Here is a 112,261-nt window from a genome sequence, read left to right on the forward strand (position 1 = left end):
GATTTGAATAAGAAGAGCTGAACGGAAACTGTGAAGGCCCACACACTGAAAAATGGCTGCAAGCTTTTGGGTTGGATTTTAACGATGTATTTAGAGTTTTTATTTATTATTTAACTGCATTGTTGATGTATGAAGGCTATTTTCACAGGGTGCACAGTGGGACAGTGCTTCTCTCAGAATAAGTCAGGTTTTTACTGCGTTTCTTAGCTTCAGCCAGTTAGAGAAGGTCTCATTTAATCATGGCAGGACTGACCCTATTATTAGGCAAGTCCATCTCTGTTAGGTTTTCACTGGAATAAAATAGCATCTGACCCCATAACAGATTCCCTTTCAATGAACTACTGGCATAGCTCCTTGTGAAGGCTCTTGTTCGAATAAACTCTTGGCAGAGCTCTGGATAATGAGATTTCCATTGAATAAGCTGTTAGCAGAGCACCTTTTAACTCAATTCAAAGGGTGAGAGAGCAGCCCTGGGAGCTGGGACTGTCCAGTTGACAGCCAGGCTGGTGAGGACAAACATTCCTGTCCCCATCAGCTGAAGATGTTTCCAGGTTTACTGGCTGATGTATGAAGTGGGGTGACGTTGAGTATAATTTTTTGGGTAACATCTCTCTATATAATTTCTTTAAAATTCTTCTTTCCTCTATTTCTGGAGATACTCAGGATTATTCCCTCATTTGTGTCCTACCTGGAAAGGCGGTAACGAGTGAACAGAACTTTCCAGGCGCTGTGAACAGAATACACCTCTTTCTCTTCCCAAATATCATTTGTTATTCCAGCTTTCCATCTGATTTGGGATTATGAGTGGTCAGCTTTCATGCTACAAATCTGTATAATGGGATTAAGCAGATAAGGACATGTAGAAAATGATTAGTGCTCTCCTGGGAGCCATTAATGGTTTGTTAAGTTCCTCACAGCAGTAACACCTACTGAGCTGCGTTGTGCAGGAAGAAACTTGCACTTCCTTTTAATACTAATTTTAGAGAGGCTGTGGCTCTCTGGGCAATGAGTATTGATTCCTTGGAGATCTGCTGAGAATTGTTAAGCAGATAGATTTAATCAGAAGTGGGATTCTGGTTGTAGTGCAGATAATACAAAGAAAATCACACATTTCATTAAGTTTTTGGGGATGGAGATAGTCAAGGAGGATGGAAAGCTTCAATTCCCTTCTTTGGATCCTGTGCTGCTCTGCAGGACCTGAAGCAGCCCAGATAACAGATTTTTGGGATAAAATGGCCTCAAATTCTCTTATTTGAGATCCCAAGCACCTCTTCATCCACCCTGAGACCACCTGTGGGGGCTGCACTGGGGCAGCTGCACTGCAGAGCATCTTCTGACACGGATTTGGGCTCCCAGTGCAAACCAGCATAGGTGGGTGGGGAAGAAGAGCTCCTCCACAAAGACCTTATTTAACATCCCAGACACTGCAGCCGGAGCTTTCTCTGAAGGCACCAGGCATCCTGCTCTGCTGTAGATAAGAGCTGCAGGATTAGCCCCCCAAAGGGAAACCCTCCTCCTGCTCTGAGGTTTTGGTGTTTGGCACCCGCTGCTCTGCCAGGGGCAGGATCCGTGCTCAATCCCGTTTGTGCTGCAGCCAATGCAGATTTGGGATATTCGTGGAGCACCTCAGAAATCTGTGTCCAGCTGAGTTATTGCTGTGCTGGCTGAGAATCACAGCTGAGCTCAGGCAGAGGGACAGGGACCCCCTCTCGCTCCCTGTCTTGGATTGGAAAGACAGGGATCTGTCAGGGAAAACTGGAGTTTCCCTTGGAATGGAGAATGTAAAACCCCCTCCCTCCAAATTAGTACAATTTTGCAATTAGGAGCTTTCAGGCAAAAATATGGGAATATGGATAACAGTTCTTTACTAGGAATATTAAAAATTACAAATGCAGTAATAATAAAAAAAAAAAAAAAAAAAAAAAAAAAAAAAAAAAAAAAAGCGCAAACAAACAAAAGTCCTAGAAACCCTGACAGAGTCAGGAATACGACCTGACACCTCCCAGGGTGTTGGGAGCCCCCCAAATAAATCCTCCTGCAGTGACAGATGGGGTTCTGCTGGAGTAGAGATGATCCTGCGGACAGGTTCAGTGGTGGTGAGATGAGTCCGCTCTTCCTCTGGGAATCCAGTGGAAAAGAGGAATGTCTGGGGTCCCTGTGTCCCCATTTTTATCTGGGTAGGAATGGTTGGCTCCTCCCCACTGGGTGCAGCATCTCCCAATGGATGATGGAATGTGTGATGGCACTGGTGAGCCTCAATGGCCCATGAACAGAAGATATCCCCGAGGGTGGGCAGTGGTGACAGAGCTCACAAACACTGCCCCACCTGGTTTAACAGCTGGGCTGTTATCAGAGGGCATCCACCCTCCTCCCCTGGAGTTACAAGAGATAAAGAAGAAAGAAACCATCTCCCAACTGCTTTCTACAGATGAAATAGAATACACTTCTTTTTTGGTTACATAACCCAAGACACTCCCCATCCTGACAACTTCATCAGGCTCGGTGTTGTATGAGCTTTGAATAGAGATACCACGTGGAGCTCTGTCATCTTCTGCAGGGAAGTCTGGTTATCCCAGTTGAATTTGGATATCACACAGTTTAAAACTGAATTTGGTTGTCTCAAACTTTACACTTTTTTATACTCTCTGCTTTATGGTGAAGGATGAATGCACAGTAAATCACAGAACGTCCCATGTTGGAAGGGACACCATGAGGACCATCTAGTCCATGTAACTTGGTGAAGCAGGAAATGCTTTCAAATTCTGAAAAGTTCCCTGATTGGGAACACTAAACTCAAGTGCAAAGCACAAGAAGAGCAACAATGGCCAATGGTGAACAGAAAAAATAAACATCAGCCCTCCAGACTGGGTCCCTGATGCTGAAAGTGGAGGCTCCTTGAGGAAATTACATGGCTGGCAGCCAAAGGAGCTCTTGCTCCTTCAAATGCTTCCTAATTAAGTTCTGGCTATTAATCTGTATTCCTGGGTCAGAGTTCTTCTATGAAATAACAAATTAATATGAATCATCTTGAGGAAGAGGCAGGAGGTTGATTTGAAATCGGGTGTCACCAGTGGAAACGAGCTGGTTTGTGGCTGAGGCAGAGTGAAGGCTTTGGATCTTTTTTTAATTGATCCTAAAGCTGTATGGGCTGTCCTGTTCTCCAATGCACTGATTAAGGGTGATTATAGAATTATCTGGGAAAAAAAATACAGTTGGATGTCATTGCCATGCAGAGATGTTCCTGTGCTCCTCAGTGCCAGGCTCTAACCCTCAGAATGGCTCATCCCCTCTAATATTCTTCATAAAACCATTGCCATGGCGTTGTTATTTACCCAGATAACTGCTCGTGGCAGAGGAGGACATCTCTACCATCTCCCCTCACAGGCAGGAGAACTTTGGAGAACTTTGGGCTCAGCCTTTTGGTAATCACCACGGCAAAGCCGATGGATGAAACTCATGCTTGAAATTAGAGACTTGCTGGAGCTGAGGAGTGTTTGGCACCAGGTCTTTCATCTCCTTTGGTACAGAGTGGAGCAGGACCTTGGAGGTGTCTTCTAGGTACAACCATAATTTGTGAGGGTGTAATGTGACTCCTGCATAACTTGGAGCGGGTGAGGTGGTTAGGAGGGAGTGATTCAGATATCCCACGCTTTCATGGCTCTCTGCTCTGTTCCAGCACAGCCACAGCTCACGTCAGCTGTGCCCATCCTCGCTTCCCCTGTATCCTACTGCATGAAAAAACACCTCACCACACTTAAGGAGGACCTGTGTGAGTGCAATTTTCTCTAAACACCTAATTTCTGAGCAGGGCAATTGCACCTCTCCTCTAATATGCAGCTGTGACACTGTAATGACTGTAAAGCACCATTCTGGGTGCCCTCCTGTCTCCATGGGAGCAGCCTCAGCATCTCACCACTCCCCTCTGCCTGACCCAAACCACTCACAGGATCCTGCTTTATTAGGCAAGAGAACCTTGCAGCAACTTGGTTTTTAAGCCAGGGGCTTGTTGTTCATGATCAGCTGCCCCAAAGCTGAGCTCTGCCTTCCAGAGTGGCAGATCCTTCTGAGCAGACACTTCTAGTGGTCTGAGATTTGACTTGGGAGACTCAGGAGCACAAAGATGGACTTTTTTCTTAGGGCTGAAAGTATGGATGGAATTCAAAAGCAAGTGAGGAAAGAGGCTGTGAAAGACCTCGCTATTATTCACTTCTGTGGGGCAACACACGTGATGAAAAGCAGGGAGGAGGAAAATATATCACTGGTAATTGAGACAAGCTGTGTGAAGAGAGGAACAGGCAGAGGCCAAGAGAGATTCTCATGCTGGATTAAAAAAGCAGATAAAAAAAAACACCAGCAGAGAAATTAAATTAAAATAGAGGAACGGAGGGTTGAGATTTATACATCTCTCATTAGAAAAAAATGAGCATTAAAATAAGATATTCTGAGCAAGTTAGCAGTGGTACATTTAACAGCAGCTTCGTGGAGTGGTTCCTGGAACTCATGGATCCAGTGCCTGCCCAGGCTGTGAGACAGAGGGGCGGCCTTGTGGGCTCACCAAGTGGAGTTACCAAGGAAAGCACAGCTAATAACTGAAGAGCTGGCTCTGAAAATCCTGCTTTTGCCTCCTCACCCCTCCAGCACAGCCCCTAGAAGAGATGGAACCAGTCCACCTCTCCTCAGCCCCAGAGGTCAGTTCACACCAGGGTAATTTCATCTTTCTGGGTTTGGGTGCCCACTGGCATAGCCCCCATTTCTCCTCATTTTTCGTGGACAGAAGGGAGGACAGGTGTCTCCAGGCCAGTGGAAATGCCTGTGTGCCACCCCCTCTGCACCTGCTGGGCGTGCAGCTCGGGAGGGAGCAAGGAAAGCAAAGCTGCTTTTCCTTTTTCTCCATCTCCTGCTGCTCTCCCATCCCTAAACGAGATCTGCTGATGGAGATGCAGAGCTTGGGGGAGGCGTGGAGAGATGGTTCTCATTAACACAACTGTTGAGGGTTCCCCGTGTTCTGCCTAATCCATTGTTTGCCCTCGTTCTGTATCAGCTGTGAACACAAGCCATCAGTTTAATTAGCGGGAAATAGGCAGGAGCAGCAGCACAGAGCGTTGTGGAGCTTCCCCTCCTCGCCCTGAGCTGATCACTCCAGTCTGGAGCTGTGTTTTGAACTTTGGAGAAGGAGATGGGAGATGAGATAAAATGCAGTTCTGCTGTTTGATGCTGCTTTTAGTTTCCACTGCAAAGCTGCAGCACTGGAAGGCTTTAACTTGGGCACAGCAGGGGACATGTGGATGTTCATGATCATTCCCTTCTGCTGGAATTTTATTTTGCAGGATATACCCCAGGAATATATTGTTGCAGTAAAGGCGAAGGCTTGGAAGCCAAGAGTTCAGAAATTCCCTTTATGGCCCCCTGATTTTGGAGTGGAGGGAAAAAGCAGGGAAGGCGGGTGATGAATCCATGCCCAGTGCACTGCTCCTTCTGCTGCCTTGATGTGTAAATAACAGATAAAGGAACTGGATGGAGTTTTCCTGAGAAAAAGGAACTTTCAAAGTCGGTGGTGTTTGCTTTGATAACCATTCTTTAGCCTGTACCCAGAGTGTCCAGCACCACAGTGTCTCGTCAGCCTTAGCCCAAGGTGTGATTGTGTGATCAAAGTGCAGCCTTTAACCAGCCTGTAGCAGATTTGTTTCTCAGCATCTCTTTCCAGTAACGCTGTTCTCTCTGAGTGTGGGTTTGTGACTCCCTCCATCCTTGCAGCAGGAAATAACCCAGGTCAAACCAAGCCTTTGCCCCCCTGCAGCCCCACCAGCAAAATCCTGTAAATCTCTTACAAGTAGAGTTTCCTCCTTTTCATTAATCCCATCATTTAAAATGACTTTGTAATGAAACTTTATAGAACTTTAGGTAAAAGAACCCAACACACTCCCTCCTAATTGCCCCAGCACATTCAGACTCGAACCAGGGGAGATTCAATCCAGTGGGGAAAAACAAAGATTAAAAAATATCCCCAAAGGTGTGTGTGTGTTAGAGCTCACTTGTGGGCCCATTCCAACTCAGAATATTCTATGATCTGGAAATAAAGATTAAATATTTCAGCCTCTGGAGCTGTAATCTTTTCCCAAGTAAACAATTTCACCAAGCACGTGTTTCTGGATCTGCTCTGGCACAGAAAGCACGTGGGAAGATGCTGCTTCCACGAGGCTCACGTGGATGGAGAAGAGTTTGTATCATAAAATCCCACTCTTTCAGAAACTGCCGAAATGCCATTACAGACAGCACACAATTAGTGCTCTGACTCTGAGCTGTTTGGGTGTAGCAGGATAATTCCCCGTTGCCAACTTTCTTCTCCATTTCCAGGCTGACTTTCAACATCTCTTTGTTTCGTGCAGCACGACTTTCTGAGTAATAGGAGATGATTTACTGGATGCCACATCTAAGCTTTGATGAGCTCTAAGGTGAATCTTCAATAAATTAAATGTTTTTCAAGAGTGCAAGGCTACATGCAAAACTAAATAACCAAAACCACCCTGGGTTTGAAGCTCTTGACTTCCAGAATGTCAATCCCTCAGCAAAAGGATTTGCACTACACAGTAATGAGCTTAGTTGTTGTTTAGATAATCAGAAATGCTTTTTATAGCTAATATGTTTATTTTTAATAGTTGTATAGATGCAATATTTGTTATATGTTGTTCTGTTTAGAATTTTTCATGGTTGTTTAATATAATAAACAATATTAAATAATATTTGTACAGGGTTGCCTGTCCCTCTTGGAGTGACATTTTGTTCCTTACAGCCAGTGTGGCTTCAGCATCTGCCCAGGATTTTTTGCATCTCCCTTTTCCTGTGCAAGTCCCTGCATTCCAGTCACTTCTTGGTCTTCCTGGCATAAACTGAACAAATTAAGTAATTTAAAATCTGGATGACTCTTGATTTTCAGGATCAGGCCTCAAATACCCTCTCTCCTCCTTCCCAACACACCCGTGCTGGGCACTGTGTGTGGGATATTCATGGAACCACAGAAGAGTTTGGGTTGAAAGGGCCCTTCAGGGTCCTGTAGTTCCAATGCCCAGCTCTGGGTGGGTTAACAGGGTGTAAATTAAAATAAAGGGGTCAATGTGCTGTGCCCATGTGGAAGGATCAGCCTCCTCCTCTCTGTGCCTGCACATACAGATTAGGTGTGCTACAGGAAATCAATGGCCTCGATTCCTGCGGAGGCACTGGAGGAATGGCAGCACTGCAGGGATGGATAAAGCTGAGCTTTTATCGCTCTTCCATCAGTAAACATCGCATGTGATCGATTAGACAGGGAAATGTTCAGGACAGCTTTTGATTATCAGGTTGTCAGGTCCTTCAGCCGCACTGGGGCTGCCAGGGATGCTCCAGCTGGGATCATCCCATCCCTTGGCATGGACTGAGGGCTTCCACCCCTCCACCCCCCCTGTGCTGAGGGTGGGCTTCTCTCTCCTCCTGCAGCATTTCCACACCTGAGCAGGTGTCTCTGTACAAGGAAAGAGTTTCAGCTTACCTTGGAACAGGTGAGGAAGTTAAACTAGAATTTTCCACCCCTCTGTCACTGTAACTGGCTCAGTGCCAGCACAGAGGCAGTGATTGGGGTTTGGGAGTGCACCCCAAACCCTGTTGTCCTTTTCATTGGGCAAGGTTACAAACAGCCCACCCAAACAATCAGGTACTAAAGGGACAGCACAGAGCTGCTCGAGGCTTTTTTGGGCTGCCTTAGCCAGTGTGAAAGTGTTTTCTACAGTATAAGAGTGTTTTCTACACTGTGTTTGGCTTGTATTTCTTTGTTCCATAATGTTTATTATTTTTGTCGTTATTAAAACCTTTTATTTTACAAAGCATGTCCAGAGAAGTCGTCTCACTATTATTAAGTCATTTCTCTGCAAGGCTGGACCCTCGGAGGTATTGGAAACCCCAACATCCTCCCATCCATTTTTCAGGCACGCTGCAATTATTGAAATCAAACGACTCCAAAGTATCTCAGCAAACAGCACGGCTTTGGGATTAATCACAGTTTTAATTGGACAGAGAGCGATCCACCTCTCCTCTCCCCTCCCACCCACGGAGCCGCTGCAGGGTGTCTGAGGGAAATGAGACGTGCAGCCTGCCCTGCCTGGTGAAAAAAGCCTCTTTAAGTGCTCAGCCATAGACTTGGGTGGAATATTAGGCAGTAAAACAGGTTTTCTAGAAAATGAGATTGCCCCTGGCACTGGTAAATCCATTCAGAGACGCACGGGAGTCGGGTGGATGTGGTGACATTTGGGAGGCAGTAGGTATTTTTCTTTCTTAATAATTCTGATATGGAGGGACTATAAATTAAGTGGTTTTCAAAGGTAGGACCTGATCCTGCTCTTGCTGCCGTTTTCTACCTGTTTTGGTCTCACTGATTTCACAGATTTTAATACAGAGAAAGAAAGCTGGGATGTAATTTCTGAGGTAACACTAAAATCCAAGCACCTTTCCTGCTTTCTGGTAGGGTCCATGTACATGGAGAGTGACTGGCTCTGCTCCACCAAAACCCTGGTGTTTTTATGGGAGAAAGAAGAACAAAAGAGTGTTTTACCCAGGCCAGGGCGTGACAAGGGCGATGCTTTTGGCCTCAGACACCTTTTGGGGAGGATCTTTATCCTGGCAGCACATTTAAGACCCCTGGGATGGGTCCCATCCAGGCTGGCTGCTTTACCCCAACACTTATTTCTCTGAATGAAGTGAGATGGGAGATCTGTGCAATGTGTGGTTTTAGTAAATTAAGCGTTACAAACGCTGCTGCCACCCTTCCCCCCTCGCATATGTTCCCGTTTTTCCCCAGTATTAAAAAAACCACAAATAGTCTGCAGAGCAAAACTCCTGAATCTTCTTGCCTCACCCACCACTTCCAACCCAGGAGAAGCCTGGTGTTGGAGATACCAACTGGATGCTCTCGGTCCTGGTGGCACAAAAGGGGTCCATAAAAATGAGATTCTGCATGTTTGTGCCTCATCCTCGCTGGATTTTCTTTTACATATTGCTGTGCTCCAAGAGCAAGAAACAAATAAATGCAGAGCTTTTCCCCGGGGCTTCAACAACAGTTGGGAGGATTTGGATTACTGTTGGCTGGGATTAAGTGTCTGGTGTGGGCTTGAAGAGATGAGCCCCAGCAGAGGCAGAGGACTCTGGCCCTTTGGGTGTAGAAAAAAGATTCTGGGAAAAGCAGGGTATTTCTATCCCTTACATCCAATATTTTATTCAGGATTGGGAATGAAGAAAGGTAAAGGGGTTCTTCAGACTAGAGAAGAGAAGGCTCCAGTGAAGCCTCAGAGCCTCTTTCAGTGCCTAAAGGGGCTCCAAGAAAGCTGGAGAGACAGGACACAGGGAATGGCTCCCCACTGCCAGAGGGCTGGGTTAGAATGGATATGAGGAAGAAATTCTCCCCTGTGAGGGTGGGCAGGCCCTGGCACAGGGTGCCAAGGGAAGCTGTGGCTGCCCCTGGATCCCTGGAAATGTCCAAGGCCAGGCTGGATGGGACAGGAACACCCTGGGACAGTGGAGGGTGTCCCTGCCCATGGCAGGGGTGGAAGGAGATGAGTTTTAAGCACAAACCATTCTGTGATTCTGTGATTCCAAGGGTGCCAAGCCAGGCCCTGGGCAGGGAGCAGAGGAAATGGTGCATGGCTGGCAGGAGCAGAGCAAAGGGGCTCTCTGGGTGGGAGGTGGATGCAGAGGAGGTGCGAAAGGCAGCCCAAGGCTCCATCCTTGCACAGGGGCAAAGGCAACTCCTCCAGGCATTATCCCCAGCCTGCTCTGCATTACCACTGGCAAACCAGGGGAGCTTCAGCAGGGAGCAGACCTGGCACCCCTAATGCTCCCAGCGAGGGCTGGTGCTCCAACAAACCTGTCAGAGCACATGCCCTGACTTTTGGGAAGTGCTGAAGCATCCCTGGCTTCCAGCACAGTCCATGGGAGCTCCGGAGTTTGCATCCCTGGCTGTGACAGAGGGAGCTGTGCTGGCTCCCCGTGCTGCCCGGCTTCCAGGGATATTAACAGGCTGCTGTTGAGCAAACTGCTCCAGCATCATCCTTGGGATGGTGCCAAGGTTCAGCCTGGTGCAGTCTGAAAAGGGAAGATAGAGAACCTGGGGAGTGGAGATCCATCACGGAAGCACTGACAGTTGCTTAACTGAAATATTTTCAAGCCCTGATGGCAGGATAATTTTGTATATCTGACTTTATTTTTAGAGTTTGATTGATAGTCGCAAAGAGGGAAAAGGAGAGCTGGAATTTTCTTCCAAAGGAGTCTGCAAGCCCAGGTTTCCTGTTGTGCCATGTTACAGTTACTTTCAACATGATTCTTGCTTCTGATTAAAATAATTCACCGTGTTTCTGCAGCTGGCAGGAGGTTGAAGCAGTTTGTGCAATGCAAAATGTAATAAATGTTTCGGAAGGCAGGGAAAAATATTTAGCAAATCTGGAGTCGAGTCTCATCTCTCTTAATTTGGCTAAACAAGGTGGCAGATAAGGCTTTTGCTTTTGCAGAGCAGGAATTTCAATTACTTGCAGGAAGTTTGCAAATTAAGAAGAAGGAGGTTAACAATGAAAATAATTTCCTTAGGTTTGGAGCTCTGCAACGTGATTTAGAAGTGATTAAAATGATAAGCAACTCTGTAGTCCTTGCCAGTGCCTGTGCACTCCAGTTATTTCTGGCAGGCAGTGCTGGGGAGCAGGACTCTGTCCTCTGCTTGCTGCTGCTTTGGTGCCTCATGTAGCATGAAGGAGCTGTTGGTTCCCATTAGGATTTTGGCTAGGGCCAGGCAAGCAGAGAGAATATTTTAAAAGCAGGATATTTAGAGATAAAGGCTGCAGGAGTAAGACATCAGCCTGTGGGAGCAGGTCTGACCTCCTGCCAGCCCAGGGCTCTGCAGGGGCAGCTCCGGGTTGGGGATGGGATTACAGGGAGACAAAGGTTGGAAGCCTGGAGATAATGCTGGAATTATTTTTCCTGTATCACATCTTCATCCTTCCTGACCTCTCACCATTCCTGATGCTCTGCCCAGGAGAAGCAGGGGTCTTACCCCAGCTGTGTGTCTAAAATCAGGTTTATTTACTTTTCCTGGGGTACCAGGAGCCCCCTCTGGGTGAAGTCACCCAGGCACTGGAGGGAGGCAGCCAAGGACAGGCTCATGCCCACCCCGCTTCTGAGGAGGGGCCACCTCCAGCTCTTCCAGAGCCTCCTGGACTCACCTGGGCATGTCCAACCCTTTGGTCTTTCCAGGGAAAAACCAAGGGCACAAGATGTCAGAGGTGTCTGTGTTACCAACCTTCCTGCTTTAGTCCAAGTTCAGCCCAGGCAGAGCTGCTGATACCAGAGAGACTCTAGGGGGGTTTGAGCCAAGCCTAGACAGGGAGCTCATACTCCATTGAAACTGATGAAGAGGCTTAAATAAGTATTGTTCCAAAAAGCTAAACATGAGCCATCCTATTTAAGAAAAAAATCACCAAAAAAAAAAAAAAATCAGTATTGATTTCCATTGAAATGGAAATGGGGTGATTATACAAATGCTACAGGGATGGGGTAACTGAGGAAAGTGGTTTGTTAGAACCCAAAGGCCAGGTTAGCCTACATTTGGTTCCTCTGGATATTCCCAGCAGCTTTTTACAGGGATGAGGTCCAAGAGCTGCCCTTGACCCACTGTAGGGACACCTCCAGCAGCAGCAGCAGGATTTTTAGGCATCACTTTTGTGCATAAAGCCCAGGAATAGAGAGCTCACGGTGAAATTAAATAAAGTTACCGGTGTTTTCAGTGTTGTTTTATTTATTTTCTGTTCTGTTTTCTCTCACTCTCTCATTAAGCAGCAGCTATTCTGTGGCCACTTTTATTCTCTTCACATCAGCTGGTTGCATTGATAATCAATCTTTTGAAGCACAGGGTCTTTTCCGGGTTTGAGTTCTTTGGATTTTATTAAATAAATGTGCATTTGTGTAGAATGGAAACTTTGCTCCTTATCAGGATCATCTGTCTTGGTGAAATGACTTGGAACAGCTGTTCCATGAAGCAAAATCTGATAGAAACACAGGGACTGGATATAAACACAAACATTAGTCACTATGGAAACTGAAGTTACTGCAAGATGCCTCCAAAAAGCTCTGTTTCTATATGTTTCTCATCCTAACCAAATATTCCCAAGGGATTTTGCCAGCCACTTCATTTGAAGCCGTCTGGGAATGTTCTGCCTGCCTGCTCATGGATCACTGGGGAGCAGCACCACAGCTTCGGGTACCACAGAGCTCTGCTGTCAGAATTGATGGGTTATTGATTTATCCCAATTCCTGGAGGCTGGCGAAGGACAAAGCAGCATTTAAAAACATCAAAGGGCAAAGCTGAACCTAGGGACTTGTGGAAATGGGAGCTCAAGCTTTAGGCTGTGGGTTTAACCCACTTCCAGCCCCACATCCCACCCCAGCAGGTATCTCTGGGCTATGGAGGGTCTGTGCTGGGCTGTAATCTGGATAATCAGGGGGCTTTGTTCCTCCATCTGCCACTCCTGTGACCTCTCCCTGCATTTAAAAAAATATATTGATGAAGGAAGAGGCTCTATCCCCTGCCAGAAGGGCTGCAATTAAAATACAGTTTCTCTGTTGACAGAGGAGCTGCATCTTTAGACAACCCTTGAAGACTGTAAAAATAAACGTGATTGCTGGATGAGACTGGCACCTCGCAGAGATGAGCCAGCACAGGCAGAAAACGAAGTTTGCAAGGTGAAGAAATCACCAGCACAGGGCAAACCCGGGTCTGCTTGAAGGGAACAACTTGTGGTGCCACAGCCCTGGGGCCGTGCAGCATCTGAGCACAGCCCTGAACCCCCTGCAAGGGGAGACCTTTCCCCTCTGCTTTTCTTGGGCCTTTGTCTCCTTTTTGCAGGAGTTTTTAAGAAAATCCTTGGTCTCCATGGCAACTGCTGGCTCCGTGTGGCTTCCCACGGCACACGGGGGGACTGGGGACCCTCAGAGCAGGGTGTGGGGCTCAGCTCCCCACCGAAACTGTGCCTGCAGCCACAGGGATGCGCTTGACTGGCACCTTTTCTCCCTTCTGTTTTCAGCCTGGCCAAGGTTTGGGTGCCTGCAGGGAGCAGAGATGCAATTTCTCATCATTAATGCACTTTATCCACCCAATCCCCATCCCCAGGCCGTTGCCACCCTTCCTTATTTGTCTGTCTTGGGCAAGGTGGGGAAATTTCCCCTCTGAAAGGACGGTCAGGCATTAGAACAGGCTGCCCATCCCTTAAAGTGTTCAGAAATGAGTGGATGTGGCACTTGGGGACAAGGTTTAGTGGTGCTGGAGGCACTGCTGGGTCACTGGTGGAACTGGGTGATCTTAGAGGGCTTTCCCAAGCTAAATGATTCCATGGTGATTTTTTATTATTATTTATTATTATTTATTATTAGCTGCTGGATTCCTGCAGTGGAGCTGGGAGCTCACCACAGCAGAGCAATGGGTCAGGCACTGTGTGAAGGTCTCGTCTCCCCCTTGACCAGCACTTGCTGCCAAAATGCAATTCCCATTGGAAATTGGTGGGGGTTTTTTCTCCCCCTGTGTCTTTCTTCATAATTATTTTATCACTCATTAGCTTTACCCAAAACCCTATTTTAAACCGAACCCCACCTCCACTGATTACCCACACGACTGAGAACAAGGAAAGGAAACAACGAGAGGGAAAACAGCCCCAAGCCTGCTGAATCCAGCGAGATTTGGGCTCTGATTCACTCAGACCCCTCCTCCTCCCCTCAAATCCCAGCCTGGCTGTCCCTGTACGCCCATCCCATGCCAGGCCCAGCCTGGCTTGGCACAGGGCTGGGCAGGATGAATTTTCCCAGCTCTCAGCTCCTTCCCGCATCCTGGCAGGGATTCATCGCCTCTGCGGAGAGGAGGGCGCAGCGCTGGGGTACCCGCGGTGGGTTTGTGATGGGGATCGTGTCCTTACACCCACAGCAAGGACTGGGAACAGAAAATGAATTGTCCAGCAAAGCCAGACCCTGAACAGAAGCCGGGCAGGGGGAGCAGGTTGGGGCTGTTCTCTCCCGAGGAGAATTCAGAGTCAGGGTTTGGCTGGGAGGGACCCGGGGCTGCTCCGGTTCCAGCCGTGCCCTGTGCCAGCCCCGGAGGTGCCTCCTGCGTTCCCGGACGTGTCCTCGGTGCCTTTGGGGTGCCCGAGCCGGGGGCACCGCGCCCATCCCGCTCCAGCGGGCGAGGGAGGGGCTGAGGACTCTGCTCCGTTTGCTTTGCCTTCCTGTCTTCGTTTGGTACCCCCAAAGAGCCTCCTTTACAAAACAAAAAAAAGAACAAACCAAAACCAACCAACCAACCAACCAAAAACCCAAAAAAAAAAAAAAAAACCAAAAAGAAACCAAACAAAAAACCACACCAAAAACCCTCAAAAAACCAAAAAAAGAAAGAAAGAAAGAAACAAACAAACAAACAAAACCAAAATTAAGCTGACAGTATGATAATAATTAGAATATTATCAAGAATAAGAGTAATTATATTTAAAAAATGGGGCCTTATTCATTTACCTTTTTTTGGTTTGTTTGGTTGGGTTTTTTGGTGTGGTTTTTTTTTGGTGGTTTGTTTTTTTGTTTTGTGTTGTTTTTGGGGGGATTTTTTTTGGTTTTTTTTTTTGTGTGTGTGTTTGTTTGTTGTGGGGTTTTTTGGGGGGTTTTTTTGGGTTTGGTGGGTTTTTTTGGCCTTTTTTGTTTTGGGGGGGAGGGGGGGGTTGGGGTTTTTTTTGAGTTGTATTCAGTCCTCGGGGCCCAGCTGAGCCAAGCACTGCAGTGCCCATTTCAGTGCCTCCCTAAGGGCTGTGCCTGCAGTGATCTTCCAGGCAGGATCGCAGGTAATGAGACAGAGGTGAGAAATATCCCTTAAACCTCCCCTGGTACATCAGGACAGAGGAAAACCCCAGAGGGAAGGGAATTTCTCCCAAGAAAACGATTTCACAGGCGTGGCTGGTGACCAGCACGGTGGTGGAACTCACTGGGGGCTCCTGAGGGTTTAATCCTGGGGTTTGTAAGGATGGATTCAGGTTGGACAGTCAGCTGCTCCCCCAAATCCAGAATAATTGGGTCTTTAATAAAGAGATTCCTGAGCTGGATACCGACGTTATCTTCTCCTTTGGATGAGGGATGGTACAAAAAAGGAAAAGGAGGAAAGAAAAGAGGCGCATGATGTGAATTTATTTGCATCCTGCAACAATAATCCAGTCATTCCACCCAGAAAATGCCTGTCCTGCTTAATGCCCCTTTATGCATTTTTTTTTTCATGGTGCCAAGAGTTTGTTTTTTTATTTATTTACAGATTTCTTTGGATGGGGTGGAAAACGAGGGGCAGAAAATGCCATTCCAATTTTTTTTTAATTCAATTTATATTATGATTTATTTTGTAAGCTGTGGCTTGGCTGGGGGTTGTCTGAGCCTTCAATTTTATTATCATTTATTTTGTAAGCTGTGGCTTGGCTGGGGGTTGTCTGAGCCCCCGGGAAGTGGGAAAATTCCAGGTCCTGAAGCCCCAGCCCTGTTACTGCAGAGATCCATGGAGCAAGTCCCAACAGCTCCAAAGTAATTCCATTTCCTGCAGCAAGAAATTGCAGTTGTTGGGGTGCTCATTTGCACCTTTGCACCAACCAAAACTCCAGCTCCATCTGACAGAAAACTTCCAGGCAGAAAACTGCGTGTAACATTTTGCCTCTTTTGCATAAATTTCATCTGGGAAAGGCAGAATTGTGAAGGTTTTGGAACGGGTGCCTTATTTCAGCTTCGCTTGCTAGAAACGATCCTGTTGCTCCGAGTAATTACACAATAAATTTGTGAGAGGGATATAAAGCCGTAAAAGCAGTGGTAATGGCTTGCAATTTAATAGCTGAATTGTAAATGAATTTTCCTATAGCAGCTTTAATGCAGCGGGCTGCTACAATTAAGAGAACATTCTTTGGGGTGCCTTTAATTTTTTTGTTGTTGTTGTGAAGTTCAGTGCCATTAATTCCCTGGTTTAAAGAAACCAAATTTTTAGCCACTTCAAGCTGTGAAAGCCAACTTTGACTTCCTCTTCAGCCAACAAAATTTTGTGTCTGAAAAGGTGTTTTTACCACATTTGGCTCTTGTATTTTCTTACAGTAGTGACTGTGGGGTTGCACCATGTGTTGAGCCCTTCATCCTCTTTTCATTGTCACCCATCTTGCTCCTGTGTGACATCTTCTGCCACTGGGGTGGAAAGGTTTGGTCATGCAGCGACACCCTGCTCACAGCATTTAGCATCTCTTCTTAATTGATTACTTGATAAAGGGTTATTTAAATGGGGTATGTGTGTCTTGCAGTGCTGTGTGTGCCCCCCTCCAGCCTTGGGGCTCTCTGGGCACAGGGGGTCCCCGTTTTGCCCCCAGTGTGAGGATGCTCTGTGAGCAATGGAGCCTCTTATCCCCCCATGCAAGAGCTCGTCCCCATCCACACTTCCCATTCCTTCCTCCTCCCCTTTCCAACCCTCTGGATTTCAAATGTCATTGCCAAGCAGCTCAAGCTTTTGGAAATAATCTCCCTGGAGTGGGTGGCCCCAGCACTGCCCCTTCCTGCAGCAGTGCCAGCCACATCTCCTGGTTTTCCTCATCTCTTCCCCATCTCACATTCCCCTAATTACCTCTTCCCCCTGCCGTACCAGCATCCCCTCGGTGGCCTATGCTTGAAGGAAATGCCATGAAATCCTGTGTCTGATCTTGGGAGCATCTTTGGGGCAGCTGAAATTGTTGCTAATTATTGACAGTGTGTAATTACCTGCCAATTCCACCTGCTGTCTCCGGGAAGGAGCAGGGAGCTGCTGCTCCAGGGTGTGTGCCCAGTGCAGATTGACACAGGCAGCCCCAGTCTGACCGTGGTGGGTGATAATTAAAAGGCACAGTCGTGTGCAAGAGGCTGATGGAGACCTGAACCTGCTCCGAGGGTGACTCCAAATCCCCCCTCCCATCACTGAATCCAGATTAAGGGGAATGTGTGAAAAGTAATGTCCCAATGCAATTTTCTCTCCTGTGCATCCTTACTGTCATCACTTGAGCCTCAATTTCAGGGTCTTTTTCGTTCCCCAGCCCTTCATATTTGGCTGTTTGTGCTACACTCTGTGGTGCAATGTGTAAATTCCTGCCCCACTCCCAGCAGGGGTTTGACCTTGAAGTTATTCCTCCAGAACCATAAAAAATCTGCTCCCTCCTTGTGTTCCAGGCTGAGGCAGGTACCAGAGAAAAATGATTTCGTGGGGATTGGCCTGGAAGTGTGGCCTGGATCAAGCAGGGGTAGCCTGGCCTTGCTGTGGGGCACAGATTTTTGGGGTGCTAAGTGACCGAGCAGGGCCTCACTATTGCAGAAACTGCTGCCTATCTCTTAAAAAATAAAAAACAAACCCAAAAACCAACAAAACGAAACAAAACCCAGAGGTGTCTCTGGATGAGCTGGGAGCAGCAGTGCCCACGGAGGGTGGGAAGGTGTTAACTGGCCTGGGATGGGATTCCTGCCCATGGAATCTGCTGGGGAGGCAGCGTGGGTGCAGCTCCTGGAGCATTTCAAGATGCAAATGGGGAGCAGGGGAAGGAGGGAATGTGAGCATCCATTGTAAAGCCTGAAGCAAGGGATGGAGTCTGTGCCAGAGGACTGCAGGCAGTAAAGAAGCTTCAAAACTACGTTCCTGATGCACTTTAAATCTCTGAACTTTAAATCAAGTGTGGACACACCCGTGCGAGGTGGTGCCAGTTAGTGGAACCACTGCAGATTTCTTTAATTAAGAAAAATTAAGAGAAATGTGTTTGATTTTTCACCCAGTGAAAAATGTTGACCTTGAAATTTGCCCCCTGCCACATCAGCCAGGCTGGTGAGACCTGTCCCAGCTCTGTGTTTGCTGGGGATGGGGCAATTCCTGCAGCCTGGGTCAGTGTTTGAACAGCACCTACCAGAGGAGCACTGCAGCCTTTTTATCTAACAAGTGCTTCAACAATATAAATATTTAAGTACAATAAACAATTATGATCAAGTTTCTTGGGTGACTGCACATAGCAAGTGAATTTAAAATTCATTTCCCATGGGTATTGAGGCTTCATATCCACTTTCTGTGGATGTTCATGCTAATAAAACTTCATTGCACAGAAAGAGAACACAAGAGGGATGCAAATATGACAAGGGCAAATTTGCTTCAGAGTTCAAATGAATATTCACCAACTTTTTATTATTTTTAAGTATTCATTCCTATTTGCTATAAAAAGATTATTTTATCTTTACTCTCCAAGCTCAGTGAAGCGTGTTTGAGGTATAATGTGTATTTCCTTGTACTAATGGAAAGTTTTGTTACCAGCAAGTAAGGAGTGCTTTTAAAATGTGCTTTATCTTCAGGAAATGTCACTACTGAACCCACTACATCTGTGAACACATTTTGCACCCTAAGGCTGGGATCTCCCTGGGTTTTCCCTCCTTTAAAGCTGCAGATCTCAGCTCCAGATCCTGACTCCATTATTTTCCTCTGATTTTCCTTGCTCATCCTTTCATCTCATGCTGCCCTCAGTTAAGAGGGTGCTGGAGATGCTTTTCCCTCACACAAACTCAAATCCTCTTTGGCAGGACTTGGGGGTCACCACGGCTCCATTTTGCCTGAGGCAGTTTTGACATCTTCATTTGATTTCTGTCCTGGAATTGGAAGATATGCAAATTAGCAATAATGAATATTTTCATCAAAAGTGTCTAGACATTACATCTGAGAACAGGATAATGATACTTCTGCTTTATATAAAAAAAAGTCTGAAGTAGACCCAGGATGATTTCCTTTTTTTTTTTTTTTGTCAGAAAAGATAACATTTTTTAAAAGTAATTTAGTGTAAGTGAAATTAGGGTAATTGCTAATTATGTAACTGCAAACGAGGCAGATCTTTATCTTGAGTCAAGCTGGTCTGGTGCAGAACTGTTACTTTTATGAGGTGGCATCAGAAGGCAAAAAATATCAGTGAAACAGCCCTTAGTAATTTCTCATATTTATCAAGAGCTTTTGGACAGTGAGGGGTGTGAGGCATGAGGGATGGAGCATCACCCCTTGTCGTGGCACGGGTTTTATCCCAGGATGGTTTGGGCTAAAAAGGACCTTAAAGTTCATCTCATTCCACCCCTGCCATGGCAGGGACACCTCCCAGTGTCCCAGAGTGCTCCAAACCCTGTCCAGCCTGGCCTTGGGCACTGCCAGGGATCCAGGGACAGCCACAGCTCCTCTGTGCCAGGGCCTGCCCACCCTCACAGCCAGGAATTCCTCCCTAATACCTTCCAGACAGACAGATAGACAGATAGACAGACAGACAGACAGATAGACAGATAGATAGATAGATAGATAGATAGATATGTATCTTTTCCCCTTTTCCATTTTTCTTTTCCATTTGTCAGAGCAAGCTCCCACCTCCAGCCCTGCATTCCCCACACCTTACCTCTCCATCAGGTCTGAGTCCCGAGGTTTTTCCAGGCTTATTGTCCCACCCTGGGCCTCCAGCATGGTGACAAACTGCACTTAACACCAAACAAAAGTTCATCCCAGGGTGCTCAGTTGGAACAGGTTTTATTTTCCATATGTACTGGAAGGAAGTTAATAATACAAAACCCACCCTGGAGTCAAGTACTGCAGAGTGAAGTCAGGAACTTTATAGGATAAACATATTATCTTGATACAAGCTGCGGTACGTGGGTATTGGAAAAATTAAATGTACTTGAATAGCTTTGCAGATCTCTATCTCTGTCTCCATGAAACCTTCTGACAGCGAGCAAACACAAGAGCTTGGCAGTTGTCCTGCTTGGTTTAATTGCCTTTGGTGGATTTTATATCCATCAGCTTCTTAAAACCCCTATGTAAACAATCCTGGCAGCTTCTTGTCCTGAGGACTTTGGGGTGATGGAGATGCTGGTACCCACAGAACCTCCTGCATCCACTGCAGCCTCCCAACATGCTTAGATTTTTCTAAAGGATCCATCCAGCTGGGCTTATAAAAAATTATTATTTATTTACCCTCTGGGGGAGGGTGAGGGGTGCATTACATATCTGCCCTGGCTTTCTCTGAGACCACTCAGAGTGACCCCTCTCTCCACCCTTCCCAGAGAAGCTGTGGCTGCCCCTGGATCCCTGGCAGTGTCCAAGGCCAGGCTGGACAGGGCTTGGAGCACCCTGGGATGGTGGAAACTGTTCTTGCCCATGGCAAGGGTGGAACAAGATGAGCTTTAAGATCCTTTTAAAGGACTTTGAGGTCCCTCCAGCCCAAACCACTCTATGATTCTATGGTAAGAACATCAGCTTTCCCTTGGATCCATCTTGCTCCACCAAGCCATCATCTGAATGCTTGTTCTCTGGAGAAAACATCCCCATTTTCATGAAAAGCTATTAATATAAATAATATTAATAAGTCCCACCTGCATCAGCAGAAGGTAATGCTTCAAGCCTTCTCCCTGAGAGGGCTCCTGGCACTCCAGCTGATGCCCAGTGCAGCCCATCTGGGCCCACGGATTGCTCCCAGCAGCAGCTGGAAATCAGCCCCAGGGACTTGGGTCTGGCTGTGGCAGCTCACAGCTCATCAGCCTCAGCTAGGAACTTTCCCCCCAGTGGAGGAAGGGATCAGGGAGCTGTGGCAGCCTTGGGATTCCCCCCAGCCACAGCCGGGGAGTGATGCTGCAGGCTGGGAGTGGGAGCCTGGCTGCATGGCCCTTCCCTGGGGCAAAAACCAGAAAACACAGGAATAATGGGGACTATCTGAGATTATTTTAAGTGTCAGATATCAGAAGCAAAGTAAAATGCCCAAATGAGTTGACAGCAGCTCAATTTGATCCCTGCCATGAACTGACTTAGAGCCCGAATTTTTCAGAGGCTGATAATCACCTCGGAATTGATTTTGTACTGAGATACTTCATCACATTCGTGCCTTTGGTGTGCTTTGATGGGGGCTTTTTAGAGGTAATCTATGCCAAAGTTACAAAGGCTTTATTAGAAGACACATGTTCCCTGCCCTTCTCTGGCTGGGTGTTCCTTTAGGGTAAATCATGGTGAGATGAAGGAATTGTTCCTGATTTAACTGGAAAGGTGAACCTTGGTCACGCCCTGTTCCAGCCCACCTGCTCCTGTTTCCCCATCCTCTGGAATGATGCCTGCAGGATCATCCTGCCTAACCCAAGAAAAAGAACACTTGTGAATTATCTGATGTGGAGGGATTTCTCTCAGTCCTGGAGAAGTGCTATTTTTCCCAGAGTAGCTGACTCCAGCCAGCCTGTGTTACAAATCCTGAAAGAAATGGACATCAGTACACTGCAAGCCCCAAATTCACAAGGAATCCATACAGACACCTCTAAAACATTACTATAGTTACAGTAATATGTATATGTAAAAATATAATGCACATTTTTCAGCTGCCTTCTCAATGCTGAAACTTCATCCAGGTGTATTTTTAGGTCTTTCACAGGTTAGTGGGGAATGTAATTATAGGTTTGTAATCTTATGCAATACAGGATTAGTCCACCCTGCTGGTAGCATCTTGGATAAAACCAGGGGAAATGGTGGGGAGGGCAGAGAAAGGCTATTTTTATTGTTCCACACTCCTCATCACGTTCTGTTGTTGTGAGAGGGACTGGTTTGGCAGCGGGGCCTGACCCAGGGCTGGTGCCACTGACAAAACAAGGGAGGGTGATGGCACTTAGAGCAGAACATGTGTTCTTTCACCTGAAAGAAAAGGGAAGGACTAAATTAAGTTTCACTCTTTTCTGGATTGGGCTGTTTTGTCTCTGAAACGTCCATGGGAATTTTGGGGATGCTCGTGTGCTCCCTGCCTGCTGGGTGCCAACAGGGACAGTGTGCTGTGCATGTTCAAACCCCTCTCCATTACAATCTGGAGCTCTCCATTTCTGATTTAATTTTAGGAATATATTAGAGGGCTGAACAACCCTTGAGATCTTGTCTTTCACTTACCTGACAAATGCTCTAATAAAAACCCCTCACATTTCTCTGTAGCACCTTCCATTCCCGGGATGCTCCAGCTCACCCTTCCCATGTGCTCTGCCCTGTTTCCAGTTTTCTTTTCTGGGAAGGGAGCAAAGGGCTGCCCTTCCACTGGTTCTGCCCGGTGCTGTTTATTGCCACAGTTGAAACAGATGGGTGCAAATATTTATTTCTGCCACCTGCCCAAATTAGGACAGTGATCTTAACTGTAATTCATCAGACTAAAACATCTGGAGGGGCATGAAAATGCAAAGGAGTCTGAGTTTCACCGTGCCTCTGCTAATGTCAAATCTTCATGGGAATTGCCTTCCCAGGACAAAGGAGCTGTCAGATGAATGCTGATGCTCCATTAATGACAGGGTAGGGTGACCCACCCCGGCGTGTCATCATTGCTGCTGAGGGAAACACGGAGGCAAACCCATAATCACCTTTCCTGAACGTGTCCCACTAACACCCAGTTTAAATACAGATTTGTCTGCTGATTGATCACAGGATTGTGGTTTTTTCACAGCAGATGTTATCCTGCTATCTGAGTGCTTCTCATTTCCCCTGTTCACTGAAGTATTCCTGTGATCCTGAGTGTCAGAGCAGGCGGTAAATCAGGGATGCAAAGCCAATGTCCCTGCAGATTCCCCATCCTCCCCTTCCCAAGGGGACAGGGAAGACCTCCCGAGGGAAGTCTTGGGGGATCAGCAGGACCTGATCTCCCAAATCACCCCAGCAGCTCTGGAAAAGCCCAACCACATCTTTGCTCCCTAATCTGTGATGGGGAAAGCAGGGAAAAGTGGCATTTCATGCAGGCTTCACCTGAAATGACAGGACAACAGGGAGTGGATTCCCACTGCCAGAGGGCAGGGTTAGACTGGAAAGGAGAAGAAATTCTTAACTGTGAGGGTGGTGAGACCCTGGCACAGAGGAGCTGTGGCTGCCCCTGGATCCCTGGCAGTGTCCAAGGCCAGGCTGGCCAGGTTGGAGCCTCCTGGGATAGTGGAAGTTGTCCCTGCCATGGCAGGGCTGGCAGGAGATGGTCCTTGGGGTCTCTTCCAGCCCAAACCATTCTGGGACTGTAGAAACTGCTCCTGGGTGGGGATTTCTGGGGTGGAGACCACCCTAAATCAGAGATATTTTGCAGGAAATGATCACAGCACGTCATCACCACAGTCTCTATGTGCCATGAAAGGGAGCACTTCACACAGAGTCCGTGTTAAAATAGGAGGGTGAACCAGAGTTAATTTTTTTTTAAGGTTTATAGATTGACTGGTGAGGTGAGAGTGAGGTCATTTGGAAATGGCTGCAGCACATCCACCTTGCTGGAATGTGTGAGTTTTAATGGCTTAATCCATTTTTCAATTGCAGGGACCAACCCCAGCCAGGTGGGAGAGGCAGAAGAGTTTATCTCTCACACACAGTTCATCATCAGGGAGAAAACACCCCAAACTTGCACTGAATACAAACAGCTTCGTGTTTAGCAGAGACCCTGAACCTCCTGGGTTTGATAAGAAAGCAGAACCCAAAAACACATTCAGTTGTGGGTCCCTTGCAGCGAGAGCTCATCACTGGGGCTGATACCTGCTCATGCAGAGCTGGCTGCTGACGTCTTCCCAATAAACATTTAAACACAGGCCGAGCACACAGGGATTCATGGACTGCTGTAATTCATTAAACAAACGTTGGGTTTAATAGCCCCACGTCCAAAGCTGGTGCCATGGATGCTCTCAGCTGTGAAATATGCTGTGGAAGTCATTCGTTTGCAAAGGAGTCTAGAAATCTGCTTCCTATTAACATAAAATGGGTTTACTGCAGCAAAAATCTCTGGGATCACATTTTTCTCTCAATTATCCCTTCTCAGTGGGATTCCTTGAGGTTTGCACTGGGTAACTGAGATGTGTCTAAGCTGGGGGGTTTGGAGCTGGGGTTTGTTTTGATCCATTAAGCTTGTATCTTGCTGCAGTGATGTAATTCCCCCAGTCTGAGACACTTTATAAACATTAATGGGTTTGTTTTCACAGTCCCCAGGGACGCACAGCACAGGAAGGTCGCCAGGACCGTTTTACCCGCACAGAAAGAGAGGTGGGGAAATGTGGCAAGGCAGCATCACAGGGAGAAACAGAATATTCACTCAAATTTTTAACCTGTCCATCCTTAGCTCTGTTTGATTCAGTTTTATTAATTTATAAGTTAGTAACTTAATAAGTTATTACAGCAGTCCCACATCAGCAAAGTTTGCATGGATATGTTGCTGTATATCCCAACTGAGGAAGGAAAAAGTTGCTCTGCATTTAATGAGTGAAATGGGGGTGAAATGCAGTTCTAAATACACCTTTGCAGAGGGAAAAAATGTATTAACATAATTATTTAATAGATATTAACAACAGCTGTAATAGATATTAACATGTGCTGGAAGAGGCTGTGGGACACACTGTGCTTTTCCTGGGGACTGCTGCTGGAGTTGCTGGTCCCTTGGACTGGATTTTCTTGGTGATAAATGTCCATGCAGATTCCTCTGGTGATATTTGGAATGGACCAACTGGAAGCTGGTCCTACAGCGTGCCAGGGCACAACAAACCTGAGGCACAGATCAAAAATCCCACTTTGGAGATCTTTTTCCCATCACAGAAAGTGAATTTTTGAGGATGTACTGAAAGAAGCTGGTGATACTCACAGCTCCTGCAGCTGGGAATTGTCCCTGCAAACAGAGATACATGGAGCAGATGAGAAATTAATGTAAATATACAGACAGAAGGCAATTTTTTTTTGGAGGAAGCAAGGCAGAGGCAGATAAAAAGTGATCAGCAGAATTTACATAAGCCTTCCCCATCACAGAGGTCATCATTCTGCAGGATGACACATGGAAATTCATTTTTATTAAATTCTGGATGATTATTTAATTGGAAAAAGAAAGATTTAATTGAATCAAGTCAAAGGGCCCTATTAGATTACGCTCAACCTTAACACAGAAGGCTTTTCCCATTTAGTTAAACTGGTTCCTTTGCATATTGTACATATTAAACTATAAAAAGTGGTAATCTGAATAGCAAATTAAAGGGTTTGGAAGGCCTAAATGGTACTCATGTGCTCCTCAGCCCTTTTTCATCTTCTAAATCTTCTCATATTCCCTTTACTGCACTCCTTAGGTTGTAACAAGAGCAAAGATGAAGGGTAGAACTCCCAAATCTTCCTCCATCCGCGTTTATTCCATTTACACACTCTTGAGGAATAGCCTGCCTGGCTGTGATGGCACTATTAGAACAGATTGCCCAAAACTGAGGGTGTTTTCCAGATTTTCAAGGCTCCCCTTGCAGCACCTGAACAGATGCTGAGTGTAGTGAGGCTGAATGAAGATTTGTGACTTACTGGCATCGACTCAGGTTTCCCTTGTGTCTTTAGGAAATATTCCCAATCTCTTTATGCCTCATCTGCATGGCCAGGGACTCCCACCCCTCTGGGACACAGACTCCCTGCAGAGCTGTCAGCTTCCTGATAAAAGCTGGAATAAAAATAATAATAATAAAAAAAAATCATCAAAGCAATTTTGAGAAATAATGTTTCTAATTTTGGATTTTAATTAGATTTTAATTTCCATTTTTTCTTAATTTAAAACTAATAGGAAAAAGGGATTGAGGCATTTCCTGAAGTTTAATTTCATCCCAATTTTGAGGTTTCCAGCAAAGCCTTGGCCTTCTGACTGGGAGCTGGCACATCCCAGTTGGGTTAGGGATGCCCCATCCTTGTGCCTTTCCCTCTGGCTGATGCTGCTGGATTGCTGTGCCACTCCTGCTCCTTCCAGGCAGAAACTCAGAGAAATCCAATTCTGCTCTCAGAGATCGAAGTCAATTTTAATGGATCCAGCTGTTCCCCAGTAAGGGTAGGAGGAGGCATGGGAAAGGGGAGAAAATCTTCCAAGATATCTTCAGGGGATTTCAGGAAGGCTTGAAAGTACTAAGGAAAGTTTTTAGAGTGAGGTTTTTAACTTACCCATGAGGCCACAGCCAACTTTAGGACACATTTTTTGAATAATCACGTGCTAATGTAGAAATTCTCTTTGTCAGTAAATTAAAAAAAAAAAGTCCAGCTCTGACAGTGCAGCAACTCAACCAGTCTATTATTAAAGTTAGATTGAGTAAGAAACATCATTTGGAATTTGCCTTAGCAGCTAAATGTGCTCTTGGAAGGTTCAAATCAGCTTTAACCTGAATTTTTTACGATAAAAAAAATGTGCCAGTACTTTAAAGCCAAGTTCCTTTTTGCTGAAGCTTTACTTTTCTTCAAGTGCAATGAGTAAGTTTACTGGGATTGCACACTCAGGTTATCTGGTTACATACATAATTCTGCCATTTGCAAACACAGTTTGCAGCACATACTCATGCAAATTAGGTATGAAACTGGGCATTTATCTTGATCAGAATTCAGGTTCTTTATGTACTTACAGAACTTTATCTCATTCAGGGATGACTGCAGAGATGATGGAGAAAGAATTTCAAAAATTGCACTTATTCTCCTTTCGGGGTTTTTGTTGGCCCTCTGGGCATTCATTAAGGAAAACAGACTTTTCCACTGATATTCCAAGTGCCCTGGCCCAGCACCCAGGCTGGTTGCAGACACTGCTGGAAACTCTGTCAGAAATAATTGCCCCTTGCAAAAGCCACTGTGCTATATTTCATTGAATAAATGCTAAATTTCCTCTGGTTTACAATATCCAGATGGATTTATCCACGTGGATGTGAGGACTAGATGCCACTTGACAAGGACTCAATCCTCTTGGAGAGCTGGCTGTACCCAGGATCCAGACCAGACCTGAGGTTTTGGGGGATCCAGGCTGCTCTTGTTGGTGTTTTTCAGCAGATTTACCCCATTTCTGGCCCCAAAAGCTGCCTGGGGACTCTGCACACCAAACCTCTGCCCCTGCAGTCTCTGGATGTGTGGGATGGGGAGGTGCTCCTGCTTTGCTCATGTCAAGCCTCTCCTGGAGCCATCCCTGCAGCTCTGGAGAACAGGAGCCCATTTCTGTCCTTTTTACTGCATTTTGAATCAGGGCTCTGCAGTGCCAGTGCTGCTGCACAAAGGACACCCTGGAGTTCAAAGAACTGCCCCAAATTCTCAGCTTGTTCAGCCAAAAGCCCGAATTTAGGCAAATATCAGAGTGTTTAGCAATTTGTGCAGGGCTGTTTCTCCCCCTTTCCTTGCACCTCATGATTTTCTCTGACTTCTCCCCTAGCAAGAGCCTTTGCTCACCATCCTGTCTCCTCACCCTTCTTTCCACACCCACTCCTGTTTCTGTGAGGCTCCCACCCCACTGCCCTGGGGGCTCCTGCCCACTTCCTAAACCCATTTGTGAACTTTTCCAGGTACGGGTGGCTCAGGTGACAGCTCCCAGCACGGCCCCCTGCAGATTTGGGATGCAGGGAGGGATTAGGGAGGAACAGCCACGAGGGCTACGGGCTCCAAAGCATCCCTGTCCATGGGGCTTGGAGCAACCTGGTGTAGTGGGTGTCCCTGCCCACGGCAGGGGGTTGGAATGAGAAGATCTTTAAGGTGCTTTCCACCACAAATCACTCTGTATTCCATGATTTCACTTCAGTGAGGATGAAGCCATCTGCACGGCTGCCACGGGCAGGGTGGCAGCTCTGCAGGCTTGCTGCAGCCCTGGCAAACACACAAGTGGATCCCTCTGAGGGATGGATAAGGCACAGGGAAACATCCGCGCTCCCTCTAGCAGTCGCCAGCGAGTGGATGACACCAATAATTCTCGATTTTTCACCCTGGGTTTGTGCCACGCGAGCCGCCGGCGTAAGAGCTCTCGCACCGGTGCTGCTGCAGTGGTGACAGCGCTCAGGTGGCTCTTGCCCCCCGCCCCAAAATCCTTCCGGGGGGATTTTTGGAGCCCATTTTCCTCCACCTGCTGCAGGCAGCTGCTGGCCACGGCTCCGCTCGGGGTGAACCTGAGCGCGGTTTAGCAGAACAGTTCTTCCTTAGCGGCATTTCCAGCTCGCCGCGGGCACTGCAGCATCCCCGCGGCACCCCCGAACTTCCCGGGGGGCTGCGGGAGGGTCTCGCTGCCAGCGCGGGGCGGGCACCGCAGGGTCCCCGGTCCGCTCGGGAGGGACCCGCTCGGGAGGGACCCGCTCGGGAGGGACCCGCTCGGGAGGGACCCGCTCGGGAGGGACCCGCTCGGGAGGGACCCGCCCCGCCGCAGCCGCGCACCCACCGCGGATGCCCTCGGCAGAGACGCGATCGCCTCCGTCGCGGCCCTGCCCGGGCTGCGGGGGGGGACAACAGGTAGGGGGTACCCCCAACCCCCCCCGGCACAACCTGTTCCTCCTTGTGCCCCCTCTGCACGGACCCTTCTGCTTTCCTTTGCACACCCCTTGCAGAACCCCTCTTCCCTTTGCGCTCCCCTTGCACAGCCCCCCTCCCCCCGCACAGATCCCCTCCCTCTGCCCACCTGGCACAGATCCCCTCATCCACCTCCCCCTCCCCGAGCCCCCCTCCCCTGGCACAGCTCCCCCTCCCCTTTGTCCCCCCTCGCACCCTCCCAGCCCCCTCCCCTGGCGCCGCCCCCTCGCACCGCCCACTCCCCTCTCGCTGCTCCCTTCAGGCAGCCCCTCTCCCCCACCCTCGCCCAGCACAGCCCCCTGCCCGCCTCCCCACCCCCCCCGCCGCTCCCTCTCTCACCTCTCTCTCTCTCTCCTCCTCTTCCTCCCTCCCCCCAGGCCAAAATCCTGCACATGATGGACGACAACAAGCAGCTGGCGCTGCGCATCGACGGGGCGCTGCAGGCGGCGGGCCAGGAGGTGACGGCGCTGCGCGCCGAGCTGGCGGCCACCGGCCGGCGCCTGGCCGAGCTGGGCAGCGACCCGGCCATGGAGCACGGCCCGCACGGCGCGCAAGGTGGGTCCCGCCGCGGGCAGGGGCGTGAGGGGGCTCAGGGCAGCCAGCCCGGGGGTCCCTCCCGGCCGCTGCCTCCGCTCGGTCGTATCGTTCATTGTTTATTTTTGGGGGGTGCGTCCCGGCGCGCCGCGGTCGCGGGTTCCCCGCCGGGTTCGGAGCGGGCTCGTTCCCTGCTGCGGCTGCTGCGGGCGCCTCGCTGGGCTCCGGCAGCCCCGGCATGAGAAGGGATCCCCTTCCCGCCCCAAATCCTCGCTGCCCCCCACATCCTCCCGCCGCCGCCGCCGTCACCGCCCCCTCTGTTCCCATCCCCTGGCCGCACCCCGCCCCGCGGTCCCCCCCGGCCGGCTCTCCCCGGTAATCCCGCGCCCTCCGCCGGTTTCGTAATTGGGCAGGGAAGCAGCCATGTTACCGCCGCGATCCGGCCCCGGCCCCGCCGCTCCCGCCCGGCCCGGCCCGGCCCGGGGCTGCGGGGCTCGGTCCCGCACGGCGAGCCCACCCCAGCCCCGGCACCGGCACGGGCGGGGCAGGCTCGGACACCCCCTGCGATGCACACACCCCCTGTGCCCCCCAGCCCCAAAAGTTGTCTCCGTGCTTCGGGGCCGGGCGTGGAAAATGGGGTACGGGGGGAGCGGGAAGAGACTTTGTGTGAAGGATGAGGAACTGAGCCCGAATCGCTCCTGTAGCACTCGTGGTGCTCTCGCCAGGCTGCAATTCAGTTTCCTGCTAATTAAAGTGTGTTGCCATCACGGATACGTTTGTATTTGAATGCTTTTGTATTTGAGCGTTTATATTTCCCAAATAATTACAGGCTTGCATGACAATTTACCCCGAGCAGCCTTGGTGTCAGAACAGAAATAGTGCGAGCCCTCCCCTTTCCCGATAACTGAATTTACACTCGTGTGATAAAAACGTCAGTAGCTGTTATTTACTGTATCTCTTCTTGGGGTGGTTCGGCGCTGTTTTAAGTAACAGTAGCGTTTTGGTGAAGCTTTTAAAAGGTAGCGTAGCGTTTGGCGGGGCACGGGTGCTGCCGGCACGATGTAATCACGGAATTACAGAATCGTCGAACACGTTTGGTTGTAAAGGATCGTAAAGATCACCTTGTTTCCTCCCCCCTGCCGGAGCTGGAACTGATGCGATTGCATCGCCGGGGTGGTGTTGTGGCAAACTGATTTAGAGGGGTTAATTCGTGGTTTTGTTCCATCCAGCTCGTGTTTCACTGTTTTGGTAGTGGGGGTGTGGGGTGTGAATGCCACTCACTCAGCTGAGCTTCCCGGGTGCTGTGGGGATGTGGGAAGTGAAGTTACCTGTGTGGCCAGGGATTTTCTGGAATGCAGAGGTGCCTGTTGGGGCAATCTCAGCCACCCTCTGCTGTACAGCACAGCCAGGCTGCTGAGGCTCTTGCTTTTATAAAAATCTGCTGAAAGGGCAGAAGGAGGATGCCAGGCTCCGTCCTCCCTGTGGAGCAGGGGCATCGGGGATGCAGATGGTGACAGGCTGTACAGGGCATGCATGTGCAAATGCAGGCTTCCAGCCAGGGAAGCAGGTAAAACCCTTCGTCTGCTCGTGCTCACACTGATTTCTGTGTGTGTGTTCAGTGTTTGGTTTCGTTTCCTCTCCAGGACACTTGTGGGGAGATGCACATTTCTACAGCGTGTCCTGGCAAGGGACAGGGGGGTGTGTTCTCTGAGGTTAGGGTGGTTTTTTTTGTTTTCCTCTGAGGTTTTTCTAATCTGTTGAGTGATGAAAAAACTCCTCTTTGTGTTCCTTTACTATCAGCATGCTGGAAGACAGTTGGTGCCCTGTAAAGGTGCCAAAGAAACGCGCTCCGTTCCCCAAAGCATGTGTGTTCCTGCTTAATAACTCTGATTGCACATGCTTTGGAGTTGTGGGGTCCCTGTGATGGGGGGAAAGGAGTGACCCCACACTCAGCTGGGTGGGAGAGGGGTACCTGAAGTTGCTGGAGGGTTTGGTCCATCTTCCCCCTCTCTAAACTGGGAAATTTGGCTCAGCGTGCTGATGACTGGGAGTTAGGAGAGAGGACGCTTCTGCAGCAAGGTGTGACTGCATGGCCTCGTGGCTGTGGATGAGTCTTTGTCCTTCCCCATGAATTTAATAAGCTGTTATTAAAACTGTGATATATCCAGCCCTGTACCACTGGTGGTGTAAGAGAAGCGAATCATTTAAGTGTAAAATTATATCTGAAGAGTGTTTTGTCTGTCATGCTTAGGAAGGAAAAGGGAGAGAGTACTTGATCTCTGCAAAACCCACCAAGTAGATTCACTCTGCTTTGCATTTCCTTCCTAAGTTTGGTACTATTGTTTATAAGCTGCCATAAATGCTCTCCTACATCACTCTGTGTTTGTGTAGACGGGCCCAAGATATCTATAGTGAGCCGTATGCTTTTCCTCAAGGATTTTGAGACGACGTTCAGAAGGATGGGGTGAAAACAAGAATCTCTGAATAGCTCTGCTGTTGTGTGTCTCCTAAGTAGGAGGGCTGCCAAGCTGTTTGATTTATGCAAATATATTAAAGGCAGGCAGGAGGATGGGGAATAGGGTATAGGGCAGCCTGCAAATGCAGATTTGGGGTGTGCTGGGGTGGCAGGTGGGGTCTGCTTTGGTCCAGGAGGAAAAGCACGTGGTGGAATCATCAGGTCTCTTTGCTTTATAGAATCCCAGAATGGTTTGGCTTGGAAGGGGCTTTAAACATCAAACAGTTCCAACCCCCTGTCCCAGGCAGGGAAACCTTGCACTATCCCAGGGTGCTCCAATCCCCATCCAGCCTGGCCTTGGGCACTGCCAGGGGTCATGGGGCAGCCACAGCTTCTCTGGGCACCCTGTGCCAGGGCCTGCCCACCCTCCCAGGGGAACACTCCTGTGTGGTGGGAAGGAGCTCATGATCACAGTGCTGCAGGCAGCTGTGCCAGGTCAGTCCCAAGTTGTGTGGAAGGAGGTGAATGTGTGTCTCTGTGCCACGCTCAATCGGTAATTAATACTGAGTATGTCAAATGTGTTATTTGCGTAATTATGGTGCAGCTGGAGGTAATAACTCTGCCCCTTTTTAGCACTCTGAGACTTTTCTCCACTACAATGTTCTATTTTTGCCATGGGAAGGTACGTTTTGAGGGCCTCTTTTCCATAATTTTAATCAAAACTGGAAGAATTCTGCTAAGAGGGAGAGCAGGATGGTGGGTGTGCGTAGGTAGGCAGGACTGGAACTTGCACATTTTTACAGTCCTTAGCCTGAGTGTTAATCATTCAAACCTCTCAGGCCTGACAGTCTCTTTTAACCGGTGAGTTTGCTGGGAGAAGTATTTTGGCTGCAGCCTCTGTCTAAACTTGGATGCAGATCAGGATGGAAATCAATACTTCATGTCCCCAGCTCTTAGCACAGCAATTACAGGCAGCGCTCGGTACCATCTCCGCAGCCGTGTGTCAGCACCCTCGTGTTGGAATCTTTGTTTGAATTAGTATTGGTTGAATTGATTGTGAGCAGGAGATGTGCCCGGTGGGATGCTGCTGATGAGGGGGGGACGCAGCAGAGCACGGCTGTGGCAGCTCCATGCTCAGCTCTGGCCCCTGTCCATGCTGGCTGCACCTCTGGGATTTTACCTTCATGGCTTTGCCCAGCCTGTATTTGCAGTAGTTTGGTTAAAAGCAATATTTGTGTGGAAATCTGAAGTGTGGTGATGACTTGTCCTGCTGCATCAGGTGTTTGGTCCGTTCAGCCTCGTGTTTTTCTTCAGTCTCCTTCCCATGTTAAACAGAAAACACCTTAATTAATTAATGTTGGTAAAGTGCTTGAAGATGTAACGCGCAATCAATTGCTAAGTGTTATTAATAACACCTCGCTCAGCGTTTGGCTTATCTCATTTCTGATGCCAGAGTGGTGGTGGCACGCTGTGACCACCACGTCCTGCCCCCTCCAGTGAGGATTGGGGGTGTTTGCAGTGGATGCTGCCAAAATTCAGCTGGGAGTGGGGCAGAAGCTGCACCCAGCTCCTGGAATTGCTCTTTGCTCCTTGCTGTGCAGTTATCTCGGGCACGTGCAGCATGAGAAAGATTTCAGTTGTATCTTGGTATGTGGTGATGCCAAGGGGCCAGGAGGACCTTTCTGCTCATGACAGCCTAAAATAGAGTTTTCTCTTTTTCCCTTTGATCTGAGTATCCTTTCATAGCTACAATGCAAAGACTTTGACTTTTGCCCAGGAGGCAATCAGTTACCTCTGTGCTGTTGCTATTTTGTGAGTAATCATCTCAGGCTGTTGAAAATGTACCATTTTCATCTCTTCAGAAATCTTCCCTGCTATTTGTTCTTCCAGAGCTGCAGAGCTGATAGTGTAAAGAAGCCTGAGGAATTTGGATACTGCTGCCCAGTCGGGCATCGGGAGCATTTTTGTACCATGCTTATCACAAAATCAAGGTCTTGCTGTACTACTACACTTTCTAATAATTTCCTACTTTGTTTCCCTTTGTCCTGTGTGTAGTTCAGGGAGCAACTAGTTTCATGCTCTGAAACAATTGCCTGTGCTGGGAAATAAATCTGTGCTTAGCAATGTTCCCATGGTTGCTTTAGACACGGGGAGCTGGCTGCCGATAACAATCCAGGTCCCTGCTACATCTTAGTCTTTGAAGATGTTAATTTAAATCTTTTCTGGAGCTTCTCTATTCAAAAGCCTCATCTGGCATTGTTAGCATAATATTTAGATTATCATTGCTTTAGGCTTTGTCCAGGGGAGTTATAATGAAGCTCCTAAGGATGAGTAAGCTCAAGTAAACTGAAGTTGAAGGAGGACTTAATCCAGAGCTTTTGACTCACCAGTTTGAAGTATAACCATGAAAATGGTGTTAGATTTGCAGGTGGGGAGAGGGATGTAGAAATAAGTCCCAGTCCTAACCTGGGGAAGATTAAGTGTGGTTTTGTGGGTTGTGTTCAGACGCTCTCGGATAATTACTGTTGGGGCTGGGTGTCATCCAAGAGGACAGTCTGTCCTCTCATTATTTATTCTTTTTCCTCCAGATATATCGGGGACTTGGTGTTCTCTGCCCCTGGGACTGAATATGGAATTCTCTGAGATGCCAAAGGAGGCTTTACAGCCTTGGGCAGGGGCTCCTGGCCCAGCCTTGGGGTGCCAACACCTTTCCTTGAGTGGTCCCTACTCCTCTCCGTGCTTCAAGTGCATCACTGTACACCAGGCACTGAGCACGAGCTCGATGTAGAGCAAAACTTCAGCCTCCAGCTTGTTAAGATTCAATCCTCACAATTTCTCTGATCCTGACGCAGCATCTGCAGAACCCTGTGCTCATAATGCAGCTACACAGAACACGCTGGGGAATCAGTCACCCAGAGGCCTCATTTTTCAGGATACATCCTCACCCATGGGAGGCTGGAGGCTCAGGGGGTTGCTTCTTGTTGCTTTGCAGTCTCTTCCTGATTTTCATTTCTGTGTTGTTTTACTTGAGTCTTCATGGGTGATGTTTTATTGGTATTGAGATGGATTTTGTGGAGCCTCCAGATAGATTATGCTGGTGTTTGGAAATGTGTCCTGTGGTAGCAGGAGGTGGGATGGGTTTAGCTTTTCTTAAGGAACAAGAAGCAGTCTCACCAGAATATGGAAGTGGAGTAACTGCTTTTGAAAACTTTGAAGCCTTTTCTGTAGTCAGTTTGTCTGCAGGAGTTGTAAAGGTGAGGAAAATCTCTTGCCAAGGTTTTCCTCCTGCACCCACAGCCAAGGTGGGTAACTGGAGGCTTGGGGGTGCTGGTGAGGGTTTGGAGGTGTCTCCCCAGAACAGGAGGCTGAGGCTGAGTGATGGGGACGGGCTGTGATCTGAGGGGACCTGAGGTGGCAGAGGTTGAGTGATGGGGACGGGCTGTAATCTGAGGGGACCTGAGGTGGCAGAGGCTCTCCAGGAGGACCCTGCAGAACACCTTGGCAGTGGTATTGATCATGATTGGGTGTGACACTGTCTGGAGGCCACAACTCCCAGGGATATCCCAATCCTCCATCTTCCATAATCTGATAAATTGCTGATCCCCCAATCCTGTTAGTGCTGTCCTTCCCCAGTCCCTGCAAGGAGCCTCTGGGATGGGGACAGAGCTGACCACAGGTGATGCAGGCTGGCTGTTCCCACCTGGACTCAGTGTGGGTGGCTTTTGGGTCAGGTTTCTGGTTTTCAGCTGGGCTTGATAAAGTGATGTGTCTGTGTCTAAAAATTGCTGAACTGCAAAGACCTCTGCCTTGGAGTGCAGAAGATGAGCTGCAGCAGAGAAATGTTTTTGCACAGAGCAATTAGTGAGAAATGGGGTTTTGTCTTGAGGATTTCTGACACTTGCTTGGTGGCAGAGCTGCAGTGGGCAGGGCCGTGTTTGCACAGAGAAATGGAAAAAGCTCTTTTGCTGTTGCTTTTCAGATATGTGCTCAGCCACAGATTTTAAGTACATGGGGCTAGAATTTGCTTTTGGATCACTTGGATGATGGGAAAAGAGCAGATGCCTACAGAAAGGTGAAGGGTAGTGTGGTGGCATCCTGGATCTCCTGTGGGCACCCAACAGACTCAGAGTTTGGGAGAGGATCACCCTTACACTGAAGATGGACTGAGTGATGCTGTGCTGTCCTGTGGTCCAGGTCGGGGCTCATCCCAGTCATGGAGAATCATCCTTGTCCCTCACTGCTTCTGCAAATGTTTCGTCTGGAAGGAGCATCTCTTCTGAGGGCATCTGTAAATCCACTTCTCATCCTTTCTGGGCCTTACAGAGTCATTCTGACTCGTATGTTCATGCCACTTCTTCCTCTAAATTAAGATTTCACAGGTTTTAGAGGCTATACCTGGAACCTTTGGCTTTATCTGACAGGAAGCTGATGTGTCACAGCCTTTCCTGCTGCTGTCCTGTGCCATCTCCTCTTTGTTGCCTCACTTTGCTGGGTGGCATCTGGGGGAGAATCCCAAACCTCTCCATCATCACCTGTCTCACAGAATGTGTGTTCTCCCTCAGTGGGGAGTTAAATCACCTTTGTGCAGGAAGTAGTGTGTTTTGGAGGTGGGGGAAATTGTTGTTTGGTGTAAATATGTGGGATGTAAAGAGAGCCAGGGAGCACAATGGTCTCCTGATGCCTATCTGCAGGTTTTTCTCTGACTCTCTTTTGAGCAGCAATCAAACCTGGAGAGCTGACATGGCTGGGAATAGTTTTTTGCAGAAAAGGTGAAACAGAGCTTGTACCTCTGCTCCAGCAGATTGAGGCCATTGGCCATGTTTGAAACAGAGAACCTAAAACTTGAATCTTTTGAGTTTCCTTTGCCTTTTAATTCTTATCAAATCATGGCATTTGCAGAAGTGGACTCTTATTATTCTTTAATTTCAGCCAGAACACGAACTTGCCAACTATTCCCTCAGTCACTGTACAGCAAGAGAGTTTTGCAGTGGTGAATTCCTGGGAGTGTGCACAGCACAGAGATGAAGAGGGCTGGCAGTGCACCCACACTGCTCCAGCCTGGTGCTTTTAACTAAACTGTTCATCATCCTCCTTGGAAATTAACTGGGAAAAGCAGGGTGGGATTACTGCTGGCCATCATCAGCTGAGTGGGGATCCCAGTGCTGGACTGGGCAGCAGTCATGCCATGGCTAATTCTCCAATAACACCTTCCTTGCTCTCTTTTAACAGCAGAACATCCCAAAATGCTTCGTTTTAGCTTCCTCTGCTGTTTCAGGTGTGCACAGGAGTATCCCATAACCTTTAGGGATGAGTTAAAAGGCATTTGTAAGATTCTGCTTTTTCCTTGGTTGGCTGGAGTGGTCTCTGCCCTCCCACCATAAAATGTTTTTTTTTTCAGGATATTTCCAATTGATGTAAGATATGGTTGTGGGTCGAAATTTGCTGCAGGCACACAAGCACGGGAAGTGCCTGCCTGTTTTCCAGGGAGATTTGCTCTGTTAGGGGTGGAAAGCAAAGCCAATTGATTTGAGGAATAGATTTGAAGAACTTGCTTTTGATGCTAAAGATTTAGATAGTCTAGACGCTCTCTTAAGCTGCAGGAAGGGAAAAATAACATTAGAAGAAACCTGGAGGACTCCTGTAAAGGTTCTGGTGGACCATACTGAGATTTTCAGTAGGAAAATCTCCAAATGCAGCTGCATTTTGAAGAGCTGCTGCCCTGGGATGTGGAAGGCAGGAGGGCACAGGCAGGGCTGCCAGAGGAGACCCTGGGGACCTGTTTGCATCTTGGAGCCCTGTCCCTCTGCAGGGTTTCACTGGAGTGACTCCTCAGCAAGGGTGTGAGGATGAGCAGAGCCCAGCTCAAAGTCACTTGTTGGGCTTTTCATCCTCCCTTGAAGCTGAGCAATTTCTTTGTGTGATTTTGTGTAACAGCAGCAGATTCAGAAAACAGATTCCTCATCCTGTGATGGTCAAATATTCTTTCTCTGTATGTTCATCATTGTTTGTTCTAGCCTTAAATGCACCCAATTATTTGCTTTTATGTTTGTCAATTACTGCATTATCTGCTCCAGCAAAACCTGTTGTTTTATCCACTGCAGATTCTTAACATTAATTCCTTGACCTTTTATATCCCCTGTAGTATATCCAGAGCTGCTAAATGGTTTTGCCCAAATTTGTCATTTCTTTTTCCTGCTGAAGGAGAGGGGGAACCATTTCAGGTGGAGACACGGTGTGCTCCCCACCACATTTGCATCATGTAATTGAATCTGCAAAGATCGTTTTTGTCATCCTTGGGAAGGGAGCTTGTTTTAAAGCCACACAGGGTTTGCTCAAATGAGCTTTAGTTTCCTGCATGATCTCCTTTCGTGGTCAAGAGAGGTCCAGAACTGACAGCTCAGGGTGAGAGGGCTGATTAATGGGGTTCTTAAATTTCCATGAAAAGCAGAGGGAGGTGGTGAGGCCAAAGCTATGCAGCTCCTGTGGGGGAAAAAAAACCTGCTTTAAAAATATAAAGCTCATAGAGAAACCACAGGGAGGCCACCTATTTAGTGAAAAAGCTGTATTTAATATCAAAAAGTTCTGGTTTGGGGTAGCACATTGTAATATAAGAAAAGGCTTTGCCAGATTTATTAACTAGAAGGTGCCCAGGCAGTCGTGTTGGCTTCAGGACGGATTCCTGCAAGGCCCTGGTGTGCTGCTGCTGCTGTGCACGGATGCTTCTGGTGAGGCAGAACTGGGCCTGGGAACAGGGGAGCTGAGTGGATTGTCACCAGCTGTCCCCTTGTGGGCACGTCCCCAGCGCTGTCTGCCCCAGTTTAGGAGCTGCTGAGTGCACTGGCATCAAAGGGAGAGAACGGGGTGAGCAGGGCGTGCTGGAACAGGGCTTACGAGCTGCCACCTTGCCCTGTTTGCCCATGTTCTCATGCCCTTGTCATTGCCTGGCCTGGCTCCAGCCCTGGGGCTGCCTCACACTCCCAGATGTTGCTCACAGGCTGCTGGAGCCTTGCTGGGGTTGTGTAAAGCTCTGCAGTGGCCGTGGCTCCCAGGACCAGCGCGTGGCCCTGGACAGTGCCACAGGTGCCCCGAGTGTGGCACCCAGAACAATCTGCTGCTCCTTTCAGGCAGAACAAACCTTCAAAATAAAGCACTTTGCATTTTGCCACCTTCGCAGAGGTCCTTTTTATGTGCTTTTCCTTCTTGGACATGCATAATTTCCAGGGTATTTTGGTAAATGATGCAATTTAACACATCTCCTGTGCTTATCGCTGTCGTTCCTGAGTGCACTCATTAGGGACCAGTTTGATTTTGGGCGTAATTCCTCTGACAGGCACATTTACTGAACATCTTTGATTCAGCATTCACGTGTGGCAGGATTTAATGGAAAGCACTTTAGTAAAGAGGTTTGAATACCTTGTAGGTTCCTTAAAGATTTTTTTTTCCCCATTTAAATGGAGCTGTATTATCTTGGGCTAGGGTGGTTTTTTGATGCTGTTGTGGTCTGTGGACTGAAGTGCTTCCTCTGCTGCCAGGGTTGGATTGCTGTGGACTGGAGTGACTGTAGGTCCTGGAAATAGCCTGATGCAAAATCTGGATGTATGATTACGATTATTTTTGTTTTATTTTGGTTGGGGAAACATGCATAAAAAAGCCATGAGAGCTTTACCTGTTAATTAGCATGACAATACCATGGTAATGACCACCCTGCAGGATTAAAACCCCTCATTCAGATAAGCATTAACTGTGTTTGCTGGCAGATAAACGATGCAGATAATACGAGAGGAGCAGAGCTGGCTGGGCTGTCAGTGACAGCCTGTCCATACTGTGATGTCAGCACAGATGCCTTTGACCTCATCACGATGTTCAGTCAAAGCTGGCTTTGCATTGCAATACTGTCCAGGGAGAAATCAACTAAATTCTTCGTGATGAGACCCTTTGAGGGTAGTCTTGGGAGCAGTAAAACCAGTATTTACACCCTTGAAATGTAAATTTGCAGGGCTGTGCCTATTCTAGGGCCTTCATTAACCTGCTGATGCACCTGGTTCTTGGGCACCTGGGATTTGGTGCTGCTGCCAAGGTTCCTGTAATTTTGAAGGGTTGTTTCCACCCCTTGGTACCATCTTTACACCAGGAGGTGGCTCAGGGTTAGGATTAAGAGAATTTGGTGTGAGACACTTGTGGGAACGTGTGTGACCTCATCCAGTTCTTTGCAGAGGGTCAAGCCTGTGAGGCTGGGGAGGCTCCTGTGTGGCTGCAGGGACCTGTCCCTTGTCAAGACACAAATAAGGGACTTTGGCTGCTTGGTTGGGGCTCCTGCTGCAAGAACCTGCCCAGTGTCACCTCAGCTGGGTGCTGGAAGTCACCCAGATACTTTCAAAACTGCTGGTGTTGGATCCTCAAGTGTGTTCTGAGTTGGGAGCAGCTGAGCTTTTGGATTCTCTCAATAAAGGAAAATTATCCAGGCCTTGAAGACTTGCTGTGATTTATTCCGCTTCCTTTTAGTTGCAGCTGTGCATAAAGACTCCAAATTGGGGGATATTTTGCTGAACTGCAGTTTTTGTGAGGTAGCTCTCATTTGCTAATTCGCTTTTGGTTTGTTTCTGCCGATGTAAGTACAAGCTTATTCTGCAGAGATGTTTTTCATCTTTCCTGGACTTGAATCAGCAAATGAGTGTTGATATCCTCATGGCAATCTGGGGAGGGGAGGGGAGGCAGGAAAGTGAAGTGATGCTCTGAAGATAATTTTGCTCATGCTTTTTTGTATCAATGGCCAAAGCCACTTATCAAACTCAAGTATCTTGAGTAAGAAGAGAGATGGATATTGCTGGTTTCGAGTAGATGGATGTAGTGCTGGAGGGAACTGGTGGGAAGGTATTAAATATACTCTGGTTCCTTTGCAGCACTTTTTCAGCATATCTTAACTTTGTTTAAGTGTGTGTGCACAGTTTAGAGGGTAATACCATTAATTAGAACAACAGCAAAGACTAATGTAAGAGTATAACCCTCTTTAGTACACTGGGTTTATCCCTGATTAGCAGAGCTGCTCTGATCTTATGGAAATCTGTGTACATGTCATTAGGAAAGCAGGATTAAGTTGGTAATTAATAACACCAAATGTTTTCATCGTTGAAAATGAGTAAAAAATGGCAAGGAAACTAAACTTTGGATATAGATAAAAACATGAAGGTTTCTCTTTATTCCACCCTGCCCAGGAACAAGGGTGGCAAGAGGAGGCAAAGGTTACCACAGATGCCATGGCTGAGGCTCAGAGTAAGCCAAGGAGGATGCCAAAGTATTGAGCTGTATATTACAGCCAATTCTTTCTGAATTTTGCCCGAAATACTCCTGGGCAGAGCTGAGGCCGGGTGTGTGCTCATGTGCAGCAGCAGCATCTGGGTTCCCTGGGGAGAGCAAGGGCGTGCAGGAGAGCCACATTCCTCACAGGAGACTTGTTCTGGGTGTTATTAAAAGTATCATCACGCTGAGGTGCTGGTCAGGCGCTGCACTCCGCAGGCACGAGCACGGTTCTGTCTGTGTGACAAGCGCTGCTGCCAGCACGGAATCCTGATGAGGATCGTGCCGTGCACGCAGCGATTTCCTTCCTGCCTCTTCATTCAGGCCAGCCCGGGCTTGTTTTGGTGGTTATTTCACCTCTTGTAGCTGATGGCTGGCAGGGAAGATCAGCTGCTTGGTGATGAAATCTTGAATGTATACACCTATTTTATAGGTTTAGTTTGGGTTTTTTTAATGATGGAGAACAGCACAACCAGATCTTTGCAGAGGGTGGCACCTGTGCAGGAATTTTAATCTTGGCTCTTCAGCATTTCTTTCAAGCTTATTTGCTTGAAGGCCAATAAGTGCTGGTGTTTGAGCCTGTTCCCTGTGTTTGAACCTGTTGCACAGCTCCCCCGTGCCTTTCCCTGCTCTCCTGCTGTGGAAATGAAGGTGGACAGCCGGAACCCCCCTGGTATGGCCGTGCTCACACAGACACAGCAGCGAGCTCCGTATCAGCGCCTCGCCGATAAACCAGCGCACAAAAGCCTTGGCGGGCACCCACATCTCCTCCTTACGGGGAGATTAAAAGCTCTTGAGGCTTCGGTTTGTTGTGAAAGTTAATTGCGAAGCCCTCGAAGCTTGGCAGGGCTCCCGGGGCAGGACTCGTCACGCCGGAGCCGAGCCCTGCGGCAGGTGCGGGGCTGGCCCGGGCCGGTCCGTGCGGGCACGGCAGGGACCGGCTCCTCCCCGGGGCATCGCTCCGCACACGCTTCACACACGGCAGCAGGAGATGCACAGCACCCAGGGGTGCTGGTCTGTCCCACGGGCTGTAGCATGAGCCAGGGCAGCGGGCGGGATGATCCCACCCATCACCTTAACCTGCCCCGCTGGTGCGTCGCCACTCGAGTGTAATCGGGCTGTGTTTGGGAAGGGCTGCCCGCCCGTGCTCGCGTCAAATCGCACCTTGGAGGTGCCTGCAGAGCGGCGTTGGTTCCTCCAGGGTGTTCCCAGCGCTGCTCATTGCACAGTGCCCCTCCCTGACACCCTCTTCTGCCAAGTCTGGGTGTCCCGGAGCATCCGCTGCGACCTTCTTGGGCTTTTGGGGTTGTGACCTACATCCAGAACCCTGATCTTGAGGTCCTCGGGTGCAGGCAGCAGGAGGTGAGTCCTGTCTGGTGTATGAACCCGGCCCTGCCCTGTTCATTAGCGTTTCAATCGGCTCTCCATGGGAACCTTGCACACTCCTGCTGCTCGAAGAGGCAGCGCCTTCTTCTCAGCCAGAGGCTGCTCAGCACAGGCCTGAGAGAAAGGCAGAAATAAAAGTCAAGCCACGTGATTGCAGGGGACAAGGTTTGATGGTTTTGTTTATTTATTAGTTTTTAAGATGCTTTCTGATAGCTTCTACTTATGCAAAACCTTATTCACCAGGTAGGTGAGGGATCTGGTGGGCCACGGATGGGTGCTCAGGTCACAGGTGTCCATCTGTGGTGGACACCGAGCCCCTTCTCAGCCAGAGGCTGCTCAGCACAATCCTGAGAGAAAGGCAGAAATAAAAGCCAAGCCATGTGATTGCAGGCAGACAAGGCTTTGTTTTTGTTTATTTATTAAGATGCTTTCTGATAGCTTCTACTTGTGCCAAACCCCATGCACCAGGAGGGATCTGGTGGGCCACGGATGGGTGCTCAGGTCACAGGTGTCCATCTGTGGTGGACACTGAGGCTCACTCAGTGGGGCTGCTCTGGACAGGTTGGTCCAAAGTGGATGGTAGCTATCTGTTTCTTTATTTTCATCACAACTTCATGATACTTTTCTTTTGTTAGTGATTTTATTAATGCTGTGTGTGATGGGCTTTGGGTAAGGATCAGCTCAACCCTAGAATCAGGTTAAGGGACCTTAAAAATCATCCAATTCCAATCCCCTGCTCTCGGCAGGGACACACCTTCCACTAGAGCAGGTTGCTCCAAACCCCATCCAGCCAATTCTTGTAAGAGGGGGCAAAAGATCCCAAACAGTCTCAAGGACAACAAACAGAACATTCCCTATTTTAATCTCCATTCTTCATTTAAAATCAATAAAAACACTGCCCTGGTGGTATTTTTCTACCCAAGCTCTGATGAAACAAAAGTAAATATTACTGACCTGGCAGCACAAATGGAAGGAGAATGAGAAGCAATGTATGAAATGGATTGTCAGCCAGTTTTTCTTTTTCTGTGTTGGTCTTGTGGCATTTCTGTGGAAGAGGGCAGATACAAAGTTCTCTTGCATAATGCTCACATCACTGGAGTATGACTGTATCCTACTGTCACAGATTTATGTCTCAGTGAATTTCATCCCTCAGTTTGCGTGTCCTCTGACCCCTGGGGAATATCACAAATCCACTGTTATGGAGTACAATGGCACATTTGATTTATCAACTCCATTAATGATCTGGTTGAAGGAAGAAACAACACATTAATTAAATTCACAACTGGTGATAAACTTGGTGTTGCAAACATCAGGCAGGACAGTGATTTAGCACAGAAAGGTAGGCAAGGCAAGCTGGGAAGGAAATGCCACTGTGCTCATGTTAGCTGCCAAAAATGTGGAGATTGGGGAGTCAGTGAGAGAATGATTCTTAGAAGAAATGAGGGTGTTGGGTTGTCTGCAGTCTCCATAGATTGTAGCTAAAATCAGGGCTACTGTAGGTGCTGCACTTTGCCCTGGTGTGCAGTGTGAAAGGGACAGTGCTGGCTGGTTACCTTCAGCACAAATTAATAGTTATAAAAACCCCTTTCCCCTACAGGTTGTCAAGCACTGAGTAATTTGGCACTGCTATGTTGGTTGTTTTAACATAAATTCAAGCTGACCTAAGTGCACTGGGATAAAAACAAACATTTACCCTCAGCAAATCCTCCGACTGAATGTGAATTTCACCGTTGGCTTTGGGCTGTTTCGTGTTTTGCATTTCTTTTCTGTGGGTTTTGGTAATGAAAACAAACCACTTGGCTTCACCTTGGGTTGGAGTTAACTTCTTCTGCAATCATTTTCTCTTTCCCATGCACTGACACACTCAGAGGCAGAGCTGCAAGAAGGCAAGAAGTTGTTCATTTTCAGCTTGGATTGAAAATGCTTGTTTTCTAATATAGTGCAAAATGTCTGAATTAAAGGCTGACTCGTTTGTCTGGAAGGATCCACACATCCAGGCATTCCTGCATGAGATTCTAAGTGCCCCACTGGTTCCAGGCTTTGGTGTGAGCAGCCACATGCTCCAAGTTAAATTAATGGCTCTGGGCCCCTGCCCATGCATCATCCCCTCCCCTCTGTGCTTTGGGTTGTATTCCTGACCTTCCTAATTGTCTCCAGCTGAAACTCTCCCTTCAAAGTGAGCTCAGATGAAAAATATTTTACTGTGAAGTGTTAACACATTCTTTTGAGGGAGAACCTCTTTTAAAAGGTGGAGTAAGCTAGAACATGAAATAAAAAAGGCTTTATTTTAATAAAGGTACCTGTTGATCACCTGTGAGGAGAAAAGTGCTGTAAACCCAGCTGTGAGTTACAGTGTATTGACTGTAACAAGGGACAGTTAAACCAAAAGCCTCTTTTTCTTCACTGAAGTTGGTGCAGGTTATTGGAGGGAGACATTTAGGGATGTGTTTACAAGGAATGCCCTTAGTTTTTGAGGGCTGAGCTAAATAAAATGAATTTTGAACAGGAAGTGAGTTACTCTGTCCTTGTCATAACCTCTAGTCCACATGAACGGCACTCAAGTTATTAAAAGGCTGTTTTAAACTGAAGAAGAATTTCATCATCTTTCTTCTGGGTTGGAAGGAGGATGTTATTTTAAAGATCAATGACTTTTGTTCAGGTGCTATTATACCATCTCAAAGACATGTAGAGTTTGGGATTTCTTTTATTTATTTAAAAATATTTTGCAATCAACAATTTGCGGGTTTTTTTCTCTAAAGTTTTTTTGGTTTATTTTTTTGTGCTACATTTTTTCTTCTGTGCTATACCTTGGGGTACCATTAGGAGTGTGTTCTGCAGCTGAGTGGTGTCAGGACTGCAGCAAGCATTAAAGCCTTCCAAAGGTAAATAATGCAGAGGATGGAACAGCAGTAGTCCAGGTGAAAAAAAGAAAGCCAACAGCACTTTTGGGATTTATTCACCTCTTGGTGTTTGAAGACTGCAGAGGGAGGTTGAGGACTTGGAGAATCTTGCAGACCATGGGTTTCTGTTATGGAATCTCTGCAAATATCACAGAATCCCAGAATGGCTTGGGTTGGAAGGGACCCCAAAGCTGACCCCATTCCTGCCATGGGCAGAGACACCTTCCACTGTCCCAGTTTGCTCCAAGCCCCATCCAGCCTGGCCTTGGGCACTTCCAGGGATCCAGGGACAGCCACAGCTTCTCTGGGCACCCTGTGCCAGGGCCACACCACCCTCACAGCCAAGAATTCCTTCCCCATATCCCACCTCACCCTTCCCTCTGCCAGGCTGGAGCCCAAGATCCCTGTGTTGTGTTGGCAACGATGGCAAAGGGCCAGACATGGTACCAGGGTGTGTCTCACCAAAAGCACAGGGATGGTAGTGCTGGGATGGGGAAATGCCTCCTTGTCCGTGGGGACACGCATGGGATGGAGAGCTGGACCAGGAGCAGTGAGGGACAGGTTTAAGGAGTGTGTTCCTCACCTCCCTCCCCACCTCGTGCTGTTATGTAGGGCCTGAGCCTGGTGAACGTGCAGCACTGAGGGGCCCAGAGATATTAAAGGAAAACTGATGATGCTTCCTGTGTGGAGTGCTTGGAGGCATCCCTCCTTCCCCTGGCTGTTATCTGTGCAGCATCCCTGTCCCCCATCCTGTCTCCTCTTTACAAAGCAATTACACACACTGAAGAGGGCTGGCTCCCAGTAACGAGCCTCCCCTGGCTGGGGATGCGTCCTGGACAAAGCAACTCTGAGCAGCAAAGACAATGTCTTAATATGAGTTTTCAGCAATTTTAAGGCAAACTGCATTCACTGGATTGTGATAGGCTTCAAAAGTTGGTGTTGTTTGATGTGTCGGAGGAGATCAATCGCTATTTTGGAACTTTAATTTATACAATTCTGATCACACTTGCAGGGTTTTTTTGTTTCCCAGCGTTTCTTGTTTTACTAATTGCAATTGTTTCACGTCCTCTAATCTATTATACTTTTTAATAAGGCATATAATTCATTATTTAGGTGGTAGTGTTCTGATAATTAGATGGGTTATTTTTGTCAGTGCTGATTAGTTGGTAAGTACAGATTAATATTTGAAGACTTGATGTGGTCTCTTGCTATTTGAGTTTCAAAGAGGTGATGTGGCACTTGTTTCATGATATTCCCAACAACTTCATCCCTTCCAGCCTGAGCAAAGTGCCGACAAATTGTAAAGAGGCTTTGAAAAGCCTTTGGATCTTGTTTCCCCTGTAAAACTCATATTAGAAAAACGCCACTGAGTGTAGGCTGGGGGGATACACTGCAAGTGCAGCTCCCTGAGCAGACAGCAGCACCAGGTGCCACTGGGGTCTGTACCCTAAGTGATTTTTTGGGTTTACATGCAATATCCTGCACGTAGCAGGGCAGGGACCTGCCGTTTGCTGGTTTGTCCTAGAAAAGCCTTGCCCCTTCACAAACAGAAAGCCTTGGCCTTTTTTTTTCTCCTGGAGTTAATTGCAATGTGGGACAATGTGGCCTTTGTGTGACTGTCCCTGTGCTGGGGACGCTTTCTCCTCTCCCCCACCCTGCAGAGCTGGCAGTGATTCTAGTCTCTCCCTCACACAGGAGCTGTCTGCAGGATTAAGAGTTTTTTAGTTCATTTGCAGATGGGTTAGTGAAGGGGTGTGGTGGCTGAGGGGACACAGTGGGCACCCGCAGGCTGTCAGGAGTTGGGTGTGGATGTCTGGGGGTCGAGACATGCCAGCATTCCCCCTCCCCTGCAGACCAGAGCGAGGGGGGCAGTGGGTGTGCTGCAGTGTAATTAAGCGTGTGTTTCTGGAGCTGCAGCCTTCTGCCACGTCCAAGATAATGTGAACCGTGCTGCTGGGAGAGATGATGTTGTTGGAGCTGAGCCACTGCATTATTTGAGAGCAGATCTCTGGGAAGAGGGAATAAACCAAATGATTTTTAGTCACTTGGTCACCCCTACCAAGGAAACCACAGTGCTCCTCGGTGGTTCCTTCTTACTGCAGGCTCCTTCAACCCTCCCTGCTTTAGCAGATGGCTCCAAACACAAATAAGCCTCAGGGATGCCTGTCACTGCCTGTGACCCTGGGGAGAGCAGAAACCACATCGGAAATGAGCAGGGATAAGGAGATGCCGAACATTTTTCTTGAGCAAATAAATGTGGCAGAGGGAATGTCAGGATAAGTTCTGTGCATTTATCAGTGCCGTGAGCACACCTCGGGCAGTCCCTTTGCAGCACCCCAGGATGCCAGGGGGGTTCCTGCTGCTGGGTGGTTCAAGGACACTCGTGTTAATGGATGATCCCTGTAGCCACAAAGATGTTGTGGGGTTTGCATGCACTTCCAGAGCCCCTCTGCCTGAGGATGGGAGCTGAAATCATGGAGATGCTCCCCTTAAAGCTATTGGGGTGAATTTGGCACTCACTGTGCCTTTCACACGGAGATCCAGCTGTGAGCAGTGGTGTGAGGGTTGTATGGATTTGGTGATGAGTTCACAGCCTAGTGGAAAAGCAGGGCAAGGAAAGCATTTACTGAAGTAGAAACAGAGGAGGGATGCTGAGAGCTCCCATCCTTCCCCTGGTTCCAAGTCTGCTGGGCTGTGGAAATAAATTAGGGGCTCAGCAACTGCGAATGGGGGACAGCAGGGTCTGCCAGGAGGGCAGAGCTGGAGCAAAGACTAATGATGTCTCCATTGCCCCACTGCAGTTCTGTCAGGCAGCCTGGGAATTCCAGCCCCCATTTGCTTGGGCTGTGGTGCTGGAATTGGCACATCCCACAAGAAATGGCTTGTGTTTATGCAAGACCTCGCTGCTGCTGGGGAGGGGGGTCAGAGTGTAAGTTGGTTAAGCGGCCGGATTGCCCTGGTGTGTTTGCCACAGGATAATGGAAAATTCCTGTGAGGAGCTGTGCTTGATCTGGGGCCAGAGGGAACAGGATGAAGTCTATTCCACCAGAGAAATGATAGAAGGCTACGCTGTGCATCTTCCGGCGTCTGCTGCCAATGTTTTTATAGGCTTGAGATTTTATTTTGGAGAAGGGGAGCATCAGCATGCAAGGCCAACCTGCAGCCGTGCCAGCTCCTTGCCGTGTGTCCTCTTACACTGCCTGGGGGCCGTTACCCCGGACAATTTTGGAGAACCACGTGCAAAGAGCCCGTGACAGCTTCGTTTTCTGCTTCCCAGGAGGAGGGGAGGAATTCAGAGCTGTGGGGGTCCCTGTGGTCCTGACACAGCACACTGAGCATGTGAGCTCTGCTGACACACACGAGAGCCTTTCAAGGGCTGCAGTAGCCTTTAAATCCTCCTGCTTTCCCTCAGTGGGTTTGGGTCCATCCTGCTGCATGAATATTGCTAATTACCATCAGAATTTGTGGAGTTAAAGGGAATCTTAGAAAATTAGTATCTAGTAAAACCCTGTGCAAAGAAATTTTAATATCTTTTAGGACTTAGTGGCATCTTTGTGTTACAAACCCATTTGTGCTGCAAGGCTTTAGACTGAAGGATTCAACTTGCTGTTCTTAGACTGTTATCGCTAATAAAATGACTTTGCACTTTGATAGCCTTTCACTCCAGGATCTAAAAGTACTTTAAAAATGCTAATGAATTAAGCTTCCTGATAGCTCTTGAGTGCAGCTCTTTGTACATGCGTTTGGTCCAAAGCCTAGTGAAGTCAGGGGAAAGTTGTCTGTGACATCAGCTCTGGCAAATCCTGTCATCTTTCTGTCCATGCTTGTCCCATCCTCAGCCAGAGCTGATGGCACAGACATCTTCTCCTGCCAGGAGCCCTCATCCTTTCCTCAGTGGGATTTTCTTCTTGTTTTTCTGCCTGGTTCCACTGCTGAGGAGCATGTACATGGGGCAGCAGTACTTTGAAGGTGTGGGAGGGGGGTTACCTGCTGTGTCTGCTGTTGTGCTCTTACAGCATCAGAGATTTAGGAGGAATCTGGGTTGGAAATAACATAAAATAATTGTGTAAGAGGAAGCCAGCAGCAGTGCAGTGCAAATTCTTAGCTCTTGCTCTTCGTTTCCATTGTGGGCCTGCTCAAGGAGTGGTTTCCTGCACTGGGAAGATTTCCAGTCCAAGACCATCCAGTGGGCTCTGTTCATTCACCCATTTTCAGTTTGTTGGAGGTTTGCCATTTGTTTAAACACTGGGGATCAGGCTTTGGAGGAGATTGTTCCTTCTGCTGTGGGACGTAGGCAAGGACAGGAGCAGGGGAGGGCTGGGCTGGGAGGAGGAGTGGAGTGGTGCTGGTGGAAGCTCTTTTGATCCAGTTCATGGCTGTCAACAGAACTAGCAGGGGAATTCTTCTTATTGGTGTATTAAAGAGGATAAAAGCAGTTCTGCCCCTGGCAAAGCCGTAGACACAAGACACTGTGAACATCTTGACTCCCTTTCCTCTTCCAGATGTGTGATGGGCTGTGTAATGTCCTTAGGTCTGATCAGCCATGACAATCTGTATTTTATGGATTTTCACTCCTTGTCACCCTGTTACAATCTCCCCTCTCCCTTACCTTTCATTAATTGTCTCTCAAAACTATCTTGTCGCTGCTGTGATGATTTTTTCCAGTGGATAAGCCTGTCAGAGATAATCTGGTTTGCTGAATTTCCTTTCTGCTGGGCAATCTCCTTAATAGCTGCCTCAGAGGATTTCATCCTGTTTGGTTTGAGGATGTGGCTTCAGATAAATATTCTGTCTCTCCATGGTTCTTCTGCTGATTAAGGTCTGTGCTTTCTCCTGAAATACTTCTGAACAGGAAGAGTTTCATGGAGACTTTGTGTGTTTGGTACTTCTGAGAAAACTGCGTTGGCCAAGACGGTCAAAATTCACTGTTGGTTTTGGATGTGTCAGCTTGGACAGTTCAGGGGCCAAAACAAAGGGAAGAAGAAAGATGAGGGAGAGAAAGGGTTTTAATCCTTAAATGTGACATTGCTTGTACAACAAGGTATGTGACTGTTGGGGTTTCTCCATGGGACAGCCCAGAGGGGATAAGAAAGTGGTCAAAAGGCACATGCATCCTCTCTTTATCCACTCTCCACCTAGGCAGTAATTAATAGCATCATTTAATCTCTTTCAGAATTTTGTCAAACTTCAGACATTTGCTATCACTGCGCCTTTTGTCAAAGCTGATTTTCAACACTTTCAAAAACAAATCCTTTTCATTCATGCTTCAAGAATGCTTTTTCTTTTCCCTGTCCAAATCAGCTCTGGATGGAGGGTCAGGAGATTACAGTTCTTTTCCCAGAGTTGCCGGAGAGCTGCTGAATGATCTTCAGCAATTTGTTTGATCTTCCTGCGCCTCATTCTCACAAATAAGGATGCTGGTAATAACTTTCTATTGTTAAAGCTCTGGTAATAACTTCCCATTGTTAAAGCTCTTAAAGCTCTCCTATGGAAAATGCTATATGGGGACTTGGAGTAATTATTGTCATAATTTGCGAGCGAAGGTGCTGGAAATGAAAATTTCTGCAGTAGAGGAACTTGATTCTTATTAAAGGGAATTATTAGAATCATTTTGGCTGGAATGACCAATAAAATGTGAATCTGGCAACTGCCTTTATTGATTTAATAGTTGAGCTAGGGGGGAGTGTGGGGGTTTCCACTTGAGGCATCCTGGGAATAAAGGAAAGCCTGTGCTGACTCCAGCTGAATTTGCTCTTGTCTATCATCTAAACCCTATGTGAGTTCCTTGTACATAATGGCACTCTGCCATTCTGGCCATTATAAATTAAAACAAACCAAACACAAGTCCAACAACAACCCAACACCAAAACCCCAGCAAACAAACCCAAACCCAGGGCTGTTTCTCCCACCACTGCTCCTTTATGGTCTGTGGCTGCCCAGGTGAGCTCAGGTGTGAAGGCACCTTGCAGTAGAGGCAGGTACAACACTGACTGTGCCTGTGGTATCCAGAGCCAGCAGGTAGAGGTGCATTAGGACGATGAAGATGTAGATGAGTTTGCTCTATACATTTCTCAACTCCTGGCTTCCCACCCTGTCCCTCATTGCTTCTAATTTTTACAGCTTGCTAAAAATAGGTTTTGGAGAAGACTTGGAGCTGTTGAGACGGAGACAAAGCAAGACCGTAAATCGCTTGACAGCTCATTTCCTTATAGCAAATATCCCACTCTTACAACTTTATGTTTAAGTTAAAGAAGGAATAAAATGTAGCGAGAACTCGGTTTGGTTACTGTGTGTCTCAATTGTGTGTTTCTTTTCCCTTTAATAAATAACAACAGAAAAAGACACCAGTGGCACAAATCTTATTAGAAAGGGCTGAACTGGCATCATTTTTTATCTTTTAAAAATGTCAGACCTGGGTGTTTCGGGTGCTGGTGTTGGGGTTGGGTTTGAAAGGTTGTGCCTGGCTGTGTGAGGAGATGCCACACTGAGTGTCACAAACACGACTGTGTCACCTGGTGGAGGATGTGCCTCATCTCGTGTCTGCCAAGTCCTTCTACCCTTTGTTGTCACCGACTCTTGCTTGCCACCTTTTCAGTCCTATTCCTGGAGCCAGTGGGAGCTTTGCCAGTAACTCAGGATAGGATAAAGCCCTTGATGGTCATTTCCTGTCCTTATGCACGCAAGGCTTGCCCGAGCTCTCTGCAAATGCCCCTTGATCTGAGGTGCTCTCATTAGGCAGGTCAGGGCATTATTCAGCGGCCAGGTTGGTTTTATTCCCTTGGGATATTTGCTTTGTGTGCTGGCTGGGGATAAGAAAACAACATCTACAGCTGGGGCTGCGTTTCTGGGAAGGCATGGGGAGTTGTTTCACAAGACCTGCACATCTCCCTCAGTCCTCTGCAAAAGCTGTGTTTCAGAGGGATCTGGTGGAGGTTATCCCTGTTTTGATGTGTGTTGAAATTCCCCTGGCACCACGCTCTGCTCCGCTGCCGTTCCTGTTCTCCAGACAAGCACAGATTGTGCCAAAGCTCCGCCGTGCAAATACAAGTCACGGGATCAAGGCTGTAATAACAGACTGCATCTTCTGCTGTGGCAATATGTGGTTCAGATGTGTGAAATTAGAGCCTTGTCTTGCTGCATGCAGCTCTTGTTTGTCAGATCCATTATCCAAAGGTTGTGCTCGTTGATCACAGCAAATATGTTGGTGGTGTTATGCATGGCTGGGTATTAGCAATGTTTAATGGCAGCTTGGGAGGGATGAGTCCTGACAAGAGCCCGGACAATGCTCTTCTTTCACCTGAGCTGCTGTTTCCCAACCTTAACACCTTTGCACGAAAAAATGCTCTGTGGCAGCCAGGGGTTAGAACGTTGCCTTAGAGCTGTTCTATCTATGTGGCACAACAACAAGAGAAAGGAGTTATCATTGTCCCAGGAGGCAGAGAACAAATTTAGGTCCTGGTCTTGCATATGCTTATCCAGCTAATTAGCTTTACTCAATGGAGCCCATTCAGCCTGTAGCACTTGTCCTTCATCTGTTCGGGACCTTATGTGTGAATGCTCATTGAAACACACGGTCAATCGTGGTATTGTTGCACTTACATTATTGCTGATGTTCTTGTTGGGAGCCAGGAACAGTCTCTCCATTGTAGAAAAACCTTTTTTTTTTTTTCCTTGTACAATACAGCTATTGCTGTGAAATGATGGGCTCAGGTAAATTTATTCTTTTCAGTTCCTGGGTCTGAAATTGCTGAGCTGGGCTGTTTAAACAGGAAACAATATTTGTCATCACTCGGGTTGATGTGGCTCCAGATTCGGGTGTTGTGCCAGTTCCAGGACTTTGAGTAATGGACACATAATGAGTGATTACCCGATTGTTGTCGGGTGATTGTGTATCAGGACCTTTCTGTTTTAGCAATTAATCTGCTCGTTGATGAACACTCAACCCGCTCCTGCCAGGATCTCTTGTCATTTCAGTCACTTGGCAGCAAAAATTGGAAGGAGACTTGTATCACATCTTGAACTGGATTTTTGCTGATGCTGTTTAAGGATATAGAAGCACATAGAAATGAGCAAATCTTGTATTCAGTGGGAGAAAATGAATGCTGAGTGTGCCGAGCCGGGGTCAGTGCACCAGCTGCTTTTAGTTTGCTTCTAGATTAAAACTAACTTGTGATAGCGACAACTGAGCTTAAAAACCAGAATTTACATAATGATTCTGTGTTAATGATATTAAACATAATGGCACTAACAACAGCCTGTTAAAGGCAAATCCACAGAGATTTCTTTTTCCATTTGACCTTGAGTGCTGACGTTGGACTGGCTTGACATTGCATTTTTTTCCTCATGTTTGAACTTGAAAGGTTCTTTAATACTCAGCTCAATGTTCCTGTTTTGCTTTTTAAATTCCTTATTATTTCCCATGGCTGCAGTGCAAACTGATACCCCGTGCCAGGTCATTTCCAGGACTTGGACCTGAATTAGATTCGGTAGCTGGAAGGCGCTGGGCCTCAGAAATGTTTGTACATGATTCAGTTCCTGGAGGACAAAGACTCATCCTTGGCCGTGGAGCATCCTTGTGCTTCCAGGCACTGTGAGAAGAGAATTGTGGAGGCAGGCTGTTCCCAGGATAGTCCTGCTTAAAATTTCCCGCCTGCATGGCTAATTTTGAGTTTGTCTCCTTTCCCAGCCAGTTTCTCTCTCTGAATCTTTATCAGATGCTAATTAGCATTCGTTCCCACCCAGCCCGGGGATGTTTATTAAGGTTTTGGGGAAAGCTTTGCTTCTGGCACTGTTGCAACCCTGCCAATGAAATCTGCCATAACCTCTTCACACCTCAGCTCCACCCCTTGTGTCCAGTCACCCTGAATTACTGAATTTCAGCCTTGCTCAGCTCAGGCATCTTGTGAGCAGTAAGACTTCAGCATCAACAGGGCTCTGGCAAGATCTGCAGCACTGGCACAACTTCCAGCTGGAGATGCTGCTGGTCCTGCAGAGCCCAGAGAGTCACCGGGGGTGGTTGTAGACCAATTTCATCCTCTAGTTTGAATCTCCACCATAAGCTGCTGCCTGCAGGGTCCGTGCTGTGTGTTACCCAAGTCAGCAGATGCCAACAGGCACTTACTGGCTGTTGCTCCCCAACTATTTTTATTTGCATGCCTGGAATTCCTGCTTTCGGCTCAGCAGCAATAAATGAGCCATTTGCATAATGAATGGTTTTAAAATCTGCATCCCTGCAGTGGCTTGAGCCTTGCCCTTCAGAAGGGCTTGTTTGCTGGGAGAAGGTGGCATAATTTACAAAGCTAAATTCCTCTGGGAAATGGATGTTTGAATGGGAAATAGGTTATTTTTCAGCTAATTTCTTTTGTGGTTGCATAGTTTGAAGCAAGCAGAGAAAAGGCAGCGTATTGCCCTGTAATACTGGAGCAGCTGGGTGGTGTGCTCAGAGACAGGTGAATGTGAAAGAGGCAGATAAGAAGGAGATTTGTGCTAAAAAGGTGCAAGCAGTGCACCTGCAGAACAGTGGGGGAACACCAGAGGCACATGTGCTGTATTGGGGTCCCCTTGGCGACTTTTCCATGTGGTCTGCTGGTGTCCAGGAGCACAGTGATGCACTGATCTTCAGTGCTTGGGAGGGGTCAGTCCCTTCTCATTCCAAAAAGGGGAACACAGATTGCTCTTAAATAATCCAGATGAGGTGTGAGCTCTCCCGTGTCCCCAAGGATCCTTTTGGGATGACCCCACCGGAGACCACAAGGCCACCAAGTGTCCAAGACCTCCATGTCCTCCACCTGAAACTGGGGCATCTCCCAAACACAGTGAGGTACTTCACTCCTCCTCTTCACTGCGATTATGGAGCAGGAAATGGGATTAGGAAACCCACCACCCCCAGAGAAGCAGGAGCCCTCGGGCACAAGGACTTTTCTGCTGTGTTAGTGCTGCCAAGAAGCCCTGCAGCTCAGTGGATGATGGCTTTCCTAATAATTCCTAATAAATACAAACCAGGAGGATGAATAATGCACAGCAATAACTCTCTTGCAAACATTAGCATCCCACTCCTGGTGATAAGACGTTGCTCTCTTTCAAGTCCCTTAAAATGCTTTGAGTGTTTCCAGGACTCTTGTTGCAAAAATTCTGCAAGGCATCGGTTTCTGTTTGTTTTCCCTTAAACTGCTTTCAAATTCCTATTTGCCGAGTTTGCCGAACGCGTAGCGAGCTTCACGGGAGGAAGAGGAGAGTCCTTAATGGAAAATAAATGTGAATCGAAATCCAGCCCAAACCCTGTAATCTCTGCCCCACACAAGAAAGCTCCACTTCAAGGAATAAAAGTGGGAAAAATAGGTTGGATTTAATTGCTTTGGATGCTGTGGTACAGCAGCAGAAGTGTGAGAAGGTGATAAAAGCTGCAATTTAAAGCTCAGCAGCGGCGGGCTGGAAACGCCAGAGCTGGTGTGCAGGGAGATGGATACTTTATCCCTGGCACATCTCTGCTGAGTTAAGATAAATGTTGAGCTATTAAGTTCCTGAGAGCATTAAGAGGCTGGGAGAAGGTCACGTACTGCTTCCTCTGTTTTGGCTTTGCCTCTGCGCTGCGTTGCTTCCTTCACTGAGCTGTAAGGAGGATTCCGTTCTCCTCGGAGGCTCTCCCAAATGAGCCCCCCAAAAATGCAGAGCTCAGACAGCCCAGGTGAGGGCTCAGGGGGTTGCTTCCTCCCATAAAAGCTCATGAAATTCTGGCTGGAGCCAGCTGTGCCATGTGGGCAGAAGAGGGGTAACACCTGGGATCTGTCTGTGTGCTTGAAGGATGCGTTTGAAGGGTTTTAAACTCCTGTTCACTTTCTCTGAACAACGCCTGCTAGAGTTGTGATGGTCAATGTGGTCCAGCCAGGTGGAAACAGAGTGTGAAGTGCCAACAGCATCCAAAAAAACCCTTTGGTATCCCCATTTCCTTGCTACCTTGTCCCCTGAGGTGGAAAGAGGCAGAACAGTGGGGAAACAGGACAAGAGGAAATGATGAGAGGAAATGGCCTCAAGTTGCACCAGGGAGGTTTAGGCTGGATATTATGAAATATTTCTTCGCCAGAAGGGTTGTTCAGCCCTGGCACAGCTGCCCAGGGTAGTGGTGGAGTCCCCATCCCTAGAGGGAGCTGAGACACACACATGTGGCACTTGGGGACATGGGCTAGTGGTGACCTTGGCAGTTCTGGGTTCATGGTTGGACTTGAGGATTTTGGAAGGCTTTTCCAACCGAATTGATTCTGTGACTCCACGGAAAATGCATACAAGCCAAAAGCTCTGCTCTGCCTGCTCAAATCCCGATTTCTCTGTCCTTGGGAGGTTGGGCCAGATAAAAGACTGAAGTGAGGGCGGACAGAGGAGGGGAAGAAGATGAATCTCCTGCATTCGTTATTCTGTATGCAAAGAACATCAAAAGCACTAATGGAAAAGCCTTTTTATATTTTTCATCAAAGCAGGGGTTCAGATTTGGCAGGCTGAGTCCAGATCAGTGAAATATTTATGAATGGAGCAGCTGTTGGGCACTGCGTTAGGAGGACAGCGAGCAGTCCCCCACTCTCTCCTTCCCTCTTCTTCCCTAAATATGTTTTTCCACTTGGTCCTTTTTTCTCCCCCTCTGCTTTAGCTGTGTTACTCCTATTAGAAGAACTTCTAGATGAGTTAGGACTGAGTTTGCACACTGCAGGTAGTAAGATGTGTTTATTTTCTGCCTCACTTAAGTCAGGAGAAAGGAGGGGAAAGGGATAAACCAAACCTTAGGGGTGGATGGGGAGCAGCAGTGGAGGTTGTTCCCTGGTTTCTCTCTGCTGCTGCTTCCATGTTAAACCTGAAAACCTTTTGAGTTATTTCTATAGCTAATAATTCATCATGGTTTGTTTTTTTTTCCTGCTAAGAAAGACAGTCACACTGACCCAAATGAGTTTTATGTTTTATTCTTCCCTAGTAATTACCCCCATCCACATGTAGGGAGTGTGAAATTATTTATGAAGGTGTTTTAATCCCGGTTTATTAACTCCTTATCTAGACTTATTATTAATCTTTCTAATTTAGCATCATCACGTGGTAAGGTGGTTCAGAAATATTAGAAGAGCTAATATTCAGTTTGTATTGAAATATCAGGTAGTTAGAAACAACAGGTTCACAGAGGGAAACCTGGAGTAGCCCTGTTCATCCGAGGGGGTGGGAGAACTGCAGTTGGAATTGGTGTAAACCAATTTATCCATCTCACAGGCAGTGATACCCTCTGTTTATTTTAATAAAAATAAGCTGCTTTTTCTTCTGGCTTTGCCCAGAAGATGCTAAACCCAGTGCTGTTACAAATCTGTGTTTTTCAGTCATGCTGTCACTACCCTTCCCTCCTGGAGATGGTGGGCAGGTAGCCAGGCGTCACCAGGGATGCTCAGTTTGGGATGCAGGGTGCTGAGGTGGAGCGGTGATGAGGAGAATGTGGGAATTCTGGAGCACCTCCAGTGACTCAGTGTGTGTGTAATGCATGAGGAGGAACGCATCTATTTAAAATTTGAAGCTGCATTTCCATCAGGGTATTGTGTTCTTTAAATATAGATCCTTTGAAATGTGATAACTTTGGTCATTGAAGGATAGTAACAGTAATTGTATAAATATTTATGTCATGTAAAACAGCACAAATCAGTGGTGCAGAACTGGGACAGCTCTTTGCAATTTTGAAAAGTTGGCTTGAAATCTCATGTTGTGACCAGATGTGTAGGTGGATCAGCCCATAAAAAATAGGAGCCATTGTCTGAGCTCTCTTCTATTTTAAAAAGTGCATTAATGCACTTGAGGAATGTCAAGTTCCAAGCCTGCAGTTTATGAAGCAGAGTTGCAGACTGAGGCTCACATGGGGACAGTGCTCCCCAGTATCCAGAGTGGGCACCTGCAGCATTTTGTGTTTAAGTGGAAGCCCTGCCTGGTGTCCTGAGGTGCCATGAAGCCCCATCTCTACACGGCAAACAGAAGAAACATAATGGCACTTTGTGTTCGTTTGCTCTTTTAAGGTTTCTTTTTTCTTTTCTATTGTACCCTAATATTACAAAGCCTCCTAGCAGACTTTCATATTCTATCCTCGTGTTGATTTATCATCTGGTCAAACACGCTGTAATGCCCCTGTTCAAATCTGCTTTGTTAGGATGAGTTCTCCATGGAGGGGCCCTCGCTGGCCTCAGTGACCATCAGAACTGTTTGGTTCCCTCAGTCATGGTTAAAAAAATGTTCTTGGTGGTGCTTTCCCAGGTTTGTGGTACCAAAGGAGGAGCACAGGTGTCATCCCATCCCAACCTCTCCTGGTGTCAGCAGTGCCAAAAGTGGGAGCTGTCCCTCATGTCACCACCATGGCCATGGAGAGGAGAAATCCCTCCCCCACCAACCCAGCCATAGCTGGTGCTTAATGAAGATGTAAAACCTCACACTCCCAGCACGGCATCGACTCTCCAGCCCCAACACGGCTTCAGCAGGAAGGAGCAGGGCTGTTAATCCTCCTGACATCCCCTTTGAATACCGTCATATTTCAGCCCTGTTAAGCTGTTGGGCTGTTGTTTATGGGCTTCATGCTGAAAGGAAGAGCTGTGCTGAGCCTGCAAAATGCTGCTGGAGTTCTGGAATGCTGGTCCTTGCCACAGCAACCCAGTCCCAAATCCTGCCCTGTGCCTGGCTGAGTGTTTGCCCCATGCAAATCCTTGCATGGTCAAGCCTCACCTGCTGCTTGGAAATAATCACAGCTTCACACAGATCTGCTTTGTTGAGGGTAGCTCTGTTTCCCCTTCCTATTTGGGCTGAAAAAGCCAAGCCATCATGTTCACTGTCTTCCTCCTCCCAGCTATTGTCTCGCTGTGTGTCCTTCACAGACAGATTGATTGAATTTGATTTTCTGTGGAGTCGTGGGTTTGTGTGGTCATTAACCTGCACGCTGCTCTTCTCCTTACCCTTGCACCCTTTGCATCCACAGCATCTTCCATTGCCTGTGCTGTATTAGTCAGGTTTTATTTCTTCCAGTTGGCATTCCAAACTCTCATGTCCATCTTGCTTGCACATGTTTTCCTTAGCCTGTGGGGAGGAAAAATGCCTGTCTGCTGTTGTCTGCCATGTGTCAATGCTAGCTTGGACATCTATGCTAGGGAAACCAGGGCATGGTGGTGCTGGAGCAGGGGTAGCTGGAAGGATGCTGCATGGTCAGTTGTGTTTCCAGGACAAAAGTTGCATTTAGCTCAAAGCCAGACTTTTCAGCTGGGACTCAATGACCCCAGTGACAGGGTCTGGAGTCACCAAGTGGCTGCAGCCACATTCAAGTCGTACTTTTGTCAAGAGTTTTGCAGTGAGTTTGAGATATTGCCTGTGTGAAAGGTGGGAGAGGTGAATCCCAGTCATGGCAAAGTCCTGCCTGGTGAATTTGCAGGCGCCTCCCCAGGCTGCAGCTCGAGCTGCTGACAGGAGATGCTGGCAGTGATTTGTGGGGCAGGGAGTTTTCCTCCTTCCCCCTGCACAGTCTGTAATTCCCCAGTATTATAACATGTCATTTTTCTAGCATACCTGAGGAACCAGGAAATAATATCTGAGCCTAGAGGGACAGCAACGATGGAACCTCCGAGGAGGTGAGAGGTGGGGAGATTAGAGCCAGAAACGAAGGTTGTAATTTATTTCTCTTTTCCATCCCTCTTAGCCTGAAAATTGGCCACATTCCTGGCGATCCCTTCATTTTACAGCTTCGGGCTTGTGTTTTTTTTTTTTTTTTAAAAAGCCAGCGGATGCTGCCAGTTCCCATCACCTAATCAAAGCTGCTCTGTGGAAGGGCCGCCTCGTTATTACATCCCATTATAGCCTCCGGCAGCGGCTGTACTTCATAACCTCCCAGGAAAGCTGACAGGTAACCAATGAGATGCATATTCCAGTGACAACCTCCTGCCCCCCAGGGAGCTGGGACCCTCTCCAGCACCGGAGCAGGGCTCATTGTGGCTGGGTGCTTCCTGGGAAGCAGCTGGGACCATTGTCTGCCCAGCCGAGCACCATGGAGCAGCGAGGTTTGCTCTTTTGTTCCCTTCTGATTTCATTGTCCGTGGGGTAGGGATTGCCATGAAATGCCTGCCTGTGTGTTGGCTTGATGGAAAAGGGAAGAAGACTCGCCCAGAGATGCGGGAATGGCTGAGGCAGAGAGGTGGAGAAAGGAGGTGGGGGGAGCTGGGAGTCTGGGGAGAGATGGGGGTGGGGGGAACTGGCTAAATAATTTTATCATTGCACCTCAGCATGGGCTGATAGAGTATTAATTCCTACTTCATTTCACTGATGGGATCCTGCCTGCAGCATAATGAGCCCACCTTTAAATCAATGTAACCCAGTGCATGGCAGGCCTTGGGCACCAAAAGAAAAGGAATTGTGCTGATTTTGAATAATTGTCTTCCCTCTATTACTGTGTTTTATTGCTTGTCATGAATTATGGAGAAACTGAAATACTTGCATGTTTTGTATTTTGGGGGGCTCATGTCAAGGACAGGTTGGGAGTGTCAGTCTGGATGGAGAGGGATGAGGGATAAACTGAGATTGGAAGGGATTTTGGAGCTGGCTGGAGTGGAGTGTGGCAGCTGTGATAACTTGGTGGATTTGAGTTATTTTTTGGTTTATTACTGAGTAACTTACGGGTACTTGTTTTCTTCTGTTGCAAAAATCCAAGCAATGCTGAGCATGGCTGGCTCTGGTCTGGAGGCAGGTGCTGGTACACCCGAGGATGGTGGTGCAGCAGAGACCTGTGAGCAGTGTGTCCATCTGGGGGACAATATTGGCTGTGGCATCTCATTCTGCAAGGAATGGAGAAGTCATTATAGCAGCCCAAACTGTTAGTGAGCACTGGGCAGCCCCAGATAAGACCTGTGCATCTGTCTTGGGTGGTTTTGAGCATCCCTCGGTCTGTGTGGAGGGCTGGGAGTGTGAGCTCAGGCTGTAAACTGAGTGTGTGGACAAGTGGAGTCTTTCTGCCATAGAAGTGAATTTTGCTTTTTCTGTCATCCTCTGTCTCTGGTGGATGTGGCAGCCAGAGGGATTCGGGGAGCACATTTTACTCAACAGAGTTTGCCTTCAAATCCTCCAGCTCCTGAATGTGACAGCTGCTAAATCACCTGTTATTATGCAGAGAACAAAGCTGTCCTCCAGGAACAAAGAAAGGAGAATGGTCTGTGACTGGGGGGAAGGCAGAGCACGGCTGTGGGAAGGAGATGAAGCCAAGAGACACCAACAAAGCTGCCAGGACTCAGTGGGTAGACAAATCTCCCAGTGTGGTAAATAAAACCCCAGCTGATGGTTGAAATAATGGCTGGATCCATCAGCACCGCTCCCAACATTGCCTGGCCATGTGCTGCAGCATCTAAAGACCAAGGAAGAGCCGCACCCAGGCTTGGCTGCAATTGCTCAGTTTCTTCAAGACCATCCTGTGTGGTTGTAAGGAAAAATTTGGCTTAGACTTGGATTTCCAGCTGTTGTGCCTGGCTTTGCTGACCAGGCCTCAGGGCTGTCCCTCAGGGCTGTCCCTCAGGGCTGTCCCTCAGGGCTGTCCCTCAGGGCTGTCCCTCAGGGCTGTCCCTCAGGGCTGTCCCTCAGGGCTCTGCTCACAGCCTCAGCTCTCCAGACAAAACCCCCACGCTGATTTCCCCCAACACTTCAGTACCTGAGGCTTCCCTGCCAGCTCAGCCAGCAAAGCAAGAGCTTTGCCTTTTGATGCTGCAGAGTTAATCCCTGCTCCGGCCTGGCACAGCTGTTGGACACAGCACAGGGCCTGCAGCCAGCGGGGAGCGCGGGAGCCGCGCCGGGCCCGGCCGTGGCGCACAGCACGGGTCAAGGCTTTCTCTCCCACTCCTCCAAGTGCTGTCTAAACATTATTAATAATTAAGGGCTAAAGCTGGGCTGGATATGCTTCCTGGGGGCTGCCACTGTGCACTTAAGCAAGTGCACCCAGGCTGGCAGATGCCACCTCCTCTGCTTGATGGCCTTGGCCGTCCCTGCCGAGAGGAGCAGCGGTGGCAGCGGGAGCCCTCCTCAATATTTAAAGACTATTGATGGGCAGGTCGGGCTGGGATGGTGCAAAACACGAGTGTCTAGACATAGCAGAAAGCAGAGAGGCTGTTTTCCCTCGGTGCAGGAGAAAACAAGCTGCTTTATTAATTCTCCCTTTCTTTTTCAATGAAAGTGTTGTGGGCTTGCTGTTGATGCTGGGGAAGAGCATCAAAACCTGCCTGGTGACTCTAAATACCTTCAAGTCTCCATCTGCCCCCACCCCAGCAGCAGTGAGACATCTTCCCAATGTGCCCAAAGATAGAGCGAGTAGCACTTCACATTTTGCTGTTTTGTCTGTAATAATTAACTGAGAAGTAGGAGGAAGAGTTGTGAAATAACTCTGGAAACTGAGCTCTTCAAGGAATTAAATGCATTGATGGAAAGAGGGAATCATTAGTCTGGAATAAAAATAAACGGCTCTTCCTGTAAATCTACATTTCAGGGGCAAAGGCAGACTGTAAATTCTTCTGCCACTACTGGAGCAGACAGTGTTCTGAAATAAAGCTCTTGCAAGGGAAATACTGTTTGTGACCACAGTAATTTAGATTATATATGTTAGAGAAGAGAGGGAGGCAGCTGCTGAAAGCCTGGTCTAAAAGTCACTACTGAGCATTCTCTGAAGAAGAGGCTTTTTAAAGTTACTGTAAAACATAAGGATAAAAGCAATTGAGCTCATTTTTCTCCAAGGACCATAACATCCTTTAAGACTTAATTCTGCGTAATATTTTGTCTGTCCTCTCTGGGCTGTGTTGTTATGGTTTAATCTGTTGCAGTGCAGTTTGGTGAATTCAGAGACATTTTGAGATAAATTTCCTTTTTGTTGCTGGGGGCTTTTTTTTCATGCAGGAGCAAGAGGCAGGATTGTAGTGTAAATATTAAACGACGAGTGGTGTCCTGCTTGGGTGACTTCTGCCTGCCCCAAGTGGCCCTTGGCTTTGATTACCTGCTCAGTTATCCTGCTTTATTCCTTTCTCCTGTCCCCCTGTTCAGAGGGTGCTTGACTCTCCATGCTATCAGGGCAAGGAAATGAATAAATTCTATGTATCTGTCTCTGCTGTCAATATTTGTGTCAGGAAAGCACTTGTGGCATTTCTGAGAGAAGTCACAGTCTCTCTTCACTGACCTTTTATTTCTTCTGTGGATGGAGAGTTTCTTCTCAAATATCCTCTGCAATCTCTGTTTCAGCCACTGCTTGCTCTCTTATCACTTTTAATACACTCACTATTTATCTCCCCACTTTGCATCCACAAGAGCCTCCCTGCTCTTTAACCCTTGAGGGGCTGTGCATGGTTCCTCTTGGGGATGTTAATAGCCCATTCTGGGCACTTCTGCTGAAGGGCATCATTAACAGCTGAGAATATTCATTTATTTTAAAACTGTTTTGCTGCCTAATTGCACTTGCCTTGGGGCAATATGTGTCCTGTGTGAGAGCACCTCACAGCCTGGAGAGGGGAGAGGACAACCCTGCTTTCCATTGATGCAGCATTTTGCTCATCTCTGAATCACTTGGAGCTACTGAAGTGACATGAAATTTCAGATCCTTTGCTAGGCTGGGATGATGGAGTGACTGGAGCACATGTGGTTCATGCTGCTGTCCCCACAGCACTGCAAACCTGGTGGCACTGCTGCCCTGAAGCCTGGTGGGCCATGCAGAGCTGTGTCCTTAACTCTCAGAACAGGAATTTTCTAGTAGATGTTTTTGTTCCTTTTCGTGGTCTTTTATTCTCAATTATTTTATTCCATTTATCTCTACCCCTCAGTACCAAGTTGGTAGGTAAACCAACATCTTCTTGTCAACACCGAAGAAAGGAGGCATGAGAGATTGTACACAACATTTTTGGCAGGAAAATGTTTGAGGTCACCTTTGGTTTGGCTTTTTTTTCAGGAAGAAAGAGAAATTACTGGCTTTTCATTGAAATTTCAAAGCAGTGGTGGCCATCCACAGGAACCAAGTTTTCCCGCATCTGGGATGGCCCTTTCTGCCCCCTGCATGCCACACATTCCTCGTGTCCAGATGAGATGGGCTCTGGGAAGTCTCATTAGTTCCTCGTGACCCCCCCTGGCTTCGTGCCACTTTCCCAATACTTCTGACCTTGGAAAAATTCCCCTTTTCTCTCAGATTCCTCTGTTCAGCTTTCAGTTTAGGAGGAGACATCCTGACACAGGGCAGTGGGAATAACTTTCTTGACTTTAGTGGAATTTGAGGAGCTGACAGGGAGTTTCCTGGGTTGCTGATGGGAACAGATCACTCTCTTCTCATTCAGAATCCTGATTAAACCCACGCCCAGTGACCACTGCAGATGTTACCCGTCTTTTAGAGTGTAATGCCCACTCTGTGTTTTTCTGAGCAGCACTTCAGGTGGTTAAGGTGACACAGGGGAGCCCACTGAGCAGATAACCACTGAAAGGAGCAGCGATTTGTCCTTGGAAAGCTCCGTGGGCGGTTCGTGAGGAAAGGGGAGATGCATTGACTTGGACAGCTACTTATAGAAAACAGATGTGCAAGTTAGCAAACACAAGTGATAAATCTGAGCCCATATGGCGGCTCTCTCACAAGCATTTAGAGTCACAGCAGCCACGAAGGCTACTCAGTTCCCCCTCTGAGAGAAGAATTCCTCATCTCTTGGAAAACACGAGGATGGGTTTGTTTGTGTGGGTGTCCCCCAAGCTCCACTTTTGCTGGAGACCTGCACCCTTCAGATTTTCCCTGTTTGCTGAGTGGGGAAGGAAGAGCAGGGATGTGAATGACTGGGACAGGTTTGTGTTGTTTCCTTGCCAAATGCCAGGACTGAAGGCACAAACAAGTGCAGGACCTGTGGTGGTTTATGTAGCTGCCAGGTGCTTTCAGCACCACTCACATTTGGGTTGGATTTTAAGTCTAGTTTCTTGCAAAAGAAGGGATTTCTTGCTGTCTCAGGGCCCTCCAGAGCTTCTCTGCAAGGCTGAGGGATTTCTGTCCCTCCCTGTTCAAACAGGCAGGACCCCTTCAGTGAAGGATGCCTCAGAGGCACCCTCAGGAGGGTCTGTGTTCTGCTGGGTGGGATTTCAGCCTTTCTCCCTTTCTTCTCCCCTTTCTTGAGCTTATAAGAAAGGCAATTTCCAAGCTAACTCTGTTATTTTTCTCATATTCATCTGAAAACTGCTTTTCAAGCAAGTTGGGGCTTAGTGGGCTGTGTAACCTCCTCTGCATTGGAAAGCCTGTTCTGCAGTCCTCCACCTCCTCTCATCTCGTGGCATCTCCTCCTCATCTGCTCTTCTGAAGTCCTTTGTGTGGGAATCTGTTGGCTTTATTGGCTGTTGTCTTAAATGCACAATTTATGAAATGAGAGTTTTCTTCCCCCACAATGTCATAAGGAGATCAAAAGGAAAGCCTGGAAACAGAGAATACATACATTCAGAACCTGAAGAAGGACTGCAGAAATGTATCATAAGGAAGCATTTTGAACTTTGGATCCCACTTTAACCCAATGATTACCATTAAAGTGTGGGTTGCTTTGGGTTTAGTTTTTTGTTTTTTTCTTTTTTTTCTGGGATTTGTTTTACTGAGATGGCTGTGGTGCAGTTTCCATGGTTTTTATCATTACCATGGTCTTGCTGCTGATCCCCTGGCCAGCTGACATTCCTGTTACAGCAGGGCTCGGCTCTTGTTTTATTTCCATCTCCTTTTTGATATATTACTGCACCCTAAATTAATTTCTTACCAATCACATTTGCAGCCCTGTGAAGTGAATGGGTCTCTGGAGGAGACTGCATTGTTAACGCTGACAAATTTCATGATATAGCCTTGCACAAACAGGCATAACCAGGGAAAAGAAGTAATTAAGGAGCCTGGTGCTCTTTGCAGCCTGGCTGAAGTCCATGTGCTTTCAGAGAGTCCTGGTTTAGAAGGAAAACCACAAAGCACTCACTGAGGCCACAGGTAGGAGGAGTGGTGGGGAATGAGGTGCCAGGCAGAGCTCTGGCTTGCCAAGGTTCATGGTTACCCTGTGGCATCTCTGCTCACACTCAGACCTTGCTTGCAAGCTCACGTGGGCTCACCCAGGGGTTTCTCCCACTCCCAGAGCAGCAGGTCCCTGCTGTCCTTCAGTGTAGGTGGGGCAGTGGGGGAGGGCTTTAACCTGGCAGAGGTTTAGATGAGTTATTGGGAAGGAATTCCTCCCTGTGAGGTGCTGAGGCCCTGGCACAGCTTGCCCAGAGAAGCTGTGGCTGCCTCATCCCTGGAAGTGTCCAAGGCCAGGGTAGGTGGGGCTTCCCAAATCTTTTCCAGCCCAAACCATTCTATGACTCTCTGATATGTCTTTTTTTTTTAATACATACCTATTGGTCTGCTGCAAGTCTAACCTGCTGCCGCTGCTGTGCTGGCCAACACTGCCTTGTCTACTCCTCCTCCTCTGCCACCTCTCTGTGTTAATTTGGCATCCCACACCTTATTTATTTGGCATCCCACACCTTAGAGTCGTTTGGAGAGAAGCCACCTGGTTGTCTTGCTTGTCCCTGCTTGGGTGTATAATGCTGATACCTTTCACGTGGTCCTGGGATGCTCCAGAAAATCCCACCCGTGGCCCTCTGGGCTGCTCTGGGGGCTGGAAGGGAAACACACGTGTGTGTCACTTGTGAATGAAGGCACATTAAACTCAGAGGTGATGACAGCTATGCCAAATTACCTGTTAAAGTGATCTCAGTAATTATAACAGGAGAGCCAAATGAGGATAACAGGCCATCTAATAGCATGGGCAAGGCTGTAATTACTGAGTGGAAGTGCTTTAGAAACTTGCAGGGCTAAGGGCTTGCCTGTGATAGAGCCTGGGAGAACTGTTTAATAAACTTGGTGAAACCCTGTCAATTAACATATTTTTAAAGACAATTTAGTGTTCACTTTAGATAAAGGTAGCACCATCCTCAAGAGCTGCTTAACCCTGGATTTTACAGATACGTTTCTGGCACTGCTGTGTTTTCTCAGGGTGTGAAGTAGGATTTTGTAACATAAGGGAAGACTCTTCTCCTGTGCTTTGTTCGAGTTAAGCAGGCTTAAGGCCGACTCTGAAGCATCCCAGGAACCAAGATGATCCGGGAGCTCAGATTGCCCCAGCACCTTTGGAAATCCCAGCTGTCATGCCTCCCGCTGAGGAGAAGTTCAGATGCTTTGCAGATGGCATTAAATCAGAATTCCTGTGGTCATCCTCTCGGGCTCAGTTTGCCGGTGGCAGCGGTTCATGTAAGGGCAGGAATCACTGGGATCCTGCCTGGCAGCAGTGCTCCCAGGGCTTCCTTCTTGTTATTCCAGCCAAGAAAGGGAGCTGGGCACATGCAGGGATTGGTGTCAGCTCTCTCCAGCCTTTGGAAGAGCAGTGGCTGGTGGTTGATGTCCTGGATGGTTCCACGCATATCTTGGCTCAGCTTGGATCAGTCCTCAGCTGCAGGGTTTGGGGGGCACATCCTGGAAGCAGGCAGTAAATCCAGTACTTTCTGCCTGTTTTTTTTTGCAGTGGGAACAGTAGGAAAACATGGAAATGGTGCCATTGGGGAGGCAGCATTTGCTGTGGTGGCTGGCACTGCTGAGCTCTGTTTGTGTTGATTGGAGCAGAGGCAATTAAGAGCCTCCCACTGCTTTCACTGGAGGTTTTTCTACATAAGGAGGCTTGAAGCAGAGGGGAGGGCCATTACAGCATATAAACACTGCACAGGCTGGGGTCTAGAGGCATCTCACAGCCTTGTTGAAATCTGAAATATTCTGTACTGACTGGCCAGGGGGCCAGCATGAAACACATCTCAGATTGTGTTGGCTTTGCAGTGCGTGGCTGGGAAAGGCTCCTCCTTCTCCGGGTGATGAAGAGGGGAAGTAGGGCTGGACCCTCCTCACTGGGCTTCTTCATCTTAGGGGTCTTCCTTCAGTGCAAGTTTCTCAAAAGTTCCTTATTCCTGGACTAGTTCTCAAGTCGGTCCATGTCCCATGAAAGTCTTTTGTTTTAGAGGGTGGAAAATTCCTTCTGTCTGTGAGGAAGCTGAAGCTGTGAGAGGATTGTTTGCACAGAAGGAGGGAGTCTCGTTGCTTATAAATTGTCCTCATGGAGGATTTCATGGTATTGCTCCTTTCTGCTCCGTTCCATGCTCTGGGTTAGGTGTTGGTGTTGGCCATGGGCTCCGTCCTTGGCCACTGGGACTGTTCCATTCCCTGCTAGGAAATAGTTTTCTTGTGTTTCCTGGCAAGAGTTCACAAGTGTGAAATGTAAGATTTGGAATGGCTTGTAGGAAGTTAATTTGATCACTTGGCAAGAGAGTGGGGTGATCCAGTTCTCATGTGTTTCTTTTAATCTGTGTAATTTTGTCTGGGAAGAAGAGAGTGGCAGCGAAGGAACTTGGCTCTCAGTGCATTAACACATCCCTTATTGTCCTGAGGTTGAACATCTCTCTTTAAACATGATATTCTCCAGTGGCCCTTAGAGACCCCAAATCCTGTTTAGACAAAGTAAGTCTTGATGAACCTGGATGTTTCTGATTCAATAACATGGCTGGGAGAGGGATGGTGTGAAAATGCTGGAGAAAAGAGTAAAAATGCAGCCTCCTCTCGTGCTACAATATTCCTTCCCTCTTATGCAGGATTACTCGATGGAATTTAGAATTTTGTGTTTATTTTAGTAGAAATGGGGATAGTTGTTTGTCTGACTGCTCCTGCAATGCTGCCAAACTCTTGGAAAGGGCAGCAGAGCTGTGGGTGTTCCCAGAAATGCCTTGTGATGGGAGATGGGCTGCAGCCTTGTGAGTGATGTCAGACCTGTGAAATCAGTGAGAGCTGGTGGTGACAGGGTGGGAATCAAAGAATCAGAATAATTTGGGTTGGAAGGGACCTTCAAAGGTCACCTATTCCAACTCCCAGGAGAGGGAAGGGCTGGAGGAGGGTGTTAATGAGGCAGAAACCTTCCCTGGCTTTGGGAGAGGAAACACAGTCCCTGTGTGCTGGGTCGGGCAGGTAGGATGTGGTTGTGCCCTCCTCCAGAGAAAGGAAGTTTTGAAATTAAACTGGAATTGCAAAAATGCATCTACATATTTGCAACAAAGCAAACCACCCAAGCTGTCTCTCATTTTCACATTAAAACGATGCCTTTGGTCTCGGTTCTAATTCTGCTGGCATGAAAACTTGTTTGCTGCTATAATTGAGAAAAGGTGGAAGAAAACATGTTTTCTTTTGCTTTGTCTTCTTATGCATTCAACAGCTTTGGGAACAGTTTTATCCTGGGGACTTAAAAAAGGACACTAAAAGTGTCCTTCTAGTGAGGGGTGAAGAGATGGGGGTGATACCTGGGAGTGCTTAAAACTCATCTTGGGAACGACAGCCAGGCTGGAGGGGGCTTTGAGCAACTGGTCTAGTGAAAGGTGCCCTGCCCATGGGAGGAGGGGGAACTGGATGATCTTTAAGGTCTCTTCCAATTGAAACCATGATTTTATGAAACTGAGAATGGCTCTGCACACAGGAGCATCCAATTTTATTCTTTCTGCTTTGAACTGTGCCATAAGAAACTCTGCCCGAGTCTAACAGTGCACCAAAGCAAGAGAGAGGAAAATCCAGCTGCACACAGTGCAGGGTGCCCCAAAGGGCTGAAACCAGGGCAGGTCTGGGCTGTGCAGAGGGAGCAGCAGGGGCTGGGCTCAGTGGCCTCAGCCATGGCCAGCCCCAGCCAGAAAATACAAAGTACTGGCATATTAAGCCTCTTGTTTGCTCTAAGCTGTTTATTTTGCTGCTGAAGTGTTGTATAATCTATTTGTCTGAGTGGAAGCAGCCAGAAAACCTCACACTCTGAAATTCCTACCTACCTGTGCTACACATATCTATCTATTCATACATAGAGAGAGATATATATAATTTACTAAGCATGTATTTACTAAATGCATGTGTATTTACTGATGGGGAGCGGGGGGTGTTTGTCTTTGGTAGCACAGTGGGACACAAACCCCAGGTCTAAGGCCAGGTCAGCACAAAGCAGGAATACAAAAAGCTCTCTGGAAGGCTGGCTCACGTCCATTATAATATTACTAAATACCATAATCCTGTGAGCCTTCGCCTCATAATACGATAATGAGTTATTAAAGCTAAGGAGGGTATTTTGGGGAGGGAGAGTTGGAGGGTTTGAGTTGGTTTTTTTTTCCCCTCCTGCCAGGTCTGAGCTATTTCATTTGGTCCTTCTCCATTCATGAGAGAATGGCTGCAGCAGTTTCAGAAGTGAACAATTTTAAAGGCTATAAAAATGCCAGTTTCTGAACATTGTGTGCCTTTTCCAGACAAGATGAACTGTTGTACTCTGTTCCCTCAGCTACCAGCTCATTCCACAGCCCTTAGCTCCTCTCCAGGAAAATACCCAAGGCATTAGCTAAGAAACAGCCACGCTCTACCAGAGATTGAGAGCACAGCGTGGGCGATGGGAAAGGTGTTCCCAGGGCCACACGTGTGCTCTGCCCACTGCCAGCACACAGCAAAAGGATGCTCCTTCAATAAAAACGTTGCAAGCATCTTGCAGCCACCCCCCTGTCTCAGGTCTGTGTGTGTTTCCAGGAAATCCTGGAAATTTTGGTGAGGAAATTGTGTTGTGCCAATTGCCAGGACTGTGGAGGGGGAAGGAGCCAGTTTTTGCTTGCTTGGAAACTACAGCAAGAATTGGAAAAAAAGAAAAAAAAATCCAGAGGAATGTGCCAGCCATAATTTACAAGCTTGTTCACTTTGGTTTTGGGAGCACTTGGCAGCTCTGGGCTATATCCAAAGCAAAGGCAGACAAATAAAACCCTTCCACCCCAGAGTGGAGGGAAACCTGGGTGCTCAGAAGTTGCCTTGGGCATGGTGGAGCTGGAGGAGATGTGGGACAGCCCACGCCAAGGGAAAAATTGAAGGAGGCAGGAGCTTTGCAGAAGGTGGCACAAGGATGAAGATACCGTGCTCATGTCAGGACAGGGCAACACTCCCCCATCATGCTGATTTTTCCCTTTTTTGTTGTTTTTTATTGAAATACCAGTATGTTCTGGTTTTTACCCCCTCACGTTGTCCTTGGGGCACAGCAGGCGATGTGTGAAGTGCTCCCTGCTGGGTTTGGCTGATGTGAATATTGACAGAGATGTCTCTGCCATGGGATGCACCTCAGCTGCTCCCAAGGCACAGGGACACGGAGGATACCAAAGGATGAGTGAAAAGGGTGAAAAGCTCCCTGGTTTGGTGCAGCTGAGCTATTCCTTCCAGATTTCCAGGCTCTGCTTCCCATGGCAAAGCCACTTGCTGGCATCACCTGCGTTGTCCTTGCCCAGCATCACTGCAAGGGCCCCTCACCACCCCGGTGACACTTCAGGTGCCCATTCCAGCTGAATACTGACACAAATACACCAGGAGTGCATTTTTCCCTCTGGATTTCAGAATGTGGTCTGTGCTGTTACAGCTGGCAAATGAGCAGATCAGAGTTCCCCTGTGGTAATGTATCTCTATCAATTTATTTCTCATTAAAAATCTTACGCGCTGCAATAAAGCCAATTGTGAGTTAACAGTGGAGCTTTATAACCTGTTAATTCAGGCCTCTGCTTCTATACAGAACCATCTTAGGCTGTTGTATGGGTTTAGAGGGAAACCAAATCAATCCAGTGTCCCCCCTCCTGCAGCTGCACAGTGCTGGGTGCAGAAGAAGGGGGTAAATCCCTGCCTTTTGTGATTTTTACTAAAGAGTTTGGTGAGGGGAGAGGCATTGATCTACAGATGATCTGCATTACAGACAGCTTTTTTTTTTTAATTCCCCTCCCTCCCTTCTGTACAGATAAAAAGCCAAAGAGGTTTGGGTTTGATGGAACCTATGGTGAAAATCTTTTTAATTAACAGTGGATTAGAACTGGAGCTGTGTTTTAGCTGCCTGTTTTTTCTGGGCAGCCAGGCAGGCTCCTAATTCTCACTCGTGAAGGCAGGAGAGTGCAGGGGGTTTGTCTCCCATCCCATCCCATCCCATCCCATCCCATCCCATCCCATCCCATCCCATCCCATCCCATCCCATCCCATCCCATCCCATCCCATCCCATCCCATCCCATCTCATCCCAGCTCTGGATTCACCCCTTATGGCATTTGCTCTGCTTGTGCTAAAGAGAATTTCCCCCCCACCACCACAATTTTTATTTGGATCAAATCTCATTCATTGCCTACTAAAGTTCACTTGTGCCCTTTCCTTTTGGGAAGGGCTTTGCTGGGGCTTTGTTCTCTTTAACTCCTTGACAGGAAGGCAGAGGCAGGTGGGGGTCAGTGTCTTCTCCCACGTAATGAGTGATAGGAAAATGGTATCAGCAGGGGAGGTTTAGGTTGGATATTAGGGAAAATTTCTTCACCAAAAGGGTTATTCAGGCCTGGAACCACTGCCCAGGGGAGTGGTGGAGCTCCTATCCCTGGGAGATTTAAAAGACAGTAAATGGCACCTGGGGACATGGTTTAGTGGTGGTCTGGTAGTGCTGGGTGAGTGGTTACACTGGGTGATCTTAGAGGGCTTTCCCAACCTAAATGATTCCATTCCCTGTGTCTCCCACCAGGGCTCAGGGTGGGAGCAGGGTGCCCCTGCTGCAGGAGGGTCGGAAATGCCATGTACTGGTGCCAGATGTCCCTTCCCTGTCCCCTCCCGCCATCGACTGGGCTCTGTCACGTCTGGGGGCTCTCGCCACGGTCCTGCCTCGCTCTAAGCGCAAAGGAAGGGAGAAAAATCAATTCCCATCAGCTGAACAGTGCCCTTTGATTTATTGCCAGTGGAGGAAGAAATTCTTTATCTCCTGGAAGGGATTGCTTTGGTGTTTGTTATTAGGGAGCATTGCTGGAACATCCTCCTCCCTCCAAACCCTGGTATTTTGATAACCTTTACCAGCTCGAGGACATCTGGAGCACAGGAATGTCTCCCAATGTGCAGGGAAAGGGGGTACCTGCTCTGCTGGGGTGGTCAGGCCTTTGGCACTGGGTTCCCCCAGCATATGAAATTACCTGTATTCCCTCGATTTCAGAGTCTGTTCTTGCACCTGACTGGGGTTCCTTAGTGTGGCTTTTTAGCCTGTAAATTGAAAAGAGCATCCCTGTGCAGGGCAGAGGGGTTGCCTTGGCCCTCCTCACCTTCCAACATCAGTCACCTCTCCCACCTGTGTGAGTTGTGCTGCTGCAGAGAATAGATGGAAACGCTCTGATCTCCACCCCTGAAAGCTCCCCCCATCCTGCATCTTCCAGCTGAGCTCCAGAGCAGAAGCAGGAGATGGGGACACCAGAAATCAGGATGACTGCAGGGCGATGTTTTAATTATCTGTAATTGCTGAAGCAGGTTAGTGGCTGAATGAGCAAGTGCAGATGCACAGTTGGCCTGATGTGTTGTGAGCTGATACCCTGACAGCGTGGTCAGTGCTGATTTTGTGTTTCTGCCAAAAAACCCTCTTGGCTTTTTTGAGGTTGCTTCTGGTCTCAGTTGAAGACCAGCAGTGGTGGGAGATGGGTGGCCATGGCTTGGTCTCAATGGAAACACAGATTGAATTTTCCATGCTGAAGTTGCTCCAATCAACCCCTTTCCTACAGGGTAGCTGATTTGCAGGTGGTTTTGTACGTGGGTGCCACCAGGACTGTGTGATTCAGGGAAGATGGAGAAAATTCAGACCATCTCAATCCCACTTAGTGTCAAAATCAGCTTGTCTCCCCTTTCAGTTACTCTGATAACATTTATTTGTGCAGCTTCCTAGGACATCAAGGTTTTACATCATCCACAATCCATCAGTTTAATTCCCTCTTTAAAGCAGTGATCATGAGTCTTAAAATGGAAAAAAAGCCAGCAGCCTGATAGGCAGAAGGGAGCTTGTTTCCAGCCTCAGGCAATGCAGCCTCAGGCACCAAGTTCTCCTGGAGGGGATCCACCTGGGGTGGTTGTGCCACACCAACAGTGCTAGGATTTGGGGGCAAATCCCAAGTTTTTTGAGAAGAATCTCAGTGCAAATGAACTTCAGGGCTTTGTGAACAAAGAGAATTTTGTTATAAGCCACCTGTGGGTTGGTTTTGCATAGCTGGAGGTGATATCGACCCTGTCTGGGCTTAGATGAAGCTGCTGATTTCCAGCAACTGCTTTGAATATTTTCCCTGGGGTCTTTCCTTGTTTTTTGTTAGCAGGGAAATGGGGAAAGTGGGAACACTGGAAGGGAAGGGTGGGTTTTGGAAGACCTGGCTGGCAGAGGATGCTGCCCAAACCTTTGGAAGTGAGCAGAGCTGCTTGAGTGCTCCCCTGTCCCTGGGCTGTCCTCTGTAATTGATGGCCAGAGGTCAGCTCAATGCAGGTTTGTGACAAAATCTCAATGTTTTATGAGTTAGGCATTTGAAATTTTTAATGGAGTTGCCAGTGAAGATAAATGGAGCACAAGGCTGGTGACCCCAGGGGGCCTGACCATCACTCTGGGTTGTGGTGGTGAATAAACCTCAGAAATCCAAGGCTGGTGTTAGTTTGGGCTGGATTTCTGGTTTAGGGTGAAGGTAGCTCAGTTTGAACCATGGCAGCTGATTTAATCCAGATTTCTTTTGTGGGATTTCTTGTGATTTTTGGTCTTGAGGACCTTGTGTTGTGGTCTCTGTCATTTCAGTGATGCTTTCATTCCTTGTGCATGAAATGTGCTGAATCCTGCCATGGTAACCATAGAGAAAACCCCCAAAAAGTAAAATTTAAAGGGGAAAAAAGCCAGTGGAGTCCAATGGACTTGTGCAGAGGTTGGCCAAGGACCAGAACATATCAAATGTACTTCAGGGCAAGTTTTTTTTTTTCTGCAGGGTTTTACAATGTAAGGCAATTACTGAGCTGAACAGCCTTCCTTAAGAAGATTATAATTCTGCATCCAGTGTGGACCAGGGGCATCCCAGTCAGGCTGCAGCAGCTCTCAGGTGTATTGGAATCCAACCAGGTCATTAGTGGTGTTGCAGCATTAATTATTCTGAAAGCAAAAGGTTAATTTGAAGTTCTGTGGGTTGCAGAAGGTGCTGGGGAGAGCAAAGCCTTTAATTTCGTGCCATCGTGTAGATGAAATAGGAAAATGTATTTTTGCAGGAATGGTTGGTGGAAATGGTTGGGCGTGCTGGGTGTAAGGAGATGCAGGGTTTGTGAACCCCACTGCTTTCTGGAAGATAAAATAAAAGCAAAACTCTGTATTTCTTGTATTTATTTTCCTAGTGTATCCTGGATTTAAAAAAAAAAAAAAGACAGGAAGGATGGAGACTTGTCAAAATGAATTATTAATGAAGTCATACTTCACACTTCCTTCCAGTCTGAGGAAGCAAAGCATGTCCTTTGCTATGATACAGCCACTTTTTTATCTCTTTTTTTTATTCCAAGGAAGCATTTCCAACCAGTGGGTATCCAGTTATTTTTCTACAGTAACTCGGGAGTCTTCAGCTTTCTGCCACAGATCTTCAGAGAACAGTCAGAATCAATAGATAGTGTTTGTTTATTTTGATACAGCCAAGCAAGAGAGGAAGAAATAATCAGGCAGGTGAGGGAAAACAGGAGCTTTGGCATATTTTGTTTATATAGAGTTGTTCGGCTTGTTTTGGAAAAAATAAAATGAAGGCGCCCATCAGATTGGATTCAGATTTCCAGCACGGATTCCAAAGGCAACGATGCTCCTGAGCACAAAGACTGCCTTTCACACCAGCTGAAAGGGAAGATTTCTGCTTTCTTGCCAGCACTCCCTGAGGGATATTTGAATTATTACCATTCCCACCTGCCAGTTCTGGACCTGCAAAGGTGGTGGGGACTGGGGAGAAAATACAAACGGTGTGGAAACCCTGGAGACCTGGACCGTGGTGTTTTGCCGAGGGTGGTGACTGTGCTAAATGCTGTCTAAAACTCTCCCCTGCTTGCTTGGCACAGGAGGAGCTGCTGTGGCTCCTTGGATGGTCCCGTGGCTCATCCTGCCTCAGAGCCCCCCAAACCAGCACCCCCCTTACAGAAGCCCAGGACTGGTGAGAGCCAGCCTGGAGAGAGGGAGGAGGCAGAGACCTCAGTGCTGTGGAGCATCCACCTGGCCGTGATGTAATTAAAGCTGGCTGAACGAATCAAGAAATCAAAATACCCCATAAATTCAGCTCTGTGTGTGTGTGAGTGAATTAATCACAGCCCCTTTCAGGTTTCTGGCTGCTCACCCTCTTGTAGCCCCGGTGGATCGCTGCTGGCCCAGTGGATGATTCCCAAACCATCCATGTCAGTGTGCATTTGCATCCCTCCCGCCTTCACCGTGGTCAGACAGAGGGAGAGGCAGACAGCAGGTGCCTTCGTCTGCCTCTGGATGTGAATAAGGCTATTGATCAAAATATTGCAGCCTGGAGGAGGTGATGGAGAGCTGTGCATCCTCACGGAGCCTCAGTGGCCCAGGCAGGGCTTGGCTGCTGTGCCTGTTCCTGGGGTAAAATGGGAATGTGCCCCCCCAGGTGCTGCATTGATGCCACTTGTCCCTCCTGTTCAGCAGAGGAAGGGGAGAATATCCCCAAATCCCTTACACTTATTAAAAAAGGAGTTTGCTGCCAGGTTGGAGCTAAGTTTAAACATCTTATGATGCTTTTGCAAGAGCTGCCCTTTAAAAGCTGATTTTTTTTATTCCCACTGCTCCAGCCCCTTGGTTTTAATACCAGCTTGCCTGAGGAACATTAACCTGAGGAGCAGAGAGGAGCACACAGGGTTCATTTTCACCTGGATATACCAGGCATGCAGGAATTATCACCAATTAAAATGTGTTTGCCATGATAGAAGCCAAACACATGCCTTGGCACGTCCTTCCCCTGCATTATCAGAGAGCCTCATAGAACTAAAATGCCTTGAGAATGCAGGAAAGAAATTGGGAGGGTCTGCATCCCCAAGAGCACTGCTTGCAGCTGCTTCCCCTCTCCCTGCAACCTCAGAAAGGTAAAAATCACCCCAAATTTGGGGTGATGATGTGTTTGTCTGGGGAGATTTGCAGCACCCACTGCTGGAGCACACTGAGCAGTTCCAGGAACTGCAGCTCCATCCATGGCTCTGGGGTGCTGCCACATCCCCCTCATGGGTTGTCCATTGGTTTAAAGGTTTGTCCTACACCAGGACAGGGCTGTGGGCCTGTGTGGAAGAGGAGGAAATGCAGGGGGGATTTGTTGTCCAGCCATTTTAAAGAGATTTTGTAGATGGTGATCTCTGCTTCAACCTGATGCTTACTCAGAGCAAGGGGGGGGGAAAAAGGAAAACCTGAACTACGAGGTCAGACAGGGAAGGGTTGGGGGTCAAACAATTTGGAAGTGCCCAAATGGGGATTCCCTGCCCACATATTCCACATATTGCAGAGCTGGCTTGGCTGGGGATGGCCAGCATCCCTCCCAGCCCTGGGATTAGGACGTGTGCCTGGGGGTGTTTGGGTGTCTAATGACACCAATAAAACCTGGGGATTTAGGAACGTGGCCGTGTTCAAAGGGGACTCTCAGTGGGATTTAGGCACCTAAACGGCTTTGGTGCTGCTGAAAATCCTGCTTAATCTTAAATCTTTAATAGCTGCTGCAAATGCACCCTGAAGTGAGGGATCCCAGCTCTCCAGCACCTCTGGGCACGCAGCTGGCAGAGGTGAAATGGGAGTCATTCTCTGTGCCCCACAAATTATCTCCAGGCTGCCAGTGGGGAATAAAACTGAGCTGCCTGCTCCATGCCTGCCAGCCTTTTCCAGAATCCCCCCATCCTTAGCTCAAACAGCATCCAGGAAGCGGATGTATTCTTAATTCTTAATTTAAAATAATGGTTTTTCTCCTTATGCCACCCTTGGCACAGCTTTTTCCATTTATTCTCACTCCCCTACATTATCTCCTCTTCTCCTGCCTTTTGGCTGAAGTGGAACTGTTGCAAAAAAAAAAAAATCCCAAACAAGCAGGAAATTTTGGGATTTGCAAAATTGACCTTGACTGAATGCAGGGGGAGTGAAAGGGAGACAAAAACGATGCCAGAGATAGTTGTAATTAGGTTAATTCTTCAACTGAACTTGGAAGCCAAGCAAAGAGGGGAAAGGTTGCTCTGGAAATGAAAGGTGGAACTGGATGGCTGTGGAAATTGCCAGTGGGATTTGGGAGCTTCCCAGATGTAGGTCAGTGGTTCTAGTCGGGCTGCTGGGGAGGGGGAGTGTCACAATAAGGGCTCAGGGAGCTGCTGTTGGGAGGATGAGTTGTCCTGAACATGCTTTTTCCCTTGCTGGGGCTCCAAGCAGGCACTGGAGCTGTTTTTCCCATAGGAATGGTCCCTGGTGCTGGTTTGGAGGAGTTCTGCGTGGGAGCAGTTCCAGTTGGAGGAGCAGAATACAAGCAGGAAATGGGGGGAAAAATTAAATTAAAATCTAGGGGAGGAAAGGCTCCTTAAGCCTACTGAGGCTGGATGATAGGACTTTGTGAGTGTGCTGCTCCCCTTTCCCAGGATCTCTTCCCATATATGTTCAGAATTTTGCTTCTGCCATGCTGGAGATGCGGGGAAGGCTCGGCTGTGAGAGCTGGGTCAGAGGAAAGAGAAAATAACTCAAACAAGCTCTTTCCTCTGTCTGTTTTTTCATGTGTTTGATGTGCAGATCACCAAGGGGAGGAAAAAAAAACACTTGTGGAACCACAAATGGCTGGTTTGAGCATTTTCAGGGAGTTTTGTTTAAATGATACCCTAGGCGAAGGAACTGGGGCGTGAGCTGAGAGCAGCTTGGGTTAAACCCAGGATTACAGTGTCCAGGAGCTGAGCTGAGCTTGGGCCAGAGCTGCAGCAAGGCAGAACTCCAGGGAGCTCCAGGTGCTGGCAGTGTTTGCTGAAGTGGTGGCACAGGTGGCAGCTTGGGCTGTGAGCTGGAGAACTTCTCCTCTTTTCCATCCCAAATCTAGCATGAGCTTTTTAACCGTGCTCTAGTGCAGCCAATTTTCCCCTTATTCCCACCACGTTTTATCCCAGGCCAGGAGAGGGGCTGGGATGACGGCTCCTTGCCCCCTGAACTCTCAGAGCCATGCTGGGAGGGGGGATTTATTCAGGTGGGGTTTGTGGAGGTGTCCTTTTGCAGGAACAAGCCTCAGACCTGCAGCGGAACGCTGGGCACGGTCGCTGACGGGTTTTATCTGGCAGCGGATGAAATATTCCTTCCCAATGCACTTGGCAAACAAATGAGTGAGGCAGAAGTACAGATTGTGTTTGCTAATGGTAACAGGCTGCCAAAGAATGTATAAACCGCTATTCACTGGGAGGGAAATTCCTCCCTTTCATGTGAGATGCCGGAGCTGCAAGGCCTGGGATTGCAGCTCCTCTGAAATGCTGCTTCTCCTCGCTCTGTGTTTTGCTGCAGGTTTTTTGGTGGAGGGGGAAAATGAACTGCTGTGCTGAGGGGGGGCTCGAGTGAGCAGAGCCCTGGCTGATGCTGATTCATGGTGAGGTCCTCAGGGCTCCAGCAGATCTTTAGGCAGCGCAGATAAATGCCAGGGGTCTGCTGCATGGAGAGGAATTGGGTCTGTGCGTGCATCCGTGGTGCCCCGGCCGCTCTGGGGAGAGCTGCTGCTTAGCTGCATCTCCAGAGAGGATTTTGGAGCTTAATCCGGTTAGATGGAGCATTCCCAGCTCCCCACATCCTCCTGGGGCTTGTTTCTGGGATGCTGAATGTCTTGCAGGGAGGACCATGAAGTTCCCTGTCCTTGGGCAGGTTCAGCTCCCCAGCATTTTCCGTGGGAAGAGGCAGCAGCCGGAGCAGTGTGTGTGTGTTTTGTGCAGTGGGGTGCAGTGGGGATTTTAGGGTGAGAGATCCCTGAGCAAAGGGGTCTCACTGGTTCCTGGGACACACTGGCTGGGGCTGAGCACCTCAGCTGCCCCTCAGCTCCCCCCATCCACTGGGGAGCAGTCCATGCATTTCCAGCTGGAAATGGTGTTTGGCTTTGAAGTTAACATTCCAACTATTGCATCCCCAAGCATGCAATTCCCAGAGAAAAGCTGACTTTGGGACAAACTTCATTGTCCTGCACCACATCCTCATCTCTGTTTAAGCTGAGGAGAGCTTTGTGTGGTGCTGTCCTCTCACAGCCAGGCTCAGGGCAATGAATAGCTCCAGGGAGCTTGATTGGTGACCCCAAATCTAAAAATAAAATATTATAAAAAAAAATCCTTCCTCAATTGCAAATCATTTCCCAGTGGTTCCCAACTGAAACAACAATGTAAAGCGTCACAGATAACATCCAGTCCTGCCCTATTTATAGCTGTGAAGGTGGAGGAGAGTTTCTTTTGGACACATTTTCTCTGGATGTGCTGCTTGGGGTGCTGTAAGGATTTCCCTGGAGGGCAGCTGGTTCTTCCAGCCCTGCTGGGTGTGCAGCCTCCCCTCAGGGCTGCCTGTCCAGCGTGATTGCACCCACCAAGGAAGGGAATTCATGACACCTTGCAGGTGATGTGGTTTACAGGTGCCTTTCACCATATAATAAACCTCAGTCACAGGACACCCAATTTCCAGGTGTCTGTTCCCAAAACTCCCAGCATGCGGGTTCCCCTGTACATCTCTGTAGCTGTATTTTGATTTTCTACACAGTGCTTACAGCTGCCAACGCCTGGAAAAACTGCCTTTGCTGAATTCCCCTGGAGCCCTGCTTTCCTTCCCTGGCCAAAGCTGGATCAAATAATATCTCTGCCACACTTTGGAGATAAGGCAGGAGCTGAGCAAACCTGCTACTATCTCTGCTTTAATTTTTCCTTGCAAATAGTGTGGAGCCAATGCCTCTCCGCCCAGATCAGCTCCTCTTATCAGAGGGATAATAACTGGCTCACTAACCAACATAATTCCTCTATAACCCCCAGCAATCTTTTGGGAGGATTTTGCAAGGGGCTGAAGAACAGAGGAAAATCTCTGGCTGTAGGATTAATTGGTACAAAAATCAAGGAATCAAGGCAGTATTTGACCATGTGCTTTAAAAAAAAAAATACTCTGTGTGTCTAAATACAGTGACTGCATTTCCACTTGTTTCCTTTTAAGTGGTTCCTCAGTGGCTCCTGCAGAGGCAGAGCCTGGTTGAAGTGTGCAGGAGATGAAGGAGCACAGGGTCGTGATGGAGTTTGGGATTTCAGGTGTCCAAAGCTGCCAGGGCAGTGCTGCAGGTCTGAGGGAGGTATTTGGTGTTCATGGGCCGTGTCTTGCTGCGGATGCTCTGGGGCTGCATCACCTCCTCCAGGCCGTGCCATGCTGCTGCTCCTCAGCTCTCCCAGGCAGACACATCCACGCCTGGGCAAGTCTGACAGCCCAGGGGATGGTTTTGTCTCCAAATCTCAATTTTTTCCTACATTTCTGAGTTCAGCTTGCCAGCGGTTTCCTTTCCACTCACTGGGTGTTGAAAGCGAGCTGGGCTGGCTGGGCTGCTGAAAAGCTTTGGGTTTCCTTGTTCATCCTTCTCCCTTTATTTTTTTTTCCCTTCCAATAAAAGGAAATCAATAGCAGTGAGCAGCACCAAATCTCCGTGTGCTGCACGATCGGATTCTTGTCCCAGGAACCGGCCGGGATTATCGGCTGTCTTTGCACTTTGAATTTTAATAGCATTAACTCCAGCCTAGTCATGTTCCCTTAAAATCCCATTTAAAGTTGCCTTTGTAAGGCAGGAGCAGACACCGCTCGGGCTGTGGGTTTTTTTCTTTCCTCCTCCCTCGCCTGCAGAAATCACAACCAGAATTAAGAGACAGATTTTGAAGGTTAAAACTTCCCAGATTGTTTCCCTCTCAGTTGTCATGTCGGGACGGTTTTGTTTTCTTTCCGATTGCACCAAATATTTGTACTCCTGTGGGGACTGTGGTGCGAGGGTGAATTTCCCTTAAGAAAATAAAGGGATTTTTTCCATCATTTTTGTGGCGTAGCTGGGGGGAAGTTGGTGAAAAGAGCAGTTACCAACTTGGGGCTGTGCTGTGCCTCTCCTAAAGCTTCTGAATTATTTAAGGCGTTGCTCAGACCTTTATATTTAGAAATACTGAAATGGAGACCCTTTCACCCAGCCTGAATTTTAGATACTTTTTCTTCTGGTCTCACAGGCAGCCCCTGAGAGAGGGGACTTGGCCAGCATCCTGTCCCCACACAAAACAGCTGGATTATTTTAAAAAATATCCGTTTTACCAAGTAAAAAAGAGTGTTGAAGAATTCTGAGTCTTTGAAATCTTTTGGGTGTGCTCAGCAGTGTGGGAGGGGGTGCTGGGTGTCTGGTGTGTGAATGATCAGTTATTTTTTTAATTTTTTTAAATTTTAACTTAATTCTGGGGTCATTTGGGTGTCCCTTCTCCCATCCCATACACTGGTGCTTCCACCAAATAGAAAGAATTGCATTTGCCTGTGGCTTTTTTTATCTCCTCCAAATCCCCCTGTTGCTTTGGGTATTTTTTTGTTTTTATTGGCCTCATTTTTTCAGTACAACAATGTTTTTTCTGGGAAGTTGCCCAGTGCTGGGCACAGCTTGGGAGAGGTCCTGTGAGGGCAGTGTAGAAAAGGTGGATGACTTCGGAACCTTTATGTGAATAAAGAGCAGGAAATAACATCTTTTTTGTCTTCCTCAAGTACCACATTGAAAACCCATACTTGAATTATGACTCTTGATCATATTTAGCTTTGAGTTAATACGATTGCTTCTTGGGTACCTGTCTCTTAGGATCATGTATTGCTTATTTTTATTTCCTAGCTCTGGCTGTTTGGAAATCACGGTTTGGGTTATGAAGTACTTGTGGAAGGGATAAGGGTTCCTGCTGCCAGCTCTGCTTGCTGAGCCTTGTGCAGCACATGGGGGAAAATGCAGGAGTCTTGTCTATACTGGTCATGGAAATTTATTTATGAGATCTTCATGAGTCTGAGTTAAAAAAAAAATAAAGTTTGGGAAGAGAAGAAAGAAAAGGAGAATCCAGATGCAATTGTTACTGTGAGATTTGTGGTGACAACTGGCAGCTGCTGTTGTTGCATGTCTTGCTCCAGTAAACTCTCCCTTCTCTTCCTCTCTACTCCTGTCCCACCTCTCTTCCCTGCTGCCCCTGGTTTATCCCTGGATGACCTCGGGAACATCAAGGATGTCATGCTGGAGCCAGGATTCCTCCTTGCAGCAGTGTCACTGTGCCCTGGCTGCCATCCCACACAGGAGTGGCAGGAACTTTCCGGATTGCCCAGAGAAGCTGTGGCTGCCCCTGGATTCCTGGAAGTGTCCAGAGCCAGGCTGGGGCTTGGAGCACCCTGGGACAGTGGAAGGTGTCCCTGCCCGTGGCAGGGGTGGAATGAGATGAGCTTTGAGGTCTCTTCCAGCCCAAACCATTCTGGGAGTCTATGACTGAGTAAAACAGGGCATGGAAGGGTTTGTACATCCCCCTGTGACCTTAACTGAGCACTGGGTATTTCCTGGGGAGCCTGTGTAGGCATTCAGTGCAGTTTAAAAATCAAATTGATCCTTCCACCACCTACCTCCAGCCACGATACAGCACCTGGGGTCATTGGGATTATTTGGGTTGTGTTTTCTTGGAGCTTGATGCTCTCACCTGCTCCCTGCTCACTCACCTGGTGCTGCAGGAATTGCTGTGCCCGACTCCCATGGGCTCTCCAGAGGAACATTGCAGAGGGCTTCCCCCAGGAAGCATCACTGCTTTGCTTCATCTGGATGGAAATAAAACACGTGATTTTGGTTTTTCCCCTCTGCTTAGCTGGGTTTCAGTGCATCTTCTCTGGGATATGTTTTTCCACCCTAACAAGAGTTGATCCACGGAGTGTTGAGCTCATTCCACAGGGATCCAGCCCCACATTCCAACCCACATGTCCCCACCCTGCTGCTGTCACAACTTGTGCTGCTGGCTTTGACATACAGCTTCTGTGCCTTCTGCTGCCCCCTTTGGTTTTATTTTATTTATTTTATTTTATTTAAAATTTCGATTTTATTCTATTCTCCCAGCCCCAGGTTTGCCTGGTGCAGTGCCCTGATAACTCCATGAGAGCAGCTCCCTGCTGCCTCCAAGGACTGCAGCACAAGCCAAGATGAATAAAAGGCTGTCACTTTTATTAAGTTTGCCACCTAGTGTGGTGTTTAATTCCAGGCAGGCACCCAGTACAGCCCTCCCAGCTTTAAATGGCTTTTCTTGCCTTTGGGAATGCGTGTAAAATAGATGGAGCAGCATTACACCACCCATTGCCACACTCCCATCCAGTAATACTGTGGATATTTGGGGAAAACAAATATTTTTAGTACTGTTTGGCATTTGCCTTCTCATTTTCAGGCTGGAGAACCCCATTTCCAGAACTGATTTGGGGTCAGTGTGGGTTTTTTAGCCCAGAGAGGTTGAAAACTCCTGATCCCTGCAAGATTCCAAGGCCAGGCTGGACAGGGCTTGGAGCAACCTGGGATAGTGGAAAGGTGTCCCTGCCCATGGCAGGGGGTGAAATAAGATGTGCTTTAATGTCCCTTCCAACCCAAACCATTCTGTCATTTTATAGGCATGGGTTTATTTATTTCATCACAGTCAGGTGTGCTGTGATATTTAGTGTGGTAGTAAAACTTCGGTGGAAAAAAAATAGTTTAAAACCTCCAGGTGTTCCGTTTTTGTCCTGAACCTCCTGGCAGGGTAGAACAAATTTTGCAGTGAAAAGTTTTAATAAGCGTGGATTAGAAGTTCAGTAAGTGGTGCATAATAGGTAAGGAAAATATTATCTCTCGTGATTCTTAGGCACTTGGAAAAACCTTCAAGTTTATTTCATTTATTTAAAAAAATACTGAAAATAAGCGGGGAAGAGGAAGGTTTTGGAAACAGGACTCTGGGTCTTCAGGGTGAAGGGCAGTGGAGTGGGAGCAGGATGCACTGGGGCATCTGGAGAGCCTGATGTGGGCTCAGCCTTGGATTCACACCTGCCAAGGCCAGCATTATCCTGTTAAATCAATATTATCCCCCTCAGCATCAGAATTTGGGGAGTTTTCCTGCTGTCAGCCCATCACCTGCCATGAAATCGATGGGCAGGGAGGGAGCTGCTCGTGCCATCCGTGTCCGTGCTGCAGTGCAGTTATTTTTATCTATTATATATTGTTCCCAGTGGAATTATTCTGGCCCCAGCCTGTAGATAAGGGCTGTAACTAAATGAATGTGAGCTCTACCTTGAAGGTTAAATTGCTGCCTTGCAGGTTGGTGAGGAAGGTGGGGAGATGTTTACACTCCTCCTCTGAGAAAAACCCAGGAGCTCCAGCCATGACCTGGCAATTTTGTTGAGTACTACTTGAAAAAGTCAAGTATTGCACTGAAATGCTTTGTTTAGGCCTCAGAATTGGTGGGTCTTCCTGATTAAGATGCCCACCCACTGCCAGCTCTCAGGTGGGATCCCACAGCACTGATCCCACAGCTGCCCAATTTCCCCATAAATTTGGGAAAGCTCCTCACAGACCTGGGTGCAGGTCACAGCTGGGTGATGGGGCAGTTTTGGGTTCTCCTCAGAAAAGAAGTGGCAGCTTCAGAAAGTTGTTTTGACAGAAAGCACCCAGGTCTTAGTGGCACCATCGAGGTGGTGCTGGTCCTGCAGACTGGATTAAGCCCAGCCCTGGTGCTGACATCTTCTGGGTGTGAAATCAATGATTATTGGCAGCAGTACAGCCAAGGAAGATGCTGCTGGTCCTGCCCTGAGCCGCCCCTCCCCAGAGTTTGTTGTGGAAGGATTAGGGCGGAAAAAATCAGTAGGAAAACATACAGAAAATGGCAGAAATGGTGACTGCCCTGCCCAGAGGTTAATTTTTCAGTTGGCAACCAACTCAGCTCTATATTTAGTCCTGGCTTAGCCAACAAGGAGCGGGTTGGTGACTGTAAGGCACAGTGGGATACACTGGGTGGATAATATTAGGATTTACATGGCTGGAGGCTTCTCCTCACATCCTGGAGTCATTTCTCTGTTATTGTTTATAATAACGTGAGTGAACCCAGCAGGACGGTGCAGCTCAGTCCAGGTGAGCCAGGGGATGCAGGAATGTTGGGCTCCGTGCAGGAATGTGGGGCTGCAGCCCTGGAGCAGTGGTGGATCTGCAGGTCCCCTTGGTTAACAAACACGGCTGCTGCAGGTCTTTAGAAGCTGTTAGCATGAACCATTAACTCTTCCTTTTAATTATTCAGGTTGCCTCTTTTAAATTTCTTTTTTAAGTGGAGCTAATAGGCTTTGCAGAGGAGGCTTCCAACCACAGCAGTTCCTCCCCGGAGGAGCCCTGTTTGTGCATCGCCAGCTAATCTCTTTTCTTCATTATCCCTTATCTTTCTCTAGCTGATTAATTGCTTTCAATTGATTTATAAATATTCTGTTGATACACACAGTGACGGGAGGGGAACGGGATATGTCCAGGCTCAGGGGTCATTGATCCCTGCAGCCCCTTGGGCTTCCCTAACCTGCCTCACAAATCCCAGCCAGGCTTCATATCCCACTTTTGTTTTTGGTTTTTTTTTTTTTGATTTTGCAATTCCTGCAAGCAGCCAAAAATTGAGTCCATGCACGTGAACAAGCCTTGTGCCCAGTGAGTGGCAGGTTTTGGGTGTAAAGAAATGGGATTTGGGTAAGTTTTGCTTGTGTTGATGAATGCAGCAGGTTGTGTGGGTGTCATAAAAACCTGTTTTCTCTACTGGATTCCCTAATATACATATATATATGTGTGGGGGGGGGGAGGTGGAGTGGTTGATGAAGACAGAGCATAAGAAACTCCTGAGCAGCCTAAAAAAAATAATGTAAAAAGGCAATAATACCTGGTGATGAAGATAGTGGCCAATATCAGAGTGGAGCTGCCCACCTTCACCCCCATTCAAATCACATTGACACTGAGGCTGCAAAGCCATTTTTAGAAGCAGCAGCACATTCATACACAGGGATAAATCATTAACCTTTCCCGACAGACTTCCCATTTTCCCTGATATTTCTCTGCATGCAGCCTGTTCCCCAAAATCCCTGCTGGGGGGGCTGAACTGGAAAGCTCTGGGGACACGATGGCCCTTGGTGGCCTTGCAGTGACGTTCCTGGATGTGCTGTGAGGGAGATAAGGCTTCAACAAGAAAATATTTCCCAAAGTTTGAGACCCACCACGCAGCTCTGGGGTTTGTTGATGCTTTATTATTATTATTATTATTATTATTATTATTATTATTATTATTATTATTATTATTATTATTATTATTTTCCCTCTCTTTCCCTGTACAGTGACTGGTGGCACAGGCACAACCCCAACATGTGGCAGCATAATTACACGCTGCTAATGAGCAATTGCAGCTCCTTTAGCAGCCCAGCCTGACACTTTATCGGGTATTTGCAGGAGTCATGTAATTTTTGCATCATCATACATGGTAATATATTCACTGCAGCGTGACATGGGGACGAGGTTCAATGAATAATGTAAAACCCAGAATAACGCTGAATCTACACCAGACGCGCTTTCCCCCACAGCATTGTTTTAAAAAGGAAAATATTGATTCTGGTGGGGTTCAGCGGTTCAGAGCTCTCGGAGAACTCACGTTCTGCTCGATGCCCACCCTGCCCCTCCCCGGCCACGAACTGCAGCTGCCTGTGCCATCCCTCGCCTCATTAGCGCTCATTAGGGCAGGGAGGAGTCACTGACATTTGCAGCTGGATCCAGATGTTGCAGAAGCGCAGCAGGTTCTGTTGGGTTCAGGTGCCAGGTGAAACCCTAACCCATCAATATTTCCCCCCAGTTAGTGTCTTTGAATGCAAATTAGGATGGATAATTTGTTTTCCTTTTTAACCAATTTCCCCCTATTCTGATCTGTGTCATTTATATTTGCGGGCCATTATCTTAGCCTCATTACAGCCTTTTAGCATTTGAATGAAAATATTGTAAAGAACCCAGAAGTTAGGCATAAAATGTCTGTGATGATAACTATAATCCTCATGATAAAATTAAAAAACACAATAGAAATAACTGTGATGAGCTCAGGAAGTTGTACCAAATGAGATTGGAACACACATGATGATGTTTGCCCTTTCCCCGTTGCTTTTTTGTGTCTTTAAAACAGTTTTGCAGTGCTGTTTTAAAGAAGGGGAAAGTTGCTGTGTATGGCCTGGATAGGGAGCTAACAAAAAAATTAAGATTTTTCTCTCAATTGGAGTTTTCATTAATAACTGCAAAAACTCTTGGTGATGCACGTGTGATTTTCAGGAGCTTAAAATACTCTGGCAGCACTGGAGGAGGAGGAGGTGCTAAGCAGTGCCAAGTTCCTCAATGAAAATTACTCTCACCGCCTCTGGTTTTGGAGCCAGATCGATGTTAATTAATCCTTGCCTCACACGTGAAGTTCTCCAACCTCACCTCCTTGGATTTGAGCTCAGTAGAAGCAGATGGAGGTTCCCGAAGCGCCTCCGAAATTCCCAGCCGAGCACTCTCCTCGATGACAATGCCAATTTGTCATGAGTGAAATGTTTGACAAAAATCTGTCATTTTTGAGAGAAGTTTTTCCTTGAAAGAAAAACCAGGGGGAAAAAAGAAATCAGCTCTGTTTTGAAACATGTCCTCACTCTGTTATCTTTATTTTGCGAAAGAGGGGGATGGAGAGGGGGGTTTCCCTCCAGTTTTAGTAAGTTTTCCTGGAAGCAGGTGGCATTTTGAAGCAGGTCATTTTGTATGAGGTCTCCAGATTTTTCTGTTCTGGTGGTTTTTGTGGAAAGCTCAGTCCTTCAGGTCAAATGTGGTTCTCAAGGGCCAGCTCCTGTCTGAGGGTACATGGAAGCATCGCTGGCCTTCTGCAGAGATGCTTTGGGCAGGGCTGAGGGTGAGCAGCAGTGGCTGCAGGTGCTGGTGGCCCCAGGGCAGTGACACGCAGCACCAGCCATCTGCTCAAGCTGCATTGGATCAGCCACCAGCTCCTGATCCGTGTGGCAGGGAGGGAGAACTGGCAGTGCTGAAGCTGAGTTGCTTTTTTACAGAATCATAAGATCATCAAGGCTGCAAAAGCCCTCTGAGAGCGTCCAGGCCAAGGCCACCACTAACCCGTGTCCCCAAATGCCACATCCACATGTCTGTTAAATTCCCCTGGGGTTGGGGACTCCACCACTGCCCTGGGCAGCCTCTGCCAGGGCTGGACAACTTTTTGACCCCAACTTGACTCTCTGTTGCCAGTCTCTGGTGGGCCCTGCCCTTGGGGTGATGGTTGGGATTTTTGGCAGACACTTTTTGGTGGTGACCACCTGTAGCTTGCTTGCTTCAGAACCATAACCCTGGTGAGACCTCAAGCCCAGGAACTGGAGATGGGACACACGGTGCAGGTTTGTCCTCTGGTGGGGCTTGTCAAGTTTGGATCAGCCTGCAGAGACCTTCAGAGCCAGGCTTGGGTGGGAGGGGTCTCTCCTGCCCCTGGAGAAGTGTCTTGGCTCAGAAGGGCTGAAGGAGGCTGGCCAGTTTGGAGTGAAGGGCCAGAGCCATCTGCACTGACACCAGCACTTGTGCCTTTCCTAGCAGCAGCCAGAATCCACAGGGAGTGACTCCAGGGACAGAAATACCCCCCTGGCCTCAGCTTCCCCCTGCCTGAGGCCAGGGACCACCACCAGCCACACAGCAATGGCCTGATCCAGAGCAAGGAGAGGAGACCAAGACCAAACCCCAGCTTAACCACAGCCAAGGGTGACAGCTGCCCGTCACAGGGACACGCTCAGTGCCCAGAGCCCACACAAGCCCAGCCCAGGCATCTCTGGCTTGAGCAGCACCATTTTTCTGTGTGCCTTCCGAAGGGATTGTTAATCACAAGGGAAGGAGCAGGGGAATCCTTGCTGGTCCGTGGCTGGGTCAAAGAGCAGCCGAGCTGCCGTGCCTCGGCACGGACGGGTGCTGCGGGTGTGAGTAACACTGCCGGGCCACCATTAGTCAGCAGAAGCCAGAACTGAGCCCAGCCCAGCCTCCCGCCCGCTCACCGGGCTCCTCTGCCAGGGAGGAGGCTCCAAGGGGAGCTCCTGGGTGGCTTTGGGCTTGTGCAATGCCTGTGACGTGGAGAACCTCCTCCCTGTGCTTCGCTTCTGCTGCAACTCAGCACCTTCCCGTGCCGTGGCAGGTCACAAGGCCACCTTTGCTCTGGGATTCCGTCCAGAGCAGGATTGGACCCGCGGGTGCTGTGGTGATTCCCGGCTCCCCTGGGCTGGCTCCGGCCGTGGCAGCGCCCGGGAGCTGAGTCGGCAACGGACGCGCTCCGACTTGATCCCCGGGCATGGGGTTGTGCAAACAGGGTGCGATGGGAGGTGACGCAGAGCTTTCCTGGCCCTCCTGAGCTCAGGTGGGTGATGGCAGGGCCTGGGGCAGCCACAGCTGGCAGCAGAGCTTTCCTGGCCTTCCTGAGCTCAGGTGGGTGATGGCAGGGGCTGTGGGGCAGCCACAGCTGGCAGCAGAGCCGTGCCCGGCCGGTGCCAGCGCCGAGTGTGCCGCGATGGGAACCGGCGCTTGTTGCACAACAAAATCGAGTCCAGTCCCTTTCCCAGCAGGAGAGGGAAGGGGCAATGCCCGCCGGAGCACTGGGAGGCCGGGAGGGTGACGGGGTGGGTGACAGCCTGGTTTGTTGACCCGGGTGTGCGAGGTGACCATGGGTGCATCCCTTCCTAGCCAGGACAGCTCACTCTTCCCACAGTTGTATCGTCACCCACTTCCCCAAAACATCAAAGCCTGTGGACACGGGGTGTGCCTCAGTTTCCCCATGCCTGAGATACTGCTGATGGGTGGCAGGCACAGGCTTCGTGCTGGTGTAAAGTGGAATGTGGTGGTTTGTTTATTTTTTGGGTTTTTTTTTGTCTTGGACTGTTTTATGGGCTTTGTGCAAGCGCTCTCCTCCTGGGCACAGCAAGAGGTGTGTGGTGGCAGCGTGCTGGGGCTGAGCATCCAGAGCATCCCCACACCAGCAGATGGCCGGGCAGGGCTCATTTAGTGAGGTTAACAGTGCAGAGACGGGCAAAAATGCATAAACCCGAAGGGCTTCTGCCCAGTTCTTCATCGCTTTGGCAGGTGAAAAACATTATAAAGCAGATTTGCTGTGGGGGGCTTGGAAACAGGCAGCCCAGGCAGCAGGGTGAGGGCAGGGAATAGTGCACTGTGAACCATAGGGAACAAAAATATTCATATTAGGAAAAATTTCCTCACTGAAGGAGTAGGTTAAGCATTGGAACAGGCTCCTCAGGGGAAGTGGTGGAGTCATTATTCCTAGAAGTGTTCAAAAAAATCAGCAGATGTGACACTGTACCATATGATTTAGTGGCCATGGTGCTATTTGGTTAAAAGTTAGACTTGATCTTGGAAGTCTTTTCCAACCTTAATGATTTTCTGGAAAAGCTATACGAGTGTGCCGGGTTTCAGGGAGTTGGGTTGTTCTGGTGTGTTTTTATGCGGGTTTTATCACAGAAAGGCAGGTGGTCTCTGCCTTCTCAACGGGTTTTGCTTTGTCTCTGCTCATGGCATCCCATATAAAATAAGTGCATGGCGAGAAAAAACACTGCACGTGTTTGCCTTGCGAGGACGAGCCGGCCCGAGTCCTGCGCTGGCACCGGGGCTGCCTCGCCACCCTCCTGCCTCAGTTTCCCCCCGTGCTGGCCCAGTGTCGCCGACAGCGGCGGCGATGGAGCCGCCAGGACGCGGCTCGGGCCGCCGGGTGGGAGGCAGCGGCGGCAGCGATGGGCGATCCCAGCCGGGAATCATTTCCGCCGCCGGCCGCCCGCGGGTTCCTGCGCGGCCCCGGGGGCTCCGGGAGACCCGCGGTGCCCCGGCCCCGCGCCCCTCGGGCCGTGCGGGGCAGAGCCACTCCTCCGAGCCGTGACATCAAGCCAGCGGCGAGAGGTCAAATTCCCGGCGCAGGTAGCGCTGGCCGCACTTCCGCGCAGCGGGGCCGGGGAGGAGCCGCCCGCCCGCCCGGGGACCCCCCCGCGCCCCCGGCCCGCCCCGGCCCGCGGGCCCGCCATGCAGCCGGAGCGGGAGCAGGAGCACAGCGAGGCGGGGACGCGGCGCTGCCGGCAGGGCTCCGCTCCGCGCCCGGCCCATTGTCCGGCAGCCCGGGCACGGCCGGGGGCGGCCGCGGACGATGCTCCGGGCAGGGCGCTGTGCCCCCGCTTAACCCACGCAGGTAAGAGGGTCCCCGGAGGGTCCCCGGAGGGTCCCCTGAGGGTCCCCGGGAGCGGTCGCAGCCCGGCGTGCACGGCTTTCCCCTCGCCTCGCTTTGTGCTCGGAGCTCGCTTCCTCCTGGGAGAAACAAAACAACGCCGGAGCGCGCTGGGAGCCGCGGGGGCCGCGGGGAGTGTGGCGGTGGTGGCCGGGCTGTCCCCACGCCCAGCGAGGGGCAGGGGCGGGGGGCTTGGTGTCCCCGCGGCGCTGGGGGTCTCCCGGTGCCCCCTGGTCCATGGTGGCTCCCGGGGAAGTTGGAGCCGGCCGGGAGCCTGCGGAGGGCTCGGAGCCGGCCGGTGCCTCCTGTGCCCGGTGCTTCTGGCAGCCTCCACGACCCCCAGCCTGGCCCCGAGCCCCTCTGCTCACCCTCCCGCCGGGGGGCACAGCGGTTTAAATCAGGTTTTATTTCCTTACATCCCCTGTGAGACACCCGCTCGCATGTGGCCAGGGCAGACCGGAGACTGGGTGACTGCGTGGTGGAAATAATCCTTATTTTTGGGGTGGGGAATGCCAGGACATGGGGGTAACTTGGCAAGCAGGTGGTGTCTGCACATCCTGCCCCAGGCTGGTGCTGGGGCATGGGTCAGTGTGTGTGGCTGGGGGTCCTGACCTGGAGCTGTGCCCGTGTGGGCACGCCGGGGCCAGGCTGGTGTCTGTCTCAGGAAATGCTCAGCAGTGGAGTTTGCAGGGATTTGCTCTCACTGGGTGGAAGCTTTACCCTGAAATTCTTACGGATTGTCGGTGGCCAGGTGCAACAGCTCACCCGGAGCATTGCAGCAACAGCGCAGGGTGGAAATAAAAGCTTAATTTAAAGCAAGAGATAAGTGTGCAAAGCCAAAACTTCATTTTATTAACCCAAAAGGCTCAGCTGAGTGTCCTGGTACCCATCCAGGAGGGAGCACTGGGTGGCTGACAGCTCCTCTGAGGTGGCACCGTGCTGCGGACTCTGAACTGAGGGCTGTGCCTGGGATGCACAGCAGGGCTGAAGGGGTGATCTACAAATGTCAGGCTCTTGCGCTTATCCCCTTGAGGAGATGATGCTGTGGGGTGAAGAGGGGCTCGTTTTGAGTCCATTTTGGTGTTGAAGGGAGAGGCTGGATGTGTTGGCTTTGCCACAGCAAGTCCTGGGCAGTGGAAGTAGCTGGGTCCTCTTAAAAATGGTTTGGGTTGAAGGCACCTTAAAGCCCATCTCGTCCTTCCACTCCTGCCACTAGCCCAGGCTGCTCCAAGCCCTGTCCAACCTGGCAGCCACAGCTTCTCTGGGCAGCCTGTGCCAGGCCTCCCCACCCTCACAGGCAGGAATTTCTTCCTAATATCCCATCTAACTGTGCCCTCTGACAGTGGGAAGCCATTCCCCCTTGTCCTGTCACCTCCTTGTCACAAGTCCCTCTCCAGCTTTCTGCACCTTTGCAAGAGGGAAGTCCCAAGCTGAGAAGCTACTTGAAAATCAGAGGTGATGAGATGCTCTTTAAAATACAAACCCAGCTCACCCCTGAGTCTTGAATCTTTTTTTTTTTTTTTCCTAATAAGGTTATTTATGACCCTGGCATTTCTCATCCTAGGACAGAGGTGTGTGTACATGTATATTTATCCTGCTGATGTTCTGGATAAAAACACACCCTTGACTTGTGCCCAGCAAAGCAAAAACCATCTCACTGTCAAACTCACAAAATGCAGCTTTCACCTGAGATACTGATTCACCCACACAAGCCTTGTCGTTTGTTCTGCATCCATTTTTAATATGTCCCCTCCAAAGGCAGAAATGCGTGTACAGCAATCGTGTCAGCTGAGTTACATGGAAAAAAAAAGGCTTTTAAATGGATGTCTTTAAAGTGATGCCTGTTCCAAGGCCAGTAAAAGGCTTTGCTGCTGCATGGAGGGTTGGTCTGCTGCCCAGAGGAGCCCAAAATGGGATTTGCAGGAGCAGGAGTGGAAACTTCAGCCCCAAAGGCTGCCTGGAGATGTTCACCACAATTAAAAAGAAAAAAAATAAATCTCATTGACGTTGTCTGTTAACACCCATCAGTGGTTGAAGCATAAGGAATGCAGAATCCAACAGTGTCATGGAAGTTTAATGTGATTAACTAAAATATAATTAACAGCCAATTATTTCAGTGGGAATGGTAGTTTTCATCAGTTGGTCTGGGAAATGTTAAAATTGCATTAGTTTCACCTCTGCCCACTTGCAGCACGTTTGGAAGGGGTTGGAATGAGTGATGGGGCTTGTCCATGCAAGGCAATACCTCCTTCTCCTCTGAGTAGTCAGGAATTACAGAAGGCACCCAAGTCCCCTCCCCTCCCAAAAAAAAGGTTAAAAAGAGGAGGGAACATTTTAAATGGATAAAATTATCGGGGGAAAAGTGCTATGGAAGCTTTTTCCCTTGAGGTTGTTGCATTTAGGAGGTGATTCCTAATGGCAGATTTAACTTTGCACCCTGATGCACTGATGCTTACAAGGGTGAACTGCAAAACAAACAAACAAAAAGCCTTTAAAAATGCTCTCTTCTGATTGCTTTTGCTTCATGTTGGGGGCTGTGTGGAGTCCCCTGTGAGGGGCACTGAGCCCTGGTCCCTGCTAGAGAGGGCTGATGCTCACTTCAGACTCCTTTGCAGCTTCAAGCAGAGGCACAGCTCCATCCAGCTCATAGGAATTACATGGAAATCCTCCCCCAGCCATCTGTATGTGGAAGAAATAGAGGCTGAAATGAGGTTCCTGAATAATTGACCCCGTTTTCCCAGCTATTGGAACTTTTCTGTAACGATCACTAAGAGCTGCCTGCAAACTGAGTGTTTCGGGTCATTTATTTAGGTACTTGAACTTGGCAGAGCAGCAGGGGGTTTCTCCCCCCTGTTTTAAAATGAAGCTAAAATTTCCCTCTCAAGCTGAGTCTCTTAATGCAAATTATGCCAATAACATGGGATTTCTCCACAGGACCCTTGAGAGCAGGAGGTGCTGGAAAGGTGGGATGGAAGCTTGGAGGAGAGTGATGGAGAGGAGATCCTCCATGCTGGTGGGAAAGTGCTTTGAGGGGGGAAAATTGGTGTGATTTTAGGTGAGCAGAACACCAGAGGAGGCATTGGAGAGTTGGAAATCCTGTACACAAGTGAGTGTCATTACAGGCGTGTGCCCAAAGAATTTGTGGCTGCCCCATCCCTGGCAGTGCCCAAGGCCAGGTTGGACAGGGCTTGGAGCAGCCTGGGACAGTGGAAGGTGTCCCTGCCATGGCAGGAGGTGAAACAAAATGAGCTTTAAGTTCCCTTCCAACCCAAACCAGTCTGAAATTCCATAACATTGGCAGGAGCCCTGAGAGGGAGTTGGAAAGAGGGATTTTCTTATCAAACCCTGGCTGCATGGATTGTGCTTTCCAATTTTATATATATATATTCAACCCGGATTTGGCTTTGCCATATATATAATAATATATATGCAGCAAATAACTATATATTGCAAAGAATAATCCTTTTTTCTACAGATACATATATATATGTACATCTCAAATTGTATGTCTAAAAAAGCAAGAATTTTGGATATATGGCTGATCAATAATTCAGATTCTCCCTGGGCTTTGGCTTGCAGCCGGCAGCGTGGAGAGCGTGTTGCTGCATGCTTCTCTCCAGATTACATCTGTAGCTTCTCATAGATCTCAGATTTTAATCCTTCAGCAGTTTCTGCCTGGATCAGGAGCTGAGTACGAAGTGGGGATGAAATTCCCTTGTTGCCTGTTTCGGAGGAGAGATGCTTTTCAGTTCTTTCAGTGTTTCTAACCATGACCAGAGGGGATCAGTGCATTTTTGGAGAGCTGCACTGGGCAGTGCATTACAGCACCTTGGGCCATGCCCAAGGACCCCTCTGGAATTCTTTGCTGCAGAATTCCCCCCGGCCTGTCTGTCTTGTTTCCCCTCTCCCTTTCCCACATCACTTCCTACTGTGTGGGGATTTTCTTGGTTGCCACCAAAATGCTGCAATTTGCAGGAATCTGTGGGGATCAGTGCAAGCTGCCCTGCCTCCATCCTCATCTGCTGGTTAATTATTTTTTCCCAGGAATAGCTCTTAGTTAAGTGGCATGTAAGGAAAGGTGAAAATGACTTATCAGTGAGGAAAACAAAAAGGAGTTTGTTGCAGCCAGGAGTATTTTGTGAGGCTGCAGGGGGCTTTTTGTGGCTGGGGAAGGCGCTGAGTGGGTTTTGCACACTAAATACTCCACCATGTGTGAGCCTCCACATCCTCTCAGGGTTCCCAGGGGCTGGAGGGGACACACTGCATTTCTCCCATCCCTGGGGAAGATCCTGTTGGCCTTGGCTGCCTCCAGTTCTTGCTTTTTGCACGGATTTCAAGAAAAGCTCTTTGGGCTGCGCCAAACCCCCCAGCCTGGAGCTCGACTGTTCCTCATTAGTGACTTTATTGCTAAATAATTTACAGAATGGGGCCTTGCCAGTTTTCATTGGGGAAGCATTTCAAGTATGTGCAGCAGATTTTATGCCTTCCTGGTGCAGCTGCCGGGGGGAGCTGCCTCTCCCTGTCCTGCCGCCGGCGTCACCTCCCGGCCTCGGTGCCAGAAAGGAAACAGCCCATGCACATGGAGAGGGATCCCAGGAGGAATCAGGGGAAAACCCCCTGTGTTCCATGGCCAGTTGCTGTCCTCCAGGCTCACTGCTCCACGGGGGCACTGGGGAAAGGACACAGCCACGGTGGTTTGGAGAGGAGGTGTTTGGGGTTTGTTTTTGTTTCATTTTTCTGGTGGCTGTGACGCGTGTGCTGATGGGATCATTTTTTCTCCCCGTGTCCACGATGCCAACCCAAGAGGACGTGGATGTCCCATCCCTGGAAGTGTTCAAGGCCAGGCTGGGCTTGGAGCAACCTGCTCTAGTGGGAATTATCCTTGCCCAAGGCAGGGGATAGGACTGGATGGTCTTTAGGGTCCCTTCTAAGCCAAACCATTCCATAATTCTGTGAAACCAAGGAGCCAGTTTGGGATGTGAAAGGGCTTTTCTCCACCTGTTTTTAAAGGGGAGAGAAAGCAAAGCCAGACTTGGAGGGAGGATTGCAGCGGCACCTGCACAGCCAGAAAGTGTTTTGCAGGATGAGGGTGATGGGTGCAATGTGGAAATAGCAGAAAAGCACTTTATTACACTAAACAGTGGGTGCAGCTGTAGGAAATGTGGTGCTGTGGCTTTTCTCCGGTGTCTGCTGTGGAGGGGATCCCAGCTGGTTCTGCCAGGATGCTCCTGCAGTGTAGCTGCTTGGAGAAGTGAGCAGTCACTGGGTGTAAATCTGCAAAATTCAGGATTTGGGGCTGTGGATGGAAGCGTCATCTTCCCTTTTCCAGTCTCGGAGTGGTTTTGTTGAGTGTGCCCTGAGCACGTGGGTGGCTGGAGGCAGAACTGAGACGTGTGGGAGCTCAGGACACTGCTGGAGCCCAGCCCTGTCAGTGAGTGGTTTGGATAGGAAAGTCCTTCTTTGTTTCTTCTTACTATTATTATCACATACTAACATCTATTCTTATTTTTTGAATGCAAAAGCCATCACGCAGGGGAGGCTCCCCACCTCCTTCCTAGTGCCACCCTCCTCTTGTTCCAGTCCCAGCGTGGTGCGCTGGGCTGTGCAGAGCAGGGGGGGCAGCCCGGCAGCATTTCCCCGGGGATGGAGTTTGCAGGGGCTGGGGTTTGGAGCGGGGCCATGCCGGAGTGGGGCCGTGCCGTGCCGTGCCCGGGACCGTGCCGTGCCGGGAGCTGGGACTGTGCCGGGAGCGGGGCCGTGCCGGGAGCCGGGGCCGTGCCGGGAGCCGGGGCCGTGCCGGGAGCCGGGGCCGTGCCGGGAGCCGTGCTGGGAACGGGGCCGTGCCGTGCCCGGGGCCGTGCCGGGAGCGGGGCCGTGCCCGGGGCCGAGCCGGGGCCGTGCCGGGAGCGGGGCCGTGCCCGGGGCCGAGCCGGGGCCGTGCCGGGAGCCGGGGCCGTGCCGGGAGCGGGGCCGTGCCGGAGCGGGGCCGTGCCGGGAGCCGGGGCCGTGCCGGGAGCGGGGCCGGGAGCGGAGCCGTGCCGGGAACGGGGGCCGTGCCGGAGCGGGGCCGTGCCGGAGCGGGGCCGTGCCGGGAGCCGGGGCCGTGCCGGGAGCCGGGGCCGTGCCGGGAGCCGGGGCTGTGCCCGGGGCCGTGCCGTGCCCGGGGCCGTGCCGGGAGCCGTCGCTCACTTCCTCGCATTGTGTCTCCTCTTCCTCCAGCGCTGCTACGGGAGGAGGTGGCCCAGCTGCAGGAGGAGGTCCACCTGCTCCGGCAAATGAAGGAAATGCTGACCAAGGACCTGGAGGAGAGCCACGGCAGCAAATCCCCCGAGGTGCTCTCGTCCACCGAGCTGAAGGTGCAGCTGGCGCAGAAGGAGCAGGAGCTGGCCCGTGCCAAAGAGGCTCTGCAGGGTAAGGGCTGCACCTCCTTCTGATGTGCCGCTCCCCGGCACCCTCAGCTTCCAAAAAGTTCATTAATGAGGAAAGGAAAGCTGTCCTTTTCTTGGACCCTGCAGAGGGCATTCACCAGGCACTCCTGGCAGGGACCCCCCTGCTCTCCTGGCCTGGCAAGGGCTGGTGTGGAGCTGGGAAGGGCTGGGGTGCAGCAGTGGGCTGGGAAATGGGATGTGAGGGCTGATTGCAGCACTGCAAAAGAATTCCTCCACAGCTGTAGAGCAGGGCCAAGGCAGCAGCTGAAATGCAGCTGGAGGTGGGGTTTGGGTTGGGTTTGAGCCCCTCGGACTTGTAGGAGGGAAGCTGCGAGTTCCATGGTGACTGCAGCTTTCCTTGTCCCACATGGAGCTATCTCCAGGTGACTGCAGGGTCTCCTCCTTCCCTCATGCCTGCCTTTGGGGGTTTTTGTGGCAGTCGGGGCTCTGCTCTCCCCTCCTCACCACCACAGCAAGCCCTGGGACTGGGGTGAGTGGAACAAAACACAACATCGCAGCTTTTCCACTCTAAAACCAAGCTGACAATAAATGCAGGCAGGATGGTTTGTTAGCTGGGGCCGGGGGATGATCCTGAGCAGGGAAGGCTCTCGCTCGTCAAACCCTGGCAGCGCTGCTCTGGCTCTAAATATCATCTCAAATCCCCAGCATAGCGAGTGTAACTTGCACTTGTCAGCTCGTGTTTGCGGATTATGAGGAGAAGCTGTCAAAAGTTTTCAGGCTCACAGGCTGAGCGGCACGTGGGGAGCTGTGGGGCCTCTGCATCTCCCCCTGCCCAGGATGCTGAGATGCTCGGAGGCACAGGGAAATGGGCTGAGTCAGTGTTTGGGGAAAGGACTTCAGAAAATTCTGCTGTCGCTCTGTGATGTACAAAAACATCCCTGTATATCAGCAGCAGCCAAAATAGCTCCAAAATCCTGCCTCCCCCCACACCACCAGTGCAGCCTCAAGGCAGCAGGAAATGCTCAGGGTTTATAGAGCTGTAATTGGAGGAGAAAAAACGTAATTAGGGAATATTTGCTCCGTGTGGATGGGGCAGGGAGGGAAGTACTGATAAATGCAAAATGCAGAAACACAGAACTGTTATAATACTAGTTACAAAGAAAAAAAAAAGAGTAAGAAGTCATCTCAGAAGCTGCAGTGAGGTTGTATGTGCTTCTGTGGAGGATAGTCCAGAGAAAAAGTGAGTTTGGCTTGAAAATTGTGAGTATTTAAGGAATATAATATTGGGGTCTCATTAGGCTTTTATTTGCCAATATTCAAGCCTCTGAGCTTGGTTTTTCAGGACTTGTCTGCAGGTGTGGTGGCTAGGAAGAGAGAATCTCAGTTGGCACTTGGATGGGCACATAGCAAGAAGCTTTTTTTCAATTGATGCTCATTCCCTGTCCTGCAATATTAAGAAGCTTCTGTGGTTTTTGGGAAAGTTATCCAGGCTGGATCTGGGCTGGAGGCTCTGGGCAGCAGAGCAGGCTTGGCAGTGACTGAGATGGATAACTTGAAAACGAGATCAGCAGCTGCAAGGGGAAAAAAAAAATCCTTTTTCCTTTCCATGAAAAATTGTCCAGAGGGAAACGGAGCCAAAAATGGAGGGAAAACGGTGTCTGGTGACTGGTTCTGCCAGGGGAGATGGATCTGCTGATGGACACACCAGGGAGGCTGTGGCTCTGTAGTAAGGAACTGCAGGATAAGGCCGTGCCAGGAGCACAGGGAAACTTGGCCATGCTGTGCTGTAATTTAGGGATCTGTGTCAGATTTGTGTCCTCCTGCAGCCAGAGCATCTCCCACGAGCAGCTCCTCCTCACAGCCTGCATTCCTGCATCCCCAGTCCCACATCCTCACCAAAGGTTGCTCCAGGTCCAGCAGCAGCATCCCTGTGCCTGCAGCAGCCCACGATCCACGGTGGCTCCTGTGGAATGTCATTAGCAGATAAATTATATGGAAATCTGTCATCGTTGCTGGCTCTGAGCCTGGAAGTGCAGCACAGCTGGTTCAGATGGATCTTGGCTTGCCAGGACATGCTGCAGAGGGAAGCAGAGAGGCTTTGCTGGTCAGGGGCTCCAGCAGTTTTTATTTTGCACATCCACACAGGGTTTGGATTGTGATGGTCTCCATGGAGGGTGGGGTCATTGCCCCCCTTTGGAGGTGCATTTCCAGCCCTTCCAGCAGCATTTGGCACAGGGGTGAAGCTGATAAGCCTGTGCTGCATCTTCCCTGTGCTGGGCTAACAAATCCTTGCTCTGGAGGTTGGGAGCAGGGACCTGGCCCAGCACAGGGCACTCTGCAAGAGCAACTCAGCCAGCTTCTTTATTTCTGTCAGCATGTGCTTTGTGCATCTTTATTCCACTTTTTCCTGGGCTAATTCCATCTCTTGCACTTTTTTTAATCCATTAACATCCAATTAAAATCCCATAGTGCTACGTCCTCCTGCCCTCTCCTCTCCTGCCACGGCTGGGACTCTGAATTGTTCTTCCAGTATTAGTGCAGTTATTATTTCCCCCTGGCTGGAAAGGTGTGGATGTGGTCTGGATTTGTGCTGTGGAAGTCCCTGATGGGAGAAGTTGCAGACAGCTTTATTACTGCTGGTCCTGCTGTGGGCAGGGACTGTGCCCAAGCGCCTGGGGGACTCCAGGAGCCTCTTGGCTGGGTGACATCCGTGAGCGTGTGGGCTAATGGCAGGAACCCCATTTCTGGGAAGGTTTGTCCAATATGCTGGAGCTTGCCTGCGGGATTATCACACAGAGAGCAAACCTGGTTTGTTTCCCTTTTGAGTGCCAGGGTGGAAACCTCAGGCTGGCTTTCCCTGCTGCTTGGAAAGGCGTGAACCAGCTTCATGTCTGCTCCACAAATGGGCTGTAGCCTGGTTTTCTCCCTCCCTCACCTTCAGCTCAAAGCTGTGACTCCCCAGGAATAATATTTGGGCTGGGGAAAGCCTCCTACAGAGATCCAGAGCAGCTTCAACTTGCTGCAGCGAGGGGTGGGTAGCAAAGAAATGGGTGGACAGATATTCCAGTGGATGGATGACCCAGGAGATGGGGGTTGCATCAGATGGATCTCCCAGAGGATGTGTGACCTGGCAGCTGGGTGTCCCACTGGATGGATGTCCTGGCAGCTGGGTGTCCCACTGGATGGATGTCCTGGCAGCTGGGTGTCCCACTGGATGGATGTCCTGGCAGATGGATGTCCCAGCCAAGGAAGCCATCTCCACTGTAAGGACATGGATCTCTACAGAAACCCTGTTGTTCTCCTTTGAAGACCCACCTGAAGTGTTCAGAAGTCATTCACCATCTTGTTGACTGCTGGGTCAGGTTTGGAAAGCCCTTGGCTGTTACCAGGTAAACTCCCCCAAGGAGAATTGCCTCTCCTAACTTTTTCCTGAAATTTGCCATTGGGCTCCAATTTCCTGCCTGCTCCATACCTCCACACACCCAGGAGTGGGTGCTGGCTCTGCTTGACCCCACGGAACATCGATGTTTTCAATACCAAGATCTTCCTGATGGTGACAGCTGCCCCAGGGACCACACGTGCCTCTTTAATTGCAAAGCAAGGAGCAGCACTGCAGTCCTGATTTTATGGGTTAGTCATGGTGACAATATCAGATTTCATGGCTGCGAGGAAGAAACAGGAGAAATTAAGTAAATGTTAATGGGACAGGAAGGGTTTGCACATTGCTGTTGCACGGGGCATCCCTGGGGTTGCAGCCCTGCTCCCCGAGGATGCCCTTCCCTGCACTGGAAATAAGTGTGTGATTCAGTTAGTGATAAAGTCAGCTCTGATTCTTTTCCTGGCATGAAAATTCACATTGTGTGGGGTGAGAGAAGGACTTGGAAGTGGATGGGAGTCATGGGAAGCTGCTCTTTGGAATTCAAGGGTGTGCTGCATCTTCTGCCCATGCCCCAGTGTGTGTCTGGACATTGCTGCCTCATCCCAGGAGGGTGAAACTGGGCAGAGATGCTGCTTCTATGGTTCAAACACTAAATTTTCATCTAATATCACATTATCAAGGTAGTCAAACTAATTATTACTTGTATGCCCTCCAAGGGAACCTCAGCTGGATGGTGGAGCCTCCATCTCATAGGGCCAGGGGTTGGGTGTCAGTCATCCTTGTGGGTCCCTTCCATGTCAGGATGTTCTGTAGTTGATATCTCATTAATCTGATACTGTTAATTGCAAAGAGGGAAGGCAGAGTTCAGAGCAGCCCCCATGCTGGGGGGAGATGCCTGGGTTTGGGATACAGGAGCTCATTCCCAGCTGGAGGCTGTCGGATGATGAGATCAGACTGGGGCCACGGGGTGGTGACACTTCCAGTGGTGGCATTGCTGGGTGGTCCCAGCCCTGCTGCTGGCCCAGGCAGGGCTGTGCCTCTCCAGTGGAGCAGCTGGATTTTGGCTCCTCACACAGATCTGGGAATAAAAGGCACTGAGGGGTGGATTTGGAATTGTTTTGGCTGCTGGAGGAGCCCAGCGCAGAGCCGGTCCCGTTCCGTCTCTGTGTCCATCATTCTTCTCCCAAAGGAGCCAGGGCAGGATCGAGTGGCAGAGGTGGAGCTCAGGTAACAGGAGGGCAGGGTGGGCTGGGGCAGGTGGGGATGGTGCTGAGAGCTGGGGGGATTCACCCAGCCCATCCCACCCCACCTCCCCCAGCCCTTGCTGCCAAGGCCGGTGCTGAGCTGCCGAGTCCAAGGGGGGCTGCTGGGTCCCCCCTCCCCTTCTGCCGTGTGCTTTGGGAGGGAGGGGAAAATTAATAATGCAAGTAAGAGAAGTACTTTCCACTCATGGCCTGGGTTTAGGATTTCTTGCTTCTTTTCTTGGGTTTATGGAGAGGTCAGGGGTTTGGCCAGAGCCCACCGTGCCTGTGGGGTGGGGGAGTTTATTTGGATACTTGTGGGGGTTTGGGATACAGAAACTTGGCCCTGGATCATCAGATTAAAGGGAAAAGCCATTTCACCTCCTCAGATGGCCCCGATAGCCAGGGAAAATCTGCTTTATCCCTCCTTGGCTGGCCATGGATTGCAAAGGCTCGTTTTCCCCGACTGAGTAATTAGCTGGGCTTGTTTGCTAAGGATGAATTAAGCTGCTGCAGCAAGTGGGGCTCAGTCCAGGAGCTTCTGGCAGCCCTCACAGCTCACTTCTGCCTCACTTTTTATTTTTCTCCTGCCTTTTTCAATTAATTTCCTGTTAATTTGGTTCGGAATGAAGTTCTCAAATGACTGATAAATCTTATTTAAGCTTAGGAGCTAATCATTCTTGGAGGAAGGAGAGTAATAGAGGAGAGCAAAGAAAGTGTGTTAATTTCAGCAAATCTCTCAAATATGAAATGCAACAAATGGTAACTTGTCCTGTTGGGTTAATAGGAAAATTCTGCTTTTTCAATACCCAAACCTCATAATCCTCTTTTAATTCCGATACATGGGCATAAATATTGGTAAATATTAGTATATCAATGCATATTCAATGTTGGGACATAGTTACCCTTCTTCTAATAGTACTTCAGAGCATTTTCTCTTTTTTTTTATTGGCAAGTGATTAAGTGTTTTCTGTAAATCTTTAAGGGCCATGAACACTGCCACTAATTAAAGGAGTTTGTATGCTGTAGGGGACTCACAATTTAATTAAATTCATTAGGATTCTTTTGTCTCCTCCAGCATCAGAGATTGGCAAATGTGACTTCAACTTTTATGAGAGCCTCCCAGTATCCTTGAGGAAATTAAATTTTACATATGTAGATATATATGTGTCTGTGGGGTCTGGAGCTCACCCCAGTATGGTTCAGTCAACTTCTCATTAATTTTTCTTTTTTAGCAAGTTTTTAGTTCCTGTGAAGGAATTGGGCAGGGGAAGGTGGTGGTTAAGTACACACAGGCAGTGGGAAAGGGCTTTTTCAAAGACATGGGTGTGGCTGTGATTGTTTTTAGAGGGTTTCTGTAGTAATTTCCTAAAATGGGAAAAAAGTAAGGGAAGTCCTGGTGTCAGAAGAGGCTGAGTTGTCCCAGGAGGAGTCATGTTCATTGAAGTGGGCAAGGAAGACTCCCAAGAGCTCCTTGTCACAGGACAATGTGACTTCTTGCAGCATTTCCTACCTCATTGTCTGGTTTTTGGTGTTCTGATTTATCTCCAATGCTTAATGGCAGAATAGTTGGTCCAAAGAGTTTCATCTCTTGGATTTGAACAGATAAAAATCTCTACAGTCCTAAGCATCTCCCTCTTTCTCCAGCATTTAGTCTGATTTTTCTTCCATCTTTTTCTCCTCTCACCTGCTCCATCCTCTCATCCTGAGAGGGGACACTCAGGGGCCGTGCCCTGTGCTCATGGGAGCGCTCCGGAATCCGCCTCACTGCTAAAAATAAACTAATTGTGGTTTATTTATCCTGGAAAGGGAGCAGCAGCTTTTCCTGCACCAGGCCCTGAGGCTGAGGCTGCAGTTTTGCTCCCAAACCTCCTTTTCCAGGGTGTGAGCTGCCCCTTGGAGGATGGGCAGCGCTGAGGAGCTGCTGTGGTGACGTGCTGGGCATTTTGAGGGGTGAATTGTGCATCTCCTCCCAGCCCAGCCCCTGGGATTGTCATTTTGCTGCTTTTTCCTTGAAAAACAAAAGAGATGGAGTCAAGGGGCTGCCGTGCCTCCTGTGCTGGAGTCACCCTCTCTCCCACAGCCATGAAGGCCGACCGCAAGCGCTTGAAGGGGGAGAAGACAGACCTGGTGAGCCAGATGCAGCAGCTGTACGCCACGCTGGAGAGCCGCGAGGAGCAGCTGCGCGACTTCATCCGCAACTACGAGCAGCACAGGAAAGTGAGTGCAGAGCCCGGCACCGTGGGGAAACCTGGTTTGTAACCTGGCAAAATCCCTCTAAAGCCCCAGCTGGACTCTTGCTGGAGATGGGATGGACTGCAGCAGGTTATGGTTAAATAAATGCTGGAGGAAATAGAGCCAAACCTGGGGAATTGGATGTAATTTTAAGCAGGTGTACAGTGAGTATTTCTTTTTGGGGACCGGCTGCATTCTGGATCTCCCCAAAAAGGGTTGACATTCCTGCCAGCCGAGAGCTCTTGTGACAGCTGAAGATACAGCTCATGGTGGGGTGGTCCCCGAGGGGGTTGTGACAGAGGGGTTTTTAGTGGCACGTGGATTTTCCCTTCCTGATGGGCACCCCCTGTCCCGGCAGGAGAGCGAGGACGCGGTGAAGGCCCTGGCGAAGGAGAAGGACCTGCTGGAGCGGGAGAAGTGGGAGCTGCGGCGGCAGGCCAAGGAGGCCACGGACCACGCCAGCGCCCTGCGCTCCCAGCTCGACCTGAAGGACAACCGCATGAAGGAGCTGGAGGCCGAGCTGGCCATGGTGAGCTGGGTCATTAATACAGATCTGAGCGTTTGCTGCAGTGGTTGCACTGCTGCAATACTGAGAGGAAAATATTTCATCTCAAAAGGAGCTTGATATCCTTGGCACAGGGAACATCACTTAAAAATAACTTGATATCCCTGGCACGGGGAGCGGTGCAGTTGGGATCTTTGCTTTCCCAGGGGAGGCTGGGTTTGGTGTGCAGCGTGTCGCTGCTCGTCTTGCTGCTCGGGGAGATGCTCATGTGGTTTCCCCACCTCATCACCACCACCTCAATGTCCTTCCCCAGGCCAAGCAGTCCCTGGCTACGCTGACCAAGGACGTGCCCAAGCGCCACTCCCTGGCCATGCCGGGCGAGACGGTGCTGAACGGCAACCAGGAGTGGGTGATGCAGGCGGACCTGCCGCTGACCGCCGCCATCCGGCAGAGCCAGCAGACCCTCTACCACTCACACCCCCAGCACTCGGCGGACCGGCAAGGTGGGCACCGGGACAAACCCCTGCTGGGGAGGAGGGGAGATGGTCAGAACCACTCCTCCCCAGATCTGTTGTTCGTGGGAGTTCAGGACCTCTGGGTTACCAACCAGCAGAAGGAGTTTATTGTTTGCATTAAGCTGGTTTTATTCATTCTAAGTCAACTGTTCACACATTTATTACACATCCTATATTGTCCACACGTTTAGCACGCATCCCTCAGGGCACGTGATTGGTCACAGTCCATCATCACCTCGGGCCTCCCTTATCTGGCTCTTGCACCCTTGGTATTCTGTTCCTCAGGCTCTTCTTGCCCCGGCCCCTCATCCTGACACAGCATCCCTGAGCTGGCAGGGGACGCTCAGGGAGCCCTGCCCTGCACTCATGGGAGCGCTCTGGAATCCACCTCACTGCTAAAAATAAACCAATTGTGGTTTATGTATCCTGGAAAGGGAGCAGCAGCTTTTCCTGCACCAGGCCCCGAGGCTGAGGCTGCAGTTTTGCTCCCAAACCTCCTTTTCCAGGGTGTGAGCTGCCCCTTGGAGGATGGGCAGCGATAGGAGCTGCTGTTTAGCGCTGTTTCCTGTCTCAGTAACCTTGACAAACTCCTGAGAGTTCTGATAAGACTAACTAAAGCTGGGTTGCACATTATGACCCAAGCTGTTCAGATACATCGCTACAGGCAGGAAAGTGCATCTTTTTTCCTTGCTGGTGTTAATTCCCGCTTTCCCCGCTGCCCCCCAGCGGTCAGAGTGAGCCCCTGCCATTCCCGGCAGCCGTCCATCATCTCCGACGCCTCCGCGGCCGAGGGCGACCGATCGTCCACGCCCAGCGACATCAACTCCCCCCGGCACCGAACGCACTCGCTCTGCAACGTAAGAGCCTGGGCTGCCCTGGGATGCTCGGGGGATTCTGTGGGGTCTCTGCTTCCCAAAACAGCCCTGGGTTTGGAGTGGGGGGAACCTCGGGGCTCGGCTGGGGTTTATTCCTGGGGTTTATCCCAGCCCCACTGCAGTTCAGCTGCACAAACGCTGCCTTTTGCCCTTGGGCTGTGTCAGGGTTGATTCAGTGGATCCATCTCCTTGTGCCGTAGGGGGACAGTCCTGGACCGGTACAGAAGAACTTGCACAATCCAATCGTACAGGTGGGGCACAAATCCTCTCAAATCCTGCTTGTGAGACCCTTCCTGTGCTAGAATGTTCTTGGGGGTGGTGGGTCAGAGGCAGCAATTTAAGATGAATGGAAGTCATCCTGAATTTTAAGTCTGGCTTGTCTCATATTCCCATAATTTACCCCAAAGCCCAGGTAATGCCATAGGCACACTGAGCTCAGGCTTATTGCAATGTTGATTTTTATAAGGTCTAACCAAAGCCTGTTATTCTTCTGTATTTGGCTTTAAAACATTGGGATACTTTTGCAATCCAGACAGATGCTCTGACTATTTATTCCCAGAGCTGGAATCCTGATCCAGTTGAATTAAAGAGGCCAAAATCCCAGAACTGTGGAGAGGGGGCCCAGTTTCACTGCCAATTCCCCCACACAGGTTTCAGGAATATTATTGTATTTCAGTCCAGGATCTTAACATTACTTTGGACCTGGATGAAAATACTTTGTGGGATCTGGATGCAAATATTTTTTGGGACCCGTACCTAAATTTTTTGAGACTGGGACCGCACGGTCCATCATCCTTGATGTGAGTGAAGGGGAAAGTGGTAAAGTTGGATACCCAAACTTGTGTCTTCTCCTCCCACAGTCTCTAGAAGACCTGGAAGACCAAAAACGGAAAAAGAAGAAAGAGAAGATGGGCTTTGGCTCCATCTCCAGGGTGTTTGCCCGGGGGAAGCAGCGCAAGTCCCTCGATCCCGGCCTCTTCGACGGGACGGCCCCCGACTACTACATCGAGGAGGACGCGGACTGGTGACGGCGCCGGAGCCCCTCCGACCCTGCACATGTACATATCCCACACCCCACAGCCCCGGCCCACCCGTGGACGTGTTACCTGTTGTCTTGGGAGCGATGCAGCTGTGTCGTAACTTCAGTTTTTTCCCTCTTTTTTTCCATGTTTTTGTTTTGTTTTGTTTTTTCCGACCTGATAACTCCTTTGTTGTCGCTTCAGTTTGTCAGTTTGGGTAGGGTTTTTTTTTTCTTGTTTGGGGAGGGGTTTTTTTGTTGTTCTTTTTTTTCTTGTTCTTTTGACAAAACTTGAAACTTGAAGGACTGCTGTGTCTCTGTAAATATGAGAAATATTGTGCACTTTGTGCTTGTGACGTCTCTTGTCCGAAACCCGCTGTTTTCCGGAGCCCAGCCTGCGGGATGTCCTCGCTTGGGGACGAAGGACCTGCCCAGCTGAGGGATCTTAGAGAGAAAACACACAAAAACAACAGCAAGAAAATCTCCTTCGCTGTGATGTCTTCCTGGCCGAGCCCCGTGGAGGCAGCCCAGGCTGGTTGTTACGCCTGCCGGTCTGGAAATAAGTGTTTTAACGTTCCTTTTTAGTTGTTTTAATTTATTTGCACAAACCCAGAGGAGCTATTCTAACTAAATTATTGCAGAAGTTTTGGGATTTTTATATTTTTCCACGTCGGTTGGGATGGGGCGGGGAGGAGGAAGGGGGTGTTTGTACTGTACTGTCCTGGGAAGTCGCTGTCGGGGGGGGATTGGGGCTGTGAACCCCCCAGCCCGGGCTCCCTCCGCTGCCCCAGGAGCACTTAACGCCTTGGAAAACGCAAACCTAAACTCGTGCCGGGAAATCAGACGGGGGCAAGCTGGTGGGAGCTTTGCCTGTTGGTTTTTCCCTGCTTTTTTTGGGGGGGCTCACCCTTTGCTTCAAGTAAAATTGAGGGGGATCCGGCACGAGCTGGGAGCAGGGGAAAGGTGATATCCCGAGATATCCCATTCCCCAAGATATTCCCCAGCCACCCCGCTCCAGCCTGGGGTGTTCCTGCCGTCGCAGGGGGCTGGGGAAATCGGTACGAGTCCCCACCAGGGAGGTTTTTCTGGCTCTGGGGTGATTTGGAAGCACAAGTGGAGCTTGTTTTTCCAAATCCCTTGGAAATGCCCCCAAACCACCCCCCCAGCGTGGCGGCCGCTTCCCCTCTCCACTAACACGTGCCGCGCTCTGCTTATGCCAAGATAAGTACCTTATGCTTTAATGCTTACAGTATAATTTTAAGCTCTTAAAAAAAATGTATTAAGATTTATTTAATGAACTATAATAGTGTATTATTTTTCTTAATTCCGAAACGTGCGCCCTGGTTGAAAAGAAAAAAGGGTATTTTGTCTTAAATCGCCGAACTAAACCGATGCCCTCACGCTGTGTTCCATTCCAAGGGATGATGCAGAGAGGCCATGGAGGGGGTGACAGAGGGACCTGGGATCTCCTGGGATGCCCCATGGCATCTTTTCTCTGCAGAGAAGCATTTTATACATTTTGTTGGGGTTTTTTTGGGGGGGTTGTTGTGTTTTTTTTTGTTCTTCTTGCGTTTTTTATAATTTAAACTCTAAACCACCAGAACAGATGAGCGATCTCCTTGTTATCAAGTAGTTTCCTTTGCATTTCAGCTTTTTTGTAAATTAGGAAGTAATTCTAAAAATTACTAAGAGGATGATTTATTTAAAAGAGAACTTTGCTAAATAGCATATGAATTATGGGTAACATTAGATTTAACTTTTCCCCCTGTGAGCGGGGGAGAATCCTTGAAGGCATGGATGCAAATATAAAATTATAAAAGATCTAAATAAAGCTTATTTTAAAGTATGGATGAACTCCATGTGGTTTAATTGGAGAGCCTGGACAGGTGTTGGCATCTCTGTCGTGGCACCAGGGTGCAGGACATCCTGATTTTTGGGGGCTGCGAGGTGATGGGAGGATTCAGGAGAAGGCTGAGCCAGTTTTTCCCAGGACCAGCTCCCATCCAGATGCCTGCTCCTGGATGCAATAATGCTGGCAGGAGCCTGGAACTGTCTGCATCCCTATGAAATGGGGATTTCAAGGGTTTAAGGTAAGTAAGGACAGCCAGGAGATGTCCCATTTGCATATGGAAAATATAATGAGAAGGACCAAGAACAGCAGAAGGGATGGAGAAATCAGAGAGTGCTGTGCTCCAACTGGATAAATTATCAATGTACAGGGTGATAAATTCTTATTGTTAATATCATTCAGGTGACATTGGTCACCTGTAGGGCTGTGCCAGCACTTCCAGTGGGGCCTGATGCTGTTTGGGGTCAATGGCTGTTTTGCAGACTGGAGCAAATGCAACCTGCAATGAGTTTCAAGCCCATAATTGGGGTACAGATCAAGAAATCAACCTTTCCTTCTTTGTTTGCTAATAGGAACAGCCTCCTGTGTTTGGGAGCAGCTGCAGAGCAGGTAAGAGCCACCACAGTCTGAAATGGGGAGAGCTGGAGCAAAGGAAAACAGAAAAAACTCAGGAGAAGCCAGCTGGCTCTCCAGTTCTGTCACCTGCAGCTGGAATCCAGCATTAATGGGAACTACAGGAGGCATTAAAGGGCAACTGCTGAGCACAGCAAACGAGCTGGCACAGCCCATGGTGGGGTTTGCTGTGCTTGAAGCAGTTCCCTGCTGAGATCTGGTGTTGTCCTTTGTGCATAGGATGGGGTGCGGGTGCTCATCCATCCCATCTGTGGTTTTAAAAGTTTTGGGGGCCCTTTGGGAGCCAGGAATGTGTCAGTGCCACACCAGTCCTGGGAAGGCCTCTGCCCCTGTGCCATGGGAACCATGCCAGACCCTGTGCAGGGTGACACAGAGGTCACCTCCTGCACCAGAGCCCTGGTGAGCAGAGGGGCCACACTCTGTGTCCATGGTGTCCTGGGCTGAGGGGTGGCTGTCTTGGTGGCCTTGTCCCCCTGACCTGCTCTTCCCTGGCAGGGGAGGCTGCAGGAGCCTCATCCCTGCTGCATCCCCCTGGCATCAGCCCCATCCCTGCTGCATCCTCCTCATCAGCCTCATCCCTGCTGCATCCCTCGGATCAGCCCCATCCCTGCTGCATCCCTCGCATCAGCCCCATCCCTGCTGCATCCCTCGGATCATCCCTATCCCTGCTGCATCCTTTGCATCAGCCCCATCCCTGCTGCATCCCTCGGATCAACCCCATCCCTGCTGCCTCCCCGCCGTGCTGCGCTGCTGCCACCGTGTGAGCACTCCCCGAGCTCCCGGGTGTTTGTTTTAGGTGTGACTCGCCCGCGCTGCTGCACTTTGCACCGCACGCGTTGCTGTGCACGCACTCACAGGAGCCTTTTCTCTGGCTTTGGAGGACTTTAGACTGAGAAAGGCAAATGTCCCAGCGCCACGTCGGGGCACAGGCCAGGGTACCCCGCAGAGGGGACACCCCGTGTCCCCAGCACCCTGTCCTGGTGTGAAACCCGGCTGTGCTGGTCCTGGCATCACCTCTGGGTGACATTACAGCAGAAACTGGGTTTACCTGCCGTGCCACAGCCTCGCACTGGTGACCTGTGGATCAGGAATGGGGTTGAGAGGTCACAGCAGGGAAACAGGGGTGAGTCTGGGACATTTCCTGCCTCTGTACTGACTCACCCCAGAGTTTTATCTGCGATCTCCCTGGGCTGGATTTTTGGTGACAAGGAGCTAAACTGATGCACCCCAAAGAGCTGAATAAATCATCAGGGGGTTGATGAGGTCTGGCACGGGGTCAGTCACAGAGTGTGTGTGATGGTGGTATCTCCCCAAAAGCTGGTGTCAAGGGCTGCTGCTTTATTGCTCAGGACTGCTGAACATCTGGGAATGTGCCTGTCATTAATTCACCTGTTTTCAGTGTTTTCCCTGCAGGAGTTTTCCACTGGTGCTGCTTTGTGTGTTCAAAGCCAGCACTGGAAGCGTCTTCGAGCCCTCGCCTGTGCAGCCCAGGGGATGCAGCAGTGCCTGACACATCCCTCACTGCAGCAT

The 112,261-nt window shown here is 49.0% G+C and overlaps 1 protein-coding gene and 1 long non-coding RNA gene across 4 annotated transcripts; one reads left to right on the forward strand and one right to left on the reverse strand.

Moving 5' to 3' along the window:
• Nucleotides 1-24,499: 24,499 nt before the first annotated feature.
• Nucleotides 24,500-28,833, reverse strand: LOC134560741 (uncharacterized). 2 transcript variants are annotated; one of them, XR_010082792.1, is made up of 4 exons: nt 28,694-28,833; nt 25,376-25,508; nt 24,684-24,707; nt 24,500-24,587 (listed from the first exon to the last, which is right to left on the reverse strand). It is a non-coding gene; the product is annotated as an uncharacterized LOC134560741 (long non-coding RNA). The 2 variants fall into 2 exon arrangements; XR_010082791.1 differs by lacking the exon at nt 28,694-28,833 and adding an exon at nt 26,449-28,412.
• Nucleotides 28,731-110,095, forward strand: KAZN (kazrin, periplakin interacting protein). Of its 2 annotated transcripts, none has more exons than XM_063417031.1 (8): nt 28,731-28,909; nt 98,312-98,503; nt 105,185-105,321; nt 105,695-105,865; nt 106,155-106,344; nt 107,083-107,213; nt 107,432-107,482; nt 108,092-110,095. In XM_063417031.1, the coding sequence occupies exons 1-8, from the start codon at nt 28,747-28,749 to the stop codon at nt 108,257-108,259; spliced, it is 1,203 nt and encodes a 400-aa protein (XP_063273101.1). In that variant the 5' UTR covers nt 28,731-28,746; the 3' UTR covers nt 108,260-110,095. The 2 variants fall into 2 exon arrangements, with proteins under 2 accessions (XP_063273101.1, XP_063273100.1); XM_063417030.1 differs by lacking the exon at nt 28,731-28,909 and adding an exon at nt 91,889-92,056.
• Nucleotides 110,096-112,261: the final 2,166 nt, after the last annotated feature.

The sequence above is a fragment of the Prinia subflava genome, chromosome 21 (genome assembly GCF_021018805.1).
Source record: "Prinia subflava isolate CZ2003 ecotype Zambia chromosome 21, Cam_Psub_1.2, whole genome shotgun sequence".
NCBI classification, from domain to species: domain Eukaryota; kingdom Metazoa; phylum Chordata; class Aves; order Passeriformes; family Cisticolidae; genus Prinia; species Prinia subflava.

Excerpts from the sequence above, each read along its gene's own strand:
- KAZN (XM_063417031.1), top strand. The coding sequence starts at position 28,747 with ATGATGGACGACAACAAGCAGCTGGCGCTGCGCATCGACGGGGCGCTG. Across the intron at positions 98,504-105,184 it reads TGCCAAAGAGGCTCTGCAGG|CCATGAAGGCCGACCGCAAG; the intron begins GTAAGGGCTGCA and ends TCTCTCCCACAG. Across the intron at positions 106,345-107,082 it reads GCACTCGGCGGACCGGCAAG|CGGTCAGAGTGAGCCCCTGC; the intron begins GTGGGCACCGGG and ends GCTGCCCCCCAG.